Raw genomic sequence first — 122,204 nt, 5'->3', positions numbered from 1 at the left:
TGGATGGAGTCACATTATCTCAGTATGCCAAAGAGCTCGGTTGGATTAGGGGCAGGATGCTCCATACCTTGCAGGATCATATTGCTGAAGAGTCTGGGTGACAATTTCAAAGCTCTCCCCCAGAGATTCCTGCTAAAATGCATGGAACTGGGATTCCAGTTCTTCACACTAATATTGAAGGTAGTGCCCTACACCTGTCTTTTGCTTTCTTCAGTGACTTTCCAGTGATAATTTTCTGTGAGTTCATTTTTTGTTTTAATCAAGATTAGAAACATATATTTTGATACTGAGAATTATTTTGATTTTGTTGAATCACATTCTCTTCTTAGATGAAATACAGACTCACTCACAAAGAATTAAATGGCATAAAGGAGAAAGAGCAATCTAATGCAAATAGCCAGCAGAAGGAAATAGGGGTTCACACAACATACTGTTAACCTGTAGAAATTGTTGCCATAGGATGGAATTAAACCCAAAACCATGGCAAACTTCAAAGCACAGATTAAAGAGTATTTCTGAAAGATTATGATAGGGCTTTAGAAAGGCTATAAAACTCCCTGTTTCAAGATTAAACCAAGAATTAATTATTAGGGATAAACAGAAGACAAGGGGAAGGACAGATTCTCTCCCATCCATAGTCCCTCCAACTCTTTTCAGCAGCATCCATGGCCAGACATAATAAAAGCCAGAATACAGTCAGACAGACTAGGCACAGAACTGGGAATGGTATTGGTATATTTATCTTCCCCTGTAAAAATAAAAATTAATAAATGCTTGCAGAATTTATCTTTCAAGGTCTTTCTCCCTACCTGATGCTTTTTCAATTCAGGAAAAAAAAAAGTTTATTGACACAAGGAAGGAAAGCTGTAAATTCTGAAGCCGTAACTTACAGCCAGGTTCGGGGAGGCTTCAGCTTCCCCACTGCTTTCAATGTTAATGTCTCAATCTCATATTAGAAATGTAGTGCAAATGAAAAACTGACACATATCCCAAAATGACATTTAAAAATGAGAAACAGATTATACTGTTATTTGTATTATTTGCTATATTGACTGTGAAAAAATATTCTGAAGAGCTTTTTATTAGACTTTAACAATTAAAATAACAACTCTAGCTGTCTGTAAGACACACTTCCTGTGAAGTCAGGCCAAGCACTCAATTTTTAAAATTTCTTGAGAAGACAGAATTTTTATTTTTATTGTAATATGGCCTAAACTTCACAATTTAGCACTGTGTCTTCATTTCCTCTGTTGTACAAACATGTATGGTGGCATTTTGAAAATGTTTCACTCTAAAATACCACTGAAGAAGCCTCACAGACAGAGGGAAACACGGAGGCAACAATTGCAAAGATTTATTTAGCGCATTCTGTGCTTGGCACTTAGAAACAGAGTTCCGTGCATAGGGCAAATCTTTATACACTTTTTCTTCATACATATTTTTACATACCATTTTTATTGCCCTCTTTTATATTCATAATATTGAATACCCCACTAGGCATATAAATACATTTATCTACAACACCTCACAACAAATCTCAATAATATCTGTATTCTGTTACTTGGTATTTGCATTTTCACACAACTTAAATGCATAGCTTGCACCAAGCTACAATTGTTTTCTTATTTTTAAAGAATTTGAAGAAAAAAAAAAGAGAAGGAAAAAAAACAGAAAAGAAAGATGTCAAAAGGCAATGATCTATTTGGTTAAACAGAGAGCGTGTGGCAGGCAGGAGGTTGGCGAATAATCGACCTCACTGTTACTGAAATGCTAACGGTTTTCTATGGCAACTCTTGCATGCAAAGTGAGGGAGGCCGGCTGCACTTCTGTAGAGCAGAGCTCTTTTTTCTTATTGCTCTTCCCTGTGAGCTCAGTCTGACAGTTTCCTTCCATTGAGTTGGGTGCTTTCTGGGTTCCCCAGAAAGGCTGTTGCCCTTTCGGTTCAGGTGCTTCACTTTGGGTCATGTTAACAGGAGCTGAGCCTCCTCTCCCCCATGCATCTTTCCAAAGGTCAGTCCATGTCTGAGGCTCACTTGTAGGTTAAAACTTTTCTCTCTCTTCTCTCTCTCCCATCTCCATCTGCAGACTGGGTCCTGGTAAGCTTGACCCTCGCAAAGAAACCGCTCGTCAGGCAGAGCCATGGTGAAAATACAGAAACCTCTTTGGGAGGAGAATCACCAGGCCAGCAGCACCATTCCTGTGCTACAGTGGGAGAAGCAGCCACGGGCCACCGTTGCCTTCAGAAATGGGCTGAGTCACTCCAGGAGTGAGGAGCGGTCTAGGAAGGGGGAGGTCTTTGAAGCTATTGGTAGTGCAGCTTCACAGGACAAAGCCTTGGGAGACTGCCTTTCTTTGACACCCAGAGGAGACAGCACAGGGGCACGGCTCCCTCCATGCCGAGAGCTCACACAAGCTGACAGTTAATGCATAAATGGTATATTCAGCTGCTTCTCTCTAGCTTCTCAATAAAATCACGTCCTTCTCTCTGCAATGTCCAGAAAAAGCAGACGCTCCGTGCCAGGTCTGGAGGCCCTGGGCTACAACAAGCTGCGATAGCTGTCAGTCAAGGCTTTCCACAAGGTTCTGTGGCACATACCTAAATGGCTTGTGTTCTTATTTATCATTACAATATCAGTTCCACTATAAGTTTGAAGGCAAAAAGGCACTGGGATGGGTTTACCCCTGGAAATGATGAAGGTCCAACTGCCTTCAATACCAAGGAGAGGCATGGCTTGTTAGACCATGTGCACAGACATCTGTGAGGAGGAGCCCTGAACCCCCCCATACTGTCTGTTGTCACAGGCGTTGGCCATCTGCTGGTTGCCAGAGGGAGGGCTGATCATGTGCATGCCATGATCCATCCCTGTGGAAAGGTATTGCCTCTCTCCGAAGGCCCCACTGGATGGGGAAGAGCAGAGTAAAGTGCTTTGGGAGGTGGTGAGTTTCTCTGGGCTCGCTGCCAGCCTGGGGGAAGCAGGGAAATTGTATCCATAGAGGTTGTAGGGATTGTGCAGGGAGAAGGCGTTGTAGGAGCTCTGCTGCATGTGGCCACCACCAAACATATGTGAAGAGGAGGAGGTGGAGGCAGGGTTGCCTGCTTGCATGACATACTGAAACTGGGAGCTGGGGAAGGACCCCAGCTGGCCGCTGTACGCCTCCATCTTGCTGTTGCTGGGCAGGGAGGAAGGAGTCGGCATTCCTGAGATCAAGGATGGAGTCCTCTGAGGCATGAAGGTTTCAGAGGGCTGCGAGGCAGAAGCAGTGCCACTCTGCAGGCGGTTGTAGCCGCCATCGCTCAGCCCTGGGTAGCTCTGCAAGGCAGCCATGTTGCTTCTGGCACATGGGGGATAATCAGACAGGTTGAGGTTGCAAAGCTGACTCTCCCGGCAGCCAACATTGAAAGTGTTGGGGGCCAGATGAAAGGCTGGAGGGGAGCAGGACGGAGAGAGAAGATGAGAGGAAGCAGAGGGCGATGGGGTCCCCGTGCTGGAGGTGGTCGGGGAGGTGCCTGTGCTGCCTCCTGCAAAACAAAACACATGGGAGGATGTTCAGAGCCCAGGACCACATCTGCAAAATGAGACAGTCTCATTAAAAAACAGCTTAGTTCAATAAAGAAACAAGGGTGGTAAAATGGCCGCTGGAAAACCCAGCCTTTCTTGGCAAGAGCCCTCACTTTATTAATAGCATCCCTTGGTCTTCCCTGCTGCTTTTTTGTTATGATTTTGTTTTTCAAGGGAGATTTTCTTCCCTCTTAAAATAGGAGAGGGGAGCCAACATGCCACAGAGCAATCGAAGGCAGTGGGAAAATCTGCAAGGAACCATCGCTCCATCAGTCAAGAGATCTGCCATTTTCAGGCATGTTTATCTAGTCCTTCTTTAAAAAAAAAAAAAAAAAAAAAGTCTTGTCTCCCTCTCCTGGTCTGCAGGAAGACCACCAGTTAGCAGACTGCATGGCCCTGCTACAAACATGCTTTATTATCTGCTTGGGGGGCTTGCAGTGGGAAGTGGCTGAAAGGATGTTGGACTTCTGCACTGTTCAACATTTTTTTCAGATGGCACGAGGTGCAGCAGTAGTGATTTAAGCCAGAAGTAACACTAAAATGAAGGGACACAGTTCAAGTTATAGTCTGTTCCACCAAGCAGAGAAAGGGGATGTGTCAGGATTTTCAATCATGTGCTTTAACTTTAAAAGGGATTCCATATGTTGTATCACTGGTGTTAACAAAATATTTTTATATATGCATGTCAGTAGTATCAATGTATTATACATTATTTATGCTATGAATGATAGAATTGATTATTTTGCACAGCAGGGATGCTCATGTGTTCTGACCTGGGAAAACAATACTGTGTAATACTGCCAAGAACAGTAACAAACTGAAAGTAAGTGATACGAAGAAGTTGATGGCACAATTTTGAGCTTGAGAAGAGATTATTTATAGGCAAGATTCTGAGTTAGAGGAAGCTTCCTTGGTCAAGCAGGAAAATCAGTTTTGTGCTTAAGGGAGTGCAGTTTTCTGGTATGAAACTTTTTTTTTCATTTGAATGATTCCCTTGGCATTAGATCACATTTCTGCATTAGGGCAACTAACACTGAAGACTCTTGCAAAAGGAGCAAAGAAGTGCTGGTGAAGAAATTTGATTAGGGGATAAGTAGAACCAGAGGAACTAGGAAGAAAACTGGTGGGGCAGCATTTTGGACAGGGTAGAAGATGAAAGGTGAGAGGCAAAGGGACTGGAAAAGAGAGCATTAGAGTGGGCAGCTGGAATTTAACCACGTCAGAGATTGGACATTGAGGATCACAAGTAAGGGACAGCTTTCTTGGGTCACCTTGTGGGAAAAAAATAAAAAAGAAAAAAACCAGGATGTGGTGACCAGTCTAGGTCTGCTGCAAAACGGGGGAGGAACTGAATGCAGTGCTGCTTGATGAAAAGTGAATAGGTGATGCTAATGGTTAAGAGATGCATTAGAAAGTCAGGTTCTGTGTCAGTATATGATGGTAGGAATGTAAATGAAATTATATCTCAGTACAGGAAAGACATCGACCTGTTGGAGCCTGTCCAGAGTGGGGCCACAAAAATAATCAGAGGGCTGGAACACCTCTCCCGTGAAGAAAAGCTGAGAGAGTTGAGGTTGTTCAACCTGGAGAAGAAAAGCCTTGGGGGAAGACCTTATTGTGGTCTTTCAGTACTTAAAGGGGGCTTATAAGAAAGATGGGGACAAACTTTTTAGTAGGGCCTGTTGCAACAGGACAAGGGGTAATGGTTTTAAACTAAAGGGCTGTAGATTTAGGCTGCATATAAGGAAAAAAATTCTTATGATGAGGCTGGTGAAACACTGGAACAGGTTGCCCAGAGAGGTGGTCAATGCCCCATCCCTAGAAACATTCAAGGTCAGGTTGGACGGGGCTCTGAGCAGCCTGATCTAGTTGAAGATGTCCCTGCTCATTGCAGGGGGGTTGGACTAGATGACCTTTAAAGGTCCCTTCCAACCCAAACTATTCTATGATTCCTGACTTCTTCTAATACATCCAGGATGAAACACAATGGGGGATTGAAGTGAAAATATAACTTCAAGACATTGATAATACTTGGGATATTTAATTTTAAAAACTTTTGAAACAAGAGCCAGAAAAAGAAGAAAAACAGCCATGGGTAAGCACAACCTGGAATGGCTGCAGCTGACCCAGGCAACATCAAGAAAATGCATGTTTGTGTGTTGCTAAGTCAAACCAGTCATTCCCATTACCAACCTTGGGGATGAATGCTTATTGCTAAGGCAGTGACTCCTTTTAACATTCATTTGGAAGCGTAAAGAGAAGCATTGAGTCAAATCTCCATTAGAATTAATGAGACAGTTTGAAGTTTCAAATGGCATTATGGACTCTCTATATTCCCGTCTTGACAACACTGAAATGCTCAACCTTGCTAGTGCATTTTTGCTCCAGATTTCAAAGACTTTTTGTGTGAGTTTCTAATTTAGTATTTATTTTAAAAGGTACTCTTCTCTGGTTCATTTATAGTCAGTCACAATGTCTGGCTAATTTTGTTTTGGTAATTTAAGATTGTGCCTCCTCCAGCGTTTCTCTCTGTCTCTCTGTTACAGGTTGTTAATACTGCAGCAGGATCGGCAGAAGGGAACGTCTGCCTCTACACAAGTCGTTTCATTACAAAGTCTATTTTGGTTGGAACTGCTGATAAAGGTGTGTTTGAATTGAGGTACCCAACTACAGACACACATTTTCCTGTTAATCCTGCACTAAAGAGGATAAGCTCTGACAGAGACGGCAGGCCAGCAGCTGAGTTCACATATCATCACTTAGCAATCAAAGCTCAAAATACGGAGGTCGCAAAATCACAAAACAAGTACAGCACAAAGTAAGATGTGTTTAACCCATAGTAATTCTGCACTTGATTCTTTACACCACATATTTCGTGAACAGACTTCAGATGGTGACTCACTTGCTGACAGTGTCTGGAGAATAAGTAAAAATACATATGTATAGATGTATGAGTATTTAATGATCTGTTTGAAATAAAATATGTAGAATAAATTATTAACTACAATGTCTTCATTTCAGTCTTCCTTTACCCCATAGTTAACCTTTAAAAGCTATGCAGGAGAAGAGCACACACACCAGTTACCTCAAGAATTAGGCTTTAAACATCTGCTAAGGAGTTACAATCAAGTCATACCCATAGCCGAGGCTTTGCCTCCACAGAGAGTAAGTGCAGAACTCTGATTAGCAATTACAAGGTATTCTTAGAGGTTCCAAAACCAAAACACTGAATTGTACATTTCAGGTTACCCCAAAAGAGGGACTAAAGTGATTCTGCTCTGAATTATCCCTATCTGCAGGCCAGCAAAAAAAACCCTGAAGTGACAACACAGTAATTAGGAAACCAAGTAAAACGATTTTTTTCTTTTTCTGCATAACTTTAAAACGATGAGGAGGTGAGAGATCTATTAACAGGAGCAAATGCGAGGCCTGACAAGCGTCTTTTAAGAATCTTTGCTGCAAATGTCAACCATCAGCACAGGACACACTACAGTTCTGCTGCAAAAAAAGCATAAGCAGAATCCTGAAGTTCCTGATGATTTGCAGAACAGTCTTTACACCTTTAAGTGGAATGGGAAACAAGACAAAGCAAGGCCCATCTCAGCTCACCCTCTTCAGAAGGCAAACAGCTCTACTCTGCTCTGAACGATATTTCTGATCCATCTTTGCTGGCAGCACTAAGCATGTGCCAAATGCAACCTGGACTTTTGCGAAGTTATAACTTGGACTGTAGATGTTACAAAGTCAGCCAAATACCCCTAGAGATGGCAGCAAGCCCAGCAAGTATATCCACACCATACTACAGTCTCAGATACGCAGATGTGTATGTCATTTTAATGGAAGGCATGGATAAAAACCAATCTAGTTAAACTGATACACAAGGCTATGTTTAGGTCTGGTTTAAGTCAAGTGAAACCACATTTGAGGAAGAACAAAATGAATCCCTTAATAATGCTCCTCTGTTCCTTTTCTCTACACTATTCACTCTACACTATTTCACACTATTGCCCCGGGAATAATTGCCAACACCAGCAGCATTTACCATTAATGTCACAGTATCTCTCACCTCTACACTTAACACAATTCCAGAGTGATTAATTACTATCGTGTCCCATCTTCTGAAGATCATTTCTGGCCCTGCATATATCACTACCAGGTATGTGCAGTTAGCAAGTCACATTTGTATAAAATGCAAGGTTCGTAACTTCAAACTCCACTCCTTTGCATCTGAACCCTGGCCTGCATGGCAGATGAAAATGTCCATCCTCATATGGTTCTGCCATTATATCCAGGGCTTAAACTACAGCTTCTCATCTGGATATAAATAAGAACTGCCATTAAAATTTCATCTCAAGTAGCTTATGACAGACCTTTCCTTCCTGTCACCTGTGTCCTTCTAAGCCTTGGTAATGATGCTGTCTCTCTACATGTTCCTGATAGACCCTTGCTTTTGCTTTTACCTAGATTAAGCTTGTGTTAAGGACAATTTCAGTGTAAACTGCAAGTCCAGACATACCCAGTCTGTGGGTATGATGTGCCTTAAAACGAGGGGCTGGAGTATTCTTGAAGCATTCAGCATGCCAGGGTGTCTGAAAGGCAAAGGGGACCTCTTTCACACATGGCAGGTCACGTAGAGAACTTCTAACACTGCAGTGTAGATGGAAAACACATCTGCCAGCAGCCAGTGTTAGCCAAGGGAGCTTTCTGGCAACAGGGAATAGAGGGGGGGAGTATCAGTGCCAAGGGAGCCTGAAGCAATTGTGCATGGAAAAATTTCTGGGATCTCTCTTTCAAATGACACCACACTAGTCAGTTGACCCACAACTTATCCCAACCTCCTTTATCTGAAAGGTGCACATAAATCACACTTTGGACTCAACTGCAGCGTACTTTCCTTGCTAATGTTTCCAGGCATTGGTTGCTACCATCACCTGCAGTGCCTCCGTACAAACCTCTCAGTCCTTGAAGTCCTTGCTTAGTGCAGAGGAGGAGAGCAAGTGCAAGCTGAAGCTGCAGTTAGCACAGGATATCTGAACATGAGGGCCATGCCCGTGCAATGGTAGAGTCTCATCAGACAGCTACAGGCAAGAGCTTTAGAGTAGTCTGGGCAACTTGATCGCTGACATTATCTGACCACATCAGCAGCCTCCAGCTATTGGCGTGGTTGGGCTCAGACAGTGATCACCTGGTATTCACCATCTCAGAGCTTGTGCCTTGACTTTCTAACAAGGATGGGAACTGCAACGTGATTTTACATTTTGTTGTGCCAGTCAGCACAAAGTTATTATTCTTTGAGTGCAAAAGCTTCTTAAACAGCTCAGCCCACTTCTACCAAAAAGCTAGTTTAGCTTATCATGGCCACAGTTATGGGCTGCAGGTTCAGCATGGCCAGCCTATGGCTCAGAGGCTGTACTTGGCCCAGAAGGACAGTGTCTGGCCCACAGCCTCAGCCCAGCCATCTTCTCCCACCTTCAGGTGTGAGCAGGACCTAGCCCAAAGGCCAGGTACTTGGGAGCAATCAGTACACACCTTGCTGATCTGTCTCCTGGAGGAGCCACAGACCCTCTTCTGACACATGCCCAACACGTCAGCATCTCTGCCATGTGACAGGTATGTGGCCAAGCACCTGAGGGTGCAGGAAAGAGGGGCTGTGGCCACTAGTCATTCATCTGGCTCGCAGCTCTCCTCCTGGCGCTTTGCTTGAGCTAATAAGCCCTCCAGAGAGGCAGTTTATATTCACTTGGGCACAGAGCCATGCTAATGCAGCTCTCCAGCTTTCCAAATGGAGCTGGCTGGGACCTGGCATGTGTCTGGCCAGCATGGAGCACAGACAGAAGGGCCTGTCCATGCAGACGTATTCTAAGTCACTCCTGAAATGTCTGATTTTTGTGAGGGCTCTACGGACATGTACACATATGTACGGGGATTTTTGGAAGCAGGGAGAGACCAACCCTTCCCAGTTTTTTGCAATGTTCCAACCTTGGACACAAGAGTAAATAAAAGTGATGGTATTCATGCAGGAAAACACGTTTGATTTGAACAAAAAGGTAAAATCCCTTTGCTTTCCTGTGCATTCGCACATACGTGCACCCTACGTATGGCTTATGAAACTTACTTCCTGTCTTCCAAGTTACGCTACTTTTAGTTGCAAAACAAAAATGCAGTACTTGCCCAAAGGTGGAAATCTGAGATGGTTATGAGGGAGGGTTTGTGCAGATTGCCAGGTGATTTGACTCATAGATTATGAGGCTAGAAGGTGCCACCTTAATCATCTGATCTCATGTCCTTTTAGAGCCAGACCTAACAAAAATTTGGATTCATTCCCGCTTCAAGCAGCACTTGTCCCAGTCCTGCTCAACGCCTACTTGCAACTCCAGGCATCTAAATGTCACAAAATCAGGTTTCACTCCTGCTGTCACATATCATGACAAACTTTGTCTTGCAAGTATAGCTGACAGCCCAAGGTCTCTCTTCCCATTCCTAGTTTTCCAAAACTCAAACCTACAACCTTCAGAAGGACTGAAAGATTCTTCATGACACCCTTCTTACACCACCACTACCCCTCTGAGTTCCTCCTTCACCACCTTGGAAGACTAAACAGCGTTGATGCCTCTTCCTCATCCTCTCACCAAGCAAGAGCAGGGACACCTGGTCTGTGACATGCTGGACTCTTTCTTCATTCTTTCCCCATTTATAGGAATGAAAACTTCCCTTTTTCATGGAAATGAGAGCCATTTCTGTCTGCACGGAATGTAGCTGCCTGTTTTCTCTCTAGAGCCCTTGGCCAATTATCAAATTATAAATCTGCTGGTAAAATCTTTAAAAGGCCCAAGTGAGACCTGAAATCTACTGCAGGCCAAGTTGTTGGGTTGGTAGGGGAAACATAAAGAGTGCTTTGTAGTTCTTTGAGATACAGCTCATAGGGTGCAAAAAAGATGGTTACAGCAATAGATTTAAGGGGGAAAGTATGTACTGTATGGTACAAAAGAAAGAAATGAAAGGAAATTTTATTTAAGGTTAGTAAATTATAAAGAAGATTTTTTTTACATTTGCCTCGAATTGCAAGAATCGCTGAAATTAATGGTAAAGCTAGAATGACTCGGAATAACACTTCCCTTTAGCTCTTACAGATTTCTGCAATACAAACCAAGCGGTCAGAAAGTTAGAGATAAAACTTGCCTCAATCATCTTCCAAGGTAAAATATTTTCAAGATCTAATGCTTTTTTTTCCTAATGTGGACAAAAAGTACAATTCAGGATGTCTGATTACAATTCCCATCTATATCCAGAGTACCAAGAGAGCTTTCCCAAAAGTAAGAGACAACATCCCCTTCCCAGTCCCCTCCAGACTTTTGCTCCTCATACAAACACATGGTATTCTTGGGCCAACTCCACGGTGTCTCAGGAGAACGCCCATTGGACGTGACTTTGTCTTGGGTGCAGACAGTTGTAACGTGGCATACACAAAACCTCTGTGGCTGTACATCAGCTCCTACAGAAATGTCTCTTGTTTCCATTCCTCAAGTACAGAAGAAAAAAAATCAACTCAGGCTTGGAGGGTGATGAGCAACCCACTTTAGTGGAGAAAATTGTTCATCAGTGATAATTATGTACTGTCCCTCACATTTACAACCATCAGCTGGGCACAGACATTGACAAGAGGGTGATGTAACAAAAGCTACCCCAGGAGAATACAGGATGCAGAAGAGGACTCCCTGCGACACAAATCCTTCAGAAAGTCACAACAGAAACTGCTGCAACTTTGCATCTGAGATTAACTGAAATCGTGGTGATTTCTTTGGTGGTGAGAAAATAAACTGAATCACAACCCTCTCCTGCCATCCTTGATGGAGTCTGCTTTGGGCCAACACAGGCCCTGGAAGCTCTAGCATATTAAACAACTAAAAAATACAATAAACAACTATAAAGTCCCAGAGACACTGTGGTTCAAAATTTCTGAACTGAGGAAAAATGTCTCAGTACTGCGACAAGTTCAAAGCACACGCCACTTTCTGCTCGTAACAAAATAATGTGCCACTCAGAGGAAACAGTGCAAATCTTTGAAGTGTAATTGCCCCCCTCCATTTGTTCATGTGAAATCTGATCACCACCCATGAGATAACAGAGATTTAGGCTTCAGTGATTAGATTTTGGGGTAAACACCTCCCTGGAGTAACAGATTGCTCCAGGCTCCTTTCAGGTCATCAGGGAGTGGCACTGACTTTGACTCAGCCCCTCGTGTCACATTTGGGAGGGTATTTTAGCTTTTTGCTGTGAGAGATGAGAATTTGAAGCAGCAGAAACACCCCTTCCCTAAAGAAAAACTGTCTGCAGCTCAACCAAGAAGAAGCTGGAACAAACTTTGTTCCCTGTTGCTTCGTTTAGATGAGGCAATCTACTAGCCATTTGAAGTATGCAGCAGAAACCAGCTCTTGATCCCAATAATTCTGGCAACTACTGCTCTGTTTCCAATCTCCTCTTCAAGGTCAAAAGAATCAAGAAGATAATTGAGACCAAACCCAGATATCTGACCTCTGCCAATAGCCTAGACCATTCACAGTTGATTTCAAAAGGGAAGCAGCATCCAGATTATCCTGGTGGCATGGCTGAGAGAACCAATGGCTGCTGTCGGGAGGCATGTGGCCAAGCAGATGTATTCATAGGTTGTTCAGCTTCCTTTGACATCAGCAGGTCGGCTCTTTTGGGAGACGATATTCTGGGGATCTGGGATCTCAGATAAAGCCAAAAGCATCTTAACAGTTATTTGTTTCTTTCTGCCTAAAGGTGCGCCTCATGCCTTCAGATGAAGGAGGGCTCAGTCTTCCCTCCACTTGACACCAATACACATTTCTGCATTCATGATATTGTTTTCAGATGGGTGCAATCACAGCAGCCCTCTGAGCATCACACCCAACATGGAGAAGAGTACACCAAAGAAGAAAAGAGCAACAAGAAGCACAGACAAACTATGGCAAGACAGAGGTGATGCCTGCCCAAAAAGGGTAACGTTTACAGACAGGGAAGCTGGAAAAGCAGCAACACCTCAGCTCAGGGTATCTGTCTCCCATCTGCTGATACATCATGTGGCCTTGGGTCTGTCTGGACTCATCACTACTACAAGAAAACATTGTTCCTTTCCAGCAGTAAATGAGCAGATTTAACCTCATCCACACAGAGGAGAGAGACATGTTGTGCATATCCTTTCTGACACAAGACTGCAGTATTATGATGTTCCCTCTGAGAGGAAGACAGTAGGAGCTGTACTCAATCGCCAGTTTGCACACGCATGCTGCTCTAGAGATAGCAGCATATCTGCTGCTACCAGAGATACCTGCTGATACCAGAGATCGCAATAGATGTCTTACCAGTGAGGATCACAGTCCTCTTTGCCTCTGATACTGTTTTAGAAAAATGTGATGCTTTTGATGCTAATTTCAACAACCATTAATGAAGATTTTATGGACTCCCTAACAGGTGGCATCTCTATCTCAGGTCTCCAGTGCAAGATCAATGGAGATGCTCAAGTTGATGGAGAATGGGTTGAATCTACCAAAAGCAATGGGTAGACCCCTCAGCAAAGGCACTTAATAAATTGAAGAAACCCCATTTGAAAGGAAAGCTGCCTTGAGAACGCACCAGTCAAAGCTAAGATATTTGACTCTTGAGGACTTGGTGTGCACATATCAAAACAGTAATATAATGGTGAAGTAAAAATTTACGTGCTGTAAACCTGCCAATATACCACAGCATGTGACTTTCATACTGGTCCTGAAATTCTGCTTAGGAGGCAGTTCTTTTTACCAGCTGCCATGGTACCTTCAATTTTACTTCTTGCAGAAGTCATCAGTTTTTCTACAAAGGATCAGATACTGATCACTATTCTAACATTGTCACAATGCCTTTCTAGTCTCTATGTCCTGGCAAAACTTATAGTCACTGATCGTAATCTGCTTATCTCAATATCCTGTAGGAAACTGTTTATCACGAAGGAGCCAGCAGTGGCTCTTTTTACTCTTGGAAAGTGACACAAGCCAGAGTTACTGGAACTCTTATTTTCTTTCCCCCCCCCCACCTCCTTCTTCTTTCTTCTTTTTTTTTTTTTTTTTAAATGTTCCCTGTTAAAATCAAGAAACTGAGCCACATATTTTTAATAATGAGTATCTGGATGAGGTTCAATCTAAATTTTGAAAATATATTCCAATTAAAGACTTTAATAGATTCTTGGCTTTTCTCACATCTCGTTGCCATGTGCATTCAATGATCCCAAGCCTCCTTTTTCCCTAGTAATAAGCAGACTGCAAAGTGGGTGACATCATTCTCCAGAAGGTCAGCCTCTCCTAGACTGCCATTTTCTGAACACTTTTTGTGAAGTTTTTGTTCAAGGGGACTTTTCTTTTTTCAAATTGGCTGCAGATCCTCTGTGATTTTGTCAAACATGGTCTTTTCCCTTGTAAAGCTGCGATGACTTTTGGATTGCATGCTCCAAAAGAGAGGTACTCGGGTCAGAGGGTTTCACTGGCAGAAATGGCATGTTCTTCTCCTTGGTAGGACAACATGGTGACCACTCAGTTCACAGACCTGCAGACACTTACTGATGTGCTTTACTTCAATAGCAACACAAGCAAATAAAGCTCAGGGACCGCTAGAATCAGCCACATCAGTCATCTATGTGACTGGTCGTGGTATCAGGCTCTCCAGCTTGTGTGGCAGCTGAAACCTATCATTGTGTAGATTAGAAAGTTATTTAATCCCTGTACAAAACAGTTGCATCCAGCACGCCGAGTATCGATTTGGTGTGTCACTGTGGCCCTTGTCCAACATACAGCTTTGGCCAAACAAATGAGCAAAGCACTAGGATACATGTTCAATGGAGAAAGGATAGTGTGGAAAAAATTATAATACCTTTAGATAATTGTATCATGTGGATGCATCTGGAATACTCTGTGCAGACTTGTTTTTAAAGAAACGATTAAGGGCCTGGAAAACTTCCCACTTGAAAAGAAATGACTGGTGCTATTTACTGTGAGAAGCACAGAAGAGGGACATAAACACCTGTGAAAAAATTAATTGTATGAAGAAGGTGGATGAGGAGGAACTTCTCCTTATCTCATAACATCCCACAAAAAGGGATGTACATTCAGTTCAAGTAGAAAAATCAAAGCCACCATAATGAAGACATGCTCCACACAGTTCTGTCATAAAACCATGGCAATCGCAGTCACAAGAGTCTGTCAAGGATGGGTGACACAAAGCTACCACATATTCTTCTCGCTGCAAGATAGTATAGGCCATAAAGATACAGTACTTGATCTTCTTTTTGATTATGCAAATTATGCAAACTGAGACCTCATTCTCAGGCATCTTCTCCAGCCAACAGATCATTCTATTTTTTTTCCCCTGTGTTCTCTTCAAACTCTTTCCACCCTTTAAAAATACATACAGTAGAAGACTATATTGTAACGTCAGTTTGCAGCTAGGAAATTGTCTCCCCACTGCTTACCACTGTTCTTTTCTCTACACCAGGGTTTCCATGTCCCTTTTTATCACAGTATTACATAGACTGTCCCTTGCATGTGCAGTGGCTTATCCACTGAGACCTCCAAGTCCTTTTCAGTGCCAACAATTTCCAGCACACTCCGTGGGCAGGTATGTGTATCCGACATTTTGTCCTAGACACATGATAACGTATATGGCTGAACTAAAACCACACTTTGTTTGCCTGCATGCAGGTTAAGAAGAACTCTCTATTGTTCTTCATATCTTTGTCCCCATCATTACTGACCACTTTGCAGTCCTTATGAGATTTGTACGTTTTAGCAACTGCACTGTTTCATCTGGTTCTGGACAAGCTAGTATTGGAACCAGTCTCAGCAGAGCAACACTAGGACTGTCCTTACTGGATGGTGTTTTTACGTTTATCACATCAGCTTTGAGATCAGATGGCTACTTGTTTCTTAATACATGTTAATTCTAATTTTTCCAAGCTGGCACACGTGGCAATCAGCTAAATGCTCTCCAAAAATCCATCACACCTATACAGTTATTTTTATCAGTCAAATCTCTAACTTAACCAAATAATTCAGTTGGATTTTTTTAACAAAAGTATTTTTGAAAAGGCAGATAATGCTTTTATTTCATGAAAAAATTACCAAGTGACGAAAGAGAAGATAAGAATCCATAGCAATTTGTAGCACAGAAAAATCTAGATGGAAAACAGCAAGGGCAGCATATTTATACTGCTGAAGTCCCAAGCTTCTGCCCCAGAAAGCATCAGTTTTTCTACCACAGTAAGGGGAACTCATGTCTAGAAAATCAAGGCTGAATTCCACATATCCTACAGGCGATCTGTTCTAGCACTTCACTAGACTTAATATAACTGAAGCCTATTGCTTTTTTCCTACCCACCATAGACAGCATCTGATTTCAGTACTATTATGTACTCTCTCCCTCCTCACCAGGCTGAACAACCATAACTCGCTCCTTGTCGATGATGTTTCTTCCTAGGCATGTGTCCACTTTTGCTGCTCTTGTCTTGTCTCTCTGCAGTAAGTATGCACTCCTCCTATGCTGCAGCAGACACATCTAGTCCCAAAACTCTCCTCTAGCCCTGGTGCAGTTTCCCAACTAACAATTCAAGGGATAAAATGGAGACTTGCAATTTATTTTATTCAGATATTCAGAAATGCCACATATTCACCCAGCTTTGGCAATAACACCATGAGCCAGAATTAAAGTGTCTGCTTATTAAAATAATACCCTAAAAACTTCTAATTCATAAATATGCAGGGGCATGAGATAACAGTGTGCAGCTCAGAAAACTGAAGCTTCATGTGGGAGGGAGGAGTAGAGTCCTAGGCAAGTCTCTTAATAAAAAGAGTGGGTAAGGCTCAGAGGATCTGAGGTGCAATAGCTTATGCTGAAGTCAGCTGTTTTACTCACCTGTCACACAATTCATGTGCTTGAAAGCAAGGAGATGAAGAGGTACGGGCACTATATATTCTGGTCATATTATGTTTGGAGGGAAGCATCACATGTGGCTTAAAGCCACCTCAGCATTTCCTGCTCTTTCTGCCAGAAATTCTAAGGCCTCCAGACTAGCATATTTGTGCTGGCCCTTGAGGGCTGTCCCAGTAGCCAGAAATTAAAAGGTAGTGTGTTTGCACCTTGGCTTTGAACCTATCACTGAGACCGGGGTTCAGCTTGTTACTGAAACCACTGGAGAGGTGAGCACTGCGATGGAGGGAGTATTTCTGATTTATTATCTTGAGGTTGTTTTGCATTGCTAAATGCAGAGCTCGAGAGTGCTGCTTTGTAGCGAGACCAACCTGTGGACACAACTTTAGTTAAGGGCTGCCCTAAACCTAGTGGTCTGTGGTGTGGTGGTGGTGGTCTGCACAGAGCCAGCTGGTCACAGGGTACTGGCTTGCTTCCTGTTTTTTCAGCTGCCAAACTATATTAAAACAAGCTAAAAATACATTAAATATTTTCCTTTCCTAATATTACCTTACCACGTAAGCAATAGCTGGACTTGCCACTAGGATGTTATCTGATAACCAATGGGAGGGGATGGGAGGAGAGGGGAGGGGAGGTGTGCGAGCCGACTAGGGGATGAGACAGAGGAGGGAGGCTGCTTCAGCAACCGTGACCTGGAGGAGAGGCTGTTATGTTTCTATTTAGGTGGGTAGTGGAAACGTTTCTGAATCCCTGGTTTAACCCATCTCTGACTGCACGCCTCGCTGCAAGTGCCCCTCGACACATGTCCCTGAGCTTGTACAAAAATTCTCCTGTCCTGTGATGGGCAGCCACAGCAGCCGCTGCTGCTGCCTTCCCTCTGGAGGAGACTACACCATCCCCCAATGGATTCAAGGTCTAGAGGGAAGTTTTGGGGTGATGTCAAGCTCAGTGCAAGAAGCTGAAGAATCCGCTACACAGTGCATGCATTTGGTTTTGATTGTTAAACCTCACAGGTATCACATCTGAACATGGCTTCGGATTGTTTCTTTTCTTGCATTTAAAAAAAGTACCAGGTTGCCCTGGTACCCGTCTTCCCGGTGATCACCGTGTTTTTAACTAGAAATAGTTGCAGTGAAGTGAATGGGGAAGTCCTATCAGTGGGAAAAAAAAAAAAAAAAAAAAAAAAGAGTAACATAGCCTGAAACTGGAGATGAAAGCCCTACTTAACAAATGAGAGATGCAAAGGGCAGAAGCTATGAAAAGGCACAGCATGAACAGGCAGAAAACACTTGGCCTACCCAATAATTCTTCCCAGTCTCATACTAACAGAAGCTCTCTCCAGCAAGGCCACCAGGTTTTGAAAGCAAGGCAGCATGATCCTGGAGGGAGGCACATTTCTGGTGTCCTAAAGCTTCCAGAGGACACATGCCCCTTTCCCTTCTGTTTCCAAAAAAATGGCAAGCTCTAACTGTAAATGGAGAACAATGTGTCTGACATGCTGGAGTAGTTCCTCAGTCTCTCTGTGCTCTCTTCACACTTAACTCATGACGTGTACTTGGGCTGGTTCTCCCAGCCCTGTACTCCTTCCTACTCCTTCTAGCTCTTAGGTGCACTGGGGACCCCAGGGAGATGAAGTGGCTGCACTGCACCTCATAAGACACAGCGTGCTCACCATTTCCATCTATCATCTCTGCTCAGTGTCCTCTCACAGCAGTCAGGAGTTCAATGAGACGCGTGAACTCCCACCCCAGTCACCGGACACACAGCAGAGTGCATTGCTGCTCTTACACCCTCTTCTGCTCTTTCTACTGTTCTCTGCATGCCCTTTGTATGCTCACCTTGCTGCTTCTGCATAGTAGTGAAGTCTTCGAAGGTGAGAGTGCGTACGGGGGGCCTCCAGAAGGCATAGGTCTCCATAATGGCCTCCAGCCCCGTCCTGTGCAATGAAAATAAAACAAGGAGAGAAGAAGAATGTCAGTCAGCTGGCAAGGGTATTGGTGCCGGGGAAAGAGGGCTCTGACCTTGCTTGACAGGCTGCCAGCGGCCACTGAAAGGTCACCTTGGCATCTGTGAATTCCTCAAGTGAGACTTCCCGCACAGGTGCTAGCTGCTAAAGTAAAATGAAATTTCCCCAGCCCAGGATTTCACAAGCTCCTAACAGTCTTCCAGTGCTTTTTTCTTTTTATTTTTTAAACAAGGATCAGAAACTTTTTATCTGCTTTGTAGGGGATACATGACCATCAGCCTCTCAAGGCGTGCTTTGTTGTAGATTGGGCTTCCACACTTCGTGGATGCAAGCTATGATGCAAACAAGGGAGGTCTGGGATTCAGCCTTCAGAATCAGAGAGATTTTGTGAATTGTCTTTCCCTGCCACCTCCTAGTTCTGGACAGTGCCTTAAAGTTCCATGGGAAGCTGCCCAACACAGAATATCCTTTGTTTTGGACTTCAACTAGAAATGCGTAAGAGGTATTTTATAAAAGGTCAGTGGCATCTCTGCTTTGGGCCCCTAACTCACCACAAAAACAGTCCTGAAGAGAGAAAGCCAAAAATCAAGTGAGAACTTTTCTTCTTGAAGGACTGGGGTCTCAGATTTGTCCTTATTTTCACCACAGAATGCTAGCTCTGCTGAAAGTCTCTAACTCCACAGGCTCATTGAGGACTTAGGTACATTATCAGGGAAAGACCCCCAAGTTCTTTATGAGATAACCCCCTGGAGTTTCTTCCCAGCAAAGGCTTTCCTCTGTGGAAGCTGCACGTTGCTCTCTTCCCCATTCCTTGCCTTCCCCTGCCTCTTTTCCAGCTGTAGGTTATAGCCCTCACACTGACCAAACACGACTAGAGATGCTTCACCAAATGCGAGAACATATCCCCTTTCAATGCAAAAGGCTCTAACATCCCCAGAGCCTCTCATCAAATGTTGAGCTGATACTGGAGCTGCCTTTTGCTTCTGAAAACTTCTTTCTGCACGTGCCTCCACTCACTCAGTTAACTTTCCAAAGTCTCCCCGGAAGCTCAGATGCTTTAAATACATTGGAGTTGGCAAATCAAACTCTGTATTTTAAGAGGAGGTTTAGAAGAGAGGTTGTTGCATGGTGTTTATTAGCTGCTAAGCTGTTAGAAGTAGAAACAGAAGACATCTCTGCATAGCAGTATCACACTAGCACCGAGCACATTACAACAAAACTATTTGGTTAATACAGTGGCCTCTGCCAGCTCATGGAGCTCAGAGACAACGAGGCAGTGCAGAATGTGAACCCATCTGCTAAGCTGGGTTCTGTGTGCAAAAGCAGCTCTTCGGCTACCAATACCACCCCCAGGATTTCCTCCACTCCCTGTGTGAGAAAGCCACACGTGTTCAGACTCCATCTGCTTCTCAACACACGCAGCTGGGAAGAGAACAGTACCTTTTTGCAGCCTCATAAACAATCCCCAGCCCAAACACTGAGGAAGGACCTTCTGCTAACATATATCCAGGGGGCATAAAATGCCCTGAGCAAATTGCAATGCAACAAGACCTACTGTTGAAAGGACCTGCCTTGATGATTAAAAACAAAGTAATACATCCAGAAATGCAGACTGAAAGTTCCAGCTGTGCTAATCCAGCTGCTCTGCGTCTGCCACAAGGGTCGTGCAGGGAAGTAGGGAGGCCAGCTTACTAAAACCAGTGTTTACACATTCTGGCTCAGTCATTAGATCCCTGTGCACATATCCCCATTCTGCACCAGCGTCTGACTTCTAGCTCTGCTCTCATGACTCCCTTCCAGTAAAATCCAACCCCTGACAAAAGGTGGCTCAGGGAAACAGCAAAGGCAAATTAAAGCTATTACCCCCACCTCTGCCTGGAGCCTGCATCATTCTCAGCTCAGCTTGACTCACAGTTCAAAGTTTCTAGATCTCTGTCTACCATTTTTCCCTGTATCAATACAGTTCTCACAAGTACCATATAATTTGTACTTCTAAAAGAAAAGGAAAAAAGAGAGTAATCAGGAGATAATAAAAAAAAGAAATAAAAGAGTAAATAAGGAATAATATACTGCTTTTGGGGTTGGACTCCGCTGTGCCTGTGAGGCCACAGGGGGTAAACGGCAGCACTGAGTGTACCCTGCCCTAGGTGCCAGGGAAAGGAGGGATGCCACCAGGGACCCACCACCTCCTGCTCCAGGGAAGCAGGTCTAGAACAGCTCCTTTGCTGTGGACATGGCTCCTGTCACCCTCCCCTTTCCACACTGCAACTGCTGGCAGCAACGCTGTGGCTTCACTGGATTCACAGATTGCCGTGTAATGCTCTGGGCAGCACTGCAGCCACAAGTACCTGAAGAACAGATGCCAAGCTCCAGAGTTGGCTTAAAGTCACTTCATTCCCCTCTTTCCTCTTCCTGCCCCAAATAAGAGTCCTTTACTCCCCCAGAAGTGTACACATGTTGAACATATATTATAAAACACCCTCACTATGTATGTGGGTGACAGAGCTTAAAGTTATGTACAGTTCTACTATACACAAATTTAGGTCCCTGTATACTAGATGATCTTTTTTTTCCTGGGGCTTTTTTGGGGTTTTGTTTGTTTGTTTTTTAATCTTTGTGCAGAACCAATGTTGTGGGTGTTTCTGAAATAGTATCTAAGCAGAATACATCCTTACTGAACCTTCGGATTCTTCCATGCATCAGACAAGATCCATGGGAGCTTCTTGTGCTAACCTGCTAGGCACCTACCACCCCATGTATGGAGTACTGCAGAAAAACAACATGCGGCCATGCAAAAACAGCTTGGGTCAGAATGCACACCACCTTTGCATGACTGATTTTACAACTCTACCCCTATCCTTTTATCCTGTGATGTATTCTTATTTTTGTAAAAAAATGATGGGGTGAGGGTGTGGGGATCAAGAAACTCCACTGCTGTCAACTCTAACAACCCTGTTTCCCATAGCAGTTTATGACATTAATGTGGTATCAAGATATCCAGAGCCACATCACAGACCTCCACCACAGTACAGAAAGGTTATGCTTTCCTAGTCAGCAGAAATACTGGAGTGCCTCTGTTGTGTGTTCCAGCCCCTAGTGGAGAAAACAAACCCCACGTGGCCAATGAAGAGACAGTTTGTGATAGCAATAAATGTTGACCAAAAAAAAAAAAAAAAAGTTGTTTTCAGCATTTATGAAATCTCAGCAACTTTTTTCAGGCACCAAGTGTGCTGAACATTATCCATGTGGCGTCCACTTTCTCTTCCAAAGAACTGCACTGAAAAACTAACTTCAAACTGCCTATCAGGCCATAAACCCTCCCCTCTCACACCATCTTTATGAAGGAAGTAAAAAAAAAAAAATAGTATCAGAGGAGGACTCTCTGCCAGCTTTATTTTAATAAGGTCAGTCCTTTAAAAGGTATCCAAAATTCGCTCTCTCTTTTTCATTCATTTTTTTATTTTTAGTGCTATAAAGTTTTAATAATAGGCAATAACTGAAGCAGTTCCATTGTCTGAAAAATGAAAAAAGATGTACGAGCTATCTGTGCACCTCCATAATCCATCCCATATGGCTGACCTTGCCATTCCCGCTGCATGCAGGATTCAGGTCATCATTTCATTGTTCACTGGGGAAGCCAAACTATTGGCTCCAAGCACCCTCCTGGCTCTCCTACCCCAGACAAAAGCTCAAAGAGCATTTCCAACACAAACAACTTTTATCCACCTCAGCTGCCCACATCTGAAAGGAAAGTGCTGTTGCTTGCCTTCAGCTTACTTTTTTTTCTTCTCTCACCCTGCTGGGTTTCCTGATTGTTGTCCCTTCTGGCTTCCTCCTGGATAAGGAGCTCCCCGCAAGCATCCCACTGTCAAATGAACTTTACTCAGTCTCCAAATATAGGCTCTGTGGCACTAAACCTGCACCCTCACTACCCAAACATTTGGCTAACTGAGCTCCATATGTCAAAAACTCTGGTTCTCAGTCTCTCGAGATTCAGGAAAGCAACCAAGTAATACCTGCCTCGTATGTACATTACGTAGGTGTCCTTTCACCACCAGGATCAATTCTCTTGTTTCACTTTTACAGATGCTTCACGTGCTTTTGCAGATAAAGCAAAGAGGGACCAAAACTCATTTAGAGGGAACGAAGACTCAGCCTTCTAACACAGGCTAAATCCCTAATCCATCAAGGCTAATGGCTCGATTGCTGAACGCCACCAGTTAACATGGTTTGAGTGCTCAAAGACTGCAAAACAACATCCAGCTGCTGAGCTGTTTGCACCCTTCCTCTGAAATACCTCACTGCTCCTTCTCCTGGTGCGAGCACTGAGGCAGTCAGCTGTGAAGGGAGACAACTGTGCAAACAACTGAAAGAGGTCCAAGAAGGGATCTGTGAAAAGGCCATTCTTCCAGATGGATACAGGCAGTTACATTGTTTTGGGGTGTCCGAAAGGAGCAGGTTTATAGCAGTCTCTCGTACTGATGAAGAGAGACCACAGTCATAAGGAACCAGATGGGTAGGCTGTGAGCTGTTAGAAGTGAAAGATTTAAAAGGGAAACTAGTTTTAAAAACAACAGTAAATCCCATCATTTCTGCAGCAGGCAACAGTGAAACAATATCAGAATATGAAATGGAGGCCTGGGGATAAAGCCCCTCCCACTGTAAGTGAACATGAGGTTCATGACTGCCTGAGGAACCTGGATATGCACAAGTCTATGGGACCTGATGAGATGCATCCCAGAGTCCTGAGGGAATCGTCTGATGTAGTTGCCAAGCCACTCTCCATGGTATTTGAAAAGTCATGGCAGTCAGGTGAAGACCCTGGGGACTGGAAAAAGGGAAACATAGTGTCCATCTTTAAAAAAGGTAGAAAGGAGGACCTGGGGAACTACTGTCCTGTCAGCTTCACTTCTGTGCCTGGGAAGATCATGGAACAGATCCTCCTAGAAGCTGTGCTAATGCACATGGAGGACAGGTGGGTGATTTGAGGCAGCCAGCATGGCTTCACCAAGGGCAAGTCCTGCCTGACCAACCTAGTGGCCTTCTATGATGGGGTGACTACATCAGTAGACAAGGGAAGGGCTACAGATATCATCTATCTGGACTTCTGTAAGGCCTTTGACATGGTCCCCCACAGCATCCTTCTCTCTAAACTGCAGAGATATGGATTTGATGGGTGGACTGTTCGGTGAATAAGGAAATGGTTGGACAGTCACATCCAGAGTGTAGTGGTCAATGGCTTAATGTCCAGATGGAGACCGGTGACAAATGGTGTCCCTCAAGGGTCTGTACTGGGACCAGTACTGTTTAATATCTTCATCAATGACTTAGACAATGGGATCAAGTGCATCCTCAGCAAGTTTGCAGATGACACCAAGCTGAGCAGTACAGTTGACATGCCAGAAGGACAAGATTTCATCCAAAGAGGCCCAGACAAGCTGGAGAGGTGGGCCATGAGAACGTCATGAGGTTCAACAAGGCCAAGTGCAAGGTCCTGCACTTGGTTGGGGCAACACCCGATATCAATACAGGCTGGGGTATGAAGGGGTTGAGAGCAGCCCTGTGGAAAAGAACACAACACAAGAAGGACCCAGAACTGTTGGAGCGGATCCAGAGGGGGGCCACAAAAATGATCCAAGGGCTGGGACACCTCGCCTATGAGGAAAAGCTGAGAGAGTTGGGGTTGTTCAGCCTGGAGAAGAGAAGGCTCTGGGAAGACCTTATTGCAGCCTTTCAGTATTTAAAGGGGGACTAGAGAAAGGATGGGGACAGTCTCTTTAGCAAGGCCTATTGTGACAGGACAAGGGGTAATGGTTTTAAACTAAAGGGGCATAGATTTAGACTGGATATAAGGAAGAAATTTTTTACAATGAGTGGTTGAAACACTGGAACAGGTTGCCCAGAGAGGTGGTAGATGCCCCATCCCTATAAACATTCAAGATCAGGCTGGACAGGGCTCTGAGCAACCTGATCCAGTGAAGATCGCTGCAGGGGGATTGGACTACATGACCTCTAAAGGTCCCTTCCAACCTAAACCATTCTATGATTATAAGAAATAAGTAAAGGAAAAACACAACTCTCCATTTCATGGAAAAGCCTCAATAAAAAGCAGAAAGTAAACATCCTAGGGAAGAATTGGCCTAAGAGTTCCTCTTCTCCCACTATGCTGTTTTTTCCAGTAGGTTTTTTTTGTGGGTTCCCCCTCCCCATCATTTGCTGGCAAACTAACCATGACTCTGATTCAGTATCCTGATGTCACTGGGATATGACACCCTGGAGCAGCCTTAGACATTCTGTGGTCCCTGCTGTTGCCTGAAAATTTTTTTCTTTTATACAGAAAACCTCTTGGACATATACCACACTTGTGTGCTTCACAAATGGCCCCTTTTTCAAATTACCCTGTTTCTTTTTCAAAGGAGGCCTACATTTTCAGTGGGACATTCTACAGCTACAACCTGACGCACAGTAGTCGACTGAAGTTGTTGTGAGGAAGTGGGAAGCTACAGAGCATCATGATCATCACTCAAGTTGACCACTGATGCTGGTGAGATTAGAAAGAAATGAGAGGAAGAGAAGCCAGCCAGAACAGTTTGAAAAAGTCCCATTTGAAGAGTCCTTTCCACACACAGCTCAGACCTTAATGCTTTTCTCCCTCCTATGTGTACATCTATGTACATGTCCTCTTTAAAGGGAACAGCTGAGTCTTCGAGTGTCCTCCACTAGTTGACAACAGCTATGCAACCTTAGCCAGACCACTGCTTGTGAGGCAGGCGTCTGACTGCTATATATGCTTGCAAATACCTTTGCCTATTTTTTCTTCCTAAAGCCTCAGGCTGTGCTCTTTGATGTGTAATACCTTAAAGATTTTAATTCCTCTTTACATCAGCAGAGAGCCTTACAGAGCCCTCCCCACAGCTGCAGCCGTGTAGCAATTTCCTGCCCTTTCTTAAATCAATGAGCTACAAAGATCAGTAATTCCCAACCTTTTCAGGAAACTGTCCAAATTCACTGGACTAGGACCTTATTAATGCCTTCCACGTTAATATAGCCCACCATGTACCTGGAACTGCATCAATTCCCCTTCTAAGCCCAGCCTCCAGTGCAGCTGTATCTCTGCACACAGAGAAGACCTTGTACCCAGGGCACATACTACCTCCCCCACACAGGAGAGGAGAGCAGAGCAAAAGCCACATATGCCTCAAGTATCAGAACTAACGCTTACGGCAGGAATTAAATAATGGTGGTAACACCTTTTTCCATAGCTACAATAAGGTGAGAACAGAGGAGCTGAGCTAGGAGGTCACTGGGTCAGCAAGGTGCTGTCTTTGTGATCATGGAGAGTATAGCACTTAAACGGGTGATGGGAAACACCGGGCAGTTGCCCATCCACTGAATGTTTCCCATACCAAACCATGAATCAGTTAGCAGTCCTGGTGAACACACACAAGAAGAGATTGCAAGTAAAAACTGAATTACAGTGCCCATGGGGACAGCAAATGAGGGCTATGCACATGACTCTCACTTTGGTCTGCACATTCAGAGCCTTGCTTTACAACCCTAGGGCTCCTGTAACACAGTCATATATGTCTATTTCTATAATTAATTTAATGTTGAAAGCCTTTCTTACACTGATTTAAAGGAAACGCATGTCATCTAGATTTTAAATACTAAGATCTGCTGCACACTCTGCTAGATTCATGAACAACAATTTGAAAAATTTGAAACTTTTTGTTTAGACTTTCTTTTTTGATAACACGGTAGCATCTTCTAATACAAAAGCTTTTGGATTCAAGTTGCTGTTTTACTATTGTGTTATTAAAATGCAATGTATTCTAAATTGTGTTTAAGGTGTTCTACTTAATTTTTTTTCCTAAAAATCCTCACAAAATTAGACAACACAAAGTGAAGCCATTTGACATCACTGGAGAAAAACTGAAATAGTTTGAAACCAGAACATTTTTGCTCTTTTATCCTGCAAACCTATCAGAAACTATTTTTTCTTTTAAAATGTGAAGCAAGCATTTGCCTCCAAGTTTGGAATCTCCTGTGAAAATTAGAAGAAAAAATTGCCTTTCAGACTTCCATACTATTTCTCTGTATAACAAAGCAAAAGTGTCTAGATCCTTTTCCCTACAACTTTCATTATTTTGCAGAGTTTAACATGTGACCTATTTGTCTGTTTTACAATCTGCAGTCCCCATTTTCTATCTCTGTTCTTCATTTTGAAGAAAAAAAAATTAAAAATTAAGAAACTCCATTGTATCTTCACAAGTTAATTTATTTTACTTAATTCTTTGGATATCATGGCACCATACCAGTAATATATGAACAGTTTACTAATAACTTATCAGAGATGATAACTTATCAGAGATACTATTCTTAAAATAGTATCTTAAGTATATTCTTAAAACACATTTTAACTGTGTTTCTCAACAGCAAATAGTAAAGCTCAGAACATGAAAATAATAGAAATGAGCATATATAAATTAATTATTCAGCAAGAAATAAAAACAAGAGCAAAACATATATACAGAAAAAAACAGCCTTGAAAGTAGTGGTAATGGAAAGAGTACTGAGGTAGCAGTGAACAGAAAAATTAAACATTTGACAGCAAAAATACAGTCACAGGAAAAAAAATGTTGTCAAGCAAGAAAGTGATAAGCTGTCTTTACAGGTATGTTGCCTAAGAATATCTAAAACCCTGTTTCAGGGTTTTGGCACTGCAGGGTCCAGGCAGAGGTAAGAGCAGCACTGGAAGAAACTTCTGAAAAGAAACAGAGTCAGTCTAGCTGGCTAACCTGGAAAGGATTTTCTAAGGAAGTAATCATTATACATTGGGTTTGTTTAGACAAAAGTAAAACAGTCCTTCAATTTCCTCTAAGAACTAGTCTACAGCAAGCTTCTGCAAAAACTAATTAGGATTGCAAAATGCCTTCCTCAGCCTTAGACGCATGCCCTGTGCAGCTCATTAGGGGAAGGAGATAGGAGATCAGTGAGGAAACACAAACAAGCTCCTGTTACCTGTTTCTCCCAGAATCTCTGAAACCTTTAGCGAAGGGGTTTCTGTCAATTTTTAATCTGGTGATCTATAAAGGAGGAAAAAAAAAGAATTAGCTGGTCTCTTCAAAATATTCTTCTTTCAACAAATAAAAATTACTGATGATTACCACTCTTGCCCAAATCACCTGTATGTTGATCTTTCATACTTCTTTGCCCAGACGTATTAAAGTCACCCCTCCATTATCCATGAAGAGATTGTCTCCTTAGCAAATGAACAGTGCCAGAGGCAGAAACCCGGCAGCATCAGGAAGCCTGGCACAGCTTTGTGGCCGAGAGACTGTTGACTGTTCCTGAAGGGGAAGCATGCCTTCGACCCAGGTGCAAAACCCTAGGAACTATAGCTCATCAGCAGCTGTGTGGTTTGGGAAGCAGGCATACTGCTCATGTTTGGCTGCTATCTGGGTTATCTCAGCCTCAACACTCCAGATATCCAGCAGCTGGATGCACTCATGGACCTTCAAAAAATGCTAAGGAAAAAAGGCCAAGCAAAGCACAGGCTACAGCCTACAAAGATGGCAGCTGGCCACCCGGTCACGTGCACAAGGTGCTGCTGTTCTGGCTGGCATCTGGGTGGCCTGTTCAAGGGTTTTCTGCGCTGGAAATCACTTCCCGCCTGCTCCTAAACAAAGAGCTGGACTGAGTGCTTTTGGGGAATCTTCCTTCCTGCTTTATTTTTAGACATTAATTCCATGTTGGTAAATATGGAAAATAATATTGAGATTTTGACCTTGCAGCCCATGTTATCATACTCCCTGTCAGCTATTCCCCAACCTGGTACAGCATGAGAGGTTCCCTCTGCCAGCCTCACTTTGTCCCATAGACCCTGTCTCTGGAGTGAAAAAGGGAGCAAGATCTCCAGATCCTATCAAATTTGAGGTGTTTTTGCTGAAACTGCTCAAAAGGGACTAGTTTAATACAGACTGATCTGAAGCGGATTTGCAGGTGTTTTGCTTCTGTCAGAACCAAGCCCTTACTCTGGATATTAACCTCAGATCTGGAATGCAGCTCCTATTTTTGCAGAAGCTTAATTTGTGAACTTAATTTCCGCTAGCCTGACTTTGCAGCTGTCCTGGGACTTGTGTGTACAGAGACAGATATGTTCTGTGGAGGATGGAATTACAGCAGAGGGAATCCCTGTGGTGGATTTGCTAACATTTTACAATTGTTTCCAGAGATGCTTCTCCCAGTGAGGCAAAGTTTTACAGCCACTGGAGGGCATGCAGGCAGATTCAGAGGATTTAAATTTATTTTTAATGAAAAGGTTTCTCTAACCCACCAGAATCTCCTTTACCGGTATTATAAAAATGTCCTCCCCAAAATTTTTTTGACAAAACTCCCAAATGTTTGGAATTCAGAGAGACAGGAAGACATTTCAGTGCTTCTTTACAATGAGGTGTCTTACAGCACCAGTGCCTGACAGAGATCCTTTCCTTAGCACCTCCTTTACCTGTGTAATTAGGGGACAAAGACAGGCATTTTCCTGACATTTCTTCTCCTTTTCTATCCCCTTTCCATGTCTGGTCTACAGTTAAAGTTTGTGGAGTATATGCATTTGGGCCAGGAGTAGTGGAGCAAGAAATTTTAAATGCTGCAGTAATAGCAAATCTATCACTGTACTGCAATATTTTTTTCTGCTGGAATAGTTGACCCATTCTGGATGCCGATTTAAGTCAATTCAAGGGGACCAGACTGAGAAAAAGTTAGGAGTGGGTATCCAGAATCAGTCATGGGAACACTGTCAGCACATGTGCTCTCTCTTATATGTTGCAAAATAAAGACTCTGTAATAATTTATGGGCTGAATATGACAGTATGCACTAAGCTGATATAGCATTGCACATATTGAGGGTCCCTCAATCCAAGAATACTAAATATAATGACATCCACTAAGTTCATTAAGTCATTCTTCAGAAACACAGATGCTGTCATGGAGAAATATTTACCATACCATTTCCAGTTCAATTCCCCTGCAATTTATGCTAGAAAAAAATGTGTAACCTATTTTCCTAACAGGCTTGATAACAGATTATTTTTTCTTCCTAGCTAGTTTGTACCCTCATTCTAGTTTATAACAGTACCTTGTGTTCTGTAAGCAGACACGTTATTAACACAGCAAAAAGCTTCACCAACTGAGATTCTGCTTCATATACTGGTAAAAAATTAGCTTATACAGCTTTTTTAATGCCATCACAACACCCACCCCAGTAAGGAGGAGAATGGCAGGAAAGGGAATTGGGATGTGCACAGCATCTCTCACCTGAGAATAAAACAGAGGGTATGTGTACACAAAAAAAAATAGGAGCACACTGAGCCCAAATCATGACAGAAGTGATGTGAAGGCTGGTGGGAATCCCTAAGGCAGAGGTGGCTGGCAGATGAGGAATACACAAGGAGACTACAAAGAGAATGGGTGGATGTAAGGAGCTCTCAATGTGTGCAATGAGCATGCCTGCAGAAGAGATGAAGCAGGCCATCTCCTCCTCAAAGACTAGGACACCATCTTTCACTGGCCACTGAAGGAGAAGGGGGAGCAAATGTGTAATCCACAGTGAGCCCTTTCCAAAACTCCTTTCTTTGCTGGTGTCTCAAATGCTTACATTTTCCCAGCAATTTCCTCTAAAAGATCCCAAATATTTTGGGAAAACAGACAGAGAGTTCTGTAATCAAACACAAGTGTGGACTGAGATTACATTTGAGTGCCATGAAGTCTAGTTCAAGGAAAAGGGGTAGATCAGTAACAAAGCTCAGTAGTTAAGGCCTCTGCAGGTAGGATCCCACTGTAGCAACATCTCTTCCTTATGATATCTGGAGTCAATGGTAACTCTGTCCACTGGGAACTGTGCAAGTTCTGAATCAAACATGAATTCTCATTAATTACATGAGAATTTTAGTTCATATGCAATACATGGACTGCTGCCACTTACGTTCAAAGGCTTATTTTGTTAGCAGACTGATGAGATTCCTCTTTTATAAAACCTTTTCCTTCACTTTAGCAGTGAAAAAAACTCTATGTGTTTTCTCTGTGAGATAACAGATCTGAACTAGTTATACTGCCTTTAAAATTACCGTGGGGACAGGACACTGTAGTTTGTACTACAAGGCAGCAAGGAAAAGTGAACACAATACATCTCTTTATGGTTGATCTCACCTACTTACTTTACAATAAAATCTGCAGGCACCTTATCTTCAAGATGGTTTTCTGGCTAGATACCTCATGTCTACACACTACCCCAAAACAAGCATTTTCTTTTTGTGCAGAAAAAAAACCCAGTAAGCCTGTCAAGGGTACACTCTTCTTGAGCTATGTTTCCCAGAGAAGTTAATGTCTCAAACACAAAGAGCACACTGGTATTTTTATGAACACCCACCATAAAAGGAGCCTAAAGGCATGCAGCTTTACCTGTTGATTTTGGTAGGCTGTTACTGTGGTGAAGACAGTCTCAGGGAAATTGAAGGTTTTCACCCCATCTCCTGAAGGAACCGGCTTTGTAGGAGAAAGATCACTGCTGAAGTCCTTGCGGATGACATGAACACGGGGCTGGTACTTATGCATTGAATGTAAGATTATCTGAAGAAAAAAAACAAAAGGAAAAGGATTTTTTTTTCAAAACATTTACACTATATTCACAGGAACAAGGAAGCAGGGATGGAGTAAGGGCTAATATGAAGAAAATTAGTCTTTTCTTACATGTATGAGGTTAGAATTTGTGCTATATGCAGGTGCCATGTCAAAGTGGAACTCCCATTTGAGAGAAAAGGGGGCTTTGTTACTTTATAGGGTCAGGCAACATTTTGATGAAAAAGCACTGAAGAAGGGAAAAAGCTGTGTAACTCTGGGGACTCATTACAAGCATGCGTGCCCAGCAGGACACAGGAGCATCGGAGCAGCATCGCCCTTTCAAATCTGAGAGGAGCAAGGCTAGGGTAGTAAAAACCAGGATTAGCTTCTAACTTACATGGCCTTGATCATCAAGCTCATTGTTGGTCAGCTTGAGCTTGTCAAAACTGACCACCTGCCTCATCCAGGTGTCTCCAGAAGCCAGTGAGTCAGGATGGATGTAAACCCTCGGGGGCACTGGGGAGTCAGCATTGCCAGCCACCATCCACTTGGAGCTGTGATACACATACCTGAAAGAGGAAGGGTTGATGGCTAAGGGAACTTGTCACTCACTTGCTTACTCAAGGAATATTTCTAGGGCTCCCCTTCCCCTGCCACCCTACCGCATGCACCCCAAGGTCTCATTTGCCATCAGGGGAGAATGTGCTTTATTGCAACCTTCTACCTTCTAAATGAAAGACAGGCTACCCCTGAGCCACTTGTTCTGACTTGATTCCTTATTAAAACCACCTTTGCAGTTATTTGCCCTGTAAAACTCTGCCACATGTGCCTTCTCAACTCCTTAACCCTCTCTGAGCCAGAGTAAAAGGCTAGAAAATATGGGTAAACAAAGGCTTCTCTGAAAATATTCATAAATTCCCTGTAATTTCTGGAAATCTTCACTGGCTGCCATGCCAGACCGTGCAAAACACATGTGTCTCCCTCCAGAAAGGGTAAAATCCAATGGATAACACTAGAACAATTGATTAAAAAAAATTCTGGTTTGAAATGTTGTGAAATAGGAAATTACATGTAGTATTACACATGTTGGTATTAGAGGAAAAAAAACTTTTTTTGTTCCTGGTCTTTCATGATCTTTTTGTGTTCCTGACATAGCTATCCTATATATGCCATAAATTTCTCTACCACAGCTTTGCCTAGACACTATTTTCTTTCTGTCCTGTGGCTCATTCAGCCTAAGGCATTTCACACACAGTCCTGCTAACACCTCTGAGTTCTGCCCTGTGTTGCCCCTCATTCGGTCTCTACTCAGCTCTGCTAAGCTATTTCAGTCCTTACCTACAAAGAGTGACTCATTTCATGTATTTTCAAAAGAAATTAAAAAACAAAATCTGTTCTTTTCAATGCTAGCTTGCTCTATGTGGCTGCACAAGCTAACAAGGACAGAAAAAAGTGTAAGACAATATATTTATTTTTGACATTGATGCTGTCAGAAGCACATTTAGAAAGGGGCAAAACCTCTAGCTGAGTATCAACCACTACCTTGGTGCTTCCCAGGAAAAGCATTTTCCTGAGAAACACTCTGTACAATCTGAGAGCAAAAATGTAATATTTAGCTTTGGAAGCAGAGAATCAATTCTTGAATCCTTGAAATGTGGTGTGGTCAAGACTATTTGGGGAAAATCTTGCTCTCAGGGGTCTTTTAATGAATATAGATAAATCACCTCTGTCTGGCTAGTTTTCTGGAATGCAGAGGACCATGACCTTTCCAGAATATATTTTAGGATCAGGAACCCATTAACAGCAGAGAAATCTCTTTTTCCTGTCTTTCACCTCAGTGGTGGAGAGCCACCAGAGGGTTTCTCAACGTCTCCAAACTGTAGGTCAGGGCTCATATTCCCTGTGGCTGCTGTGAACACTTTAAAAACAAAAATCACCCAACTCAGTTCAGGCCAGACCTGAAGTGCCCATCTTAGTTCAACCACTATTGCCCATTCCTTTGTTGCTGAAGTAGTTTTAGAGGCTCCAGACTCCCTGTTGATAACTCCAGTTATCAGTTCCCTTAGACAGTCGTTGCTAATCATGTCAATTGTGAAATGCATGCTAGGGATCTCCCCAACTAAAAACTGCTATTTGAAAAGAGCAAGATTTCAATCCAAAAGTACAAGAGAGTATATTAAACCTTTTGGTTTGTGTCTCAAAATTCTGGTCAAATCAGCTGTGTTGGTGTAAATCAACACAGTCTCCTCCATCATACCTTTGCAATGGTGTATAATAGCATGTGTCTTTCCTAGGCTGTCACTGGCAGTAAATTATGACAAGGTTCCTACCTCTGTGGTAGGAGGTAAGCCTAAAAAAGGTTACCTGTATCTCTTGTTATCCACAGGTACAATGTCCATGGCAATATAATACTGCTGGTGAGGATCCAAGCCTGTAATTTTCACTCTCATGGCCGGAAACATTCTCCTAGGAAAAGAAGAGTAGAAATAAGGAAGAAAAAGGTGAATAAAGAAGCTGAAGGGGCTCCTTAGACCTCTCTCTGACACCAGGAGCACACTAGTTTACACAGCCCAGTTCTTGGTATGACTCCTCTGGGCTTGATGTGGGTAGCAAAGACTGTGCTGGCACTGGTTTGAATCTTCAAATTTCTCCCACTTAAGAAAAGAGGTAGCAGGATGACAACCTGTGGGTAACAATAAAACACTCCCAGTCAAGCAGTCTGTCTGTTCCCAGCTCCTGACAGACAGTTCTGCTGTGCTCCACACAAATTGTTCTCTCTAGGCATTTCTAGAATGGGCAGTGTACCTTTTTCTTGCTGTATTTCCCATCAGCCATACATCTGTAATGATTCTCTCATATTCCGTTAAACACAGGATCACTTTAGTTGTCTTTTTTTATAATACCACACTTCAGTACAGAGTTTGATGGCACTGGAGTAATATTTAAAGCAATTCCATCATCCTGAAAGATTCTCTCACTCCTGTTTATAGTTATTTAAGAAAAAATGTCCCTTAATCTGCTTATTAGGCATATATTTCACATTTAACAGAAACACTGGCATTATCATCATGGTTTCCTTGAAGTCCTGGTAGTATTTTGAGGAATCTTTTAAATAAGTATTGTATTTTCTACAACATATGATCCAGATCTTTCTTAAACATTTTCTCCTGATAGGCAAGTTATGAAACTTCACACCAGCAAGAATCAGTTCCCAGCCTTTCTTTTCTTGTCTGAGCACAAGTTTACCTCTGCTGTGTACTACTCACTCTTCTGAAGGTGCTTGTAGCTAGGCAATTATTTCAGAAGAGGAGAGCTCAGAACAATTTTAACCTCAAAGCATGTCACTGTTAGTGTGTCTATAGTATAATTTCTCCTTAAAAATTTTCTGTTTGCCAATAGTCCAATTGCCATTCTACACTTCCCTCAAACAGCACGCTGAGTGAATTGTTTATGCCATATTATATTTGCAACTAATGCAGTATTTTAACATCTTCATGAAATCTGAGGAACAGAACTGGGTGAAGTGCAAAAGCAAATGCGCAGCAGAACAGAGCACTGAAAGAAGTCCTGCACTGTTTCACTGACTGTTAGCTCAAACCTGTGTTCTACTTGAGCGGCTTCTCAGCCCTTATCCAAGAAAACCTTGAGCTGAGATCCTGCAGGGTGGTGTTACTCAGTTCCATGAATTCTGCCCAGAAGATACAGAACTTTGGTAGAAGAAACTCTGAAAGTACTGAATGCTCATATGAAATTACATTCTGCTCCTCTGCTAAGTAGATATATCCTTATGGAATGAAGGTAATTTGGATGGAAGGAGGATATTAAAGGGGAATTTATAATCACAATGCCAAAATTGTGGAAAAGTGTACAAGAAATGTTTGTCCATTTTTTCTAGGGGCAGTCCCTAGAAACCATAACAACACTTTCCTGTCTATTTAGTGGGGAGCAGTGAAATGTCAGAGAAGATTTAAATCTCCCAACATTTCTGTTTCTCAGAGTTGTTACCAGTGACACAGCCTGGAGGTGGAAGAAAACAGGAAAGCTTATGTCAGTATCTCCAAATACATGTCTAGATCTTTGTACAGAATGGCTGCGACAATGAGAAGCTATTTTATTCTTTCCTTTCCAGGCCACTTGCAGAAGAGGGTGGGAAGGAGGAGGTTGGTGCTCAGCCTTCACCATATCCACAGGTCTTCCATTTCAGGCCACTGAGAAGGAAATTTCTGCCCTTCTATTAGTGATTGCATCTGCCTTGGAAAAGGGCATTTACTGTGGGGGGTGGCAGAGCACAGCTAACCTGAGTTATGAGAGACATAAAACTGCCTGAAAAATTGTCTGCAGAAACCCTTCAAGGAGAGAGCAGATTTGTGCAACTTGTGGTCTGAGTTTGCTAGCTGAATGACTGGGGGGGGGGGGGGGCGGGGGGAATAATGGATTAGACTTCAGTGACTTGAGGGCATTACCTCGTTTCTACCACAATGGCTCATTAAATCTGCCAAGCCAAATGGGTACAGGATGTGGCATTTTACAGTCCATCTCTCCTTAATCGGAGAGAGGTGGCTTGGGAACAGCTTAAGAGGTTTAGTGTAAGAAACCCATGTTTCGGAGTGTTGATGGGAAACCCAGGATTGAATCTGAGTCTCTTTGTGCACTGTTTTGGGAAAATTGAACGCTGTGTGTCCCAAGAAGTTCTCTCCAAATCTGCAGTCCTGTGTAAAGCTGCAGTATAGCCTGTGGGGTTGTTTCCTTATGAAACAACCTTGTAAAAGATTACCGCAGACCATTCAATAGGCTTAGAGGCTAATCTCTAAAACGATCAGAGAGAGCTTGGCTTGATCCTACTGCTTTCTCTAAGATTTGAGTGTACTTTTAATATTACTGTACTTCTTTTTCTGTGGGTGTAAAAGTAACTCAGGCTTCTTTGCCACAAGGTTGTGGCCTGGAACTGTCACAGCAGGTCTCCAGCAGCACTGCTTCGTGGAAAGGGGAAAATTGAAAAGGCAGAAGCAACAGTGGCAATTTAGGGAGATACTGAGGTGTAATCCTAGTTAAATCCCTGTACTCCATGTTTCCTCTTGTCTAGCTCTTGGCCCCCAGAGGTACCAGCCCTATAGAAAACGGAAGGCTCAAAGGTTTGGAAGGAATTCAGGCCATTTGAATATGGCTATATTAATAAACAGTCAAGAACCTTTCATCTAGAAAGATATCAGCTAGCTTTATAGCTACAGACACGAAGGCCTTCTGTTTTCATAGAGAACACGTGATGACATCTGATACATTTTAGGAGGAGGTTTTATATCAGCAGCAGTTTGGGATGATCAAGTTATTTATATATTAGCTTTACCGTTCAGCAGGAAAACAGTCTTCCTAAACTTAGACATGAACACAAAACCCTTTTAGGGGAAATATGATGTGATATGAAGTAAGTTATTGCCAATATTTTAGGACTACTTGGAAGTGTTTTTAAAAGCATTTTTGTAACCACCATGTGCCTCCGTCTACTCAATTCCTGTCTTCTTCCATTAGGAGAATGAGGTTTATGAAACTCTGAATGTGAAGAAAATTAATGATATATAAAGCCCTCTAAAACTTGATTAAAATAGTATTTGCTAGCACAGTAGTGTAGTGAGACTAAGAACCGTGTTTGAGAACTTTCAGCAATAGAAAGAACTAGCTGGATTGTGGCAGCCAGCATTATTTTTTGTTGTTGTCTAAAATTTTCATTTAACACAGAAATATAGCTCACTATTCCTTTGTGAAAACTGCTCAAAGGAGGATCACAGGTATATCCCCAAACTGGATTTTTTTTACAGTAGCATAAAGCTTCAGTTTCTAATCCTTAGGAGCCTCAAGGTGCCAACTCTTATTCCTGCCCCTTGAGCCAGCATATGTGAAGCTTGTGTCAAGTTGGATCTGCCTTCAAAGTTGGCCTACTCTGAGTGGAGGCATGGCCGAGATGACCTCCAAAGATCCCTTCCAGCATGAATTCATTCTCTGTTTCACAGTTTAGTTTTAGAGAGGGCAATTCCCCATTAGGGGATTAGGAATTAGAAAGCACCTGGCAGGTTGTCTCAAAAAACACAAATGCAATTCCTTGAAGCTCTTCAAACATTGGAAACACTCCCGTACAGACAGCTTAGCAAGCAGAAATCAGATGAGACTTTAAAAGGACTGGCACAATTTACTGTGCAGTTTTCATGACTGTTCAGTGTAATGATTTATACACTGCGTAAACAGCAACTTAACTTAAATAAGGTTTAATTTGCTTAAGGGTGACATCTGTTAAATGTAAACCCTAAAATGAAGGGATGTGCTTTTCAATTGTAGCAAAAGGCATTTTGTCTGTTGACAGTAACAGACAGAGTAGTCAATTCCCAGTCATAAAAAATACTGATAGAGAAACTCTGCAAAATAATCTGATTTAGGTTTGGATATTAAGTGCGCACAGTGTTTAAAATATGCATGAGTTTACAGGGAACCCTGAAGTTGTCATTGCTATTTTATACCTCATACTTCCTTGCATTTAAGACCAGTGTCAAATGTATATTCCTTTATAAAAATAAAACAGTGAGAAGTGAAAGTGAGGCAAGGCAAGGCAAGGCAAGGGAGGAATGCCTTTCTTTTTCCCTCTGCAGGATGGGATCATGTAGAGGAGATGTTTGTGTTGCAAGGAAAGGCTGAGGGCAGGGTTTGGTAGGAAAAGGATTTAATGTTTATGAGGGAGAGGGAGCTCAGTGGATCTCAGTAGCTCCCAAAGCGGACATTTTTCTGGAAGCTGGAGAAAGTTTATCTGGCCCACTGGGCTGGGACCTCTGGGCCGCAGTTTGGTAGCTGTAGCCTGCCAGCCCTCACTTTGAGAAGTCTGCTCCATGGGCCCCTTCAGCATCAGTGGAGCTTCACAACAAAATCCCTGCTGCTGTCTCTAACTGAAGAGCACTGTGGGCCCTTCCTTCCTTCCTTCCACTGGAAATTAAAAAACCCATTTGGTAATGTAAACTACCCCAAGTACACTTTTCAAACAACTCAGACTCATGGTTTCAGGGAGACAAAGAAACTCCAGACAAAATACTATTTAACGTATCAGGAGGAACAGAGGAGTTAGGAGAGGACAAGGTCACCTGTTCCACTCTCTTCTGGCTTTTTCCACTCTTATTACTGAGCCTGGCCTCAGCACTTAGGTTTCGGTCATCCTGCAGTACAGATATGATAACTATGATATGACAGATCAGATCATTTACCTCATTCTTAAGATGAGATCCTGGCTCTGTGGCAGGTAGAACCTGGGTCCCCAAAAGAATACCTCCTGGCTGAGTTTGTGTGTGTGGTCACACTCATATAACCACCTCCATAAACAGTGGGCAGCACTTCCCTTACAGAGCAGGACTCCAAGCATTCTTTATAGTGTATCCCCCCCAGCAATAAGTGCACATTTGCTTTCCCATTTGGGCAGCACTTCTCTGCAGCAGTTAGCTAACAGTTACCCCTGCAGCTCAGATGACCATGGACTTTAGGGATCATAGGGGTGTGGGGAGGGATTCAAATTCCTCTGCTGATGTTGCCAGGGTACAAGTGTGATCACCATTGGTGAAGGAGAGTAAAGAAAAAGAGTTAAAGATGTTTTTAGGACTAGTTGCTTAGATCAGTATGACCTGGGGCTTAAGCTGAATTTATTTTATTTTTGTACAGAATCTAGCGTTGCCTTTCAAACAAAAAGGCAATAAAGGTGACTGGAGATTTGAATGCTCTGCAGCTGACAGAAATCCCTTTGCATGTTTTGCTCAAAGAAGAAAGGAGTCTTGTTATAAGCGTCTTATTAAATTCTGAATAACAATGTTCTGATGGAAAGGAAGATAGGAAAAGTTCTAAGAGGACTGAAGTAGGTTTATGGAAACAGACAAAAAAGGTATCCATAACACAGCGTCAAGAAAAGGAAAAACAAAGCAGAATTAAATGAGTGGAATGGGAGTCTGAAAGTTAAAAAGTGTAGTAAGCGTGACGTAGGCAGGATATAGCTCCAGAAATATGTTTGAAATGAGAACGTAGGCTAGAAACTGGCATTACACAGTAAGAGCAGAAAGATATTGTGGGGTCAGGCAGGAACCAAGCAGTGCCTTACGAGTCATATAAAATTAAGGAGCAGCTGTAGTTATAGGCAACTGAGTCTGTAATTATAATGGCTTTCAAAACAAGAAGGTCTTACAGGACTCAAGCAGGGTTTCCAAAGAGAAAACAACAAGAGCAAAATCTTCCCTGCAGAAGGAAGAAGTTGCAAATTACACTGCGTGTCTCTCACAATTTCAGTAAATAGTAGGAGACCTTCAGGAAATAACACCAGTTCTGCTATTTTTGACAGAAATCATACAATATCATCTATGGGATACATATATATCGTGCATCCCATATGGAGAAACAGGACTGCTAGACTCAGCTCTCACCCATCTCAGACATATCCTCTGTGAAAGAAAAATGTTTAACCTTAGAGGTTAAACGTTTAATTTGTGTATTTTATCGTATCTATAAGGACCATCCCCAATAAACAGATGTACTGCCTAAGGAAGTTGACCATCTCCTCATTATGCTTTGCAATGGTTAACCTACAAATGTAGTCAGCAGAAAAAAAAAATCCCTCCAATATTGTTAACATCACTTCTGGAGAAGAACATCATCAAGCTGAAAAAATACATATATTTAGTAGCTATATAGATTTTGTGGGGGCAGCCAGTGATGAGCCAGTTGGCCATCAGGACTCAAGTAATGATAAGCATCTCCTTTCAGGGAGAAAGAATATTATTTAGGATTGTAAAGAATATATGATTTGCACATTAAGGTATGAGTCTGTATTGTGATACATGGTCTTTTGTAAGTGGAAAAATTATCAAGACTGGAGCTTGCAAAGGCACTTGAGAATGGAATTAACGGTGTTACAGAAAAAAATCTTGGAAAAGGAAATATTCTTTACAGCCCTTACAGGTTTCCCTACATCTATTCCCTACTAAAAATTATCAAAATACATACTGTTTTGGACTCCTTAAAATAAACTTAGGGTGGCCGCCTTTCTTAACATATGCTGTTAAACACCTACAGACCAAGGTTTTCCCCAGATCAGAGACCTCTCCTCCAAAACATGAAAACCAAAATCTTTGAGAAAATTAAAGAAAATTAAAACATTTTTTTAAAATTATTATTTGGGGCCAAGTTGAAGCAAAGAGAAAATTCAGGTGGGGGAAGTGAATCTGAGCAGGGTTTTTTGGGATGTTTCTTCATTAAATGGGGCTCATTTTTCCTGGCATGATGTTTCACTGGAATTGTAGTTCAGCTGCACCAAGTACCCACATGGAGGGAGCTATGTACTTCTCACAATAATTTTTAATCAGCTTCCTGTTATTACTGTGTACTTAGGGATATGTATCTATTGTTTGTTATGATGATATGTGATGTGGGAAGCCGTATTTGTCAGAAAGGCAACATGAATGGCAAGTTCCACAAACCCTTGCTGACATGAAACATTTCAATTAATAAATGTCGGAACAATAGTTCTATATCAAAAGTGTAAAAATACATAGTTCCAATCAACAAATAAGAATATATAGCTCAAGGACAGCAAATGACAGATATCAACAAAAAGTTGGGATTGTAAAAAAAAAAAACCAGCAGTGTTCAATATTATAATTTCCTAAAAAATTTTAAGGAACTACAGGAACTTTTTTGTATATGTGCATCAGTCTGATCAAATAGACATTTTCCATTTTTTTTAACTGATCCTAAGTATTTAATTTCATTGTGTTATATCTCCCCAAAATATTTCACAGAGTTTTTTTCCATGAGCTCTTCCTTCCCCAAGATCCCTGCCAATGCTGTCAAGGCTTTTGTGAGAAGTTGTGTTGAACTATTTGCAAAATTTCAGTGGCGTTGATTTTGCAACTTTTTTGGTTACTTTTAAAAAAAAATGTAGTCAGGTATGGCTTCTTAAGATCCCAGAAAGGTCAGCTGCTCAGTTCAGAAATGTGTGAGGTGCTGAGATCATCTTCATACTACTAAGCTCTGAGCATTTTAGTGTACACTGGTGTTTGTGGGCTTTGAGATATTTATGCCGCTGTTACGTCTATCTATTCTACATATCATAAGATAATTAATTATAGCTAATCCATAAGGTAATAATAAATTATTTTAATTTTCTGAGAGAGCGTGGCCCACCACCAGGACAACAAAGTCAGAAGCAAGAACCTTGGTTCTGCCAGTGTCATATTTAATGATGCTGGACAGATCACTTAATCTCTTTAGGTCTCAGTTTCACCCCCTGTGAAAAGAGGATAATAATAATTTTCTCTGTGTGTGTTTTGACATCTCCAGAAAAAAGGTGTTGCATAATAGCAGGTGTTATAACTCCTGTTACTTTGCCTCTTCCATTTGAGGCAGAAAGGCAAAAACAGCAGCCCACTCTGTATTGATGCAAGATGGCTCCTGTGTCAAGAAGATTATATATCTAAAACCGGGTGCTACTCTGGTTCTGACAGTCGTCTTCACTAATTATACGGGTTGTTTGTCCGATTAAACTTTCCTCAAATTATCTGGACTTCCGGGGGCTACAGAGCGACAGTGCTCACCTCACAAGACTATAAACAACAAGCCTAGCTTTCTGGCAAATACAGAGAACATAGACATGAAACAAAACTATAAACAATGGAACACCGTGGTTTTTTTCCCCAAAAACTTGGGGGAAATTCCCTGCTGCGTGCCTGCGGAAGGGGCAGAACAGCTCCTGGGACGGTCACGAGGCTTGTTCGCGTTACGGGCGCTGTCCGCGGTGCTGACCGTCTGCTTCACAGCGTTGGTCAGACTTGGAACACCATTAGGCAGAAGTAAGGAACGTTATGTTAACGCAAACGTGGCTAAAAATCCGGGTTTGAGGGATCTAGAAATTTGCTCATTTATTCAGGAACTTTAATTCAAGCTGTGTTTTGGCAAACAGACTTCTAGCTGTTTTTTAATAGTAGACAGCAATGAAGATCGTACCCTTGGCTAACAGCATGGCAGGGTGAGTTTTTCTTTTTTAAAAAACCTGGCTTATTAGTGGCTCTTTCTAACCTCAGCCTTTTCCTAACTTAACCAGCTGATGTGATATCAGTTGCAACAGCAGAAACATAAGTCCGCACATTTTTTATACAGGAAGTCATTAACATTTTATCTATTTAGAATTGCAGGAAGACATTCATTTGGTGCAAAGGTGAGTTTCAATTTAACTATATTTGAGATTAAATCAACTGCCTCTTTAAGTGCTGTGGGAACTTGAAAGGAAATACAAATGGCTCACCCCCAAATTCATAATTCATCTTAAATTCAGTACAGCCAACAGTACGATGATCGTTTCCTGATTTATTTGCTCAAAGGAAAGACTATCCTCAACAGTTTCCTGCAGCTGCCAGTTCTCCTTTGGAGCCACGATTCAAGCAGTAATATGAAACAACTTTACCTGTCTTAAGAAAGCTAGTAGGACATACAGCTGTGAAACAGTCAGTCATTTAATTTTTCCTGCATATTTATTCATTTGGCTTATCAAGAAGAAAAAAAGGGTTTATTTCTTAAAAAAATTTTTGTTTTGTTTTGAACCTTTTTTTTTAACTAGACAGAAAGCCAGAGATATCTTACCTGCCTGCTTTTGTGATGATCATCTCTGTCCCAATGTCATGAAATCTTTTCCAGAGGTCAGCACACTGCAGCTCTACCTGGATCTCTTCCATGGATGAAGGTGGAGGAGGCTGAGGGCCTGAGCCACCAGATGCAAGGTCAGAATGGGAGCCAAATGAGCAGGATGTCCTTTCTGCCAGCACCTCTGTGTCTGACCCAGTACTCTGCTCTGAGTCTGCAAAGTAAACATGCCGGGTAAGACACTCCAATTCTACCTGCTGTGAGTGGTAAAGGGAGGGAAGAGGAAAGCCAACAAGGGAAGTACTAAGGAACACTACAATGGCCTTTTATGTATATATAAACACATACAAATTTATGGTTTGTTGTGATTTATGGCCTGATTTGGGGCTTTGGGTTTCCAACATGACATCTGGCATTTTTGTAAAGTTTTAGAAACAGCTGAAAAAAGGATCCTCAACATAAAATATAAATAGTAACAAACAATGCTGGGAATTGAGTACAAAATATAAATTAAAAAAAATAGAAATTAAAAAAAAATAATTCAACCCATAGTTTCAATCCAAGATTAGATGGGCTTGCTGGAAAATTGCATTCCGTTTAATTTAATATCCTCCCGCACTACTATTGAAGAGTTGGTTATTTTTAAACAACACTTTTTTTTTCCTTTTAATATCCTTGTCATCAAAAATAATGAGCATTTTTCTATTTTGCTATTTGGCAGCACCATTTTGGAAATGTGTTTTATTTGCTCCTATAATATCTTCTTTGGAACAATGATATTTCCTGCGAAAATAACCATGCAGCTTTTGGTGACAAAAATGCCCTAGGCTACTGAAGGATAAAAAGGGGAGATAGTAAACATATGGAATATGTTACCAAGGAAGGCAATTGAAGGAAACTGCAGAAAAGAGCACATGAGACAACCACCTCTCTTTATGGGGAAAACAAAGAAGAAGAAAGCTTGCTCAAAAAATAAGAAAGCAAACAAAAAAGTGAGGTTGGACTAGTTTAAAAGTCCAGGTTGGCACGTTGAGTCAGATAGCCATTTCTTTGCACAAATATCTCATGCATGTATTAGGTAGGTATGGTGTATGTATGGTCCTAGTTCTCATACGGTACGGCAAAGATGGAATTTTGCAACTAGCAGTGTTATTTTGCAACAGGGTGCACATGCTTACATCAAAATTATTCACAATACATTCTGTGAAGCAATGTGTTTGTGTTTTGTACCTGATTTTTAACAAATCAGCACTAGTATTATATAAATGGTTGACAGAGGAATAAAGTGATGTGAAGCACTCAGTCAAATGTTTCAAGAAGAGCTCTGTGGATGTCAAAGAAGGTGCAGAAACAATATGTTAGAGTGTCCTCATTGATCACATACATACAAGCATCCCTATGAAGGAATAAAACAGCTATTTATATCTTCTTTGCACTTTAAGAAAGAAATAAATATTTCTGTCTGCAGGGGAAACTTAAGGAGACAAAAAGTAACAATCTGTGTTAAAAATGTTATTAAATCACCCCAGCTAAAATTCCTCCCATGCCAAGCAAATGCCAGATGCTCTTTAACAGCCCTGAGGTCATGCAGGCTGAGTCTCAGATTTAGAGTGTTTCTGAGAGACGGTGTCTTTGGAGTAGCTTGCACATCAGTGCAGAGAGCTAAAATTAAGAAGAGGCTGGGGGTGAAGATGTCACCTGCAGAAACCACCACCCCACCTCCTGCCACATGGAAACATTTCTGGAAAATTCATACTGCTGCAGTAGCATGGACATAAACTGTTTGGCTGATAGTATATGAGAAACTTCCAACCCCAGGTGCTATGAGGAAGCATTTCTCTTCTGTGAGAACCCTAGGTGATATGTCATTGGATAGTGGTATTTTGCTTGCAGGACATTTTCAGTAAACTTTCCCAACTATTTAGACAATCTGCCAGTACAGTGTAGAAATTCTGTAGGATATTAGAAAGGTTTGGTATGTATCACTCCCAATCAGTTTTGATATGGAGTCCTTTATGTCTCCCACTGACTTCCAAGTTGGGCTGAAGCAATAACAGGTTCATCCCTCTAAATGAGTAGCACAAACCTACCAACAGAGGATTGTTAGATGGAGACCGGTGCTACACCCCAAACTGACGCCTTAGACACAAGCTGATGCAAGATAATATGAGATAACCTGCTGAGGTTCTGTGACCACAAAACAGAGAATCAGAGAGTACAGAGGGCTGAGACATTTGCTCCCTGCTTCAGGAGCCCAGTGATGCAGGAGCAAAGTGATACTGCTTCCTCTAGCTCAAATTATTCCATCTCAAAGTGCTGAAGTGGGAAAGCCTGAGTAGGTGTCACTATACTTAGGACATTTGTTTTCCTAGTAATGGTTAATCCCTTTATCCTTCAACAAAAAGCAACTGTATGATTCACAAATCACAGTAAGACTGTTTTGTATATCTACTTATGTGCTGAACCAATAACTAAAAGTATTACATCTTCTCTGAAGTCCTAAGAAAGTAAAGGTAAACTACACCGGGAGCCCGAAGAGACTGGGCCTAGGGAAAAGCTTCCATTATGGAGCCCACCTCCCAGAATGAGGTACTAAACTACAGGTTTAAATCTAAAGAGACTGGTTTAGGCCACATCATCTCTCCTTTGTTCAGGCACTCTGAAACGCTATCCATGCTCGAAAGCGGTATGGTAAATGGCCAACAGATGGCACTTGGCTAGATGCCGTTCTCACATCATTCCAGCACTTCCTGGACAGTCTTTCAAACTGGGCATGTGGCTGAAGCCTTGGGCATCCCTGGGAATTGACTGGAATTGCATGCTGCAAAAAATTAAATATCAGAGGCTTAAGCACCTTCTCACTGATTTTATGCTTATGTCACTCCATTGACTTTACAAACTCTTGAAGGGGTTTGGTTTTTTTCACAATGGTGGAATTGGAAGGAGAGCCACAACCTTGTCTATAATTTGCCGTGCTGGCACAAATCAAAAATTGCAAAAGGAATTCACTAATTACTGATAAGCCAGTATCTACCCAACCATGCAGTTCCACACAAAGAAGAAAAGAACTGTTTTTCTTCTAAGGGCTATTATTTCTCCCTGAAGTATGATCTATACTTACCCCCAAATTAGTGCACAGAATAGCAAGTATCTCTCCTTCCTCCAGTTTTGGAAATGGGAGAGGGAGAGTTGCTAGTGTTGCTGCTCTTGGTTCAGACTCCGTACGCACTGAGATGGGTTTTGTGTTTTCTTCAGCCTTTCCTGAGCTAAGACCTCCTAAATGGTGTCATCCAGTTGGAGACACTGAGTTAATTCCAGACCAACAGAATTCAGAGGAAGCAAAGTGCATCTGACGTATGAAAATAATCCCTAATGACATCCAGCTCTATAAGACTCTGTGACTCTTAATTAGAGTACTCTGCATGTGTTAGGATTCCGAATTAATCAAGAGACAGGTGTCAACATCTGTAAGTGAGCAACATACAGAGAGGTGCAGGGTGAACCAGTCTTGGTAGTAATTAATCATGGTGGCTGGTAGCTAGAAGAGCTCAAGCCACTCGGCTGCTCATACTTGCTCACAGTGAAACAAGACAGGAAGAAGATCTGAGTTTTCTTCTGGCATTCAAACTGGGAACTTGGTTTTCTTCATGTGCCAGCTTCAGTGGAGTGCAACTTCACTAAACTCAGAGACATTACTTTTACTTTATGTTGGGGGGAATCAGGGAATAGCTCCTGAAGCTCCAACAAAATAGAGCACGCCTGTGAACATCCCGAGGTGCTGACTGTGGCTGGTACTACATATTGTGTCTGACTGAAGGACAATCAGAAAGATTTCTGGGGAAGATAAGTTTGCTATCATTTTTTCTATCTCCGAAGTTTAAGATTTTATAAGATTATTTGCCTTTCCTTAAAGAGGTGCCTTGTACAAAAGCCCACATGGTGAATTCAAGACCCAGCCACAGGGAAATGCAGACACTCCCTCTCCCCTCCCCACCATGCAGTGGCTTCCTTTCAGAGTTAGGAGACCTTCTCCGACTACTACCATAGGAATGCTGGTTCTCTGGCGTCATGTTAGGTTGCAATCTGTGCCACTTTTGGCATATGTTAGGCAAGCAGCAATTAAAACAGTTTCATAGTTTTTTCTTGCTAGGGCGGAGTACAGTCCTTGAGAAAGGATACTTCAAAACCAAGCTCATCCATTGCTGTCAACTAGCAAAAGTGGGAGGAGATGCAACTGAGGTTTCTAAACCCACAGTATTCCACTGGACTTTCAGTTGAGACAGTGTCAGGTCAAAATGTTCCACATTGCATTTACAGGCACCCATGAATTTGCACTTTCTGACCTTACCTACTTTTGTCTACAAGGTCCTTCCCTTCATCTGTCTGTTTAAGGAAGGGCCCTTCCTGCTACATCATGGCTATTGAGGCAAACAACTCCAAATCTCCTGCTGACTGCACAGTTCGTATCACTCTGCCTTTTTTGTTTCCCCCTTCTTGCAAATCTCTTCTAAAACTTTCCACTCTTGCTCATTCTTTATGTTCTTTTTTCTTGTCTTTCCACCAATTATTTCTGCTGTTCTGTGGAGTGATGTGTGGCCAGAAAACACAGCCATTTTGGTCTGTGAGGAGAAAGGCCTGGTGACCACAGGGGAATACCAATGCTTAACTCCTCCAGACTAATACATTCTCCCCAGAGACAATACAGAGAAAAGTTCCTAAAATACTGTCCCTTGTTACAGGCAGCTTGCTGGACTAACAGCTAGCCAAGTGGTTTTGACCATGGGATTTGGCGTGATCTGTCAAAAACAGACTGACTCTTGCAAGCACTGTATTTCAAGGAGCTTGAAACTATCTGATGTGACACTACTGAAAAGTTCATGGACAAGACCCATGGGTTCAATGTGCAAGAAAACTCTCTGAGGCCAGAAGCATAGCTCTCTCTCATTGCCACTGTGCAAAAAGCCTGTTCCCTTTCTACTACCCTGTTGTATGGCTTCCTATCATCCCTTTTTATCACACTGACCATGCATCCAGCTACTGGAGCTCAAAAGTGTTGGACCTAGAGGAGAGGAAATTTCTCAGCACTTTTAGCAACCTTTGAGCCTGCCAACAAGACCACAGGGTCAGTTTCAGAGCTCCCAGGGACACTGTGACTATTGCTGAGATTACAGAGGAACACTGAACTAGTTCAGATTTTTTTCTTTCTTAATCCCTTTCCCATTTCTACTATCTCCAGATCACCCTGGAAATCCTTAGTTCTTAATTTCTTTTGATCCACAAATTCCCAGGCTTCTTGTTGGCAGATAGGAAGGAAAACACCATTCTCACAAGCATGATGACTATGAGGTCAGCATCCCCACTGAGTGCCCCAAGATGATGGAAAATAACGCCAACCAGTTTCCTGCACCAACACTATGTGTCCTGGGATCAGAACCCTCTTACACAAAACAGCGAGCTGCTACTGCCTGAATTGTTTCTACAACTCAGCTGCCTAGTATTCATCATGTATATTCCCTGCTCTTTCATCAGTGGTACGAGTGGCAAACTGGTATGTGAGACATTAAAAGACATTAAGTTTCTAAGCAACTTCATACATTGATCTTCATCAGAATTTTCTCTGCAGCTGGGGCACAGCGGTGATGCTGTTCCCTTTATTTAACCAATAAAACAAAAAGAGCTCAGTTTAGTCTTTGGCCATATCACACAGCTCATGCACTCCACAAATGTTTTGCTCCAAGGTAACAAATAATGTAAACTACAAGAGTGAAAACAATGTCAAAAACCTTATATACATAAAACACCACCTACCCAGAGGACTCCAAAAGACTTATTCTCTTTCTCTTTTTTTATTTTTTTTTAAATTTTTCATCTGCATACATGTAGATATCTGATGTAGGTCCTGCCAGATTCCAGTAGCATAAAGATTTCTCTTGGGTGGAATGTGGCAGCTGTTACAAGCCGTTAAGGTTTTTTTTTTTCTTTTTAACTGTTTATTTTTGTTTGCAATGTTTGTGAACAGTTAGTGCAACAGGTGGTCCTTCCCTTTCCCCTGCAGTTGATTTGCTGGCAATCAGGATCTGCAGACTACAAAGAAGATACAAAATCCTGGACATGCATGGGCAGAGTAAATTTGGGGGACATCACTTTTTTTTTGGTCATGGTGTGGTGGCTGCTGGTGCAACTACTTCAGGTACACAACTGTTTTCCCCTGATGATAACTAATACTCTGGCAGAAGCTAAAACAAAGACCTCAGTAACTTCAAAATTACACAAGAAGTCTGGCTGTGGCAAAGACAGAAGGAGCAGCAGAGGAGAAGCAGGCTGGAGTTCAACAGAGCCGTTCAGATTAGTATGGTTGCATTTTACACAGCTGATCTGGCAATTGCTCTTGCTGTAGGCAAAAGTTTCTAAACACTTCCTGGGTGACTGTAACCATATGCACATGGTGCACACAACAAATAACACAAAGATAGTTCTGCATGTGTTCTTATATAGTGTCTTCTCCCCCTGAACCGTTTTCCATTCATTCACATACCCTACTACATTAATCGTGCCTTCTTCCAACATTAGGCCCATTATCAACTACACACAGCTAGAATTTGTAACAAGTTTATTACTGGTAATAGAGTCATGAAATGGTTTGGGTTAGAAGGGACCTTTTATAGATCCTCTAGTCTATCCCCCAATAATATTTATTATGATTACATTAGTGACTACAAGTTGCAAACAATATCAGGATTTACTGATCCGGAGGCAGTACAAGCTCGTCCAAACTGAGATCTTCATCTATACTCATGCTAAGTTGCAACCTCAGAAAGCCAAAAGAAGCATTCAAGTAATTAATTTCCAGCCTAAGACCCTTTTATGAAACCACAGCAGGACAAAATAGCATTAATATCAGCAAGACTCAAAAAGACAAAACTAAAAGATGTATAGATGAGAAAATGTAGCATAGGCAAAGAAAGAGACCTGATAAAGTCACAAGTGAAATCAATGAGAGATAAGCTGATCCTGAAGTGAAGAATTCCTCTGGCACTTTAACCTCAAAGACTTCTTCATCCCCCTGAATTACAGCTTTATAAGGTGTTTTTGTAAGATGGCTTGAGCCAGCAAAGCTTGTAAAATACACTCAAGCTGATGGCTGCCATTACCAAAACAAAGACTGAGTATAAGGCAAGTATGACATGGAATTGTTACATATCTATATCCCCATGGCAAACACAACTAGTAGGAGAATATAAAAGCAAACACAAAGACAAAAAAAGTCGGTGGCTTTGGCTCTAAATGCAAGTCTTGCATCAACTGAGAGTGCACTGCCAAGAACTAACTGCCTCTGCCTTGGCTTATTCCATGTAAGACTCAAAAAAGGGACACAAGACCCAGCAAAAAATCACCCTGATTCACTGGTATTCTCCAGCTGCTCTGCTCCACTCCAGCAATGCAAACCAGCTGTAAACCTGATTTAACCAGCAAGTTAAATCGGATTTATGGCTTTTCAGTATTGGCAAAGAAGTACAAAGCAGCTGGAGTTTACTAGTATACTTAGCCCTGGGGGTTTGCTCTCAAAAGTTAACTCTTGCTCCAGCCAGAAGAAAGAATATCAGGCCGAGTTAAACTCTAAAGTGATTTTTTATCTCACAATCTATTGTATTTTTTAAGAATGCGGAGGAAAAGAAAACTTACACATTTTGCCAACATAGAGTTTAGGACCAGACATTCAAGAGACCAGCTCAAGTTTCGAGCTGCATCAGCTAAAAATGGAGATGCTGGCTGCCGGGCTCTGAAGTCATCCTTGGCAAATACAAATTCTCATTACAGAAGTGTAAGCTAGGTGACCAAGAGTGTTCTGAGTAGTGTCACAGCATAAGATTTCTTTGTAGACTTCATACCCAATCACACCATATTCCCTCAGGAAAACTGCCTGCAACACATCTTTGTTGTGCTTTGACGTGCTTTAGAGTAGCCATCACAACTAAAAATATCCTATCAAATGGATGTCAACCAAAACCCTGTTCTATAAACTCTTCCATCTCTGGATTGAGGTAACTTGTTTGCTTAAAAGTGTTTTATAAGCATAACCTTTCCCCAGCAGAGGCTTCTGGCAATCATATTTCAGCAGAACAAACCCCACTGAAGTAGCAAAACTTGGACTCAGTGTTTGATGTTGTATTATTGTCTTCCGGAAAGCAAAAAATATCTTGGGTGTTCAGTATCTCAGGCTAGATTTGAGGTAAATGCCGTTTGCAATTTCAATATAGAAGAAACCAAGAGATTCCTAAAATTCCCTGAGGAGATTCTCTGCAGCTGTCAAGACAGCATTGCCTAAGGACGAGGAATCACCAGCACAGCCTCACAAAAAGACTGCTCAGTAGCAAATATTCAGAAAGCCCATACTTAAAATGGTAAAGGGCTATAAAAAGAGCATGCAGAAAAATAATATTCACTTAACTCAGGAGATAAAAGACTATAATATTCAAGAAAGTGCAAAAGAACACAGAGAACTGCAACCTTTAAAACCATGCGACGTACCAGGGAGAAAGTGGGATGTTATTAGAAGAAGAGGGAGGTGAAATTGATGACAACTTTAATCTGGCCAAGATCCTGAACTGTGGAGACTACAGAGAATTTGTCTGGCCAATGTCCAAGAGTTTGTGTAAAATTAAAGAGTGGAAATGCACTTGAAAGTTGGGGAAAGCTAAAAAAAATAAGAGACCAGGCATTAGATGCATTATATGCTGTAGCCCGTAAACATAGAGTCATTATTCTTATAAATAAAACCATACAACAAATATTTAGAGACCAGCCTAAACCAAAATGTTGGCTCTAAATAACCACAAATTGTGCAGGAGTTTGAAACTAGATCCCAGCTCTGTGGCAGGCCCTTCCCTGATGGGAGCGGGCACAAGCTCTGGGACAGTCTGTTTCTGGATTCTGTGGTTTGGACTGCTCTCTGCCAGCCAGGAAAAAAAATCATTCGTAAAAAAGGAAAACATGACACAAGATTGATGCTGCAGAGGTATCCATTCTGCCTGAGACCAATATGAAATCACTGAGAAATTTAAAATGACTGCAAAGCCCAGAAGATATTGCTGTCTTTTTGTAGGTGGGAACACAGCTCAAACAAGTGAAGATTAACATTTTAAATATTTGCAAGCTGATATTTGGTGGCCTACAAACCACAGGGAAAGAGACATTATATATGTTTCCCTATACCATGGTGGTTATCATGACAGCAGTATCAGGGAGCCAGCTGGCATCTCAGTAACAAGAAAAGTCCAACATTTTCCTGAGTCCTACTGGGCTCTTGGCACTGCTGTCACATGGCGGTGAGTTCCACCACATAACTGTGCACACAAGAAGAGAAAGAGTCCTTTTTCACTTTAAAATGGATTGCCTTTTTAGTATGAGTTTTCATTTGCTGCAGTGTTATAATGAGACAAATACTGAGATAAATACCACTCTATGTATTGCTTGTATTTCATTTCTAAATGAAACTATTTCAAAAGGAAATAATTAGGAAATTTCCATGGGAATGGTTTTACAAGAAAAATGAAGTTCCATTAAACTGAAGATTCAAATTTGAATTGCTCATTTTGTTCATAATCTACAATTTTCTTTTGGGAAAACAGTAATTATCAGGCTACCCTTGCTGAACTGATGTTTGGGTTTGTAACAGTTCAACAAATCATTAAATTACATTTTTTTCATCCACATGCTACAATAGCCAACCTGTCCCTCAGACCCCCCCCATCCCTTTCTGAACCAGACTTTGGAAGACAATCTGCCCTAGTGCAATTTTGATTGCCCTCTATCTAAATGTTTTGACTGTAATCCTTTCAGATATTATTCATAACAAAGCTTCTCCTTGACTCTAAATATTTAAATTGCTCGCTCTTTAAATCTATTCTATTTGTATTACATACATGCGTGCATGTGCACAGACACACAAAGACACATAAGTATATGTATGGGGTTGAATTCTTAAAAATATATTTGGCTTTAAATCAGTGATCTGCCACGGGCTCATATAGCAGAAATTGTAGTATTTTCAATAGTACTTTCTATCCGGAAGTTTCTTGCAACCTAACGTTCTGTTTACTGTTTTGATCACCTCTGCAGAGTGACCAGATGTTTTTACTAAACAACGAGCCTGGGGCATTTTTCACAGTGGTGAACTTATTCTTCCTTTTATTTGCTTCACATACAATTAACTTGCATCCAAACCAGTCAATTTTTCTGCCTCTGACTATGCAGCCATGCACGTAGGGTTGAGAGAGAAGATTTTCCAGAGGACAGAGATTATCCAGAAGCACCTGAGCCCAGTGCTGTTTTTTTAACTTTTAGTGTTTCAAGACCAAGCCAGGAACATAAAAAATTACTTTTCTAAGTGACAAAACAGCGGATGGAGTTGGTGTGAGTTCACGGGGAACAGAACCACGAGAGACCACATTGCATTATAAGAATATGGTGCGTGGACTTGGAAAGGATGCATTAGGAACTTCAATCCAGCCTGTGCTATGAAAAGAAATAGTGTCATATTAAAAATATATAATTTGAAACCTGAAATATTAGACTTACATGCCAAGCCATAAATGGAATCTCCCCTGCAACTACAACCAAGCATGTATCTCATATCAGTTTGAAACAATTATCTTAACAATTTTAAAATAATCAAGCAACTTGCAAAGGTGAACCATGCTTAGGATGAGGTTATTTACGGAAAGTAACTGTAAAAGTTTTCAGATTTGCAAAAGCTGATGTTTCTCTCCACATCCAGGGAGTGGTGCCAGGCACTGATGTTTAAGAACATCTTAATAATTAAACCACTGCCCAGATGAGATTGGTGTAGCCAGCACATCAACAGCAGCTGTAGCTAACAGAAGACAGGGAAGGGGATGCTGAAAGAGACCTAGGGGTAAGAAAGGACAGATGAGTGGACTTCCATGCTATGTCATTTGACCAGACAAAATAACCTGGTGCAGTTCTGGGCAGTGCATACAAAGACAATGCTTCAATGAGAGCCAGGCTGTGGCTGCATTTAGCAACCAGGGCATGAGAAAGGCCAGTAGTTAAAGACTCCCATTTCACGTATAGCAGAAGGAGATACTGAGTTACATTCCTCCTCAATCCAGCCAACAGGCAGGATGAGGAAGGGATGGGGGACAAAGGAGCAGATGCTTCAGACCCATGCTCAGAGGTGTCACAACAGCAGGTATAAGCTGCAACAAGGAATGAGGTCATGGCTGAGAGACTCCAGACCGTCCCCAGCTCCACCGCAGCAATTAAATTAAATTAACCCTACTCAAAAGTCAGACAGTCTGCACAGTCTGAACATCAGATCTTGAACACCAACCATTTCATCCTGCAGGTCTGCTCCTGACAGTCTGCATAACTTGTTAATGCTGATATTGCCAGCAACTGCATTATGCAAAAGATCAGTATTATAAAATCCCACAGCTTCCATGTACTTTCACGGAGAAAGAGCAGCACAAAACGGGTGGCTTAGCCTACAGGATCAGTCTCAATGCCTGTATTCTTTCCTTTTCCCTTAGCATCCATGCTCCTTGGATATGTATTCGTGGCTTGACTTTTTCTCTTTTCTTTTACTGTCTTGAGCTCAAGCTCCCAAAGTCACATCCTGACACACTCTGCCAGCCTCAATCCCACACGTCAAAATCCCTACATGCAGTCACATGTACTGATTCCAGGAAGCACGCACTGCTGGACTACTTTGTTGCTTTCTACTGCGCCACCCTGATTTACGCCTTGCTGAAGCTATGGTCCTGAGCGTAATAACACCCACACTGCACAGTTGTCCCACATGTGCATAACCTATTACCCAAACAACAGATGCGCCAGCATGCATGTGCACACATATTCCAACATCTGGTCATCACAAGCTAACAGTAATAACTCCATGAACTCCATTCATCTTTACAAAGCTCACAAACACTTCATCTATACATCCACTGAAGAGGTGCATAACCTTTTCCACTTTGCTGTAAGAAGTATGTGCTCTTAACCTGGCCTTCACAGTCACACACACAGAAATACAACCAAGCACTTGCACTTACTCTTAAAGCATACATTTAGTCCCTTCTGAATAACAGGGCATGAAGGGCTTTTGACTTGAACACTTCACAGATGTTGCACACGACGTGCATACGGATATACACCTCTATTTCTCAGTCATATCTGTATGCGTGCCTATATGCCCTTACCTGCTGTGAGGCTCATCTTTCCACTTTCTGGCTAGAAGTCATGCCAGAATAAAACTGATAAAAGGAAATGAAGACTCACATCCGAATATCCAGATATCTGTTAACTTAAAAACACCCCACTGCTTAACACTAAAGCTGATACTTGCAAAATTCAGCATTTCTGGATGTTAGAAATTTCCAGTCTGTTTTCCTTTGTTTCTCTCATCTACATCTAACCTAAAAGATATGTTCAAGGAGAGAGTGGGCAAAAACTTCTGATAGCTTGTGTTTGGTATTTTACAAAAAATACTTTAATTCAGAATGCTTGTGCCTGCCTGGCTCTCAGTTCAGTGCACTGGAAACAATGGGATGCCCCACTGTGGTGTTCTCAGCAAACTATACCTTACAGCAAAATATGCTGGGAAGTACGCAGCCTGGAAGCATAGAAGTTGCAAAGGTCTTGGGTTTGCCTGGCTCCCCCACCAGCCATGTCAATGCATCAGTGGTGACCTCAGAAATCTGTTGGCTTCTGTGACCTCAGATAGCATCTTTTATGGATGTCAAAAACAGGGCTTAGTAATTTTCTGTGTGTATGAATACCCACACATTTTCAACCATGCAGAGCTAAACTATTTCATAACCCATTCTTTTAAAACCTTTAAAAGCATGTACTACAGTTGGAAAATTATATGCATATTTTGAGTTTTTTGAGGCTTTTTTCCAACCACCTTCTGTCTAAAAAAGTTTGGGTTTTTGACAGTAGGAAGAATGGCTTGCTGTATCCTACTGCAGATGAGAAGAAATGTGATGCATTCTACTGAATTACTTTAGAACTTCTGGTTAGAAAATGAGGACGAAAATTTTCATGTGGGAAGGAAATCTGCAAAATTCTCAAATTTTTCAATCTCAACTACAGGTAAGAATGTAAATACTCTGTATATTTTTGAAGTAGAAAACCAAAAGAATTTACATCACCATTGACTTCTACTTTAGCCTTCAGGATATGAGTTTAAAATAACCAAGCTTCCAGATCTCAAGTGTGCAAAAATCCCTGATAGCTTTAATATAGCAGCAACCTCTCAGGGTTCTGGGCATCTTAGAATATCAGCTCTGAATCATGTGATTTGTTCCACCTCTCTCACTGTGCTGTTAACTATGAAATCAAAGGGTAAATGTAGTGATAATATTATTAACCATTTCATTAATAAAACTATATACAGATAATGCATTGATTTTTTCAGTCTCCTTGTGCCTCCCAAAAAGCCCTGTACAACCTCACTCTGCTGTCCAGCATTAGACCTTGCACACTGAGACACTCTTCCTGCACTTAGGGATTTCCATCACAAATAACAGTGGCATAGAGAAAACTGATAGTGTGCTACTGCAGTAAATACACAGAATGTAAAGTCAAAATCATTCACACTAGATCCTAGACATGGAAGGACACCCATGGACACCAACACACCAAGGACCCAAGTATCTGCCAGTCCTACCAGTGTGTGTTACCATTCAGCATATTCCACAATAAAGTAATTAATGAAAAAGCATGTGACTTTCTGATATATGGATGATCATTCACATCCTTCCCAGACACTGATGTAGATTTCTCTTACTGGCCAGCTCAAGAATAAAGAGGCAAAGCAGAGTTTTAACTGTCACAGGGGTTTCATTATGAGTGGGGTATAAGTGCACAAGCAGCCAATTAGCACATCCCTTATTGGGCCTCTCAACATATTATTTCATTGCTTACTTTATTACCTCTCATGCTTTTGTGCATCCTCCCATGCCCTCCTTATTGCTGAAATGCTGCCATCTGTGGCTCACAAGTTCCTTTCAGCCCTTCCCATCCTACAACATGTGGTGGTCAGAGAAAAGCACTAAACTAGTACGAGATCCACCAGTTTTTGTGTGGGGAAAGAGAAGAAAAATACAGGTTCATCTCAAAACAATGTACTTTTCTCCCCATGTCTTCACCTTCCCTGCAATCATACTTCTGTCACCTTCTTGTGTGGTAAAATTTGATGTGAAAAGCAGCCCAAGCCTGTGTCTAATGCTGCTCATCTTGACCATGTGGCTACAGGAGGAGGCAGCAATTTCCTCTCCTAGTACAGTTGTGAAGCCCCACAGTGATGCTTCAAAGTGAATCTGTGACCCACCCCTCCTGTCCTGGAGCCCAGCAGGGTCTGAGAAACAGCTGGGCTGCTCTTCAGTGGGATGCATTGTGGAAAGTAGGGAAAGAGAGGGATGGAAGGGAAGAAAACAAGGATAAAACAGAAGTTAAACAAATGTATGGAGTAAGAAAGGAGAAGGAAGAGGCTGGGAATTAGGACAGTCTATTGGAATTGGCTCCTTGACACTGAATGCTGTAAAGAGACGGCAGTCCAGGAAGCATTACAACCCTGTACCTTACACCTTCTCACAAAACACCAGAGGAACGACAGTGAGCCAGGGTAATGTGCTCAGTGCTATACAATTCTTTCCCTCCCTCTCCATAGCTCTTGTTAGATAGTCTTGCTTTCTATGGCTGGCTGCAGGTCTGATCTGCTCGAGCAGATGAGATGATTTCCTCCTGTGTGCTCCAGGTAAGCAGGGACCTTTTAACCCATCTCAGAAGCTTGCTTGCCCACTTCCATTTCATGTTCGGAGGAAAATATGAACATAATACAGAAATGTAGGCCTGGTTCAATAGGATACTTTTTGTTGCATGAGGCACCCAGAATCCTGGCTGATGAGTCTGTTCTTTGTTTAAATCTTACAGCGTTTAGGTGTAAAGAAACCAGTACTAAAAAACCTTTCACCCATCTACAGACTCCTCCTTTTTCTAGCTCTGAGCAGACAGCATGTCTCACAATACTCCTCACTAACAACACAGTACAGTTGCAGAAGAGTTCTGCTGAGGCATAGAGGGAAAAAATAAAATAAAATAAAATAAAAGTGGCTGGCTGAAATTAAATGGCTATTTCCATGGCTGAATCTCAAGATGTCTTTGCAAAATGCCAGTTTTGCAGCCACAGGTATCTTTTTAGTGCTAAAACAAGTCAGGATATTTACAGAAAGGTAAACGAATGCACTTTGGCGGCTTCACTGGAAAATAGGAGCAAGTTTCCCCCAGAAGGCAGAAAAGCAAATCCAGCATTACATCTATTACATCCCCTGCCTCTTTCTTACTTTCTCTACAACTGAGGCAAGCCTGTATTTTAGAGAAAGACTGCTAACTTCCTTTTATGTCTCTTACTATTAAAAATGTGCCTTTCTTGCAGGGAAAATGCAGTTGGAGAACAACCAATTCCACTGTTTACTGAGTGGGAGGAATGGAGAAGGTCACATCCACGAGACATGCTTTGTGTGATAACTCTGGTGTTTCTAAATCCAGCGAGGCATCTCCACATGGACCTATAGGTCATGGATACTTCTGGTTACTTAGATAGCAAGCATGATGCTGATTTTGTTTTTTTCTTGTGATAAAGGGTACCTTACACTGATTGGCAATCAAAAAGTTCAGTAAGAACCTCCTGTGCAGAGAAGGCCTTGGAGCACAAACCAAGTGTCCTGTACAGGATATTGCTAGGGCAATCTATGCTGTCCCAACCATCTCCATCCCACCCATCAACCCCTCCATCCATCCCACCTCTACCACACTCATCCACCCTCACACCCCCAAAACTCGTACTGCTCAGGTCCCTTGTGTTTCAAGCAGCAAGTGGCCAGGCAGCTCTCCCTGGAAGGACAGTGGCAGAGCACTCCCCAATCCATGGCACAAACAGGAGGCAGCTGCTCTCCCTCCCCTTGAAGCTTGAGCCACAGCCATCCCCTCCTTCTGGAAGGGCTGTTACAAAGAGCATTCCCTCATTCCAGGAAAGACCATGGTTATCTCCTGCACATAGCATGGTGCATATGCATCAGGACACCTGTCCTGCAACCTCCTGGTTGTGCTCCACCTCTGAATGTGGCATTATGCTTTTCCCTTGCTACCTTGCACTAAATGCATTATACAGCAATAAGTGTTGTCAGCTATACACTGAGAAAGAAAAGGAGAATGTGTACCAGAGAGCACTACAAGACAGCTGCACCTACCATTCAGTAAAGGCACTGTTTAGTTGGGGTTTTTTGTGAGATTCCCCCTCCTTTATGAAACTCACGCAACTCAAATTTCAAAGTCTTTCTCAAAAGACTTCAGCAAGTTCACACAAAGCTTTGTCTGGAGATCCACCACAAGCCTCCTTCTCAGCAACAGCACACCTCCACCCTGACACCCAATAAGTGTCCCAATCTGACCCATGAAGTACCATGGGAAAACACCATCTGGCTGGGAGAAAAATATGTTCAAAATTCACCCTTGTAATTCACCCTCCAAAGCTTTCCCTGATGTAGTTTACCTAGCCTACCTCACAAAACATTCATCATTTACCAGGCCAGAGATTCAAATGCTGTAAAATGGCTGGTGCAAATAGCTTTCTCTAAGCATCACAACTGCTATGGAGCCATTTTGGCCCTGGTAGGAGCTCTTATATGAGGGTCTACCTGGACTCAGGCAATCATTATGCTAAACCCGCAAGAAGTGCACAGAAAGACAGCATCCCTGCTGCAGAGGACAAGACTGAGCAGACAGCTTGTGCAGTAGGAGGGGGAACTGAGACTCAACAAACTCATCTTAAAGAGGAAGCACTGTGCATGAAGTTGGTCATAACTGTTATATACCCTGAGCTGGGCTGGATCCAGATTCTGATCTGGTGCTGAAAGACTCTGTAAACCACTAGCTATTTCCTAAAGACCTCTGGGGGCTAATGCTACATCTTCAAAACTGAGATTAGTTTTCTGGAAAGAAATCAACCAAAACAAAGCCGAGATCTTAAGAGCCTACCCAAATGGTATTCAGTTCTCCCTGCATAACAGACAGCATCATCTTCAGGTCCAAATGCTCTGTTTGCCACCCCCTTAGCCTTAAACAAAAACTGCACATTTGCAAATAAAATACCTAGTACAACATTAATGGATTTCTGACACAAAAACATGCTAAAAATTACTGTAGGAACATCGCCATGTTTTTTTCACATAAATGTACATTTTAATCAAACTCAGGAGGATGGAAAGAGCAGCAGCGCTTAAAGCTAAAACATTTATTCTTATGCCCACTTTTAGCTAACTTTTAGGGCAAAATACGCAGGAAAGCAAATAATAGGTAAGAAGTATGTTCCTACTCTTTACATGAACAGACCAATGCTACCTTTTGCAATGACCAAAGCATTAATCTACTAGTCCAAAATAGTGGCCATCAAATTTTTAGTTTCTACCCCACTCTAGTATTTAACATCAAACTGAGCAACCATCACAGAATCACAGAATCACAGGTTGGAAGGGACCTCAGGGATCATCTAGTCCAACCTTCCTAGGAAGAGCAGAGTCTAAACAAGATGGTCCAGCACCCTGTCCAGACGACTCTTGAAAGTGTCCAACGTGGCCAAGTCAACCACTTCCCTGGGGAGACTATTCCAATGGCTGACTGTTCTCACTGTGAAAAATTTTCCTCTCGTGTCCAATAGGAATCTCCCCAAGAGCAATTTGTGTCCATTCCCCCTTTCCTCTCCATGTGACTCTGTGTAAAAAGGGACTCTCCATCTTCTTTGTAGCTACCCCTTAAGTACTGGTACATGGTGATGAGATCCCCTCTAAGCCTCCTTTTCTCAAGGCTGAACAAACCCACTTCTCCCAGACTGTCCTCGTATGGCAGGCTTCCCAGTCCTTTGATCATCTTGGTGGCCCTTCTCTGGACCCCTTCCAGCCTGTCCACAGCCTTTTTGTATAGCGGGGACCAGAACTGTACCCAGTACTCCAGGTCTGGCCTGACAAGCGCTGAGTAGAGTGGGATAATGACTTCTTTATCTCTGCTGCTGATGCCCTTTTTGATGCAACCTAGCATCTTGTTGGCCTTCTTGGCCACAGCAGCACACTGTTTGCTCATGTTGAGCTTCCTGTCCACCAGGACCCCCAGGTCCCTTTCCACAGAGCTGCTCTCCAGCCAGGTGCATCCCAGTCTGTGCTGCACTCCCAGATTATGTTTTCCCAGGTGCATGACCTTACGCTTGTCCTTGTTGAACTTCATAAAGTTCTTGTTGGCCCACTCTTCCAGCCTATCCAGATCTTCCTGCAGAGTGGCTCTCCCTTCTGGAGTGTCTACTTCCCCACTCCATTTGGTGTCATCCACAAACTTCATCAGGCTACACTTGATTCTATTATCCAGATCACTTCTAAAGATGTTGAATAACATTGGGCCCAATATCGATCCCGGGGGGACTCCACTTGTGACAGGTTGCCACTTGGAAAAGGAGCTATTTACCACCACCCTTTGGGTGCAGCCTGTCAGCCAGTTCCCCACCCACTGCACAGACCACTTGTCTAGGCCATAACACATCAATTTCTCCAGAGGGAGACTGTGGGGAACTGTATCAAAGGCCTTGGAGAAGTTCAGGTAGACAATGTCCACCGCCCGCCCCATGTCAACCAAGCAGGTTACTTTGTCGCAGGAGGCCACCAGATTTGTCAAGCACAGTCTGCCCTTAGTGAAGCCATATTGGCTTCACAATCACGTGCTTCATTTGACTTGTGATGGCCCTCAGGAGGATTCATTCCATAACTTTCCCAGGGATTGAAGTAAGGATGATGGGCCTATAGTTACCCAGATCCTCCCTCAAGCCCTTCCCTGTAGATAGGGGTAACAGTTGCCTTCCTCCAGTCCTCTGGGACATCCCCCATTCTCCATGACTTCTCAAAGATTATGGAGAGTGGCCTTGCAATGATGTCAGCCAGCTCTCTCAACACCCTCGGGCGGATGGTGTCAAGGCCCATCAATTTGTAGGGATCATGCTCCTGTAATAATTAATGTATTAACTCTTCCTTCACTGATGGTGGGTCTATGTTTGGATCAACTGGGAATTTCATTCCTAAAGCCTAGGACCCAACAGTGTTGGTAAAGGCCGAGGTGAAGAAAGTATTCAGGACCTCTGCCTTTTCAGCATCGTTGGTGATTGACTCTCCTATTCTGTTTAACAGTGGGCCTATGTTTTCCTTCTGTTTCTGCTTGTGGTTGACATACCGGAAGAACACTTCCTTGTGATTTTTGATATCTACAGCCAGTTTCAATTCAAGCTGGGCCTTTGCTTTTCTAACTGCATCTCTGCATGCTCTGGCAATGCCTTTGTAGCTCTCAACAGATAATCCTCCACTTCTCTATCTCTGGTATGCTTCCCTTTTGGATTTGAGTAGACCAGGAGGTCATGGTTGAGCTAAGGGGGCTTCTTGCTCTGCTTACTTCCTTTTCCTTTATAGGGGATAAACTGGTTTTGTGCTTCCAAGAGACAGTTCTTGAAGAACTCCCAGCACTCACTAGCAACTTCATCTTCCACGGAAACATCCCATGGAATCCCTCCCAACTGAGCCCTGAGTGAACTGAAGTTTGCTCTTCTAAAATCTAGAGCCCTTGTCTTAGTACTGTCCTTCAGCATGCTCAGCAGGATCCCGAACTCCACAATATTGTGATCGCTGCAGCCGAGGCTATCACTATCCGAGATATTACAATGCAGGTTTTCTGGGTTTGTGAAGAGCAAGTCCAGCAATGCCTCATTCCTGGTTGGTGCTTCTAATGTTTGTATGAGGAAGCAGTCCTCTACGCATTCCAGGAACTTGGTGGATGACATGGGAGCTGCCATATTGTTCTTCCAGCAGATGTCTGGGTTGAAGTCACCCATAAGGACCAGGTTCTGTTGGCCCGAAGCTTGCTGTAGTACCCCAAGTGTCTCTTCATCAGCATTGTCATCATGGTTAGGAGGTCAGTAGCAGATGCCCACTGTAAAGTCCTGCTTGGAGACGACCCCTTTGACTTTAACCCAGAGGCATCCGATAGAGCAGTCGCAATCACCATAGTTGACTTCGATACATTTGAGGTTTTCCTTAATGCAACTCCTCCACCTTTTCTACCCTGCCTGTCTTTACAAAAGAGCCTATAACTGTCCATTGTGATCCCCCAGTCATTTGAGCTGTCCCACCATGTTTCAGTTACTCCTGTGATGTCATACCCTTCTGAGTGGGCAAGGTGCTCCAGTTCCTCCTGTTTGTTTCCTAGACTGCATGCATTTGTATACATACACTTGACGTGATTGCTTTTCTGTTTCACATCTTGGGAGACAGCTACAGAACATTTCTCACCACACTGCTTGGCCTGACTTACTCCCCCGTTGGATGTGCTGGTTTGAGCATTTCCACAATGGATTCCATCCCTAAGTCCTTCATCATAAAGTCCTATTAAGACTGCCAGTCAAGGGTTCAAGGGAAGCCTCTAGATGTAAAAAAATTAAAAGTCTCAGGTCTATATCTGAGCTAAAGGATCAGTTGCTTTTCATGTAACAGGGATAGAAGCATCAAGAAAAGCCATGTGTAGGTCAACTTGAAGAGGGGATACACAGTACTAATAGCTATTAGACAAGAAGATAATTAAACAAAGGGAAATGTCTTCTCTGAAATGCTCGTTCTGGAAGACTTCATGAAAAAAGAATGAGACTAAAATTTGCTAGGACAGACACCTTGCTTTACTTCCAACTCTGCTAGGTGCCTACCCTGTCTGTGAGATATGTGATGAGCCATTATCAAAGATTACCCGTACCTAGAGTTGTGAGACCCAGGGCCATAAGGAGAGCTGGAGCTTCCTCTGTGTTTCCTGCATAACACATTTCTCTACAAGGCTCTGAGCAGTGCTTTCTCTTTTCCTTGGTTTCTTAAAAACCATGTACAGCCAGTAGCCTGTCTCTGCATGTGAAACTGATGCAGCATGAGCAAAACCTGTGCCTTTTTATGATAAATCTGTAAGATCTGTCAGCACCAGTATTGATAAGATTTGTCAGTACCAGCATGTTGTTTACTGCAAAATCATTTTTCTGGGACCTATCGTAGTCTTGCCACAGTTACATTTGTGTAAAACACCATTGCAAGGATGAACTTCCCATCTTGCCACCTGACCCCTCTGCTGTATCACATCCCTCCATTCTCTTAACTTTTTCTTCTACATCACACAAATGAAAAATCTTTTCCTTTCAAGGACCTGCTCAGCCTTTTCTGTCCTCCCTCCATACCCACATAAGACATTGGAAGGCTCTTAGTGCCAGCAGCTCTTGCCTGCTGTGGAGGTGCCACAGACCTCAGCAAGCACCTCTGTGACTTCTCCTTTGGCTCCTTTCACATACAGGATAAAACATTTACACAGCCAGGTCATTCTTCTCCCTCCAACCCTTCCTTCAAACTTGCCCCCACCAGACCCATTTGAAAGCCCTGGGAACAGTTACAGTATAGCTGAGCTCACCATCGTCACCCACTGAACCAATCGATGTCATGTCATGGGGAAAATGCTCTGGCATAACGATGCCCCTGTAATTAAACTCCTTCAGTCGAGGTTAAGCATAATTTCCATAAACACACATGCACACCAGCAATTGTAAGTGAAGGAGATCAGCTGCAAAAAATACGTCACTTTGTCTCATTAATTAACAAATTAAGTACAGTAGTGCTGGGGCCACGCTGTAATGCACAGGCACCAGGGGGCAGAGCTGAGACCAAACATTTCCCCTGCGTTTTTTGCCTGTAATGCCTAATTTCTTGTAACATTCCACTAATGCATGAAAACCAATATTTGCTTGCAGGAGGCAATGTATTTAAAAGATAAGAATAACTGCCTCTTTGCCCCAGTTAAGTCAGGAGATGCTCCACAGTTTTCGGCACCCCTTTGTGGTTCCCCCACTCTTGCTGTATAGAGAACTGGGCAGAGATGCTTGGGAACTGGCAGGGAGCTAAGCAGGAACTCTGAACATGAAAACCTACATGCAGTGAATACTGCTTCTGTCCCATCCCCACACACTGACCCACTGAATAAGTCCTGCAGACTGCCAGTGCAAGGACTGTGTGCTACTATTTTACCCTCACAGCAAGAGTGGCACAGCACTCGGCTTCAGAGAAACTAAAGTATGTGTACCTCCAGCTATTAAATGTTTGTTCAACTGCTATATTGAGCTGCCGGAGTGGAGCAAAGCAGCCTTCAGTCTGCTTAGCACCTGACCCACTGCTTTTTCTGATTTTATTATATCTCTTTTACAGTATCATTGCTATTTCACACTTTATTTCTTTCACAGTCCTTAGACTGTCTATGCATTCCTGGTGATTTACTGCATGTGATTTCCTCTCATTTATTTATGCACTCCAATACTCCACAGCTTTTCATTTCAAAGGTTTACAAAGCACTCAAAAGAATCTGCCAGAAATGTACAGCTCTTGAGTAAAAAACAAATCAGTCATACAGGCAGCACAGTCTGCCTAAGAATGAACAGAACTTTCAAACTTCATAAGGCAGCATGGTTTCCTTGATAGTACAAACCACCAGAAAGCAAAAACCTCTGTGGTAGCACAGACATGTTTTAGTGCAGATCCCAATAAATGCTTTAATTTCTGCATGTAATTTAAAGCAACTCTATGCAAAAAATTTCACAGGAAACTATTCCAGCTTCTTCAATGAACTTGAGCAAATTCTCACTTATTTTAGACCAAGGTTGGTTTGAGGGGGCTTACACAAGGGTTACACATGCCCAGGAGCGGGGACACACACATCTACTTGCTTGCAGTGCCCTCAAACCCCTACCAGGTCTATTTTGCTGTGCCTATATTTGGCTGTGCTAGAAGCATCCTGGGGAAGTCCAAGCTGAATCACACTTACCAAAATTGCTCAGATCTGAGCCATTCCCTCATAGGTACTATGATTAATTCACAGTTGCTACTTCAAAGTAGCAGTAAATCCATTTACATTCACCATTGGCCAGACTGCCTTCCTGTACAAACATGAAAACTTTGCACAGAAGACTGAGTCAGGCTTATTGGTGGAGCCTGAGGACTTGGACAAACCACCTCAAGTTATTGCTTGCAGCACCACTATCAGCTTTATAGTAGAGAGATCCACCACATAGTCTTAAAACATTTTCACCTTGTTAACGCTAACACCACTTCAACAGCTTTCGCACCCACACATTCCGCTGAGAAAGGACATCCCACCCTGCACTGGGCTCTCCCAGGTGTGGAAGGAAGAGGCCAGGCTCCAAGGCAAAAGAGATCTGAAAGCCTCCTTGGACAAGAAGAGCCTGGGCAGCAGAGCCCTTCTCCTGTCCTGTATCCCTTCACACTCTTCCAGCATTTCCTTGCCATAGGCTATGGCAAGTGGCAGCCACCAATGCTCTCTAAGGCTGCGTGCTACCTGAGTGCTCAGCAAAGAAAACAGTCACATCCTGAAGTCAGAACATCCAGCAGGGACCATTACTGGAGAAACACAGGTGAATTTTAGGTCCAATTCAGCTACTGTCTCAGGAAAGGTAACCTTCAGACCTCCTAAGTGGAACACTTCAAATTTTAATTTTCAATATCATAAAATCCTGTTCCTTAGAGGCATTGGGCTCTCTGCTCTCAGTAGTTTTAAATGGAGCAAGCAAAGTGTGATGGGGACAATAAGAGCAAGAAGAATACAAGGAGAAAAAATGTAGAAGCAAGATGAAAAGGACCTGGAAGGACATAGTGGATGGAAAGAGGTGATGTGGTGGTGCTATGGGGAGAAAAACAATTTAAGGGAGGGGAAAAGAAAAATAAAAACAAAAAGCCAAAGAGGTAACGAAATAAAGAAAAAGGAAAGAAATAAAGCAAAAAGACAAAATCTGGCCGCACAAACACGAAATAATTCAGTGACTGCAGGCTTGCTAGCCAACAAATTGAACCACTGAAAACATTCTCAAGAATTTCCTACGTGGCTTGGAACCTATTGCAAACACTCAGGAGCCACCTTCCCTGCCACAGGGAAGGCTGCAATACTTTTATTTACTAAAATTAAGGCTTTTATTGTAGGATTCCTTAAAAGATCGGTTGGCTCATATTCCACCCCCCAAAAGTCTTAAGACTGCCCTGAGTTCACATGTTTTCAGAGGAAATGTGTAGAAACACTGCAGGTTGCACAGCAGTGAGAAAGGGGAGAAAGCACAGGAAAAGGAGAATGGGAGAAAGCTAAACAGATCACTGCGAGAAGAGATTAGAAGAAATTACAGTAAAGAGCTATGACAGAACAGCTTTAAAAAAGCATAGAGCAAATAATAAAGCAAAATAAACACAAAGACATTAAATGGATGTTAGACATTAAAACATGAAATAAAAACATAAAGAGAAGCCTCAGGACAGAAAATGCAAGTCAAGCTGAAATTCAGAAATTACTCTGACACTGCTAAATGGTGCGCTCCCAGCGCTCCCTAGATATAGTTTCTGTATATCCTATAATTTTTGTATGAAACTCTGCTAATATTGAATCTTAAGCTACCACTATATTTCTTTGTCTGCATTTAACTCAGTACAAAGTAATTCCAGTTCTCTTCTCAACCACAAGTTACATCTATCAACGTCAATAGCATTTTTCCTCATTTACAGTGATACTAGAGGTTTTTAGTTATTTTCCATGGTTCTCTCTTTCTGCACAGGTATAGCTCAGGCAGCAAACTGAAGAAGAATTAGCTCTCCAGTGAAATATACTGGAGAAAACTTTTTACGTCTCCATCTCAAATTAGCAAGCTCTTGCAGAGGACCTTGGCATGGACCTACTCAGACAGCCAAAGCCAAGACTTCCCCTACCATCCTGTAAAGCTCAGGTACAAGCCATTATGGATTGATTTATTTGGAAAACATGCAAGGACAATGTGTAAGAGAACAAATGACAGCACGAAACCACTGTCATATCATTTGGCTCCAAACTGAGGTATGACCTCTCTCTTCTCCACCAATAGAAGCCTCCAACATCAGAAAGCACTCACAGGAACCCAGGGATGCTCAGCTGCCCCAGCTTTTGCAGCTGTTAATCCAGCAGAGGAACAGGAGAAAACATTTTGCACAGCCTTCAAAATTCCTCTGGTAGTAGGGAGAGGGCAGGTCACAGTGCCTTACACAAAATTACCGGTAATGACAGAACTTCCTGAAGTCCACAGTGTTTCTCTCCTGTTTTCTCATCCACCAATACCACTTGGTCAAAGGAGGTTGTGGGACTACCAGCAGAAGGCTTGGCTGGGTACCATGGTCCTCTAATATCAGTCTCTTGAGGAGAAGCCTATAACCATGGTGCCTTACGAGGCTGCTGCACACGTCAGAAGGTGGAGATGGAAGCAGATGGACCATGACACAAAGCTCATGTCATCAAGCAAGACCAGAAGCTGGCTGGCTGCCCAGTGCCCAGCCACAGGCATGGGTGTGTGGGTATGTGTGGGTGTGTGTGTGTATTTGTACCTGCAGCAAAGGATCCACTGAGAGAAGGAAGGCAGCAAGGAAGTTGGAAGTTCAATTTAGAGCACTAATTTAGTAATACAAGATACTAGCATTTTTCTTGAGTCTTTGTTGTTCTAGTCCAGTCGAGAAAGTGATGGTAAAATGAAACTACAATTGAAGCTGGTCAAAGAATTCTGACGAAATAGTATATCTTCAGAAAGTGCAATTTTGGAAAAGTAAAAGTGTTTCAAAGAGATATTATTATTGTTTCATAATTGAAACTATGCCTAATTCCCTGCTCCATTTTGATGATTACAACCCTTTTGTGCTGACATTTGTAAAAATTTCATTATCATGTCCCTATATTTTTCTGAAATGTTTTGCATAGTCCCACTAAAATATTTTACTGTATACCATGTACAGTGATACAGGAAACAGAAAAATAAAGTAGACATGCTGGAATGTTCCGGCTGATGGAAGGAAAGCTCTTGCTCCCTTTCCACCGTAACACTTGATTTTGCAGGTGTCCTGCTCTGCTGCAGGATCTGTTTGGTGCAGGAAGGCTGCATGGCCACGTGCCTGTTACAGTGTAAAATGTCCTGAAAGAGCACGACTGCTCTGAAAAACTAAAGCATCGGCAAGGACACCTGCATTCCCCACTCTTCAACTATTCCCAGGTTAAATCCATTCCATTTCTCAATTTACAAGCAAAGCAAGTTTGGGGAGGGTTTTTTTGTTTGTTTATTTGTTATTGTTTCTCTTGGTTTTGGGGTGGTCTAACCTTGCAAGCTGGCCTGGAATTTGAGACCCAGGCTGAGCTCCTTCCAAGATGTTCCTCTCCAATGAAATAGATTTTATTCTTGCAATTGCAGCAATACCTTTCCTGATGGAGAACAATCTCACTTCTCTTGCTACTTTGGCTCTACTGCAGCAGAAGAAATATGAAGCTGTAAAAATACATTATTTTTTTTTTTAAGCAGAAATTACTCTAAGAGCAGCCCTCCACAAAGTAGAGGTATTTTCACACAGTGCTTCTAAGATTACAAGAGATTTTTAATTTTAGCACAGGTATTTGTTTATTTGTTTGCTTATTTGTGGAGGCACAATTTATAAGCAGCAACTCTGCCCTCTGACTAAGAATCACTCTTAAATGACCTTCAGGACATAACCACAGAAGTAAACAATGCTTTAGAAAGTACTAACTCATTACTCTCCAATTCCTCTAAAATCCTGTACTGCAGCATAATCTTAAGACAGACAGACAGTACGCTCTGTAAGTGTACCCTAATGTAACGCAAAGTCTAAAGAAAAGCACTTTCTTTGCCATGAACAGTGAAAACCAACATTTCAGTGCCATTCACTGTCATTTCTTCAGGATTCCTTAAGTGGTTAATCCAGCTCCTTAAAACTCCTCCAGTAGAGCAGGCAGGCACAAGCCAGCTGAAAGTTGTCTGCAGCGATCTCCTGTCCTGCTGCCTTATTTTTGTTCGAGTTTAGTGAGGTTTTTTTTTTTTTAGCATGAGATTTCAACGGAACTGAAAATATCTCATAGCACAAACTCCACAGCATGCTGCGAGTAATTTACAGCTGCCAAAACCATCTAAATCAAATCCCATGAGGGATTCTTCTTTCTTCAACTCATGCACGTTAGAAAACAAAAATGGCCAGCAGCCATCCTCCTCCTCCTCCTCCTCTTTCACCGAGCAGATTCCTGCAGCTGGAGCAATGTCATTAGAAGCTGCACTTACAGACTCCAGGGCAGAACCAAGGCATAGTTTAGATATGCAACAAAGCAGTTCGATTCATAGCAACAGCTTCATCTTTTCTCTTTTCTCTGTTCTTTTTTCTTTTCTTTTCTTTTCTTTTCTTTTCTTTTCTTTTCTTTTCTTTTCTTTTCTTTTCTTTTCTTTTCTTTTCTTTTCTTTTCTTTTCTTTTCTTTTCTTTTCTTTTCTTTTCTTTTCTTTTCTTTTCTTTTCTTTTCTTTTCTTTTCTTTTCTTTTCTTTTCTTTTCTTTTCTTTTCTTTTTTCTTACCAAAAAATGGGAAGTGGGAGAATTTCAGAGGTGAACCCTGTGGTCTGCATTCTCAGCACTGCACAGTGTGCTGGCCACACAATTATTTGTAATCGCTGTTCATCCAACTGCACACAAAGGCAGTTCAGACATAAATTAGGTTTTAATGCCTGACCAGTGTTCTCCCTGTATGGTTTTTGTGATTGTATTCAATTAAAACAGGTTTTTAAGGCAAACACTGAGAAATCTATAAAACACCATGCAAACCAAATCAGCACACACAAAAATTCAGGTTTGTCCTCCAAAAAAACCCACAGGCAGTTTTGAAAAATGTGAGTCTTGATTTCTTGATTGAGGAAGTTGTTTCTAAGGAGGGGTTTTTTTCCCTCATTTTTCAGTTTTCAGCCTCCAAAGAGAAGCTTCAGGACTATGTATGATGGCTGGTGTGTGCAAGGTGGGGAGTTCACCTTCCATAAAATACTGGAGAACATCTAGATGAAAACCAGCAAAAGACACAAAGTATTGGATGAAGTCCTCGACCATACAGAAGACAAAGAAAGCAACTCTTAGCCAGGCTGACAAAATTCTGCTTGAGGTATGTTACCAAATGGAAATATTGAACCAAAGCAGAAAAGCAGCTGAAACAAACAATGCCACGAGATATTTTCAGAAAAAAAAAAAAGAAAATCTTATTGCAAAAGGACTTGGTGAATCGTAAATGTCACGTTTCATGACTCATGGCAAAAAACCCCACCCAGTATCATCACTGCACTTGCTCAGTTCAAAGGATCCAAAACGGAGACATGCATGACCCCAGTCTGCATGGGGCCCTGCAGAAAAGCAGACAAAGGTGGCAAGGAGGATAAACAGAGACACTGCTGCCAGCAGGGCCTGCTCAGCTGCTGTTTGGTACAAAAGAGACCGTGGGGACTCTGTGGAGAAGGTTCAAAGCAGTTCCCAGGGTTTCCTTCCCTCCACTCCCCCCACCCCACTTCCCTGCCCACGGCTGGGCCCGACTGCTTGGGCCAGGTGCTGAAGTCTGGATTTACGCCTCTGCACATTTTAGTTTCTGTACAGTAGTTATTCCAAAGAGCTTTTGCTCCTTATTAAAAGCCAATAATAGTTATTCTGTGAACAGTGACAAAAAAAAAACATTCTGTTTTGAAAATCTGTATGGGTAATATGCTGTGCAGCCTGGCTATAAACTGCTAGTTTCCTTTTTCTTTTCCAGCATCACACTGTTTCCCCTAGCTCTAGTGTGGCAGGCAGGCTTTCCCTTGAATTTTTGTTCTTCTAGAGAACAGAAGAATTCCAGCCTTTTACTTTGTCTTGGAAAGCTGAAGCAGTGAAGCTGTCCTCCTCTTGCAGAGCAGTATGTGATAGTTCGTTCGGTTACGCTTCTTGTTCCCCACCAATGCCACAGAAAATATCAGTTCATCTTCCACTGCACAATGCAAACCAATAGTGAGAGACGCTGGCCGGGTGTCTGTGTGGGATGATTCCCATAACCAAGTCCTGTGGTCTGCTCCACAACAAAATTCAAACTAGGTTTGCTTTTTTTTAAGCAGCTTCTCATTGTCTTCCGAGTCCCTCAAGCCAAAAGCAATTTTCTCCAGCATTCTTCATACCGCCGCCTGCATGATTGTGGTAAAAGTTCATATATTTGTAAGGTCCTATTCAGAGATATTTTCAGTGCACCAGAAAATGAAAAACATTTTAACAGAGGAGGAAAAAATTAGCAACATATTAGCTAAAACTGACTTCCAATTTAAAGCCATCAGCAACCACTGGTATAGTTAGTTCAGAAAACCTTTCCAGTCCAGGTTTGGTTTTGCTCTGTAATTGACTCCTAACGTAGTCAATGTGACCTGAATTATGCCTTCCTGATGCTTCCCTGATGCAGGAGTAGTTTTACTCTTCAATCTTCCCAACCCCCTGTTTTCCATTATTTTTATGATGACGTTATTTTTCATACCACTTTCCTTTCCGTGATGACTTTTTTTTTTCATCACGAAAACTTCTGTACATATTAATTACAGTGATTTCCATGCCTCTCCTCCTTTATCAGGACAGCAAACTGCACTTCCAAAAGACAGGTTTTCTGCAGAGTGTTTCATTTAGCCTCCCCACTCCAGCCTCACGCAGTCTGAATAGGTTTCCTTCTTGCTTATATTAGCCCCTCTTTTATCTCCAGAGGCTTGCTTGGATGTATTCTGTATTTGAAAAACTCCTTCTTGAGCTTTAGAAAGGTACTATTAGGAAGAATTCATTAATCAATGTTACTAAGAAAGCCAACACTAAACCTTACGGGGAACTCTCCAAGCTAGGTGAAGAGTAGATTATTTCACTTTAAGACAGCTCCTTATTCTTTAAATTGGTCTCAAGAAAACTGGAAAAAAATATTCATGCCACTTTACAGGAATTCTTCTACAAGGGACTATCTACATAGAGACATTCAGGAAAACTGTACTAAACCAATGAAGTTGGTAATTTAAAGTGGATTTGCTAAAATGCATTAAGCCACTTAAGTGGAGATCGCTACTGAGAATTAAGGTTACCTCGATCTGATTTTACTTACTTCATCTCTAGAAAATAGCTACCCAGGATTTCCATGTAAATTAGCTAATACATTAAAAACTAATTCATATTAACTTTCCAGCATATCCCTCTATAGCAAAGTCCTTAGTTAATGTACTTTCAGGATTAACGTTAATGTTCAAAAGGTTTCAGGAGTAACTATTTGAATACCTAGCAACTGTGTCAATGAAGAGAAACTACAACAGACTAAATACTCTGCTTTAACCATGACTATTTAAAAGAGTCCTTGAACCCTGTCATCTGTGGCGGTGATTATATATACTTCCTACTTATTTCAGCAGATCAGAAGGCCCTTGGTCACATGAGCTAAATGCATAGGACAGAGGCAGTAGGAAGACAGGTCCAACAAGAAGACTGCAAGTGCTAAGTTGCCGAAAACAGCTCATTTCATCTGCAACCCGCTCACTGCCCGAGTCACAGGGATCGTTGGAAAAAACAACAGCAGAGAGGGATTTTCATACAGAATCATTAAAAGTTCTGATGGTCCAGATGTGGTCGACAAACTCTATATAAACTAGGCTCCCACTTCTGCGCTCCCTCCCACATACCTATAGTCCACTTGGGCACACACTGTGCCTCCATGTTTTCTGCAGGGAAGGTGTCAGACCAGTCCAGCCATGCATCACTGTAAATCCATGTCTAGCTTTTTGCTCCTGCTGTCCCACACTCCTGACATTTGGATATCTGTCTTTTTTTCCTGATTTACCTTTTAATAGTTTTTGTTTTATTTTCACCATCTCTTACCACCATGTTGTGAACATAATCCCTGCATACCAAGTTGTCTATATACCAACAGTGTGTACAGAAAGAATTGGGATAATATTCAAGTTCTGGACACTTTGGAGTTGGCAGATCTATGTTCACTTGTGCAAACTTTCAATCCTTTTCTTGCTGTCCTCTGCCTCATTAATTGCCCACTGTTACTCACTCTGGCAGACTCAAGAACCCTTATATTTTTCTTGGTAATCTAAGGATTTTCAGCATCTTATACTGTAAGTACCTCCAATGGCTAAGGGATGTGAGGTTATGCTGCCCTTCATGATTTATGAGGTAGTGGTGGTGCGAGTTGTGAAAAAACTTACATTTTGGATCAGTTTTAGGGTATGCTGTTTTCTTAAGTGAAATGAGTGAATTTGAACAGAACATACGCCTGTTTCTAAAGACAATTGGGGATATGTTTTTCATGGAAGAGGCTTGGGAAGTGTTTGCTTTTTAAAGAAGCAAATGAAAGTCTCAGAAAATCCACTTGTTTCCCTGTATTTCAGTGTTCTGTGCCAATGCAAATGTATGTATATTCATATGCACTGGCAGTTTATGATTGCAGCATTTAGTACCTTGTAACATTAACAGTTGCAGTTGGTGACAGTTCAAACCAAAGAATGCAAGCTCTGGTACTACCCCCGTTTTCCCCTGTTCTTGCCTTCTCCTAGGAAAAAGGATTAACAGCAGTATTTACCCCTGCTGCTGCTGCATCTTCCCAAACTCCTTCCCATGGCAGGGTAAAGGAGCCTGCTCACCAAAGCAGCATGCTCATGGGGCAAGCCTAGAGAAACCTTAAATGAACATAAGTTGGTGGTAATCTGTACCAAATCTGAGCGGAATGGATAAATCCCTCTGCAAAATGTCCACTTCTTGTTCCAACCTACAGGCCTGCAGAAAAGGTGGAGATTTCTGTTTCAGGATGCATAAACTGCTCATGGACCCTCACCTTGTCTCTGCAAACAACTGAAAAATTTTTAGTCCAGTTTTGAAAAGTAAAGAAAACTACCTCAAAGAGCAAACACAGCATGTTTCAGAACAGTCCTCTAGAATTACAATAGAGACCATGTTGCTACCTATTTAAGTATTTATATGATATGATATTTTACACAATCACTTGCCAACATTTTGAAACATTCCATGTGGAAAAAGTCTGTATTCCATGTTTTGTATTTTTTACTGCAGACATATCTGAAGCCCCCAGTTCAGTTGTGATCTCTGCTACATGCACCAGGAATTTTGTTCTTAAATCTGTCTCCCTGTTTTTATATTACTAGAACTAAAAATTTACCTTCAGTGTCCTATTCATTTGTTGGTAGTTATCTTTCCTCTCTACACTGAGTAGTTGCAATTTTTCAGTCTCTCAGCCTCTGAAGGCCTGAATGTCAGAAATAATTTCTGTTCATCAGTTGTGGGGAGGGACTGAGCAGAAATTAACGTGCATCCCCCAGGTGGTTGTCAGTTGTAAGTGAATATTCTGCCTTTCCCCTGCCATTTTCTTCTAACACTGACCTGAAGAAAACTGGTTCCCTCCCATAAGTGTTTAAATATATGCCATTGTAGTGGTACTCTGATTCCAAATTGCAGGTGGGAAGAGCAGGCTCAGGAAGAATTCAAACTTATGGAAATTATGTTTTGTTCTGCGAACTGAGCAACCATCAGGATCTCTTCCAGTGTGTGAAGGTGGAGGCAGCACTCTGCCATACAACAGGGGTAACATGGTAGCCACCAGCCCCAGGTCACAGGATCAAAGAATGAAAGCCCTGTGTCCGCCTGAATGACAGCAGGACCAAAAGCCCCCAGTCCCGAAGCAGCTGCAATTCTAGTATTACAGTAAACTATTAGCACGCACCAAGACTTCCTGTTAGCAGGTGTGAGAGCTTCCATCCAGATAATCACTTTCATAAAAATAGTTCGCTTGAGGGAGGAGGCAAAAGATTAACACTTTTTGTGGCTAACAGTTTAAGGGTCAAATTGTGTTCTCAAGCCTGACCTGAAAGTTGGTTAAAAGTGCCGGGCATTTGTATTTAGAAGCAACTCAATTAAATGTCCCAATACAGCTTGGATTTGCAGAGGGAACAAGTATGGAACCCATAGCATAAGGGAAGCAATGGGCAAAGGAGGCAGTTTTGGCTAGAGCTTTAAATGATCTGAATGAATCAAGGGTAAATTATCCAAAAACAGCAAGGAAGTCTGCATTAGTAAGTGTTAAATGTATCAGGGAATTCACAGGCGTAACATTCTTCATCAGAAAACAGCAATAAATGCTAGCTTGTTGCCTATAAAACTAAGAATGCTGAATTAGTAAGATCAATGCACTCAGATACATTAATATAAATGCAAAATAACAATTACTCATGCCTAGGGCTCAGAAGTAGGACAGCACCATGTAAGAATGATGAAGAACATTTATATTTATTAGTAACAGAGGAGGATGCTAGATAAATTCAGATCAGTCCCCTAGGAGCAAGTATATTCAACTTGGCAGGCCGAGACCACTTGTGCACAACAATTCTAAGAGACTTGGCTGAAGACATCTCTGGCCTGCTGTGATGGTCTTGAACATGTCTTGGAAATGCAGGGGAACGCTGGAAGACTAGAATAGTGTCAGTATGAAATGAATGGGATGAGCAGAGGAGCTTCGCTGATGAGCCTGGTATTCCTTCTGGGCAAGAAGTACATGAAAGCTGGGAAGGGATCCCATTCATAAAATAACCGAAGAATAAAGATATAAATAAAGCTATATCATATAATTCTATGGAACGTAAATATTGTTAAACAGGGCATGATAAAGCAGGCAAATGCAAAGTTGTATATTTAGGAACAAAGAAAGGGAGCCAAACGTACAAACTGAGGATTGTGTTTTGAACAGTGGTGTGTCTGAAAAGGGGTGGTGGGTCACAGTGACAAGCAACATCATATGAACTCCCAGTTCACTGCTCTGGGAAAAAGAGGTAACTGTGTTTAAACTGGGGAGTATTAAGTGGGATCTGAGGTAGTTTTAACCTAGATTTTTAAAGTTTTTTGAAGTAGTGGACTACTACTGGAATACTGTATACAGTCCTGTGCACATATTTTCTATAGAATGTTTAAAAGTTCACTAGAGAAAAGAAGCAGCAAAATCACTTCTGGTCTGGAGAAAAATGTGTTACAGAGAAAGATGTAAGGAGCTCTGCCTGCTTCATATACCAAAGGAAGACAGGGTGAGTTTATTACAGTGCAGGAATATGCTTACAGTACAAAACACAAAATATAAGAGAATTCCTTAATTTCCTGGAGGAAGGAATGACAAGGACCAATGCCGGGAGGTGAAGCCCTTTTCTGAGGGAAAGAAGGCACATGTTCTCAGCAGTGGGGTGATATTTCCTGCTGCAGGCAGTGCTGAATTCTCCAGCTCCTGAACCTTTCAGATAAAGCCTACATGCTTTTCTAGAAGATACACTTTAGCCAAATGAAAAAGTGACTGAGTAAGATGCTGCAATCCGTGATAGATGGAAAGGTAATGAGACAATCTAATGGTCTCTTTGGTCCTTAAACTCTGTATATCTAAACTGCTGTTACGTATCATGAAAGTAGGTAGGTCTCAGTGGATTTTCATCAAAGTAACCAGGAATGTTGTTAGGGCCAAAAATCATCCCTTACTCCACACAAGAACACAGTAAAGCTGCAAGCACCTCAGATTATTTCATTAAGAAGAAATAACTCTTTTAGTTCTTGTGCTCATTAAGCTTAGACGCTTTTGTGTTAAAGCATTGAACAATGAAGAAGCCATTGGCTTTAGATAACAATGATGACTTCAAGAGGCTTCTCAGCCCATTTTCTGTCTGAGGCTTTGACTCTGTTAATATTAAAAGAAAAAAAATTAAATAGAAGTTCAACATGTGTGTTTTCCCTTATACCATATGATAGCAAATGCAGAAACAGTGAATATTGCTTTGCATTGTAAAAGAAACACATAAGCTGCTAATGTAATTTGTTGGTAGAAAACTGTAAAATACTATAGCTAATGAGCATAATACGAAGAAAATCCTACAAAGGCCACTAGAAGCCATCAGTAGGTTATCCAGTCTATGCTGTTTGTGGTCTGCAGCATACCTCTGCTGCTAGTGGAAAGGTTTGAGCTGCAGTGTTAAAGTACACAATGTACTTGTGTTTACTTGTATTAAAAATAAAAAGCCACTCTTGTGAAAGAATGTTATTAAAGCTAGAAAGCCAAAAGTTCTTTTTGAGTTTCACTACAAAAAAGATGCAGACATCACAGGAGTGATCAGTTCAGCTCCTCTGAGCTTCAAAACCAGCAAGAGTTTGAATCAGAAATAAAGCTGAAAAAAACCTGACGGATAAAGCAAGTTCCTTTTTCTCTGATGCCGATGGACCAAATTCCATAATGCCCTTCACCTTCCCCCACCCATGACATGAATCCAGAGGATCTCTGTTGACAGGATAGGTATTATCGGGATGACATATCTGCACCAGCTTCTGTGCTAAAGACAGCTCTCAAATACATCGATATGACAGTAAATTTGCACCAAAGCCTGCAAGAGTAATTTAATGTTTACATTAGGCCCTGAATTAGGTTGCTTTGCCATTTTCCTTTGCATCTGGGAGAATTTACTGTTCTAGCTTATCCTATACTCTCCTCTGTAGGCTTAGACGGAAAGAACAGGGAGAGGTATTTTTCTGCTTGCACATTTGTCAGGCTTTACATCTTGCAGTGTTTATGGCTTTGATGTGACTTTTTAAGAAGCAGCTTACACTGGGCTTTGCGTGGGCAAATTTGCCACATTCTCCCACTTCATGTTTTCATCCAAACCATACTCCAGAAGCTCTGGTTTTAATATCCTAATGCATTTTTTAGTTCAGAATCACAGAAAAATCAATACACAGGAAAGAAACACCCTCAAACTATATAGAGTTCCCCTGTTAAATTACCATCTTCGAGCTCTCTTGATCAGGTTTGATTTCCTCTTTAAACTCCTTTAAAATTCCTTATGAGCCCGGGATATCACTGTAGAGCATATCCTGCTTTCAAACATGCATTCACAACTGCTCACAGTTTCAAGAGACTTAATAACAAGCAGCACTTCCCCCGTCTGGGCAGCAGAAATCTCTCTAGCGAGGCAGGGTGCCTTCCTTGCCTTGACTTTCAAAGACAGCGAAAGCTTTGGGGACACCCAATGTCTACTGCGCTGCCAAGTTACCCCGGATGGTGAGGCCCCCTCCATATGTAAAACCCCTCCATAAAACTCCTAGTGGACACCCTCCTCTTGGCAGTGGGTGCGCAACATGCAGAGACACCATCTCAAACTGGGCACGCTGCCACTCGGGTTCAGGCAGCCTTTTAAACCCTGTCCTTCACTTGATTTGAATGATCTGCCACAGATTGGCAGGCGAAGCACTGATTTCTGTGTAGGCTGTCAGGCAGCTAGCAATCGACCCCGCTGGCCAGGACGCCAGAGCTTTTAAAACAATGATGCCCTCCCTTTCCTTCTCTCTCAGCATCTCTCTCCGCTTTGCAAGCACCTTCTACTTTAGTGGTCAGTACCTTCTGTTAATGACTAATTTCCAGTCACCTGAATTTGCCATTGTGCTCCAAAGGGCACAGGACACAGCAGTGCTTGGAGACACAGAAGGGTAGCAATAAGGTATTTAAGACAGGAGGAATTCAGAAAAGCTAAAGTTAACTCAATTAATGTTAGGGCAGCGATATAGAGTATGAAACACAGGGAGCAAGGAAGTAAGGCAAGTGTAGTAAGAAGCCTGAAAAGTTATCTGAAGATTTGTCATCTCCTCTATCAGTAAAAGAGGATACTTGCTATTGCAATGGGCAACATTGAATTGTTTATAAAAGTATTAGCTAAAAGGAGCAGAATAACAGTCTTTAAGTTTAAATACTAGAAAAGCAACAGTTGGAAAGCCAGTAGGACAGATGAACCAATTCAAATGATGCCTTTAAATGTTAAATGGTTCACCAGTGTAGGTCAACAAGTTTTACAAGCAATAAAAAAAAATATAATAACACGACTGTATGATTACAAGAAGCTTCTTTGCAGACCAACAATGAAAGCTGCTTGAGATGCAATATGAGAACAAACACCATACTGCTCTTCAGGCCATCAAAAGGAAAAGGGGTGGCAGTTTTATTAGTCAAATACCTCCTTTTCATCCTAAAAGCCTGGTGTTTGAAGATGGCAGATATATTCTGATCAAAGACCTCTAAAAGGGTAACTTAAAAGAGTGTTTACTCTGTACTGTTCCATGCAGGGACAAGCCTCTTTCATTTCACTTTCCCTTTTAACAATTTTTAACAAAATTTAGGACAGGAGAGAGAACTGTAGTCAGTTAATTAATCCAGCCCTTGACAGACCAAGGTGATCAGGATTTGCAGATAAGAAGGTAACTTAAAACTAGTCACCTTCTTAGATGCTGATAATGTTCGAAAAACAGTAAGCTCGTAACTCAGGGGATGCTTTTACTGTTGTCAGCCGTGTGATGCATATTCAGGCACTGATGTATTCCCTGTCACTAGTAGCTTGTTAAATTCTATTCCTTCAATCTCTGTGGATGTAATCAGTCAGTATCCTTACTCCCTGTGCTTAATTTTAAAAGACTGAAATTTAAAACAAATTATATTGATGGCAACTGGATGGAACTTTGCTTACAACTTGGGGCAAAAGAAATATCTATAGCTTTTTCAGAGTTATCTAAAAGAAAAAAGTAAGCTCATTGAGATAAGAAAACTCTGTGGGATGCTTGTAAGGTAAGGATAGATGGTAAAGTTACCAGTAAAGCTTTCCATCTTAAATAATCAAGAACCAGTGAAGAAAAAGGCCTGGTGGATCCCTTTCAGTCTGAAATAAGCAGAAAGGTACTAAAAGGTATTGTTAAAAAAATGCATAAATCCACAGGGATTGGAGGAATTCTATTTCATGCAAATCTGTTAAACAGAACCAGCCTAAAAATTCATAAACCAAAATATTATATAAGGGAAAGATGGTGGACAGGCTTTTAAAAAAGCAGACAATATGGCAGTTTCTTCAAAAGGGACAGCAAGGGACATCTGGTAACATGTTGAGAAGAGATGTTGGGTGATTTGAGTCCAAAAGGTTTTATTGATTGCAGGTCAGCTCTCCAAAAGCCAACAACTTTTAAATTGCTTTAAGGAATTCTTTCCCACTGAACCACAAGAGAAATACAGAATTCTTGGATAACCGATTTAGAAGAAGGAAGTAAGGGCTATCATTGAAAGTCTGAGTGCAAATAAGGCAGCAGGAACAGATGGGTTTATGACCAAATATGGTGTCATTAAACCTATTTATCAAGATCATGCAAATAAGAGGTAGTTTCTCTTCCAGAAGAAACACATAAACTAAAATTTTAAAACCCAGCAAAAAGCCTGAAAATTATATAGGTTGGACTTCTTGCCTCTGGATGTAGAAATATATTTGATTAAATAACAGGAACTTATAGTCATGGTACTAAAAGTAAGATTTTGAAGATACATTGAGGACTTGCACCTATATTCTATAAAGATCCTATAGATCATCTGTTAGTGGATTGAATGTCTTCAAGGGGAAGACAGGTGATGAAGCACTGCTGACAGCTGATGGCTGTTCATTTTGGCCACCAGGAATCAAGCAGAATTCTCAAAATACAGCAACTGGGGGACAGATCAGAGACAGGACCTGCGATAACTCTCTCTGAAACCTTCAGCACAGGATGCCTCATAAGCAGTGGTGTTCCAAACATGCAGATACAGCTCAGCTTCTATACATAAAGTTGTTAGTTAAGATAAAAGGAAAGTGTTGAGTTTCTGCATTTCCCAAAAAAAGTGCAGATACCAAACTATTGTGGATTAAAGATTCAGTGAGATACCTGTATATCTCAGGTCTTTTTAATATGTCACAGTGTATTAATTTGTCCAAAATATAAAATTTATTTTTAAAAACAGGAGCTATAAGAAACAGATTAAGAACACAGATTTCTGAGATGGGCTAAAAAAAAAATGTGAATATACTCCCTCACATGCTTTTCCTGTTTCACTACTCACTTGTATGTGTACCAGACAGCACTTTAAAGCCTTGAAGAGCTGTTGTCATGAATTTCATCTGGCAGTAGACAGAGCCAAAACCAAACAGCTTCATACTATCAAGGCCTCCCACAATAGGAAACCTTACAGGCTGAAAGAGTGGCACATTATTAGAGAGCTCAGCTGAAATAAGGAACTCAGCTGAAAGATGTTTTATACTTGTGGGCAAAGCCATATTTGCAGACTGATACAGAATGAAAATGGTGTGAGGAAATTTCTGAGATGAGTGCTGCATAAGAAAGAGATTAAGGACAAAAAAATAATTAAAGCCACCTCTTTGCTTGGCCTACCTTGATATACAAAGATAAATAGAAAAAAGCTCTCTTCCTTTCACCTTTCCCAATTTACCATCTTGGTTAAAAATAAAGAACTCTTCACTCAATCTAATGTATAGTTCTGTTTGCATTATGACAGTTGTCACCCATTTAGATTAACTTTTTCTGAGGAGGATATCGAATCTTATTAAAAGATTTGTAATAATAAAGTAAGAATTCCTCTCTTCTATCAGCAACAGCAATCAGCAATAATTGTACAAGAGCTCTCATGTGACCTTTTTGCCTTTTTGCACAACTGACATAGACAAACGCAAGGAAAAATGGAGTAATTTCTAAAATACATGTCATTTTAATGTAGAAATAGACACGTCAGTATAGGGAATAAGAGAAAGAACACATAAGCTACTCGTCTTCCAAGCATTTTGGAACACAGGAAGTTCCACCTAAACATGAGAAAAACTTCTTTCCTGTGAGGGTGACAGAGCAGTGGAACAGGCTGCCCAGGGAGGTTGTGGAGTCTCCTTCCCTGGAGATATTCAAAACCCGCCTGGATGCGTTCCTGTGCCCCCTGCTCCAGGTGTGCCTGCTCAAGCAGGGGGGTTGGACAAGATGATCTCCAGAGGGCCCTTCCAACCCCTACCATTCTGTGATTCTGTGATTATTTTCTCAAAAACAACTTTAATAAAAGATAGTTCTACCTGTGTATGTCTCAGTAGCAATTCAATGTATATTCTGTGGCAGGGACTTTTCCTGCTGCAGAACTTCTTGAGATGCAAGCTCCTTTTCTGTCATCCTGGGTTGCACCAGGGACCCAGATATTCTGAGTGGACCTGACCAGAGCCCTAGCCCTTGTAGCAGGCAGCAAAACCCCCTCTTACTTGCTGGGCTGCCTACTTCCTGCTCCTTGCATTTGAACTTGGTGCAGAAGGAAGAGCAGATATCCCTCTTGTTGTGAGACCCTAAGTGTGAAATGATCAAATGTGGAAGATACCAAGCCTCCTCCTTGAACCAGCCCTCTCCTTCACTCCTTAAAGATGCAGCCTGCTAATTCTGGGACGCCTTGGTAACAGATGGAGAACCACATAAGGTCATATTTCTAGAAATCAGTCAGAAGAGGAAAAAGTGTTTGTAAATCTACCTTCTGTTCTTACACAAAAGGCAGAAATTCACCAGCCAATATGCCCTAGCCATGGTATTTTTTATTAATAAAAAGAAATGTTTACATATTGCGCATATAGTATTCACATTTAAATTTCTTTACATTTTTTAACAGGGGCAATTCTTCTGTTATGTGAATTGTATCATGTTCATTTTCTTGTGAATCTTGAATATCTTATTTTGCAATTTCTGCATGTTCTAGCTGTGTTTTGGTCTGGGTTTTTTTCATTGTCTAAATAGAAAATTGTCTTTGCTTTTGCTTTTGATTTTTTCTTTAATAGAAGGTAAATAGCTTAGGAAGTGCCTGGCCTGATGATAATGTCCCAGACAACATCTGGAGAGAATTATCAGCAGTAATGTTGCTGTAGGCAAGATGATCTACAAGTATGAGCATGGTGAGTTTTCTAGGGAAAAGCAAAGAAAGAGGATTCTGAAACAAAGCGGGAAGCTGGACAGTTGGGGAAGAGATAGTAAAAAATGAGCTGAACAGAAAGTAACTTAAAGAAGCCAGGAAAAAAGCAAGAAGGAGCAGTGCTGATATACCCAAACAAACTATCTGTCTTAATGATGGATACTTCTTCCTAGCCAGGCAGGTGCATCCTTGACAGAAAAGGTATGTCTGGCCAGGAACCTTCTTCTGGGCTTTTCATCCCAATTTGCTTCTCTGCAAAACCCCAGAGTGAGTAGGAAGAGATCCTACAGTGCCTTAATGGACCAAGGAAGTAAAAGACACTAGATCTGCAAGATCAAATTAAAGCCTCGAACCCATGTCTCAAGCTCTGGTACATTACTGACAGGCAGACATAGGCACACAGAAAAGATGCAGCCCAGTCTGACCTCATCTGTATGGCTTGCACTGTGCAATTCTTAACTTCTATTGAACTAAAATAAAAGGAATTTATCTCAGATTACACAGATAATGCCTCTCTCACTGCCGTTCTGCCCAGTTGGCTACTGTATTCGTATGTCTGTCTTTCTGGGTCAGCCTCACACAGTATCAACAAGGGAAAATTCACTCAGGTCACTGGAACTGATTTATAGCTGCAATAATGTGGATTTTGTCTTTGTTTTCCTTTATGCTACTTCCCCTTTTCTCTACAGCAATTTTTTAAAGACTTTTTCCCCTAACATTCTTGGGCTTCATGTGCCTGGTACTGCAAAGACAGATACAGCTAACTTCAAAGACCAGTCCAACTGCAGTCGTGGCTTGCATGGTATGGGTCTGGCCTGCTGAGCTCATGAAAGCAAAGTTTCATCTGTTTTGCGGATTGGGCTCTTGACCTGCCATAAAAATAAATGCTATCTTCTACAGTTATTAAATGGTAGACTGTTTCTTGTTACTACTGTGGTATACGTGTCTCTTCCATATGCCTGTCATTAAAAATAATAAAATGGGTTCCCTTATCTTACGGAGATCTCTTATTTTCCCCTTCTGCTTTGGTCCTCTGTTCATTTCCACATAGTCTTGCTGACAGACTCACACAGTTTAGATGAAAATGAAATGCAGCAGCTTTTTACCTCTGACAGTAGAGACGCTAGCAGTTCACACCTTCATCTGATGTTCCACTTAACCAACAGTACTCTCTGAATGCTTAAGGGAAGCAAGGTAAAAAAAATCCTACACAATGTAAGAGGAAATAAAGTTGCATACAAAGATGGTATTCCTGCTACTCTTCACCATTGTTAAAACATTAATTGATTGTTTAATACACTGCCGTTTTGTGTTGTTCTTTGTTAATTAATTCTGTGCATATTCTTCCTACACCATGAAACTGCAAGTCTCTATTTGTATCATGTGATAGCTGAACAGGATCTTGAATATTTTAGAGATTGAACACTGTTGCTGTTCTGAAATGGCCAGTTATCAGTTATCACTAATATTTTCGGAGCAGTCACTTCATTGGCATAAGCTGATACTTAATAACAGTCTTGGTCCTCCAGACTTATTTCGTATGCTTCCTCAAGTGAGTGTCACACTTCACAGTGATTGCACAGTCCAGAATTGTTTTCCTGCCTAGTTATTCACCAAATAGCTCAAAATTGGCAAACCTCCTTCTACTTCTATATGTAAATTGATTACAGTAAGTTTCTTTTTTGAAGGATGGTAATTCACAGGCTTTGTTGCATCAGAGAAGATGTCCTTTGCCCTATCCCACCCCAAGCAGCTAAAACACCCCACTGATTTTATACCGTTAACATCCATTGCAAATGGTCACTCACACACTTTTTAGGATAAGAAATCGTCCAAAGGCACTTTCGGTCTTGAGCATTTGTCCTTTTTACCGTTTTGTTATGGTTAGCTTAGTTCTTCAGTCCTAAATTCTTCTTGGAAAAGGCAATTTTTAAAGGTCTTAGTTTCTTTCTGCTTGAAAAAGCACATTATGCTACATTTCAGATTGTCTCCTTGAAGTCTTACACTATTTTTTTATCAAAGCATCATCAAAATGTGAAAAGTAAAGCCCCTCAAGGTATATTACTGATCAGTGTGATCATCTTTTTTCTTCCATACTAGCCACCACAATATTATATTCATGTCAGGAATTACGCTGTCTCTGAAGTTCTGCTAGTCAAATGCACGAAAATGTTCTAAGAAGTTGTGCTGCTGAATGTGATGTGATTCATTAGGCGTGTGCATGTGCTGAGATGCTACCCAGCAACGTTGCTCAACTTTTTCTGTACTATTGGCCACCTAGACCCTTTGAAAAAAGAACAACTCATGGACCAAACCAGATGACGTTGACACAAAGGTTTTCCCTTACAATAAAATAAAAATTTGCCTAACACTTAGTATTTATTTATTACTTTCATTTTCACATATTGGTTTCTTGCTCACAACTCTACTTGTGTTTTCAGGGTGTTTCACACATGACCCATAAGTTCAGTCCCGCTGCTATCAGATAGAAGGACTGCTCCCATTAACTGAAATCCCGCTACCATTAACTGTAATATGTGCAGAGGCTGGCTCCGTCACAATTACATGGAGAGTAATTTGGAAAACATACAAATTAACATTATCAGTGGATTTAGCTCTGTTTATATTGAATTCATCTGCTGAGCATCTCTCTACTTTCCCTCCATGGCATTTCCACGCATTGTTCCACTCTCTCCCCAGTGTTCAGCTAGAAGGACAATGGGAGAAAGTAGTTCCACATTTCCATCTATCTATACAGAAACAGAGTCAGCCCATGCATTCTTTTTTTCTCATTTTTTTCCCCCCAAGAAAGCTCCCAGGGCAGGAAAGGAATGCTGGATCAGGCCTGTCCATAATCGTGTGTTCCCTAGCATCCCACAGAGGGATGTTGTTGCTATTATTTTAATAGCAGATCTCTGCTGTTGTTGCTATTTTAATGGCAGATTTTAAAGCTTCCGCTGACATTGGTACAGACCCTGAAGCTCAGCTAGAGAAACAGAGGTGGCGAGCAGATGTTGATACAAAGGAAGAATGTTGTATCTATAAATATTCTGGTGAAATTCATATCCAGTGTTCCACACAAGAGCCAACAAACTATACTAAACCCTTAATATGGGGTTAAATTAGTCTTACATTCTTAATCTCTGTTTTCTTGCCAGGGAGATTTTCACTCAGAGGATGTAACTATATCAAACCACTAAAAAATTATGAATGGTTAATTCTGTATTAATTATCATTAGGAAAATGTTAACATTTACCAAATAAGGGGAAATGTTTCCTTCTGAATTGTCAGGGCTTCTAAAACAGCCCAAGGGAAGGGGCAGTGGCGAAGGCACAGCGACCTCCAGGAAAATGCTCCTGAACAGTTTGTCAGAGTCAGCATTAAGGTAACGTTACAGTATATCAGTTGAATTTGTAACAACTCAAATTTCCTTCCAGAAAAATCAAGCGAGTAAAATTACATTCATAAAACCCTAAAGTGTTCTAATACTGCAGTTTAATACACTGGACTTCTCAAAACAAGAGTTAAGACTGAAGCTTTGCTTTCAAATGGTAATCTCTATTTCACCATATTCGAGTGTACTTTAGATATCAGATAACGGGTCTCACACACACAGAGTCTGATTTATCATTAATTGAACACTCAAATACCAGCTGAAACAAAATGAACAGGATCAAAACCAATATGGCCTAAGTCTGGTTTAAGATCAAGCAGCAAGTAAGTAGCAGGACTTGGCATCAAGCTCAGCTCTCTGCTGTCCACACCCTCTGCCCCTCACCATCAGGAAGCACAATATCCTTTAAACCAAGCTGCCAAGCAAGTCTGCCAACGGCCTTATGGACATCCGTGTGATTTTGCAAAGTCTCTAAACCAATAGTTTTGAGTTTTTGACGCTCTGTTGATAGCTTCAGGTGCCGATTTGTTTGCTAATTGTGATATACTGTATTTTGTTAGCTATCTCTCTCCTTATCAAATACTGTGGGAAAGGAGAGGAAGTGTTGTGCTTAAGAGACCTATGTCAGGAACAAAAAGGCATGGAGAATCTATGTCTTTTAGCAGCATGTGCATAAGCATTATGCAGTTGCTTTTATTTCCTAAAGTGGCACTCAGATCTGAGAGTTGAAGAATGAAGCTATACAAATGACAAAAACTGTGTGAAAGTGTGTTATTATTTTTTCATCATCCTTTCATAAGCACATAAAATAACTCTAGCCTAAACCATCTCCCTCAAACACTGGGATATAAAATGTAAGGGGATAGACTGTCTGTCTATGTATCAAACATTTCAGTTATATTTCTTAGGAAATTAGGCTCACAGGAGGCCATCAGCTGATCAGTTTTCCCTTTCCCCTTAATATTCTGGACTCACTGATCCAAACTGACTCACTGGTCAGCTTCAACCAACTTTGACAGAGGGTAGAGGTCTCAAAAGAATTAAATTTCTACAAACTCTGTGAAAATCAGTGGCTAAACAAATTAGCACCCTCAACTAAGAGGATCTCTTGGCTACTTGCTCTATGTGCTCACCCAGGCAGAATATCCCGAGATAGGAGCCAGAGAGAGAAAATATTACCTTCTGCCTGGCTATAGTAGAGGAGTTGGAATGGAAATTGGGATGCTATGGGATATTCAGGGAAAAGTGTGTGGAGCTAAAGATGTTGGTAAACAACAGGATACATCCATTGGGAAAGGGGCAGGAGGAACTAAAATTTCTGTGATGGGGACTTCGGGACATAACACAAACCATTTGTCCAGCTGCTTGCAAGAAGCTTGCTTCTTTCACTGAAATACCCTTTAAAAGGCATCAAGAGTTCAGGGCCCAGAAGAAGAGCAAAACTAGGCCTTTGGAGTGGAAAATGCCTATAAAATCTTCATGAAGTGCTGCTATGCGGTCATTCATATTTTATTTTACAGGATCCAAATACTAACATCTTGCCTGTGCTCTGCAAATGACTCTCAGTAAAACAGCTGCACCAGTGTGTGAGAGCGAACAAGAAATAAAGGTCGCCTCTATTCTTCATAACTTTCCTGCAACTAAAGTCCAAAAAGTGAGCAATAGAAAAACACCTTTCACCAACTTTTATTTCAGGTTGATACCCAGAAAAAAAGATAATTTCTCACCTAACAGCTCGGTCCGCTATCACTCCCGTTCTTCATGTTGGGTTTGATAGAGGTTTATGCAGTGACTTTACCTAGCTCTGTAAAATGACAGCAGGTTTGCAGTCTTTGTCTCAACCAGCTCCAGCACAAGTTAAAAGTAGCATGTTATGGCTAGACTAGATGCTTCAATTATAGTCATGCATGCCATTCTCATACGTTAAATCTTGATAGCATCTTTGAAAGCATGTAAATGATTTAAGCACACTTCTTTTTTTTTTTATTTCAAATGCAGTTTAAACTTTTAGGTTCAAGTAAAAGTCTGAATTGCATCCGATGTATTTTCCAGCTCCCAGCGACTGCAGTGAGACTATTTTTCTGAATAAGGACAAATAAGGGGTCATTATTTCATTTTGTTTATCATTCTGTCTTGTGTTGCCACGATAAAAGGTGACTTGATAAATGCTGCAATTTCTGAATGGACTTATCTTAAGTTCCATCATCAGAACTGCTAAATATGCAAAACAAGATTACGCACCAGGGAAATAAAATCCCACCGGAGTTTAATGGCAAGCAACAAAAGCACTCTACAGTTTTACAGTGAAAGGAAAATATAGAATGAAAATAAAGAACCTGATTCCCCACCTCACAACGACAATAATTTCGATACATGCTATTTTGATAGCTATTTCTGCTTAAAACTATATATTTATAACATGAAAAATTACATTCCTCTCTGAAGGGTCTGTCCCTTACTAGAGTTACACATCACATCTAGCGTTTCTATAATTGAAGTATTAAAGAAATATACTTTACTCCATATTCTCTATTGTTTACTTTGTGCCACAGACAGAACTCTGTGCAGTTTCCATTTCCCCTACAATTAGGCGCTGCTCCTACAAACACATAAATGTGAGCTCACCTTTCCTGCTGGGAGGGATTTTGATGGGAGACTCGCCGCAATAAAGGACATGAATACATTTTGGCAGGATTGGGGCCTCAGATAGCAAGGAGGAAACTGGCTAACAGAAACCACCTTTGCAAACATAAAGAGGGAAAGATCTCAGGAACAAAAATTAAAGTTTTATACACTTCTAAATGCCAGCCAGACTATTTAAGGGAAGCAGAAACTGGAGGACTTTCAGAACTGATCATTTTTTTTTAATCCAAGTTGAGAGTGTCCCTTTAAGGATTTATGGCATGGCACATCCCCGGGTTTGCTCAGTTTGGCTTGTACTAAACTATTATTTTCTTTTGCTGAGATTCAGCAACTAAAAGTGCAGCTTTCTCTTCCTCACAGCTGTTTACTCCCATGCTATCAAATATTTTCCCTCCAGCTTTTGCCTTTGACTTGCTCACGGGATGTAAATGATGCAGGAATTTCAGCTGCTCTGCTTCAGTTTAGTGGAGTGATAATCTTAGGAAAACGCTTGCAATCTGTCTTTCATTAAAAGAGTTTTTTGCACTTCTGTTTAACATGGGGAATTTTTTGAATTGCCCTTCTAAAAGAGGATTTCACCTCCACTTTTGCCTGGAGGGAAACCCTTGCTGCCATGAATATATCTGCTGGATAAATAGGAACGCTCTTGTCGAGCGGTTCTCACCAAAGACAGCAGACAGTTCTACCTTCAACTCATGAACATTAGGTACTTGCCGCAAACTTAAATGGATAAATCATGCATAAAACAATGCTTCTCCCATCAAAAACCAAGGTATTTTTTTGCTACCCTATACAAAAACAGGTGTTTAAATTCCATTGTAAAATGAAAGTATCTTTCATTACCAAATGCCTGAAACCTCTTGCAGAGCACGATTCTCTTATTTCTAGCCGTCAGATGTAACACTAGTATCTAATACTTGTTGCCACAAGAAACTGTAAGTGCTAAATAGGAACAGAAAAGATTGGCATTCCTAAAGCACTTAAAATATATTAAATATTTAAAGACAGGGGTTCAGTGGCCCTAGAAAAAGATTAGACTAGAGCCTTATTTTTTAAAAAAATTATATCCAAAATATTATTAGTATAATATATACATGTACATATTATAAAACTATCTATATGGAGAGGCTGGTACATGCACACAATGTGGAGAAAGCATATATAGCAAGCAAAATGGGGTTTGAACCCAAACTCTTTGCTGTTCAATATTAGACTGTCACCTTCTCCTGAACTGGTAGAACCAGCAGGAATTTCTTCCCTGTAAAAAAAAAGATCCCCAGTTCTTAAGCAAAAGAAACCCTGGAATAAAAGCAAAAAAGGAAAGGGAGAACTACATTCACTCAAAACGGAAATATTAGATATTTGGTATAAGTCATTGTCACTGTTAAGCTTTTGTTTAAATACAGTAACAGGATGGGCTAGAGTTCTAAGCTGCTTGCTGAATCTGGCCCCAGATAGCTATCTACAGATTTTTCTGAAGAGAAACAAAGAAACAAATATTTTAAAATAACTTTTGAAAGTCATCTCCTCATAAAAATTAACCTTTATATTTGTGCGAGGGTAGCCAAAATTTAGTTGAAGAAAATGAAACTGTTAGATCACCAAGTTTGCAAAACCCTTGTGTAGGGACTCAATCACTGACTGATTCCTGTGCTTTCCTTACTAAATCATGACACATTCCAAGCCAACAATTTTAATAGGGAATCCTGTTATTTTTAATTCCTCTGTAAACTCTGCAAACTAAGCCTTCAGCTTCAGATTGCTCTCTGTACCTGCAGATGAGAAATTACTGGTTTCTGTTCCCTTGCTTATTTTTAAGATATGCAAGAAGAAAGGGTTTTTCTCCCAACATCTTAGAGGAAAAGGAAACATATCTCAGGACTTCCAGAATTTTTTTCACAAAATACTCCTTTATAAAATGGATATTTCACCTGTCATTCATTGTGCCCTGAAATCACACAAGACCTCTGTTCTACTTCACAAAACTTTACTTCCATTATTTCTTCATTCAGGGTTTCCACTGCACTGAGATTTGAGTTCCTACTCAAATACTGCCCAGTGTCCCTTTGAATCTGTAATTAAACGATGTCAAACTCGGAGCACAAGTAAAATAATGACAAATCCTGGTTGAAGCCCCTGCTTCCCTAATGACAGAGATACCAGGGAAGAGTTAAGAGCATTTGACCTGCTGTGCTCAGAGAAGCGAAGTCTGGCATATGAAATGAAGATAACATCTTAATATGTACATGAGAAAAAAAATTTAGCCAAATGCAGTGTAAACGGCTGGTGTGAATGTTGTCTTATTAAAGGAAGGTGACTAAACCAGCAACACCTTCAAAATATTATTCTTTGTGCAACTGTAATGTCCCAAAGCCTTGGATGTGGATCGATGCTCCTCTGTACTGTACAGCAACGGAGATCATCAGGCTGTCCCAAAGAGACAACAGTCTAAGTATTTGCAACAGCCCAAGTGCTAACAATGAATCAATCCCTGCTTCAGAAATAAAGCTAGATAAGCATCCTGATTTACAGGAGAAAAGTCATGACTCAGACCAGTCAAAAATACTGCAACTGTGAATCTAGAGAAAAAAAAAAGGAAACGGAAATAGGGAAAAAGACTTAAAAAGAAACACACTTATATTTTAGGAAAGAAAGACAAAATAACTAGTATACAGCTCGTTAGATTACCATAATAATAATAATATTAAGCTTTTTACTCCCATTTATCTGCACAGCGAACAGTGTAAACGCTACAGTAAAAGCAACTATCAGAGATGTAATTATTTATATTTTAATTCAGGACTGCGAAGCATTTTCATGAATACTCAGCAATTGTCTGAATATTCATAAATAAAATGATTAAGGGTTAGTTCACAAATAAATATTCTCATTCAACTACAAATAATTGTAATTACAAACCATTACTGCTATTCATACTTCTTCATTTAAATTATGTGGCCCTAGCCAGACTGACATTTCCAAAAAATTTTGCTGCTCTGCAGAAAAGCTGCGTCCCTCTTCCCTCCACCCCCACTCCCAGGAAAATCACACAAATAAAATAACAAGTAGAAATTTTGAGTACAGGGGGAAGACTGAATTATCTGTAGCAGTTGATTATCCTAACTTGAGTTTAACTGCTTCCTTCACAATAAGAAATGTGCTATGCGTAATTTAATTAGCAATTAGAAAATGCCTCTAGGTATACCTATATAATAAATAACTACACTTATTGCAATAATGACTAACATGTTCTCTCAGGCACATAAAAAACTTCTGTATACAATTTAAATATTAATAGTAGAAAGCACTAAAAAATCTGATTTTTATATAAAATGGAACTGCATAATAAAAGAGACTTAAAACAACTCCATGCGTAACATCTACAGGTTATAAAAAGGCTGAAGGCTTGAACAAAGGTAGCAAAAATACCAAAAAGGATCTTAAAAATTATTCTAAAAAATCCTATGGAGTTCACTGTAAAAGAAAATATTTCTTCTAGAAGAATCCTTGTAATTTTTCCTGAAATTCCTGATTCTGCTTATTTGAGATGTTTTCCCTTTTTCCCCCCAGGCCTCTTACATATCTAAGCTACACCCAATGATCACATTTGTCTGGTATAATGTACTAAGTTGCCTTAATAAACTATTTTGAACAGTATGTTTCATTTACAGGAACTATGCCTTTCATTACTGGGTGGGGCAGGGGGGACAGACAAACAGGAGGGCACCCAGATGCAGGGAGAAAGTCTGAAAATAGTTTCTAATTCCTCCTTATGTCACGGGCCAGCCGGTGGGGTAGGAAATGAAGCCCTGAACCGCTCCCTTTCCTGCCTCATTCTCCTCGTCCTTTCCCAATGGTGATCCCCCTTTCTGGCTAGTTTTCTACTCCTTTGCCCCTACTAACTCATCTCTTCCTGATTTCACCATCATTTCATCCCCAGGAGGATAGTGTCCACACATGACTCAACATTAAAATGAAGCTAACAAAACCGTGACCCAGTCCATTCACTGGTGCATTAAGTCCCTTGTCCGTGCCAGGTGAGCCCCTCAGAGCAATATAGGCACCCAGTCCTCATCCAGGCTGAGCAACAGCACTCCTGTTCTTGATTTGTTGTTCCTCTACCATTTCTCAGCCCAAGGGCAAGTCAGCACCTACAGAAGCCCAGGGGCATCCCAGTCCAGCGGGTGTCTGAGAGCACAACCCGGGGCAGGGCATCTGACGCGGCAAAAGGACAGAGGCAACAAATGCCCCCGACATTTTCCATCCCCTCTTGGGGCTGAACTGCTTTTCTGTTAAAGGCTGTAACCATACGGGATTACTCACTTGTGTGCCCCATATGTACTCAGTCAAACCTGTCTCCATTTCTTCTGAATCAATTATTCCTGAATTACACTGGATAAATGATGCTCAGCACCTTAATGTAACTCGAGCAATCAGTCTTGAGACACTCTTAATAAACAGCCACTTCACAATTGAATCTTTCATTCCAAGAAGCAGAAAGAGGGTTTTGTTTTTTTTCCTGAAGCTACAGTATATAACTATATTTTCACAAAAGCTATTAGTTATTATCCATTTCTGTAACAGCGTACCGCTAGGCACTTCCACAGCCACCCTCCCTTTCCCCAGCCCAGGCACAATTTCCTGAGTCATGGAGTAAACAGAATTACTATGTACAGAATAATCCAAGCAGTCTCTAACAGGGCAGCGTAGGCTTTCTGCCCCTCTGTCAGTGTTGCAAGGACCTGCATAACAGAACTGCGATGTTACAGTCTTATGTGGGTAACACTCCCAAGCATTGAAGTGAGTAACGTGACTGGCTTGCCATTAGGCAGATGGAGACTTTGCTAGGGCTGTTTGATGGTAAATGAAGACTGGTTTTTTATTTGCTCCAAGGAGCCTGGCACAGGAAATCCCCAAATCCTACAATAATAAATCTTCTACTTATCTTTTAAATTCTGGAGCGAAATAAAAACCATTAGGCACCCACAGCCATGTGCTGTATTCTATATTTTCCCAGCTTCCTACAACCTCCTGGCATAAAAAGATCAAGTTTTCCAAAGGAAAAAACAACTTCTCAGTTTAAGAATAAAAGCCTTGTTGCCGTGTATTGAGCACTGTTTTATTGTATTACACGACAAAAAGGCAGGAGCGACTTAGAAATGGCAAAGACAAGCATAATCCAGAAACCTGTATCTGATCCAACCTGACATTTTTCACACTATCAAGCATTCACAGGAAAACTGAAGCGCAGAGGAAAACATGATCCTTCCATAGCACAGAAGTGATCACCCAGGCATTAACCTCACTGTCATCATTATTTTACTCATACAGACTGACACAGTATTCCAGCAGACAAAAAAGAAATCCCCGTACATAAGTCAAAATTATTCCAATCCTGACAGTTGTGCTGAGGGGGAGGCTACTTTCTGGCTGTCACTGTCTGCTTAGGGTATCTCAGAGCAGTAATCAAGCGAGAGGTCAAGATCTCCATGGCAAATACACGTTCTTAACGCCACTGAAAATAAGGTCACAAAAGCTGCGCCTTTGAAAATGAGCACCATAAAGTCCTTTGAACTGCAGATGCTTGGCATCACACAGAATGAGGCCCTCCTTTAGCAGCTGCATCGCAAGCGTGCTTTCACACAGCCTTCGCGTTACTGTATTTTGCAATGTCATAGGACGCTCCCAATGTCTTTGTTTTCTAATTTTGCAGATACCTGATAAATAAAAGAACAAACTCAGGGGCGATACACATCTTTGCAATAGGATATATCAGCTAAAAATTTAGGACTGCCAACCCCAATTATTGCATGGTATTTTATTACAAGTTCAGGCAGCAGCAGAGCCCAGTACAACCTCAAGGCTGAAGTCTGCTTTTAAAAATGCCAGCAGGAGTGTTTCCGTCAAGGCCTGAGGGCATACAAGGGGATGCTCAACAGGTCATCTTCTACTATTTTCTCACCCTGAGAAGAAAGACTGCTTAAAGCACAATAAAAATACATTTGCATTTTTCCTGTGCTAAGTGCATCTACATGCAGAGGGATGACAGGGTAACCCTGGGATCATTTCTTCATCAAACTAAGTGATGCTTGTAGAAGTGATGACAATAACACCTATGAACATTTAATAACTGACCTTTTAACAGGATCCTCTGAGCAGGACTGAGGACAATCCAGTGTGGCGAGTAGGTGAAAAAAAGTCTATCTGTGAATCTCTCCATCTATTCCCAAGGTTCCTTCTTCAGCAAACTCAAACTTACAGAACTAATCTCAGGCATTTCAAGGATAAAACAACTAGAACCTGTCTTTAAAGACTCCTGAACCTACTCATCGCATGCACCATACATTTCTAAATTATTTTCTGTACGTAAGCGTCCACACAGTCAGTCAGCACTTTTGGTATCTTATTTAGGGATACTGCTATTAACTGCTGCAGCTTCTTAAGAAGTCTATGATGCACAGTTCTTCACTCTCATTAAAAGCAAAGATGCTTTGGTGTCTTCAGTTTTTCCCTTAGTTTTGGGGTAGATTTCTGACCAGGGAGTTCTCTGTTTCTTGAAGCTCCTAGAAGTAGAGGCTTGGTTTTGTTAATTAATTGGTCATGGGGAAAATGTTAATGCTAGCTGAGAGTGCATCGAGTCCCTGAGTGAATTTGAAGAACTGTAAGTCATTCATAATTATTCTGTGTGCCCTGGCCCACTGATTTTCAAACAATTTTTGCTGTGGCTGCTTTAATATAAATATCCTGATTATTAATATGATTTGTGTCAGGTCTTAACCAGTTGGTTAAGTACTCTTTAGAAACTGTAAATTGGTTCTTTTAAAGGTGGTTGGCAGTAATTTCTTCCCAAGCTCCTTTCCAAGATCTACACGTGTGGACATTGCTGAAAATGTCCATTTCACAATACTGGAAGATTTCCTTCCCAAAAAGCAAAAGCCTTAAGAAGAAAGAGCAGGTGCAGATGCAGTGCTCTCAAACCATCCACCATGACAGGGGCTGAATTCTACTGTGCAAGAGTTTAGCTGAACATATACATATATTTATATAGTGGATTGACCAAGAAAATACAGATTTGGAGAAACAAAAACTTATTTATGAAATCCTGCAGAATTTGACAAATAACTTTGTTACAAGAAGGAAAATTGGAAAGCAGATTTGAATGTCCAAATGTTCAATTTCATTATTAGCTAAATCAAAATGCCTTATTTTTTAATTGCAAATTCATTTCATAATTTACTTTTAAAATATTTTTAAATTAATTTAAACAAGAAGGTTTGGGGATACATTTTTTAAATGGTTGCTTAAGAATATGAGATAGTTTGATGATACAAAAATAAATATTTAAAGGTTGGCCAAAACCTAAGTTTTCTTGTTTCTCAATAAAGAAAAAAATACAGTTTTTATTCAACCAAACCCAAATGCTTCCTCACCACCTTCCCTTTTTTTCTGCTCAGTACTCACATGAAAAATCCTCCTCTGAATTCCTCTGTTGCTGCAAATCAGTATGTGCTGGCCTAAGACATTTGCTAGGTGCAGCCTTCCCTCTAGCAGTAGTAAGTTTGCATTTGTGAATATACAGCAAACATTGGACAACCCGCTGTCACAGGGGTTTGACTCAGACAATCCTTTCACCATCTTCACAATAATGTCAGATCAATAGCTGAACTGAGCAAATGGCATACCGAAATATTAATGTAAATATTATTGTAACAAGTGCTGTTGTCATTTCTTGGATTGATTTACTGATTCATTGTTTTCTGATCTTGCAGAATATGCAATTAGAAGGTGCCCCCGGCAAGAATGTTGTTGCCAGAACTTGAATTGGCACTACATTTCCTCTCCAAGTTTTAAAATTTCTTAATCTGCTTTCAAAGATATTTCAATTTAATTTTACCATAACACCACGTTATCTTTCCCTAGCCCTTCCCACCAAAGCACACTACAGCTTTTACCACTAGAAACGCAATGGCATTTTATTTTGAGACAGCAGATGCTTCACAGGCAGAAAGGCTGGAATCGTAACTTATTTTAACCAGTTTTGGAAATAAGCAATGCCATTTTTTTTCTCTGAAAATAAAAATGTCTCAGCATTGTTGCACAGTAGCCTCTACCTGTGGAAACTCTAGTTTGAATAATAAGCCAAAAAAAGCCATATATTTCGATGTCCTGCTATGCAGAGCTGCTCTGGGCAGGGTTAGGCACTGGAGCAGTGGGAAGCCCCCCATTGCCTGCGTTTCCCTGTACACCCAGGTGCCCACTGCTGCTCTTCCTAATGGAGACACACAGCTCCTAGGCTGACAGATACTGACCATTTGAATGTATACCCCCTCCGCTTTTGCTGCCAGGATTTAAACATAACTTCCCATCCCATTACTGCAAAGTAATTGTGTTGTTCAGGAGGATGTCAGAGAGCAAAGGGCTAGCATCATAATCCTGTAATTCCATCAACAGGCATTAGCAAACTCAGCCTCTCTGGGAAACTCTGTTGTCAGTGTTAGAAAACTTAAGCTTCTTTCATTGAGCTTGATTTTACATCACCGGTGTAAACTACAGATCTCAATATGGGTGCTTGGGGTGATTTAAATTGCACTTGAATAGATTTTACTTGGAACTGATGTAAATGCCATATGAGCCAGTCTCAATATATTCAGGAATTTTCCAAGTGCTCTCAGGCTGATTTTAGGGCGTTTTTTAAACTGGAGTAAGCTTGTTAATGTAGATCAGAAGGCAGGAAAAAAGAAAAGTTAAAAAAAAAAGCACCGCGCTTTGACCTCTGAAGACATAAGAGTGCAAGCAAAGATTCGTACAGGAATACAACTGATTAATATAGGAACAGCGATCTGGGTGAATAGAGGTGACTTAAGTGGCACCGACTGTGTTGTAAAACAATGCAAATGCTGTTTCCTGAATGTAGTGCTCTTGGAAGACATCTTTCAATTTTTCCATCTGAAAAAAGCATCAGTTTTCCTTAAAGACAGATATAGATAAAGCAGGACACTTCTGCCCGAGGAGAGACTAGCTGGGCTGATACTTGATATAAGTGCTCAGTCCCAAGTGGGAGGAGGGAGAAGTGATTGATGGTTTGTAAGGAATTACTTGACTTTTGCTTGTAACAGAAGCTTTTTGGATTCTCCCAAAGTTCTTGTCAAAGACAAGAAATGTCTTTTGAAATAGCAGCTTTCCCCTTCCCAGCAAATGGAATAAACCTGCGTAAAAAATGCTGCAGTTTTAAAATACATATAAAAGAAAGGAAGACATTGTTTGACATGCTGCCTTTTTTTCTAATACTCTGCTGTTCTGTAAGATTTGTCTCTATTATTCTATTACCTGCCCTCTTAATACAGGGTGAGCACTTCACCTCTCTGCAGGAAGAGTTTCACAAACCCAGCAACAGGAGTTCACCAATTCAGTGAGACACATATTACCGCAGAGACAAATCCTTCTCGCTCTCTGTCTCCCCCGGCTCCAAGGTCAGAGTCGTACGAACTTGACCAAGGCAACCCCTTCCCAAGCCCCCACGGGGGCTCTCATCTGGACAGCTCCATCTGCCTCCTGCAACTCTCTCCTCTGGGAAGGGCGAGAGCGTTAACTCTGTGGCCAGAGTACAGGGGGAGCAGAGGCATTATGAGGGTCAGGTTTTCACGTTTCCTTCCGTCATACACACAAGGGAGCAATGGATCTGAGCTCAGTATCCGAGCTCAGAATCCCCTCTTTAGGAGGCAAACTGTTGATCCAACAGGTGGAATGAATTCATGCGAGCCCAGTCACACACATTTGTTAGAAAGACATCGCATCAATGAATCCCATCCCTAAGCAATTCTGCCAAAGGCAAACCTGACGGTCTCGGTCTTACACCTCGTTGTTAGGGCACTTGCTCATCAGCAAGTGTCAAGGACCATGCAAAGGACAGTGTGCACCAATTCACCCTACCTCAGGAAAGAGCCGAGAAAAAGTTCTCTGCCAGCTCTTGAAATCCTAGTCCCATCCACCGAGCACTCAAACAAAAGCTGAAGTGAGAAACTACATCTGCAACCAAATTAAGTTGCTCCCTACTCACGGGTTGAACAGCCACTGCTCAGAAAATGGGACTTCATCAATATGAGCATTCAGAAGCAGTGGTATAAAAAAAAAAATCACGTATTATCAATCACATTTCTCCCACTCTTAAAATTTGTTCACCTCTCCAGACGATTGGCGGGTTGCGTGGCTCTTGCACACCCGCCGGTGGAGAGGGTTTGCCCGGGGCCAAGGTAGAGCAGGTACCCAGCAGCAGAATGGGATTAGGATGGATATCCGTGCAGCCTCCCAGGATAGGCAGGAGAACAACACTCCATGGTAAAAGAGATGGAGGTTTTACTCTTGCCAGCCACAGAAGGCTTTGTCAAGCTATCGGATCTTAATCTTACGGATAAGCAGCTGTAATAATCATGTTGTGGGTCTCTAAAATGCATGCCATGTTGTTTTCTCTTGTTGCAAAGCTTCGCCATTGTTTGTTAATGTAGCTTTAGAAAACCAAACAGAACGAAAAACAATTTGTAATGCAATGTCTTCACAATTGATAAAAAATAAAACTCTTGAAAATGTTTTTGCAGGTTTTTTTTTCTTAACCGATGTGTGCATTTTTAATATATACAATCAAAAATACCGAGGGGCTGTGTGATATGCAGACCGCACTGGAGAAATTCATTTACAAAACTCGCAAGCGTGTTTCTCTGCGAGGAGCAGGACCGTCCCAAAGCCGAGAAATTATAAAAGTTTAGCCGCACCATTCTGCTCTGCCCCTGACCTGCCTGTGGAGCGCCTCTCCATGCAGCGACCCCGACCGCTTAAGGGAGCAGCCGTGTTTCGGGGAGGGGGGGGACCCGTCCGCGGGGAGACGTCCCCCGCAAGAAAAAGAAAAAAGAAACCCATCTTAAACTTTCGACAAGCAAAAGAGCGTGTTCCGCTCTGCCTCGGTCTGTCCCTGCGCCCCTGGGGTGGGAGAGGGAAGGGCCGGCGAAAGCCACTGCTGTGAACGATGGTAAATAATATATACATCAAGGGAGGTAACGCCTGGGCCCCCCGTGACCTTTCCGCTGCTCAGGTTTAATCTATAAATACCCACAAGACATCCGAGCCCATTGTTTTGCTGCCCTCTGAAACCAAACCTGCCAAGGGGACGGAGGGGCCGCCTGCGCCCTGCCGCCCTCCTCCTCCTCTCCGCAGCGGCGGCGAAAGCCGAGGGGCCGGCGGAGGATGCGGGGCGGCCCGGGCCGGCGGCGGGACGGAAGCGGGGAAGGCTGCGGGCCGCCCCGCTCCCCTCGGCTCCCCTCCGCCCCGCCGAGGCCCGGCGGCGAGCCCTTCTTCCCGGCCCGCCGGCCCGGCCGCGGCCCCACGCGCGGCGCGCCCCGAGTGGGCGGAGGGGACACACACACGGGGGGGGACGACAGAGTGGGAGAGCCGCTGTAATCCCGAATTCCTTTTCACAACTTCGTGATTAAAACCCGCACGTGATTAAAACCCAGCTTTATCCCCCTTTTAAGTGAGTCTCGTAAAACAGCACATTAACTCTAGCGACAAGATTCATTGCCGAGATGGAAATAACTCGGATGCTCGGGAGATATTTTTTCACGAACCTGGGAGATTTATCCGCTGGCTTTTCCTCACCTTTCCCCACGCCAGCCCCCGACCCGGCACCTCCCAGCCTGCCACCTCGCGTCTCCCGGGAAGACGCGGCGGCCGAGAGGGTCTCTCGGGCACTCGAGGACACTCGGGATCGCCAATATTGTCACCGAAGGGTTCGGGCACTGCCTGGAAAACCGCACGTAAAGGGTCGAGGGATTTCGCCAAAACGGGGAATCGAGGAGCTCTGTCTCCCACGCCACCCGCGAAGGCTGCGTTTCGTACGCGTCCAGCTCGGAGCCGCACCGAGGGCGGCGAAGTCCACACGGCGGGAGCGGAGCCCCTCAAACACCACCCCCCCACACCCCCGGGAAAGCCACTCTCCGTGGGGACGGAGAGGAAAATCCCCGCGAGACGTGGCCAACGCGTGGGAGAGAAACGCGGTACCCGCCTAGACGGAAAAGAGCTGCAAACAGGAGAGCGAAGCCTCGCTCTTCCCTCGGCGGGTTCGTTTCCCCGCGGCGAGCGGCTTTGAGCCTTTCAGACCCTCCTGAGCTGGAATCGAGGGGGGGTTTATGTGAAGAGCTCGATAAATCGGGCTAGGCCGATTGACGTTATCACACGCAAAATCAAGCCATCATTTCCCAGCGCATCCTGTAATATTTGGGGCCCCTCTGTAAGCACACCCGTACCAATGCCATCTCCAGCCCCGAGTTATTTCCTCTGCTGCTCGGGGGCAGCGACTTGGAGTTTGGAACCTTTGGGACGCTATAAAAAAGGCTTTTTTATTTTTTTCCTTTCCTTTTTTTTTTTTTTGGGGGGGGGGGCGGTGTATATCGCTGGAGATTTGGCAAGTTTAAAATACTTTAGGTGTAAAGTTTGTTCTTAATTGGGTCTTGTAAAGCTGGAATTTGGTGGCCATTATATAGCCGCTAATCAATTTTCACCCAGCAGCAAAGGTACACCGCGGAGGGTTTAGGTTTAATGAAGTGACTGTGCAAATTACAGTGGCGGACTTTATTTAAAGTCTATCAGGCTCCTAAAAATGATTTCTCAAAATGTTCTTGATTTCCTTTGCTTTATGAAAAACATCACGTTTGCTTTCTGAGGTTTCAGGCACTAGCGGCCGTTCTCTCCCGCTCTCCAGGCTGGCGCAGGGGAAGATTTTCCAGTTTTAATTTTGAATTCATGGAGAAATGGGCAAATTAAACTTCTAGACCGTCAAAAAAAAATATCCTACCGTGGCTGAAACTAATGAGAAAGGGTTTTTTAAAAGAAGCCTGATGCACATATCCACTCTGTTACTGGAAAGACCAGTTTTGTTCTTTCGTTCGCGTATTATTTTGAACGGGGAAGACTCGGAAACCGGGAGCTACTTTATTTTTTAGTTGTTGATATTTTGATGGCTACTGTCGCCTCGCCTCTACGCTCATCGCTCTGCTGAGAGGGAGGTCCCAGGCAGCAGTGTTTACCTACTTCTCCTTGGGATCCGCACCGGCAAAGGCTGCTGCTGCTACCAGCAGATTGAAATGCGGTTCCTTGAGAGCGGAGCGGGGCGAGGTCTCCTGGGTTCCCGGTCTTTCACTCCCTTCAAAAACACTTAACAGATTTTTTTATAGATATATTAGATGTTTTTTACACCTCGATCTCTACTTCTTTCTCTTTTTCTTTTTTTGTTGTTTATTTTTTGTCTTTTTTGTTTTGTGCTGCTGATGCTTATTGATAGCGTGGGGAACTTCACAAAAAAACAAACCAAACCAAAACAAAAAAAAGGTGTTTTCTTCTCTAACTGCAGCGGAGTGGACTTGGCGCGAGTGGAGGAAATTTCTGCCCTTTCTCTCACGGGGTCGCGCACAGAAATCGCCCGACCTTTTCCCCCCACCCGAATATTAAAAGAAAAAGTAAACCGAAATTACCTAATATTCCTTTTCTCGGAACAATATGACTGTGAGAGCAGGGCCGCTCCCTCCGTCCCATTTCAAGGTGCTGCGGAGCGGGTGGGGGGGCAGCGAGAAAGGCGCGGGGGCAGCGTGGGCGCGGGGGGCAGCGCGCTTTCACCCCTGGGGTCGCCGCGAATCCGCGGCTGCTTTTGCGGGACCTTCGTTTTAGGCCGGAGCGAAACGGCCGGGGGCGGGGGGGACGGACACAAGAGCAGACCGAGGGCTTCGCTTGAGCCAAATGATCACTCCAAGCTACCGGCACCCTTTTAAATATAAATAAATAAATAAAGTTTAAAATTAAAAACACCACGAGGGAAGTCTCGTGCTCTCTCTCTCTCCAAATTACCGTGCAGCCGTCCAAGGGGCCGGGGCCCCGCGCGGCCCCGAACGCCCCGGTTCCTGGGAGGCGCCAGGCTCGGTAGCGGGGGCCGGGCTCCTCGGAGCCCCCCTCACCCGCCCGTCCCGGTCCCGGCTGAGGGCCTTTTCCCTGCCGGGAGCAGGGTCCCGGCGAAGAGGGAAGACCTTCCTCCGCCGTCCCCCCCGCGCCGCCACCACCGGGGCTTGCGCCCCCTGTCCTGGGCGTGGAACGGGGCCGGGGGAAGGATCGGACCCCCAGCCCCTCACTGCCGGGCTGAGCTCCCCTAGCCCCCCCCCCCCCCCCCCCCGGCCCCTGGAGGGCTCGGGTGGGAGCTCTCCGCGGGGCGTGGGTGCGTGTGCAGCCGGTCCCCGCCGCTCCAAGAAGCCGTCGCTCCTTGCCTCGGCACAACGCTGCTCCGGGGCGCCCGCCTCCTCCTCCTCCTCCTCCGCCTCCTCCACCGAAACCTCCGGCTAGGGCGGCACGTCTCCGTGGGGAGACTCGGGGTGGCGGCCGGTGTCTCGGAAAGGTGCACAGAAGAGGAGAGCGGTGATTCCTCCCGCGAGGATGCGAGTGTCGTGCCCGGCTCCCTTGCTCCCTTGCCCCCGACTCACGCGGCACTTTCGCGGTGGTCGGGAAGCTGCGGGGCAAGGCGAAACGCGTGCCCCGAGACACCCGGGAAGGACTATCGCGACCGGCAGGCACGGAGAGGGAGGAGAGAGGGAGTAGAAGGAAGCGGGGATGGGGGTACACAGGCCGTTCCCTCCAGGGAGATCATGGAGTTGGGGGGGGGGGAAACTAACTGCCGCAGTGATTAGGAGAAAAGTCCCCGTAAACGGAAAAAAAATAAAATGAAAATCCAAAGAACGCCGGCAAAATTTCTTCCCCCTCCCCAGCTTTTCATCTGCCTGCGGTCCCGGGTGTTTTCGGGACGCGCTGCCCGCCCTGCCCGGCGCCGCTCCCCGGCGGGCAGCTCCCGGCAGGGCTGGGCGGCGAGCGGGGCCGGGAGGGAGCGGGGCGGGGGGCGAGGGTGGGGGGGGTCCCGAAGAGAAATTGGTCGCACTAACCGGGGTTGAGGTCCAGGCACTGAGTCGGGTCTTCATTGTCCCCTAGCTGGCCGTTGGGGCTGAGGCTTTCCATGGACAAATCCAGCCCCTTGTCCTCCCAGTCTCGCAGTTTCCTCTTTTTATTTGTCCCAATCAAGGCTTCTACCGAGAAAGCGTGCGCTCGGGAGCTGAGGGCCACCGCCGATCTTCGCCTCTCACTCATCTTATCCCCCAGCCCAGACCCTTGGGCGGATGAGCAACCAGTGGCTTGGGAGCGCAGAGCTCGGGGAGCAGAGGCAGAGCCTGTCGCCTCTTTCTCCCCCCACCCCTCCCCAGCTGCACCCCCAGAAGAACCAGCCCTCAGTCTCCTGAAGGCACTACATGAGGCTGCGGATACTCCGTAGGCAGAGCCGGGAGGGTGTGCTCAGCCCAGGTCCCCAGCACTTGCTCAGAGGGGTTGCAGGCTGGGTTTCATCTTTTTTTTTTTTTTTTCCTCCCTTCTCCCCTTTCCTTCTGTCTCTCTCTGATTGATCCAAACTTCTGGGATTTTTTTTTTTTTCTCCAAGAGTTAGGCAGGCTGCGTGCGCCTGTCAAGAAAAAAAAAATAAGGAAAAAAAACCCAACCCAAACCTGTCCCCGGCCAATAGGAGGGAGAGATCGGGAGAGACCCAAAAGCTGGGACCCAATGGGGAGGGGAGGGAGACTCGGGCTTCAGGGCGAGGAATTTTGGCCATCTGAGTGCTGGAGCACCGGCCGGGAGAATTAACTGTTTGAAGAACGGGGAACCAGTAGGAAACCCATAGCTCTAAATGCAGCGAGGTAACAACTCCCGCACTTCTCTCCGCCGCACCCACGTTTCCCAGGGCTGCTGCTGGCTAATCCCCACGCAAAGTACCCGAGAGGGGCTTTACCACCCGGGGGTGCCGGATGAGGGGGTGTTTTGAGAACGTCATTCATGCCATGTATGACTTGTGCTTGCCGGCGGATTCGGTGTTTGGCCCGGCAGCAGCAACGTCTTCGGGGGGGGGGGGGGGGGGAGTGGAGAGGGAAGTGTGGAAGTTTCACTTCAAAACGATGAGTGTCCGTGGAGCGGCGTGGGCTGAGTGGGCTGCGCGGGCTGGGGCCGGCAGCAGGACAAATAGAAGCAGACACCCCCGGGCAGGGGAGCTCCTTGTCTTTGGGAAGAGGGATTTTCTATTTGTATATACATTTATATATTTTAAATTTTTTTCCCAGCTTCTTTTTGCCCCTTTAGCTACAGCGAGAACAAACGCGCTAGGTAGAGATCTCGGCCGGTTGCCTGGATGATATCGAGCATTTTATTTCTGCTCGCCTGTTCACTCTGCCCTGAAACCCCCACGCTGGGGCGGGTCCGCAGCTGTTCCCACGCTCCGCGGTCGCGCGTGGCGCGGGGGGGCTCGCACTGAAAAGAAACAAGGGCTGCATTTGAGAATGTGAAGGAGGCACCGTGTGTTTTCATTTTTTTCCCCACAGTCTAGGGAAAATACAGCGGGGAAAGCCGCCGGGGGTTAAGTCGATCCCGAGGATCGAATAGAGGTTCAAAATAAACAATAAATAATTATCAAGTAAGGGAGGGGATTAATATGGATCGAGCCATGGTGGAAAAGCGGGCGAGGATGCACACCAGCTTTCAGGAAGGGATTATTTTTGGCTGATGTTTCTCCGATGCTCCCCGAAGGCGCAGAGCTGCTTCCAGCAGCACCGGGGGAGAGGGAGAGTTTTCTTAGGCGAGGTTTTTCGGTGAGGATGGACAAAAGTGAAGGGGGCAGGCGGGGTGGGGGCGACACACACACCTACTTTAGCTACTACAGTGACACCCCCGCGCCCGATGCCCACGTCTGCGTGGGACGGCGAAGCCCTTCAGCCCCCTCTCCCCGGCCTAAAACACTGCCTCTCGCCAGCGTGACAAGAGCCCGCGGGGCTTCACACGCACGAAAAGGGATTTCGGATGAAAAGCGAGAAAGCAGCCGTTTCTTCGGGAAATCCCGAGAAGCATAAGCCCTGTTATCTAGGCCGAGGAGCAGGTTTCGTGCTTCCCCATCACCCGCCCTACACCCACACACACACCCTCCCCTCCGCTCCTTTCCCCTCCCCTCTCGTACACAGCCTTTGACAGGTCACTCGCCAAGGGTTCAGCGCCGGCCACAGGGGCGCTGCCACACGGGGTGTCGTGGGGGAGGGGGACCCCCCTCCGGTGCTGTCCCGCTCCCCGGCCCCGCGGGGAGCAGCGGGAAGAAAGGAGCGAGAGAGGCGGGGACTTGGAGGGAGCGGGACTGACCGAGGAGCGGGGACCCGGGGAGGGGGAGCACATGCGTTTCCCAGCGGGTCCCCCGGCTGTGTGTCCTTCCGCCGGCGAAGGAATGTGTCGTCCCCCCCCCAAAAAAAAAAATCCGTTTCCCTATTTCCAAAAGCCTCGGAAACCCTCGTCTGGGAGGCAGACACCGACGAAGGCTTTTAAAGAAGCTGGAGGGAGATTTTAGAAAGAGAGCCCAAGAAAACAGAGGATTATTTATAGCGTTTCCGCGAGAGGAAACGGTGTTGGAAAGGCAGGGCGATTGAAACGAAATTTGGGGGGCTGATACAAAAGCGCAGAAATACGTTTTTCACAGCGTTAAGTGTGATTTTACGGGTCGACAGTTTAAAGTAGCCCCGACCCCTTTTGGGTCTCGTACCTGGAGGCTCCCCGCCCTGCCCCCCGAGGTCTGCAAGCCGGGTCAGACCACCCCGCGCCCGGGCCTGGCAGCGGGGGACACAGCAGAAACACAGCGGAGTTTCCACGCCAATACGGCCCCTAATTTGACAGACCCCAGGGAGCAGACCCCTTTTGCCAGGGAGGGGAGGGCAGCTCCCCGCGCTCCCGGGAGCCGTGGCCGGGGTCGCGGGGACCCACAGCCGCCGCCGCCGGCCGCCCCTCTCCCTCCTCCCCGCCGCTCCGCCGATGCCCGGGAGATGTAGCACGGCTCGCCCTCCCCTCTGCCCGTCCGCGCCGGGCGGTGCAAAAGCGATAAACACAAAGGCGTTGCTGCTTCTCTGTGCGAACGGAGAGAAAGGGCAGCCCCCGCAGCGACCTTGCGGCCCCACGCACACGACGATGTGCCGGGGGGGAAAGGGGATAGGGATTTGGGGGGCGGGGGGGAGCAACGCTGACCCCCTCGCAGGGATCTCTGCCCCCTGCGCTGAGGGCTCGCCCAGAGAAGCCCGCGCTCCGCAAGCCGGGGGATGGGATTTCGATTCAGACTTTGCACCAAAACCTGGCTGAGCAAAAGGCATCGGCGCTGCGCCGCCGGCAGCCGGTGCCCGGGGCTTCTCTCAGCCGGGACGGTGTTAGGGACAGGGTCCCCGCTCTCCGCGGCGAGAGGCGTAAATCTGGAGTCGGCCCGGGCTTAATCTGGATTCAGCCGCTGAGATCCGACTCTGACCCCCGGCCGCCAGAGATGAATGCGTCCCTCTGCCTGGTCTTTATTCCAGACCCTTACTCGCAGGGGTAACTCCCATTAAATCCAGGAAACTGCTCCCTGGTATAAAGTGGCAGGAGCAAGGGTCGCAGGGCCAGGCCCCGGGGTTTATAAAGAAATCATTCACTCCTGCTTTCCAGTTGTCGCAGAGCAAGCCTGAAAATATTTGTTTATATATGGCAATATTTGGAAAAGAGAGAAATAAGGGGAGCCGGCTGCGGGGTGGGAGTGCTGTCCAGATGTGCTGCTCGCAGGGGCTGAGCCCAGCCGTTTCAAACCCCTGCTCCACAGCAAGGAAAGCCTCACCGAAGGTCCTTTAGCCAGATCTAGCCCGGGGATTTTTAAATTTTATTTTATTTTATTTTTTTCTTTAAGGTTAGTAATTGAAAACAATGTTTAAACTAGTCGGCGGGTGCGGGCTGAAGGCTGTCTGATAATGTGAGCGAGTGATTTACTGGACTTTAATGCAACATCGATTGTCTTTTAAAACGGACCGGAGGATTTCGAGGCTGGCGCTCTCCTAAGAGGCAAGTTTAAAGCGTACACAAGTCGCTGCTTGGAAATTCGAGCGAGGTGATGTTCCCGGGCTGCGCGGGGTCAGTTATTGTGACTGCGGAAAAAAATAGGCCTGCAATTTATTTTTATGGTCTGCACAAACGGTATTGTGGCGTGTTATTAACGAATTCATAATTATACCCCTATTATGCCGTCGATTCGTTACCCCCCCCCCAATTCCCCCAGTTTTCTCAGGCTTTGAGAATTGAACCACCGCAAAATATTTACAGTCTCAAGTGTTTTTAAATGGGCTTTGTTTGTGTTTTACAGAATAAAAATCTCTATTAGTGTTTAAACAAACACCATGCCAGTCTCTTAAGCCTTCCAGATGTTTGCAATAAAATGTCAGGTTTTGCCTTTGGGACTCGAAATAAAATTTAACTACCTTCACCCTGTAATTATTCTCTTAGCTCTCCCTTCATAAATTTATCTGCTTTCTATCAGGAGAGAAAAAAAAAATCCGATTATATACTTGGACTATAAAAAACAGCCACTACTTTCCCTCCATTTTACCAGGACTTCTCCCCCGCTTGTTTCGGCACCGCAGACCAAGGCGCGTACATTATTTCTGCCTCTCCTGTTTTCGCGGCGGCAGAAGGAAACCAGGCAGAGCAGAAACGCATCGGCGGATTTCCTGGGCTTAAAGCAACAAACTGCCCCGTGTCCCCGGGCCTGTGTGTGTGTCCCCAGCCCCATCCCGGTCCCAGTGTTCCCGGGGCGGGAGGGGAGGGAGGGGGGAGGCGAATCGGGAATTTAAATTGTCCCTGAACTTCCTCCAGATACGGGCGTCTCTTCTTCGCATGCACTAATCAGACCTGACTGCATTTCGGAGCCTCCCCGTGGAGCTGTTTGGAAATAGGCAATTATGATGAATAATTCAAAGAAAGCAGGTTCCCCTCGCAAACAAAGACCAAAGTCTCGGCTCGCCACCCTTCCGCCTTCTCAGCTGCTAACTTGGAACAAGTTAGGGTTAAAAGCCATGCATTTTGTATTTACCACGCCAAACTTCAGAACAACCCGGAACGATAAGCGGGGGTCTCCATGATCTCTTTCTTCATTTGCCGCCTACAAACCCACCTCGCCTGGCTGTCGGCGGGGCCGCGGACTTTCCAAAGCTTTCAGCTATTGCTGCTAGCATAAAACCCGCAGATAAACACTCAGTCTGCTCCTCGCTCCATGGGCGCCGCCGTCCCTGGTCACAGCCTGGGGGCGCGCCCCCGCGGGACACCCCGCTTCACACCCACGAGCGCTCCGGGACCCACTCCCGGCTGCTCCTGCCGCCCGCTTTTTAAAATGTATTTATTTTTCCTCTCCAGATTTTCTCCCTGCCTTGCACTGAGGTCTCTGCTGACAGGTGGATCCGCGTGGCTGCAGCTCTCGGGTGGCGAGAGGCAGCTCCACGGAGGGCAGAGGCTGGCGAGACCCTCGGCTCCTCCGACCAGGAGAGGGACGCGGAGGAAAAGAGGTGTCTAACCAGCCCGCCAGCCTGCCCACAGCTCGCCGCCCGCCGCGTTACCTTCTTGACAGCCATACCTGAACAAACACACCCCACACGCCCCCCCGAGCAGAAATGGCAAAGCGAGCCGGGGTCCCTCACGGGGGAGTCCGATGCCGAGGGGAAGGAAGGGAAGGGGGGGCTGGGCTCCGCCGCTCCCCTGCGCGCTCCCCTGGCCCCGTTTGCAGTGGGTCGCTGAGGTTTCCTTGGGGGCCTCCTTTTTCCTGCCCCCATGGGCAGCTGGACTCGGGGGTGGTGTTGGCCGGAACTGAGAGATCTGGAAGCGGTTCTTAGGTCTGGGTTGGGTCGTCGGCCCCCCCAGCCCCCCCCCCCCCCCCCCCCCCGAAGAAATAAGGGGACGTTGCCCGCCAGGCGACACGCATCTCCTCCGGGAGGTCGAAGGACCGAGCGGCTCGGCCCTGCCGTGCCTGGGCTCAGCACCGCTATTGCTCCGAGCCCGGACGGGGACGCGGATGCCTCGCCTCGCCGCGGGGGGATGCGAGCAACACCGGGAAAGCCGGGCCGGGGCCAGGCGTGGGGTAGCCCACGCGCGTACCGGCTGGGAGATTTTAGTCCAAAAGTTGACTGTTCCCAGCCGGGAGCCCGGCTGTACTTTTCGGCCAGGAAAGAAAAAGAAATCAGTTTCACGCCGGTAGCAAAGAGCATTTACACGGCGGCGCGTTGAAGAGGTACTTCTTCGCAGATTATTGCCGCTATTACAGTCTGGGGTAGGTTGAGGGTTTTGAAGTTTTGAAGGGGTTTTTGGCTTGATTTTTTTCCCAGCCCCAATGCAACCCTCGGCTCCCAAACCCGCAGGACTGAGTGCGATGAGCGGGGAGATCTGGGGCTTCACCCGCAGACTGGGCCCGCGGTATCTTGCAGCCGCCCCAGCTGGAGCTGCCGGGCTGGGAGGAGGAGCGGGAGCGGCCCAAGACTGGTTCCACCTCCCCCCGGCCCAGGCCGGACCCACCTGGCGGCCCCTTGTCCCCCCCCTCTGTGTCCCCACACCTCGAACACACCGAAAAAGCGGCGTCCCCCAGAAAACGCCGCGGGTCTCGCACACAATGGTTCTCGTGTGGGCGCTGGAGGCGGACAACCGGCCCCTTGTTACCGAGCCGGCATCCAAAGTCCGCTTTTCCAGGGAAGAAAGCCGAGCTGCGCACAACATTTCAATGTGTGTTCAGTCAAAAAAATAAATATAGGGGAAATATTTTTTTTCTCTTCCAGGCACAGCTCTTTGAACCAAGAGAGGTCTGTGCGCTCCCCTACCTCATACATGATGTGTTATACTGTAAACAATCCCGTTTAGGGCCGATCCTAAAACCCAGCAGACTTTAATGGGACCATTCAAAAAAGCGGTGGCTGCGGGATGTGATCATCCTGCTATCGAAAACAGGCGTCTGTCCCGCCGTGCTAGCAGCGCTCGGCACCACCGCGAAAGCAGGAGAACGGTCCCCGACCTCCACGTAAGCGCACAACCCCGGGAACTTCAAACACCGTTTATTTCGCCCCACGCGAAACGCGACAGCTGTGAAAAGCAGGCACGCCAGAAACCCGGCTCCGGTCCCCACAAAATAGCCATGAGCCGTCAGGCCCAGGCCAGGGGTCCCTTTCTGCATCCCAAACCTCGCCCACTCTTGCTCCTCGCCCGGAATTATTATTAAGCGAGCTTTTATTCGTTACTAATACTGTTTTTATTAGTTTCTAGAAACCAAAATGCTACGGGGAACTCTCAGGACGAAATTTTGGGCTGTCCCCGGTTTCCCGTGCGGGGCTGGGTCCCGGCTAGAAGATAGGAGCCTTGGAAGGGCGACGGGCGATGCCGCCCTGGGGCACACCCTGATCCAGCCGAACCTTTATCCCTCCCTCGGCGCAGCCTTCTCGGCCCCCCACAGCCCATCCCGGTAATTCCCAGCAAAGGCGCGGAAACCTGCGAAGATCCCGCCCCCACCACCCCTCCCCGCCTCGGTGCTGGCTGCTTTCCTGTCGGGGTCACTTTCTATCACAATATGGATACTAAGGAGCGAATTTATCTTTCCATTCCCCGGAGGAGATGTGGCCACGCAGCCGCGACCCCGGCAGCGTGTGCGATGCTTCCCCCCCCGCTCCCGCCGCAAGGCCTCTCCCTGTCCCGTGCTCGCCCCCGGCGCGCCCCCGTCCCAGGAGGCACGAAGTCGCCCAGGGTCAAGCGAGCGGCATGGGGCATCCCCGGAGGAGGAGTCCGAAGGCCGTGCCTGCAGCCCACCCCCGGGGAGCGGAGAACCCACTCACCAGGGCTTTCTGGGCTGGGACCGAAAGGCCGGGCACCGGGCTCGGTAGCAAAGCTGCCCCGGCGAAGCCAGACCGGGGCCGGCGGGAGGCTGGCGGGAGCGGGACGCCAGAGCTGCGGGGCGCTGGACGGCCTGCCAAGCCCGCCGCGGGAGCCCCCCCCCGCGCCCTGTCCCGCCCTGTCCCCTAGGGCCGCCTTTTAGGCTCTCGGAGAACCATGTTTTGCGGGTGGGGTGCGCGTGTGTGTGCGTGTGCGTGTGCAGCAGCCAGCTCCCGACAGCAGGGGCCAAACCGCAGGGCCACCCTCGCAGCAGGGGAGAGCGGAGCCCCCCGGCCGGCCGGGGCGAGGGCAGGCAGCCCTCGCGTGAAACCAGCGCGGGTGGCTGAGCCGCGACAGAAGCCTCCGGCTTTGGGAAAACCAGGACTGGCAGCAGGAGCTGGCTCTCGCCTGGCACAGCCGACCGGCTGCGGTGGAGCTCGGGGCGGGCAAGTGGGAGAGCCAGACGCGGAGGGGACGGCAGCTCGCCCGCGGGAGAAGGGGACTGCGAAGCAAATTTAGAGCGGGATCTGGCAGCTCAGCACAGATCGGGGCGCGGAGAAGGGCTTCATTCTCCTCGGAGGTGGGCAGCCGGGGTGGGGGGGAGACCCTATGCGAGGCTCGGGCCCCCTGCCCGAGTGAACAGTGCTTAGCCGCCTGCACCCAGTGCTGTTTTCGTGCGTGGGTGGCAGGCGGCTAAATAGGTACTCCTGGCTTCGGGCTCGAGTCAGGCGGGACCAGCATGACGAAAGCGGCCGCACAGCAACCAGACAAAGCCAGCCTGTGCCACACTGCAGCCGCGCTCGGGGGATAGGGGTTCTGCCTTTGGAAAACAAAAACACAATAGCAATTAAGCGCTCATCTGAGTGTGACTGCTTGTTTGGCAGAGACTGGCCGGAACCTGGAGGCTTTCCCCTCGCCAGCAGACACATTTGCTCCCGTTTCCCTCCTTCTCCATCAGTGCGAGAGGCGTCCCGCACCGGGACGTCCCGCCGCGGGAAAGCTCTCCAGGCACCGGGACGGGCCTCAGGCTGTGGGTGGCCCCAGATCCCCCACCCCGGGCGGGGGACGACGGGACTGGGAGGGGGGTACGCGCAAGGGGTCAAGCGTGGCCTCTTTTACTAAAACAGCAGGGCCGAGCAATAGCCTCAGAGCCCAAAATGTCCCCGTGCCAATCCCGACTGTATCTGCGTCGTTGCAGGCCGGGCCATTTGTTAAGATCTCCCCGTGCCTTGATAATCCTGCCCCGCCGCATTTGCTCGCTCTGCGTTGATGTGGTTTCCCCTCTTGCCTTTCAGGATTATAAAAATCTCTCCCTCTCCCTTCCTCTCTTTTCCCTCTAAAGGCGGGTTCCAGAGGAATGTTGGCTAAACCTCCTCATCTGCTGCTTTCTTTCCCCTGTGATGGCAAACTCGGCGTCATTTGTGGACTTGCCCAATGCAAACATTGCATTAAGAAGTATTTCAAGGCATTTTATTGTTGCTCTGCAGACCTTTGATGTGGTCTATAGGCACCAGTTGTTGATGTCTCCCTTTGACTCCTCAGTGTCAGCGTCTCGTTTCTCTGGGTTCCTCTCCCCCCCGCTATTTCTCCCCTTTTAAAACTACGGGGTTTGAATGGTCGCGACACATCCCCCCACCTCACCCGCGGGTCAGTATGGTCCTATATCCCAGGGGAGGACCACTTCTAGAGGTACCGGTCTGCGTTCTCCCCTGGAGACCCCAGATTTCCCCGCCCGCAGCTCCCGCCCCGAGGCTGCGGTGGGAGGCGGCCGTGTGCCCGGCCGCCAGCCGCCAGGTCCCCTCCCGTCTCCTGCGGGCTCCTCGCCTTCCCGCCGGCGTATGCTGCTCTCCCCGCACCCCTGCCCCGCCGTGTCCGGCCCGCGGGTTTCCCTGCGCCGGGCCCTTCGCTCCCGGGGCCGCCCGGGCGGTAACACGCCAGCCCACGCGGGGACCCAGCCTGCGGGGAGATGTCTGCCCTGCGCTGCCCGGGAGCTTTTCGCCAGCGACCTGCGGCTGGAGCCGCCTCGGCCCTTGGCAGCAGTGGGGTGGGAGCCAGGTCTCCGTGGTGCCGGTGGTTCGCATGCGTCCAGGCGGCCTTACACCAAAATCCTGCTGGCAGGCGGCTGCTGTGGGTCCGTTTCCACCCGCGCATCCTCCGCGCACCCCGAGCGGGACGCCCCCGGGCACGGCAGAAGCAGAGCCCGGGCCGAGCCCCCTCCGGCGAGGGCACCCGGCGGGAAAGCTCTGGGAACATCCCCACGGCGGCAGGACACGGTCCCGAGAGAGTCGCTTCACGCTCTGCGGGCGCTGCAGGAACAGTGGCCTGAGTCCAGTCGGTACCGTCGGGGTGGAAAAGCCAGGCAGCGGTAGTGATTGCTCAGCAAGAAAATCACCCGCGTTCAACGCCGGGTTCAACACAACCCACGCCGGGGACACGGCGCTGTTTGTTTTTTTCAGTGGGAAAGTGACGGGTCCGTGTCAGTCGGATCCGTCTGCCCCCTCCCCGCCATCCCTCGCATTTGATTTTCCTTAGCAAAATAAATTCCCGGCCTCCCACTGGCACGGGTGGGTCTGTCCCGGGAGCCAAGCCCTTGGGCAGGTAGCTGTGGCTCGGTCGGGGGGGGGGGGCGGGGGCGACCCGAGCAGCCCCCCAGCCCCTCCCGGGGAGGCAGCTGGTGCCTGCTGCTCCCGTCCGGATGCCTTTGCCATCACCATGGGCCCGGCGGCGGCCTTGGCCATGACCGTGGGGACCGTGATGCCGGTCCAGACGCCTCTGGGGCAGGAGGGAGCAGACGAGACATAGCTGTCCCCATCCCGGCGGGCGCAGGCACCGGATCGGGCTGGCTTTGGTAATGCCACCCCACGCATCCCCGCGCTGGGAGCGTTGCAAGACACGCGAGGCTCGTGGGTTTTGTCTGGGGCGACCTTCTGGAGGGAGCGCTCAAAAAGGGTTGGCCGTGCACCGGGGAAAGCAGAGGGCTCCCCCGCATCTCCCGTCTGCTCTGCCACGCCAGGTCCTGGACCTCGCCGTGCCCCCAGCCGGGCTTTTAAGAGCATCCGGGCTCCTCGCAACCTGACGTCCGCGCGCCTCTCCCCGTGGCATCGCGCTGCTCCGCCAGCCCCGGGCAGGCGCAGGGAAGGGAAGGTCCCCCGCACGCTGCCACCAGCCCCATGTGCACTGGCAGAGGCTTTCTCCCTTGCGAACCAGCGGCTATGTAGTACTAGCCCTGAGCAGATGTTCCCGCAGCCAGGCTCTTTTGGAAAAAAGCCCCTTCCCTCCCCGCCGCCTCGTTCCCGCGCTCTCGGCGTTCGCTCCCCGCCTCCCCGGGCCCTCCCCGCGCTGCCCGATGACCTCATTCCCGGCATGTTTGCCATTACGCTCCCAGTTACCCAACTTTAAAAAAAAAAAAATTAAAAAATATAAATTGCTGCTTTGTGAGATCAAAGTAACGATTTCTGGTGCATCTGGAGACTGGAGAAAAAAATTGGAGCAGCAACAGTTGCACAACTTCAAAGTGGTTTTTAACAATGATTTTTCTCCTTCCTCTCCTCCCCAATCTTTCAAGCATCAGATAAAGACAATGAGCTCCGTGGCTGTTTTCCAAAGAAATAACCTGCCTAAAGGGCCGTACAAAATCTCGAGTAGACAGGAAACACCTTACACGGCTTTCTTCGTGCGATCAAATAGAAATAATACGAGACTCATCTTTCTACTAGCCCCAGTCCAGTCGCTACTAAACGGCGTCTGCGGACTGTGTTATAACGTGTAGGGAAACGAGTTTCAGGCTCGGGCTGCCAATAAGTCTTTATTCTTTTATAGAGGCTTCTAACAGCCCAGCACATGCCCCGTATAACACAGCAACCGAGTGTAACCCAATAACTTGGAAGGAAGGAGCAGAGGGCGGCGGCGAGGGGCAGATTTCACCCGCAGACGCCCTCGGGCTGACAGGGGATGCAGAAGACGGAGAGAGGCAGGTCCCGGGAGCGGCAGGAGGAATGTTTGTTCCGTTTATCAGGAGGGCTACGCCTGCCCCGAGACTCTCGGGACGATGGATCACAGGAAGGGAGAAGAGAGCGGGTGGGGAAACCGCGCTCTCCTCGAGCCCCACTCCCCGCCGGGGTAACTTCTCCGGGAGCTCGGTAGCCCTTAAGTACCACCTCTTTAGTCCGTCTCCAAGTAGAAAGGCCGTGACATTCCCCTTTCCCCCGTGTCCCCGAAGCCCTCGGCTCCTCCGCAGCGAAAGGCTGAGGCCGAGAAGGGCGAGCCCCCAGCGGCGGCGGCGGCTTCGACCTCACACCCCTGACCCTCTGCCACCCTGCCCTTGTCCCTTTTGCCCCCTTAACGGCTTCGGGACCGTGCCTTTCCCCTTGGGGCAGAGCAGAAGAAACCCCTCTGGGCGGGGCGGTTTCCTGCGAAAGGGAAAAAGCAGATCGAGATGTATCTGGAGCCCCGGGAACAGACACCTTTCTGAAGAAAGTTTTTTAAGTTGATGGACAAGCGTATAAAAGCAGAGAGGGAGAAGGAATCACCCAGAGAGCTGCGGAGGAGAAATCGCAGCGCTTTGCTCTCTGCTCGGGAAACCAAGAGCAGCTCCGAGTCTCTCCTCCAGCACCGAAAAAGGCCGAACTGGGTCGCCGGGAGCGCAAAAGCAGTTCACCCCCGGGGCCGGGGCTGCGGGCCTTTAGTGGCAGGTCTGCCCCCGAGGCGATCCTTCCCCCTCCCGACGCCTGTTGCACTGGCGGAGGAGCTGCGCCACCCTCAGCTCCTCTTCGTGGAGGCGGCCTCGCCCGTCGCCTCCCCCGCCGGCCCGGGGCAGCTCCGGCGAGGCTGGGTCACACCTTCCTACCCCCGCCCCGACACAGGCCGTGCGGGTCGTGCGCTGCGGGTTTTACGCGAGCCGCATTTACTGTAGCTACATCTTCCCTGGTTTTCGCACTGGGGTTCCCCCCCCACCCCCCCCCCCGTTTTGACTTTTAAACGCACGTCGCGGGCGGACGCCGTCTAGCCGGTTTTATTCGATTAATCCTCTCTGCAAAGATTTCCAGGCTCCCCATCCCCTCTTTAGGTTTTCAGACCGATCCCCGGCGACTTGCTTTCCAGGTTTGCGCGGCGCGTCTCGGAAGCGACGCTCCAAAGGCCGCCTTTTCGTTTTAACCTCGGCCTTGGAAAACAATTTAGCAAACGCTCCCCTCGCCCCGAGGGACGGCCACCGCGCGCAAGCCCCGAAGCCTCGCTGGAGAGGAGTCACCTCGGCGGCGACACCACATGGATCGCTGTGTCCCACCAGCTCCCGGGGTGTTTCCCTGCCAAAGCGGAGGCTCTCAAGAGCTCGGCTTTACAAGCCCAGTCCCCTGCCGTTGGCGGCCGTAAACCTGAGCAGAGCTGCGGCAAGAGCTCGACCCTCCCGCACTCGGTACAAATTATCATCGTAAAGAGCTTGCAAACGTTTCGGGGTCGGGATCTCGGCAGCGACTGCAGAGCTTCCCTCCTCCGCAGTTTCACGGCTAAACGCCGAGAGGCTCATCCTTTCGGAGAGCACCTTTTCTTCAGCGTATTGCCATTCCCGCCCCCCCCACCCCCCAAAAAAAAAAAATTTAAAAAGTCCGTCTAGAAACAGAACTGGGTTGGCGGCATTAACTCTTCCCGTCCCCTAAACGTGATCCCCCATTTCGAAATTGTTCTCCTCCCGTTTGCAACGGCGGCTACATCATAGCAAAGGGGGAAATATCGGGGGGGGGGGACGGGGGGACGACGACGGACGTGACCAGTTCGGAAATCAGATCATGGTTATTTCTGGAGAGAAAAAACAAGAAAGCCCGACAATAAACCAGTAACCTATTTCAAACGCGCCTAAAGGAAGATTAATATTATATCTTCCACAGGATACAGGGGTTGACACGTCGTTTACACGCTGGCACGTCTCGGGAGCTTTTTACGGGTCTATGTTCGTGTACAGAAAAATAAATACATATACACTTCTTCCAAAGAAGCCCTCTGAATTTTAACTGCTATGGTTGGGTTTTGGTTTGGGGGCCTCAGCTATTCAGGAAGGAGACGGGTCTTTCTTTGTCTCATTACCCAAATAAGAACGAATTCTTGGGGCGGGGGTGAAACCCACCCAAAACAAACTGGTAAAGGACTGGACATAGACTTGAATACTCACTGATTGGACTTAGCTTGCCTCTCCCAGAATGCCCAACCCCAAAGGTAGATAGAACGACAGACAGATGGACAGATCGGCAGGCAGGGACACGGACAGATTTTGCAAGTTAGAAAGGAGCTTGAGTTTAGCCTGGGCAGAGGTGGCACGATTCAGAAAGCAGAGTTTACTCGGATTTATTTATTTGGATGGAAGCAGATATCGCTTTTGCAGGCACAGCCTTGCACGAAGTGAAACCGCACCGACACTTCCCTGTCAAGTTCAGAGGAAGGAGAACGCGCAGTAAACTCCTCCTGAGCAGCTGAAGATAAAAATCACACTCCAGACAAGATGGCCCAGCAGCTCAGACACAGCACAAAGAGGGGTCACATCACTCATACTCACCCCCTCTGTCTTGCCCGCGGGTGGTGTGGAGACCAGAGACACCACTTGTAGATGCCTTCAAAGAGAAGCCAGGCACGGCCACGGCAGCCTAACGCATCCACACACACGCAGGACGCTCCCCCACACACGCACACACACACAAACACAGCCCCAGGGTGCAGGCTCCGAGCTGGGATGAGTTTCGGGAGCGGCGCGGGGAGCCCTCGCAGCCCCCCCGCTCGCCCGGAGCCGGGAAGGGAGGGGGGGCTGTAGAGATTTGCGGGCACACGGCGGCGTGATTTTGTGCCGGCTGCGGGATTCCCAAAACGCCTCTCCAGGCGGGGAGCCCTCGGCTCCATCGGGGCTGCGGGGCGGAGGGGCTGTCTCACGCCTGCCCCCCGCCTTCAACCCTGCGGGGTACGCCCGCACCGCACACCCCACCGCACGCCAGACTCCTGCCTGCACCCACGCCCCACAGCTCTCCCGGCTTTGCACGCATCCTGTTTTATAAGCAGCTTTACACCTACCTTCCTTCTCTCTTTTTTTCTTTACATATATATATATTTTTTTTTTCACACGGGGTCTGAACTCTCACTCTTGATGTGTTTGCAATTACAATTGATCTCCCCGCACTTAGCCGATTTTTCCGCAACAGCAATAACGTTTTTCCAGGACATGTTTAGCTCTGTCTTAAGGACAGACTCGCTTCCTCAGAATCTGCTTTAAAGCGCGTTTGCCCGAGACTTAGTTTAATCTCTCTGCCCCAACAGATCTCCGAATCAATCCCACAGCACTGCAGCGCCTTAGAATGTGGAAGGAGTCAAATATGTATAAATATGCGTTTCCCGGCTCAAAACTGCCCAGCTCGCAAGAATTAGGGGAAAAAAAGCTAAACCATATGTGTACAACGCCACATTCCGTATTGCACTATAAGATAAAGAGCTTTGCAGCATCGATTCAATGGAAGTCATTAACGAGAAAGCCCAGGAAGATTATATCCGTATTTGAGAGGCAAATGCCTGTCTAGAAAATGTATTTCGGACACAACAACGCTTGGGAAGAGTTTGCGAGGCACAACGCGAACCGCTGATGTAGCCGCTTGAAATAAAAGAGGTAGAAAAGCTACTCGGCGGGGCTGACCCCTGGCACTCCGGGAGCAGCCGGGAGCGGAGACCTCCCGCCCGGGGTGAGCACCGGGAGGGGCGGGGTGACACACCGGCTGCTCCGAGCCGCAGGAGTGACGGGCTTCCCGCCCTCGGCACCGCAGCACCGCGGGCTCCAGCACCCGGAGCCTCCGCGGAAACCGCGGGGAGATCGGCGAGACTCGCCGGGCTGTGCCCAGGGGAAAAACAAAACCATCGGGGGCATTATCTCGGGCGACCAACGCTGCACCCTGCCCGGAACGGTGCCAGGCGCTCAAGGCTTCATTTATCGAAACGTGTCAACTCACTAATTGTTTTCTGTTTGCTTTGCTCCCCTAAATTGGTTTTCGTCGTCGGGAAGTTGCTGCAATTTTCCCCGCTGAGATGCTTGAAAAGCAAGAGCGCTGCAGCCTGCCGCTGCCGCCTCCCCCGCCTGCCCGCTTCCATGCCCCACGCACGTTCTCTCCGGGCAATTTTCACGTGAACCTGGTGTTTAACCTCTCGCTTAACCCAAAGAGCTCAGGCTGCGGGGAATGATAGGTGACGGGGTGCAACGCGCAGGTTTATTCCCTGCGTCAGCAAAACACGCTTGCTTTGGCCGAAATAGGAGGAAGGCAACCATTGCCTTGCTTTAACCCCCGCCGAGAGCCCCTGGATGGGGACGCAGATGCGTCCAGTTCTGCCCACCCGCGAGTTCGGGGCCTGAGGAGGACAGCAGAGGCGAAGGGCACCGGACCAGCCCCTCTCCTCCATCACCCCTCCCGCCACGCCGGGGCTCGGACACTCGCAACGCTCCGACCCCACGGAGGCGAGGAGACGCAGGGCCACGCGAGGTTTAGCATCGCAATGCAAGGCTATAAGAGCCTGCAGTTGGGACACAGGGCCAGGATCGGCCGCGGCTTCCAAACCCCACGTCTCTGCTTGTGTTTCGAAGGCGTATTTAGCTAGCCCCGGCAGAGGCAGCGGGGAACGAATAAAGCCAAGAGGAAAAAAAGGTCGTGCATCGGACCTCATACTGCAACAAAAGGCGGCGGGCGGCTTTATCTGCCGATACATTCATTCTGTCTTCGCTGCAATTAGCAGGATCAGGTGTATCTTGCCCTGTCCATCCTAATGCCCTCTCTTGAAAACAAAGTAGGGAAAGGTTTCCCGGGCAATGTAGGACGCTTACTCCCTCTTTCGCCACGCTACGGAGGAGACGACTCAGGCCAACCTTCGACTCGTCACGTATTTTTTGTGTTTAGGGAAGCGAGGAGGGCTTAACAAATAACTCTCGATGAGCAGATCTGACTGCACCTGCACAGTCCCCTCCCGTATACTTTTACACCGCTCGGCCACCGAAATCCTCCCCAGCCTCCGGCTCATTTGAGGGAAAGTGCTGGGCAATAATCGTCGGGACAGGGATGGACCGAGGGGGTCCGGAGTTACCCTCGTTTTCCCTTCGGGGCTTCACTACTCCGAAGGTGGGGCAGGGTCTGTTCTGTTTTCTGCTCTGAAATCTACAGGAGGGCGAGGAAGGTGCCCTTCGGGATGCCGAGATCTCGAGATGGCCTTCAGTGCTGGGGCTCTGCTCCGTGCAGTAAGCAAGCATCGTCCCAGTGGGAGGGAGAGGACACGGGGCTCGGGAAGGCGATGTGCAGCTGGAGCGTCAAGACACCTCCCGTTTGCTTTTGATGTTTAGGAGGACTCGGCGGGCGCCCAGGGGCCACGGGGGAGCCCGGGGGGACACAGTCCAGCCCGTGTGCGGAGCCGCGCAGGGTCGGGGCACGGAGCTCATCACCCCTCAAACAACAAGGGGCTGAGCCGGGCTCTCTCCCCGTGAGGACTGGTTGCAATCTGGAAGACTAAGCTGCATCTCCTTGTGCTCGTGGAGCTCGCCCTCTCGCCCCGGCGGGGCACATCCTAAAGCAACCACGGCCCGGGGCTGGGGAGCTTGGAGGGGGGGCCTTTGGGGTGTCGGATACATCGCTCTGCCCTCCCGACCGCCCCCTGGCGCCCGCCGCGCGCACTGCCTTCCCCGCCCGCCCGCTGGCCGCGGGGGGAACCCCGCGGGTCCCAGCTGCCCCCGCGGAGGGGAAGCTCCTTCCCACCCACCGAGGCTGGAGCAACGCTCCCCACCGCTGTTTAACTCCTGTGGCGCTTTCCCCATCAAACCTGTTTTCTCCGG

The 122,204-nt window shown here is 44.7% G+C and overlaps 1 protein-coding gene across 1 annotated transcript; it reads right to left on the bottom strand.

The window, feature by feature from the left end:
* Nucleotides 1-1,207: 1,207 nt before the first annotated feature.
* Nucleotides 1,208-105,348, bottom strand: TBX15 (T-box transcription factor 15). Its single transcript, XM_064465202.1, has 8 exons — nt 104,560-105,348; nt 42,745-42,958; nt 33,463-33,564; nt 31,496-31,667; nt 30,940-31,107; nt 27,502-27,566; nt 18,353-18,450; nt 1,208-3,520 (listed from the first exon to the last, which is right to left on the bottom strand). The coding sequence occupies exons 1-8, from the start codon at nt 104,759-104,761 to the stop codon at nt 2,736-2,738; spliced, it is 1,806 nt and encodes a 601-aa protein (XP_064321272.1). The 5' UTR covers nt 104,762-105,348; the 3' UTR covers nt 1,208-2,735.
* Between the last annotated feature and the right edge of the window lie 16,856 nt (nt 105,349-122,204).

Source organism: Phalacrocorax carbo, chromosome 1 (genome assembly GCF_963921805.1).
Source record: "Phalacrocorax carbo chromosome 1, bPhaCar2.1, whole genome shotgun sequence".
In the NCBI taxonomy this organism is placed as follows: domain Eukaryota; kingdom Metazoa; phylum Chordata; class Aves; order Suliformes; family Phalacrocoracidae; genus Phalacrocorax; species Phalacrocorax carbo.
This window is presented reverse-complemented; position numbering and strand designations above follow the sequence as displayed.

What these genes read in the sequence shown, in the direction of transcription:
- TBX15 (XM_064465202.1), bottom strand. Translation starts at nt 104,761, where the DNA reads ATGAGTGAGAGGCGAAGATCGGCGGTGGCCCTCAGCTCCCGAGCGCAC. An exon ending in AGCTTGATGATCAAGGCCAT is followed by an intron (nt 31,108 to 31,495) that starts GTAAGTTAGAAG and finishes TTTTTTCTTCAG; the next exon opens with ATAATCTTACATTCAATGCA. An exon ending in CAGCCTACCAAAATCAACAG is followed by an intron (nt 27,567 to 30,939) that starts GTAAAGCTGCAT and finishes CCTCCTTTATAG; the next exon opens with ATCACCAGATTAAAAATTGA.